The sequence below is a fragment of the Falco biarmicus genome, chromosome 8, assembly GCF_023638135.1.
Source record: "Falco biarmicus isolate bFalBia1 chromosome 8, bFalBia1.pri, whole genome shotgun sequence".
In the NCBI taxonomy this organism is placed as follows: Eukaryota; Metazoa; Chordata; class Aves; order Falconiformes; family Falconidae; genus Falco; species Falco biarmicus.
In genome coordinates this window covers 927,017-1,070,878 of record NC_079295.1, presented here as the reverse complement: position 1 = coordinate 1,070,878, position 143,862 = coordinate 927,017, and the positions used below count along the sequence as shown (strand labels likewise).

The 143,862-nt window shown below is 49.5% G+C and overlaps 2 protein-coding genes and 1 pseudogene across 2 annotated transcripts; all 3 read right to left on the bottom strand.

The window, feature by feature from the left end:
- Positions 1-35,914: 35,914 nt before the first annotated feature.
- LOC130153747 (E3 ubiquitin-protein ligase RBBP6-like) lies at positions 35,915-38,544 on the bottom strand. The gene is made up of 3 exons (XM_056349016.1): positions 38,365-38,544; positions 36,033-36,132; positions 35,915-35,924 (listed from the first exon to the last, which is right to left on the bottom strand). Exons 1-3 carry the CDS (start codon positions 38,528-38,530, stop codon positions 35,915-35,917), a joined length of 276 nt encoding a protein of 91 aa, XP_056204991.1. The 5' UTR covers positions 38,531-38,544.
- A 16,212-nt stretch (positions 38,545-54,756) lies between these two features.
- Positions 54,757-121,415, bottom strand: LOC130153738 (hydrocephalus-inducing protein homolog; annotated as a pseudogene).
- Positions 121,416-126,712: 5,297 nt separating this feature from the next.
- LOC130153737 (T-cell activation Rho GTPase-activating protein-like) lies at positions 126,713-134,443 on the bottom strand. Its single transcript, XM_056349004.1, has 9 exons — positions 134,325-134,443; positions 133,383-133,502; positions 132,662-132,682; positions 132,391-132,475; positions 131,267-131,326; positions 130,874-131,035; positions 130,680-130,789; positions 130,275-130,470; positions 126,713-126,796 (listed from the first exon to the last, which is right to left on the bottom strand). Exons 1-9 carry the CDS (start codon positions 134,441-134,443, stop codon positions 126,713-126,715), a joined length of 957 nt encoding a protein of 318 aa, XP_056204979.1.
- Positions 134,444-143,862: the final 9,419 nt, after the last annotated feature.

The following is a 143,862-nucleotide window of genomic DNA, read 5'->3' as shown; positions in this document are numbered from 1 at the left end:
CGTAACCCTGTGACCTATGTAGGAATTCAAACTTCTTGTAATACAACTTTAAATATTGGTATCTCGATTTCTGTTAACTCCACAGCTTGGCCAGTGCCAGAAGGAAGAGGATGGTACTGGCTGTGTAATGATACGGCCCAAAAAGTTTTACCGAAAAACTGGATGGGAACATGTACCTTAGGAGCAGTAGTTCCCAATACGACGTTACATGATTCTTTGTCAAAAGGATACTTAGAAATCATATTCAGAGAATTGGACGAGAAATTAAAAATCCTTTGATAGAAAGACCAAGTGCTTTTCATAGCTTTGCTCGATGGTTTATCCCGTGGCTAGGAGTAGGTGAACTGGAAAAGACTATAGTCAATATATCAGTAATGATAGAAAACTTGGAAAACAAAACAATCAGTCCTATAAAGGCACAACAAATAGAAATATCTAGCTTGTCTCAAGTGGTATTACAAAACAGTATGGCTTTGGATTTATTATTGGCTGCTCAAGGAGGAGTATGTGCAATTATTAATACCAGTTGTTGTATATACGTAGATCAGAGTGGAAGATTTTCCACTGATTTAGAAGAAATTTGGAAACAGACCAGAGAATTATACGAGATTACAAAAGATGATCTTTCTTGGGGATTTGAGGAAATGTGGAACAAGTTGACTTCTTGGTTACCTAACCTTCAATGGCTGAAGCAGATTTTTGTTGTAATAATAATTTTTATAATATTCGGAATATTTGTATGTATATTATTTAGATGCATGCTTTGGTGTTTGAATGCAAGTAGATACATATGATGCAAAGGAATTTGCATGTACCTAGAAAAGGGGGGAATGATATTGTATGAATTCACTTTAGGATAGAATAAGCCTTGTAGTTAAAATATAATGAATATAAGAAATACATCCTAATGAAACTAGTAGTTGCACAACAAAAGCTGCTATGAAATTCTCTGTACAGCCCTGTACCAAGCTAAGAACTTATATTTACTCAAAGAATGTAGGTATGGTAATTAGGTCATGTAACCATAGTCTGAAGGAAATAATTAATGAAATAATTAATGAAAGAAGGAGTCTGTTTCTCTTTCTTTAACTTCCTTTAACAAGGGGCCTGTTTATAAGTTATCTAGAGGGAGTGACTAAAAGAAACAAGCAGAAGAGACAGATGGTCAACAAGGACATCAATTAGCTCAGACCGATAAGAACACTGCAAACTTGCAAGACCATCACATACCAGGCAAAGGTGAAAAGCACACCATGAAGAAGACCTACGGCCTTCCTCCCAGAGACCACCGCCCACGTCCCGAAGACCCCTGCCCACAATTCTTGGAAGAATTTGTGCAGGCACGAAGGACTGATAAGCTAATTAACATATGAAGTGAGATTAGGCGGGTTTAGGTAGTGAATATGTATAGGCGTTAATTGAATATTCATTGTTTTATTGTATGAATATGAGATAGTTCGTCACTTCAGGCATGCACGCCTGTGGAGGAGCGATCCCCTGTGCATCTGCGCGCAATAAACATACCTACTTCATAACTTTTGAGTTATAGAGTTTAATTCCGTACATCACAGGCAGTGAGGCAACAGACACCCCCTGTAAGGGGTGGCTGCTGTTGGAGGGTCTGGTGCTGTCCTGCCCTGGGTGGCCATGGAGGGGCCCGTGTGAGGAGCGGAGCATCCGCTGAGCACTGCTGGGCTGCAGCTGCACCGAGGAAGGTGAGCGGGGAACCAAGTGATCAACTGGCAGGTCCTGGGGAAAGCCCCGAGGAGGGTGGCAGTGCTGGTGGGGTCTGAGAGGCACAGAGTGGTGGGGATGCCATGCCGTGCTGTGTCGGAGCCAGCAGTGAGGGCTGCCAGGAGCTGGGCAGTGGGGACAAAGGGGAGCTGTGCTGTGTTGGAACCGGTGGTGAGGGCTGCCAGGAGACAGGTGATGGGGAAGCGGGAGGGGAGCTGACCAGAGCTGCAGTGGTGGATGCCGTTGACTGCACCTGCCTCGGGCTTGTGTGGATTGTCCGTGCCTGGCCTTGCTCTCCTTGCAGTGTGGGGGCAAGAAGGGGCAGGTGGAGCACTTACTGGTTGTGGACAGGAGCTGCTTTGGCTGAAGCTGGACAGGCCAGAGAAATCTGGAGAAGAAGGATCACATCTTCAAGAAAGGAAGGAAGGAGGATCCGGGAACTACAGGCCTGTCAGCCTCACCTCAGTCCAGGGAAGGTTATAGAACAGATCATCCTGAGTGCCATCACGCGGCATGTGCAGGACAACTGGGGTGTTTAGACACAGACAGTGTGGGAAAGGCAGGTCCTGCTTGACAAATCTGATCTTGTATGACAAGATGACCTGTCTAGTGGATGAAGGAAAGGCTGTGGGTGTTTCCTGCCTGGACCTTAGTAAAGCCTTTGACACCATCTCCCACAGTATTCTCCTGGAGAAACTGGGTGCTCATGGCTTGGATGAGTGTGCTCTGCACTGGGTTAAAAGCTGACTGGGCAGCTGAGCCCGAAGAGTGGTAGGAGGTGGAGTTACATCCTGCTGGTGGCTGGTCTTCCCCAGGGTTCAGTATTGGGTCCAGTTCTGTTTAAGATCTTTATTGATGCTCTGGATGAGGGGATGTAGCACACCCTGAGTAAGTTTGCAGATGTCACCAAGTTGGGAGGGAGTGTTGATCTGCTCAAGGGTAGGAAGACTCTGAAGAGAGATCTGGGCAGGCTGGACTGATGGGCCGAGGCTGATTGTATGAGGCTCAACAAGGAGAAGCTCTGGGTCCTGTACTTAGGTCACAACAACCCCATGCAACGCTGCAGGTTTGGGAAGAGTAGCTGGAAAGCTGCCTGGTGGCAAAGAACCTGAAGGTGTTGGCTGGCGGCTGGCTGAACATGAGCCAGCAGTGTACCCAGGTGGCCAAGAAGGTCTATGGCATCCTGGCTTGTGTCTGTGGATGCCAGCAGCACCAGGGCAGTGATTGTCCCCTATTCTCAGCACTGGTGAGGCTGCACCTCAAATACTGTGTTCAGTTTTGGGCCCCTCACTTGAAGAGGGATGTAGAGGTGCTGAAGCATGTCCTGAGAAGGGCAGTGAAGCTGGTGAAGGGTCTAGAGAACAAGCCTTTTGAGGAGCAGCTGAGGGAACTGGGGTTGTTTAGTCTGGAAAGGAGGAGATTCAGGGGGGATCTTCTCACTCTCCACAACTCCCTGACAGGAAGCTGTAGGCAGGTGGGGGTCGGTCTCTAACTAGTGACAGGAAAAGAGCAAATGGCCTCATGTAGCGTCAGGGGAAGTTTAGATTGGGAATATTGGAAACATTTCTTCACTGAAAGGGTGCTCAAGCATTGGAACAGGCTGCCTGGGGAGGGTAGGGCATCACCATCCCTGGAGGTGTTTAAAAAATGCGTAGATGTGGTGCTTAGTGATGTGGTTTAGCGATGGACTGGGCAGTCCTAGATTAACGTTTGGACTTGATGATCTCAAAAGGCTTTCCAACCTAAATGATTCTATGATAAGAAATTGAAGACCATCTGGCCAGCAGCTGCCTCCAGCTGCAAGCAAGAGACAGCCTGCCTCTCCTGGTGGGGAAGGATCAGTCTTCATAGTCCACAGCAGGCCAGACTGCCAGCGTGCACTGCAGGGTCTGTGTGTGTCACCAACAGCGTGGTACGGCCACCATAGTGCATGAGCAAGTTTCATTCCATAAAGAGCTGTAAGACACCCATGTATTCCCTTAGGTTGAGGACAGCCAAGTGATCGGAGTTACAGAAGAGGAAGGGAGGAGAGGAGGAGACAAGAAGCATCCGATCAAATTCTCCCAGCAGTGCCAAGAGTGAGAGCTGTGGTGAGTCCTGGGCCTTTACAGTGCTGTCACCCCTCTTGTGCATCGCAGGCCCTCCTGGCCCTTCTCTTTCCCATGATGCTGTGATTTTCTTTTTTGCTACCCTGTACGTCTCCTCTCTATTCTTCACTCTCAGGTGGAGCTTGAGTGACTCTAGCCATACATTCTTTCATTATTGGTTGGTGTAAACTCTGGCTTTCATTTAAAGAACATAGTTGATAAGAAATAGAACGTGCATGCTCAGTGAGGGGTGGTCGTGCCTTGGAGGTGGGTAACTTTGTGATGGAGGTGTTAATATTATAATGAGATTATAATGAGCAAGATTCATCTAAGGAGAATAGTTTTGCCACAGTTGTTGGCCCAGCAGTGGACATCTCATATATTTTCCATTTGACAGCCGCTAAGCAGCTTATCTGTTGTATGGTACCATCAAGTTCCCAGTCCTGCAGGGAGCACAGAAGAGCCTGGCTGCGGGGTCTCCACTCCACTCCACTCTCCACTGCTCTTCTAGGATAGCAGGTTGAGTTGCCCAGGGAACCAGGTGGAGTAGATTTCATGCATGCCAACCGTCCAAAAGTGGCAACTGTGTATTTCCCTAAAAAGGTTGTTATAATACAAAACTTCTATTAGGCCTATAATTTCCCCCCTCCAAGCAATTTTCCCACAGGATCCACCCTGTGACCATAGTCACTCAACTTTCACATGAGGGCATTTAGGTGTTTACATTATGTGGAGTATCAAGGGCATATATACTGGGAACCTGAATGTGTGCCTGTTCAGTAGAGATAGTACATAGGATATTTGTCTCATCATACTCCAAATTTTTACATATATTATGATCACCAAGACAAAAAGTAAAAGAGTATTGATAACACAACAACAGGGTGAAGTATTCTGTTTAGAGTTCCTATGGCCATTGTAAACATCCAAAAAGGGTGTCCCACCATTGATGTTGTCCACCTTTCTTCACTCTTTCTAGGACATGATGGATCTCTTCTGCATCATGATGGACTGTAATCAGAGTATTTTGTCCATTGTCCTTGATCTGCTTCAGCACTCGGATCAAGTCCTCTTGTTCTAGTATTTTCTCACCAATGTAAGATTCATTCCAGTGGGGGTAGGAAGTAAGTCTTGAATCAGTGTATAATTAGATCGTAACAGTTGGTTAGTTGTGATGGGAGCTGTATAAGCAAAGTCACATCCTATAGCCTTAACAAAATTACAAACACAAACATTAGAGTGTTTACTTGTATTTGCTCTGATGTTGTCTACAACTACAAAAGCACAAAGGGTTCTCATAGAAGCGCATCGCTTACCAATATATACAAGTACCATTTTGGGATTTTTGTCAGGATGTATTTCAAAATGGCAGATGTTTTGTTCCGTATCAAGACAAATATCTTGAGCTTTGATGTTATTACTTTCACAAATGAATCCTTGTTGTTCTCGCACAATGCATGTGTTAATATCAACGGTTTGCCATTTATTCCCATTTTGTTGGGGCCACACTCTATGCTCGAGTGGAAAGAGTACAGTTCCTTTGTGGTTCAATCCTAATGCAATGATTTGGTATATGGTATATACCGAAGTGTTGCATATGATCAGAACAAAGGCTGTGGCTGTATTGCTGATGGGGTCATAGGTGAAACTGACCAAATACCACCAGGACTGGAATTCCTTTTCAAATTCAATTGCATTATCCCTAATTACTTTTTGAATATCAGTGTACAAGGTACCTTCTTCACCTTCCCTTATGATTGTGGCTGTCATTGACTGTGTCCAGAATTGAAATTGGATACAACTAAGAGCCAAAGAAATATTATTTTGGATTTCTCCAAGTGCATCTACCATCAGTTGGAGGTCCTTTTGATCAGTTCCCTCCCATTGAGGCAATATATCCGATAAAAGCCATTGATTAGTTGCTAAAGTCAAAAGGGAAGTTTGTAAGGGATGTTTCAATTTGTTCAAATCACTGGTTACTGTAACCAGTTTGTTTATTAAGACTTCTGAGTCTATGCTACTTAGAACTCCCAATCCTGTTCCCAAAATACCAATCACATCCCTTTTTGTTCACTTTTGAGAAAAAAAGAGTTTGCTTGTGCAGCCATGCTGTCCATCCTGCATAAGAGGTCTTCAGGAATGGTGCACATGCTGGTTGGATCACAGAAATGTGACTTTGCATTGACAAGTTGACTTGTTTGAGGGACCATGTCAGGTTAAATAACATTTGTGGTTGACCTGTTTTTGATTAAGTAGGGGCCAATGTTATAGATCCAAGGAGACAATTCAATAGGTGGCTGTATTGTTGGAGGTTGAGTTGTAGGATGTATATCCTCAACAACAATTTTGAATTAAAGGCCCAGGTTCGACTGAGAGCTGGGATCTGTGAGTGTTGGATTAAATATTTCAAAGGTATACCAGCACTCATGTTTAAAAGAACAGGTATGTACAATGTGCACAGTCTACACCACCTTCTTCAACATAGTTTGCTACAATGTGTAGGACTTGTTACTCATTTGGTGTTGTTTCAAATTTGGCATCCTATTGAAATGATGTCTCCTTTAATTCCCTTTAGAGATGGGATGTGTTGATTCTTACTATAATTTGGGATGGTCCATTCCTGCCTGTAAAAAGTGATGTTGTGCAGTGCTACTGTAGAAAAATTTAGGTCAGGCATAGGTACATTTAGAAGTATATATTTTTCTGCCCATGGCCACCCTATTGTACACAAATTCCACAATTTGCATTCTACGATCAGGAAATCAATAGTTCTACTGATATGGAGAAATAGTGTGAAATGGGGGCAATGGACATCGATTGTGATTGTATGTGTCTGCTCAAGGAATGTGGGTATGGTGACTAGTCATGGGTGCGGTGTCTGGTCACACAGGCACACAGCTCTGAGGAGACAACTACAGTTTTGAGGAGACGCCTGCCCCTCTTCCTCTAACAATCCTCTAACAAAGGGCAGACGGGGAGACGCCTGCCCCTCTTTCTCTAACAAAGGGGCTATTTAAAAGAGAATGAGAAAAGGATGAGAGACATTCCAATGCTATCTAGAGGGAGGGAGTGCTAAGTCTCCTTGCTGGAGAAGATTGGATGGTCACAAGGACATGAATCACCTACAAACCTGCAAGACCACCACATTCCAGGCAAAGGACTGATAAGCTAATTAACATACGAAGCGGGGTTTAGGTAATGAATATGTATAGGCGTTAATTGAATATTCATTTGATTCATTGTATAAATGTGAGATGGTTCGTCACTTCGGGCATGCACGCTTGTGGAGGAGCGATCCCCCGTGCATCTGCGCGCAATAAACATACCTACTTTACAACTTTCGAGTTATAGAGTCTAATTCCGCACGTCAGTTTGGCGAGCCAGGCAGGAGGATTTCTGCTCGGCTGAGGGACCAGCTGCGGAGCGGACGCTCCTAGGCGCGCCCCGGGAGATTTCCTCGGAGGAGCCTCCTCTTCTCAGCTGTTCACCCGGGAGCAGAAGAGAAACCCCTGGATCCACGGATAAAACGGTATGTTTAGTGACGGGGCGGCTGGTGAGACGCACGGAGACATCCGGCGCGCAGCGTAGTCCCCAGGAGGAAAGGTACCTTGGGAGGGGGTTTGCTGACCAAGGGGTGGCCGCTAGCGATCTTGAGGGCAGATCGAGCAAACCCGAGGTTACTGCCATTCCTAAAAGCCTGGAGGCCTCGTGACGGAAAGCGGGGGGCGGGACGGAATAAGGCGGAATCTCACAGGAACAAGAGGGACCTCACAGCAAAAGTAAAGGGAAACTTTTGCGTAGGAAAAAGAGGAAGCTAAAAAACTTCCTTTAGGTTGTCTTAAGAATTGGGGAATTCCTGGAATGTAACAACTGAAATAGCGCTCTGTGTCTTGTTTGTTCTATGTGTTGCCTTGTTACATGTTCAAAACTTGGAGTTATGAAATGTATGTTGAAAAATATTAATATTCTGGTAATTCGTGGCAAATAGCGGAAAACTTAACACTCTGCTTAAGACCAGGAAAAATTGGGTTTTGTTTGTTGTTTGTTTTTCGGCAATTGTTCATTGAAATGCATACTTTGTGAACTGTTAGTGTTCCTAAAAGTTGTACGTAAGTGCACGGTACCGTATAACATACTGCTTGTGTGACTGCGGGCTGCCCGGAGAGTGTGAATGGTGTGATTGAGATGCGCATTTTGATTTTCCGTGTATAGCTTAATTATTTTGACTGAGTGTGAGTGCAAGAGCGCTTGAGACACGCGTTTGAGTGCAAAACGAGTAAGAAGCTCTATCCGCGTTTCCGACCTTGGGTGGCTAAGGCGGCCGGAGAAAAACAAAGTAATTAAAATTGCAAAATGGGAAATGGAAGGAGTAAGCCCTGTGAAAAATCGCCCTTGGGTTGTATATTAAAACATTGGAGTGATATCGTAGGACATGGTGGTACCAAAAATAGAAGGAAATTGGTTAAATATTGTAATCAGCGGTGGCCTTTGTATAAATTGGAGAGTGATGCAAAATGGCCTCAGGAGGGAGGAACGTTAGATTAAAACACTCTCCTGCAATTAATGTTGTGTCTGAGAAGAGAAGGAAAATGGGACGAAGTATCGTATGCAGACATGTTCTTTGCCCTCCGGGACAAACCCGAGTGGCAAAAGGACTGTGGATTAGTACCCCCTCGGGATCCTATGGTACTAGCACTAGAAAGAGTGCGGGATTAACATCACCTGATCTTTGATTGTGGCTCTAGACAAGGATAGGAAAAAACTGAGACCTAAACTAGAAAGATGTTCTTGTTGAAATTTTTGTGTTTAAAAGCTCAGGTTGCGGTTCCTTCTGCGGAGTAACCAGAATGAAACACGTTGTAAGATAAAAACTTATACTAATGTGACGTGCGGAATTAGACTCTATAACTCGAAAGTTATAAAGTAGGTATGTTTATTGCGCGCAGATGCACGGGGGATCGCTCCTCCACAAACGTGCATACCCGAAGTGACGAACCATCTCACATTTATACAATGAATCAAATGAATATTCAATTAACGCCTATACATATTCATTACCTAAACCCCGCTTCGTATGTTAATTAGCTTATCAGTCCGTTTCCTGGAATGTGGTGGTCTTGCAGGTTTGTAGGTGATTCATGTCCTTGTGACCATCCGATCTTCTTCAGGTGATTCATGTCCTTGTGACCATCCAATCTTCTCCAGCAAGGAGACTTAGCACTCCCTCCCTCTAGATAGCATTGGAATGTCTCTCATCTTTTTCTCATTCTCTTTTAAATAGCCCCTTTGTTAGAGAAAGAGGGGCAGGCGTCTCCCCGTCTGCCCTTTGTTAGAGGATTGTTAGAGGAAGAGGGGCAGGCGTCTCCTCAAAACTGTAGTTGTCTCCTCAGAGCTGTGTGCCTATGTGGCCAGACACCGCACCCATGACTAGTCACCATACCCACATTCCTTGAGCAGACACATACAATCACAATCGATGTCCATTGCCCCCATTTCACACTATTCCTCCATATCAATCCCCCCTTTTCTATCAAACTAAGTAAATTCTTTTACTTAAGCAGTCTTCCCGAATGATATAAAGCATCATACATAAGTGTTACCCTTTTAAACATTCTCCAAACCCACAAATATAACATAATGATTAGTATTAAGGAAATTCCTGAACTGATCAATAAGATCACAATGGGGTGTACCATAGTGTTAAGAATTCCTGTTGCAGAAGGTGACCAGCCAAAGAGAGTATCCCACCAATTAGGGTTTCCATCCTGTTCTACCTTTTTAAAACTTTCTTGATCCCCTCTACATCATGATGGATCATAAGAAGAGTTTCATGTCCCTTTTCTTTGGTTTCTTCCAGTATACGTTGTAAATCTGCATGTTTTAATAGTTCTTTTATACTGCTTATATTTAGTCCTATGGGGGTAGGAATTATCATCTGTGATAGGGTAAAGTTGGATTTTAAGAATTGATGAGACACACTGGGGCTGAGTAACTAAAATCTCATCCTGTGATAGTAGTAAAATTACAAATACAATAATTTGAATACTGTGCAGTCTCCTTTACCTCCCCATCTATGGTTACTGTGTTACACTTAGTTCTCAAACACGCACATCCCTTCCCTGCATATGTAATTACTGTTTTCAAGTTTGCATTTGGTCAGGCCTCGAAATGACATATTTTCTGATCTGTATCTAAACAAGTATCCTGAGCCATTATAGTATTGCTTTCACAGAGGAAGCCCTGCTGTTCTCGCATAATACAAGATTCTAAATCTACTGTTTGCCACTTGTCGCCTGTCTTTCTGGCCCATGTTCTATGTTCAAAAGGGTATAGGAGCACCCCATTATGGTTAATTCCAAGGGCTACAATGGGGTGTATGGTAATTATTACTGCATTATGTATGGTCAACACAAAAGCTGTGATGGTGTGTGTGTTGGGGTCATAGGTAAAGTTCACCATATTCCACCATGACTGGAGTTTTCTTTCTACCTCCGTAGCATTGTCCCAAACCGTCTTTCGAATTTCCGTAGGAAATATGCCTTCCTCTCCTTCTCTTATTATGGATGCAGCTATTGATTGCATCCACATTTGGGCTTGGATGCAACTTAGAGCCAGGGCAACGTCATCCTGTAAACCACCTAATGCCTTAGTGATGAGTTGATGATCTTCCATGTTTATTTGTTCCCACCTGGGGAGTACCTTCGATATCAACCATTGGTGCGCCCCTAATGCCAATAATGAAGATTTTAGTGGTTGTTGTAGTTTTGATAGATCGGCCGTGGTGGCGGCTAGTTTATTCATTATCACCTCTGAGTCTATGGAATTTAATACTCCGAGTCCTGTTCCCAACATTCCAGTTACATCTCTCACTATTCTGTTTCAATAAATATTTCCCCCTTTTCTTAACCAAGTTGTCCATCCCTCATAAGAGGTTCGTAAGAAGGGGGAACAGGATGGCTTAGCATCAGAAACACTGACTTGTATTTGTAACTCTATTCTTTTAAGAGACCATTCTGGGTTAAACAACATTTGTTGCTGACCTGTATTTCTGATTACATATGGTCCAATTGTATAAATTTTTGGATCTGGTTTAGTTAATTTAAGATCAAGCTTTAATGGGGTTTTTGTAACTGTGGTTGTGGTAGGAACAATGGTTAGCATGATTGTTATTTTGATCTTGTAAGTCAGAGCTGTTCTTGGGGATTCCTTTCCTAGGCATATTATAAAGATGGGCTCGGTTAAGGTAAAATTGTGCCAATATGTGGATAACTGGCTAGCTGAAAAGGGTCACATAGACATAGTCCAGCTGGCTGGACAAAAATGCGCATCGCTCTCAGCTTATCTGAAGTAAAGCAAAATACACTGTCTTTGGCTGTCCTTGTTACACAGTAACAGGAAGATTTTGGTGGGAAAAGAATGTTGCAGGTGGGAACAGAAAACTACAGAAGAGAAACTAGGGGCGGGCTTGGTATTTAGGCAACTAACCAATAATGAGCTTAACTTTTGTAATATGTATGAGCTAATTATAACAAGGCATAAAAGGTGACTGTAAGAGACAATAAACGAAGTCTGCTGATCACTCATATTGAGTGACTGTGTCTTCCCTCCGTCGCGACACCAATATTCCCGTGAATTAAAGCACATGGTTGTATTTAGAAGGGTAAATTCCTTATCTACCTTTCTGACATTAATCAGGGTGTCTCCCAAAATCTTGGTGTTATCCTTTTCATTATATGTTTGACACCCTACTTTTATCCTATGTCCTAATCTTCCTCATAATCGGTCGACTATGTGTACATCCTCCCGATCCCATTGATTCCTTTGGTACACCTCATTTTCAGAAAAAACCACCATAGCTAGTTTCATCTTTGAGTCCACCTTTCCCATTATTCCAGTGTGTTTTTTCTGGGCATGATTCCAAGGCCAGTTATCAGGCTCTTGGTTGCAGGCAAGAGAGAGGGTACAAAAAAACCCCAAATGGTTTAAACCCACTATTGATCATTTTAAGAATCTAAACGTTCCTCATATATACATATAAAATCTGTTTTGATCAAAATATCTTTGTTTGAGTTGGGGCTTACTGATAACAAGTTGGGCAAGACTGGCCACTGGCTCAGTCCCAGACTCTTTTGTTCTATATTGTTTGTTGTGGTGCCCTTCCCGTATGGTGGATCCGCAACCGCTCAGGTTCACTTACTTGCCACCCACATTGTTCCCATTTGTCCGAGTAAATTTGAGTTTCAGTTCTTTTTTATCTGGGGTTACTTTCCACGAAGTTGCAGGGGCTTTCTTAATCCGGGTATGGTGAATCCAAGAATTCTGTCCCTCAACCTTGATTGCAGTGTAGGTGGTGAGTAGGACTTGAAAAGGTCCGGTCCACTGTGGTTCCAGGGTTTTATCTGCAAAACACTTAACGTATACATAGTCTCCTGGTCGTATATCGTGAACAGGTCCATCCAGACCCCTACTGCGTGTTCCCATCACATGCTTCTCAATTCTTATTAACTGTTTGTTTAGTGCCACCATATAGGAAGTCATTGTTTCTTCACCAATCTGTGAAGACATCCCCTTTTGTACCCCATAGGGTCGTCCATATAAAATTTCAAATGGGCTAAGCCCCTCTTTTGCTCTCGGTCTAGTTCGAATTCGTGTAAGAGCTAATGGCAAAGACTGGGGCCAAGTTAGATTTGTTTCTTGACCTAACTTGACAATCTGTTGTTTGATTAGATGATTCATCTTTTCCACCTGGCCACTTGATTGTGGTCGGTATGGGGTATGTAATTGCCAATCTATTGCTAGATGGTGGCTGATCTGTTGCACTATTCTGGACACAAAATGTGGTCCTCTATCCGAGGACATTACCGCTGGGACTCCAAACCTAGGTATTATCTCTTGGAGTAGTATTTTGGTCACTTCCCGGGCTTTAGCAGTTCTGCACGGGAAGGCTTCTGGCCAACCTGAAAAGGTATCTGTTAGTACCAATATCGATACCCCCCTTTTCTAGGAAGTTCCGAGAAATCAATCTGCCAATGTTGCCCTGGAACATTTCCTCTACTAATGTTCCCTAGTTTTATTTTATTTGCTGTATTGGGATTATTGTGTAAACATATTTCACATTGCTGAGTCACTTGTTTTATTACAGTATACAAGTTTCGCCCTTTCAATTTCTGATTTAGACTTTTATATAAAGTATCAGCTCCCCAATGCATCTTATTAATAATAGCGCTGTGGTCCATATTAAATTGGATGGTACCACTATACGACCAGCCCTTAAATAAATCCACTTATTTATTTTTATTTTATCATTCATGTCCTGAATTACCTTTAAGTTTTCTTTAGAATAGTTTGGCTCTTGATCTGTACTTTCAGTTTGGATTTTATCATCTGGTATTAAGGATAATTCCTCCTTTCCTACCTCCTGTGTTACTTGTCTGGCCTCATGGTCGGCCAGGCAGTTTCCAATTTCCAAATCAGTGCCTCAGAGTGGGCCATGCCTCACATCAAGGCCTGGCATGGCACATGTTCCCACCGCTCAACGCCTACTGGGTTGCAGCCAGCAGCGGAGCTCAAGATTCTTCTTGGTGGCAAACACAGAGGCCGACCCAGTCTTGCCCTTGACTATGGTAGGAGGCACCTGACCAACCTTATTCCTTGTACTTCGTTGTCAATGCAGTTTCATCTGCACATCCCATAACAAGTCACTGTCATGGTAAAACACACAGATTTACATTAGTAGAACTACTACAGAGTGTATTTTATTTCACTTTTTCTGCCAATATCCCCACAGCCTTGCTGACCAAGGGATATTGTTTTTATCTGAACTGAGCAAGCCTCCCCCTTATCATTTTACTGTAACAGGTAAAGCATTTTTCACCTTTCCTGGAATTTATTTTCAGATACACCTGGTTAAAAATTTCTCTTACTTCAGGGAGGTCCTCTTTTCCTCTTTTCTGCTGAATTAAAGATGAGCTCAATATTTCAATTACTTGATCATATTTAACTTTTAATTTCATTTCCCCTTCTTTAAACGTCTAGATGTTCTAATAAATCTCATCCCAACAAAGATTTTAGTGAATTTGGCCTTCTTATTTGTTTTTTTAGTTTGTACTTTAAAGGTTTCAGGATGTTTTCCTGGTGGCCAGCAGCTCCCACAACTGTTAACAATTTTTTAATTTATTTATTTATTACTGAAGTTTAACAAATAAGTTGGTTTTGTATTCACTAAAATTCCACCTCATACCCATTCCCTGCCCTAGAGGGGCCGTTACCGGTCCTGTTGTACTGCAAATGCTGCAGCAATCGGGGTGACATTGTCAGGTCCTTCTGCTCAATCGTCAGCAACAGCGACCCCCTCCTCCCCACCAGCAGAAGGGTTCGGGGCAGGAGATGCTCTTCCTGCTCTGCAGGTTACACAGGCCTGCCTCTGCAACAGCACTTCTGTTTTAACTCTTTCTTACCCTGAATGCAAATCTGCTACTTGTTGCTTTAAGTCTGTTATTACATAGAACGCCTTCGCAGGCAAACAGCAAACACCCTGCCATGCGTCCCAGCATGATTCAGTTGCACCTTCGAGGGGGTACGGGGGTTTGTACAAACTCACCCCAATACTTCAACACTTTCACAAGGTCTCTGATTCTCCACACGCACACACATGCCTCAGGTTTTACATACATCAGTACAAGTTTTTATATCTTACAACGTGTTTCATTCTGGTTGCTCCACAGAAGGAACCGCAACCTGAGCTTTTTAACACAGAAATTTCAACAAGAACATCTTTCTAGTTTAGGTCTCAGTTTTTTCCTATCCTTGTCTAGAGCCACAATCAAAGATCAGGTGATGTTAATCCCGCACTCTTTCTAGTGCTAGTACCATAGGATCCCGAGGGGGTACTAATCCACAGTCCTTTTGCCACTCGGGTTTGTCCCGGAGGGCAAAGAACATGTCTGCATACGATACTTCGTCCCATTTTCCTTCTCTTCTCAGACACAACATTAATTGCAGGAGAGTGTTTTAATCTAACGTTCCTCCCTCCTGAGGCCATTTTGCATCACTCTCCAATTTATACAAAGGCCACCGCTGATTACAATATTTAACCAATTTCCTTCTATTTTTGGTACCACCATGTCCTACGATATCACTCCAATGTTTTAATATACAACCCAAGGGCGATTTTTCACAGGGCTTACTCCTTCCATTTCCCATTTTGCAATTTTAATTACTTTGTTTTTCTCCGGCCGCCTTAGCCACCCAAGGTCGGAAACGCGGATAGAGCTTCTTACTCGTTTTGCACTCAAACGCGTGTCTCAAGCGCTCTTGCACTCACACTCAGTCAAAATAATTAAGCTATACACGGAAAATCAAAATGCGCATCTCAATCACACCATTCACACTCTCCGGGCAGCCCGCAGTCACACAAGCAGTATGTTATACGGTACCGTGCACTTACGTACAACTTTTAGGAACACTAACAGTTCACAAAGTATGCATTTCAATGAACAATTGCCGAAAAACAAACAACAAACAAAACCCAATTTTTCCTGGTCTTAAGCAGAGTGTTAAGTTTTCCGCTATTTGCCACGAATTACCAGAATATTAATATTTTTCAACATACATTTCATAACTCCAAGTTTTGAACATGTAACAAGGCAACACATAGAACAAACAAGACACAGAGCGCTATTTCAGTTGTTACATTCCAGGAATTCCCCAATTCTTAAGACAACCTAAAGGAAGTTTTTTAGCTTCCTCTTTTTCCTACGCAAAAGTTTCCCTTTACTTTTGCTGTGAGGTCCCTCTTGTTCCTGTGAGATTCCGCCTTATTCCGTCCCGCCCCCCGCTTTCCGTCACGAGGCCTCCAGGCTTTTAGGAATGGCAGTAACCTCGGGTTTGCTCGATCTGCCCTCAAGATCGCTAGCGGCCACCCCTTGGTCAGCAAACCCCCTCCCAAGGTACCTTTCCTCCTGGGGACTACGCTGCGCGCCGGATGTCTCCGTGCGTCTCACCAGCCGCCCCGTCACTAAACATACCGTTTTATCCGTGGATCCAGGGGTTTCTCTTCTGCTCCCGGGTGAACAGCTGAGAAGAGGAGGCTCCTCCGAGGAAATCTCCCGGGGCGCGCCTAGGAGCGTCCGCTCCGCAGCTGGTCCCTCAGCCGAGCAGAAATCCTCCTGCCTGGCTCGCCAAACTGACGTGCGGAATTAGACTCTATAACTCGAAAGTTGTAAAGTAGGTATGTTTATTGCGCGCAGATGCACGGGGGATCGCTCCTCCACAAGCGTGCATGCCCGAAGTGACGAACCATCTCACATTTATACAATGAATCAAATGAATATTCAATTAACGCCTATACATATTCATTACCTAAACCCCGCTTCGTATGTTAATTAGCTTATCAGTCCTTTGCCTGGAATGTGGTGGTCTTGCAGGTTTGTAGGTGATTCATGTCCTTGTGACCATCCAATCTTCTCCAGCAAGGAGACTTAGCACTCCCTCCCTCTAGATAGCATTGGAATGTCTCTCATCCTTTTCTCATTCTCTTTTAAATAGCCCCTTTGTTAGAGAAAGAGGGGCAGGCGTCTCCCCGTCTGCCCTTTGTTAGAGGATTGTTAGAGGAAGAGGGGCAGGCGTCTCCTCAAAACTGTAGTTGTCTCCTCAGAGCTGTGTGCCTGTGTGACCAGACACCGCACCCATGACTAGTCACCATACCCACATTCCTTGAGCAGACACATACAATCACAATCGATGTCCATTGCCCCCATTTCACACTATTTCTCCATATCAGTAGAACTATTGATTTCCTGATCGTAGAATGCAAATTGTGGAATTTGTGTACAATAGGGTGGCCATGGGCAGAAAAATATATACTTCTAAATGTACCTATGCCTGACCTAAATTTTTCTACAGTAGCACTGCACAACATCACTTTTTACAGGCAGGAATGGACCATCCCAAATTATAGTAAGAATCAACACATCCCATCTCTAAAGGGAATTAAAGGAGACATCATTTCAATAGGATGCCAAATTTGAAACAACACCAAATGAGTAACAAGTCCTACACATTGTAGCAAACTATGTTGAAGAAGGTGGTGTAGACTGTGCACATTGTACATACCTGTTCTTTTAAACATGAGTGCTGGTATACCTTTGAAATATTTAATCCAACACTCACAGATCCCAGCTCTCAGTCGAACCTGGGCCTTTAATTCAAAATTGTTGTTGAGGATATACATCCTACAACTCAACCTCCAACAATACAGCCACCTATTGAATTGTCTCCTTGGATCTATAACATTGGCCCCTACTTAATCAAAAACAGGTCAACCACAAATGTTATTTAACCTGACATGGTCCCTCAAACAAGTCAACTTGTCAATGCAAAGTCACATTTCTGTGATCCAACCAGCATGTGCACCATTCCTGAAGACCTCTTATGCAGGATGGACAGCATGGCTGCACAAGCAAACTCTTTTTTTCTCAAAAGTGAACAAAAAGGGATGTGATTGGTATTTTGGGAACAGGATTGGGAGTTCTAAGTAGCATAGACTCAGAAGTCTTAATAAACAAACTGGTTACAGTAACCAGTGATTTGAACAAATTGAAACATCCCTTACAAACTTCCCTTTTGACTTTAGCAACTAATCAATGGCTTTTATCGGATATATTGCCTCAATGGGAGGGAACTGATCAAAAGGACCTCCAACTGATGGTAGATGCACTTGGAGAAATCCAAAATAATATTTCTTTGGCTCTTAGTTGTATCCAATTTCAATTCTGGACACAGTCAATGACAGCCACAATCATAAGGGAAGGTGAAGAAGGTACCTTGTACACTGATATTCAAAAAGTAATTAGGGATAATGCAATTGAATTTGAAAAGGAATTCCAGTCCTGGTGGTATTTGGTCAGTTTCACCTATGACCCCATCAGCAATACAGCCACAGCCTTTGTTCTGATCATATGCAACACTTCGGTATATACCATATACCAAATCATTGCATTAGGATTGAACCACAAAGGAACTGTACTCTTTCCACTCGAGCATAGAGTGTGGCCCCAACAAAATGGGAATAAATGGCAAACCGTTGATATTAACACATGCATTGTGCGAGAACAACAAGGATTCATTTGTGAAAGTAATAACATCAAAGCTCAAGATATTTGTCTTGATACGGAACAAAACATCTGCCATTTTGAAATACATCCTGACAAAAATCCCAAAATGGTACTTGTATATATTGGTAAGCGATGCGCTTCTATGAGAACCCTTTGTGCTTTTGTAGTTGTAGACAACATCAGAGCAAATACAAGTAAACACTCTAATGTTTGTGTTTGTAATTTTGTTAAGGCTATAGGATGTGACTTTGCTTATACAGCTCCCATCACAACTAACCAACTGTTACGATCTAATTATACACTGATTCAAGACTTACTTCCTACCCCCACTGGAATGAATCTTACATTGGTGAGAAAATACTAGAACAAGAGGACTTGATCCGAGTGCTGAAGCAGATCAAGGACAATGGACAAAATACTCTGATTACAGTCCATCATGATGCAGAAGAGATCCATCATGTCCTAGAAAGAGTGAAGAAAGGTGGACAACATCAATGGTGGGACACCCTTTTTGGATGTTTACAATGGCCATAGGAACTCTAAACAGAATACTTCACCCTGTTGTTGTGTTATCAATACTCTTTTACTTTTTGTCTTGGTGATCATAATATATGTAAAAATTTGGAGTATGATGAGACAAATATCCTATGTACTATCTCTACTGAACAGGCACACATTCAGGTTCCCAGTATATATGCCCTTGATACTCCACATAATGTAAACACCTAAATGCCCTCATGTGAAAGTTGAGTGACTATGGTCACAGGGTGGATCCTGTGGGAAAATTGCTTGGAGGGGGGAAATTATAGGCCTAATAGAAGTTTTGTATTATAACAACCTTTTTAGGGAAATACACAGTTGCCACTTTTGGACGGTTGGCATGCATGAAATCTACTCCACCTGGTTCCCTGGGCAACTCAACCTGCTATCCTAGAAGAGCAGTGGAGAGTGGAGTGGAGTGGAGACCCCGCAGCCAGGCTCTTCTGTGCTCCCTGCAGGACTGGGAACTTGATGGTACCATACAACAGATAAGCTGCTTAGCGGCTGTCAAATGGAAAATATATGAGATGTCCACTGCTGGGCCAACAACTGTGGCAAAACTATTCTCCTTAGATGAATCTTGCTCATTATAATCTCATTATAATATTAACACCTCCATCACAAAGTTACCCACCTCCAAGGCACGACCACCCCTCACTGAGCATGCACGTTCTATTTCTTATCAACTATGTTCTTTAAATGAAAGCCAGAGTTTACACCAACCAATAATGAAAGAATGTATGGCTAGAGTCACTCAAGCTCCACCTGAGAGTGAAGAATAGAGAGGAGACGTACAGGGTAGCAAAAAAGAAAATCACAGCATCATGGGAAAGAGAAGGGCCAGGAGGGCCTGCGATGCACAAGAGGGGTGACAGCACTGTAAAGGCCCAGGACTCACCACAGCTCTCACTCTTGGCACTGCTGGGAGAATTTGATCGGATGCTTCTTGTCTCCTCCTCTCCTCCCTTCCTCTTCTGTAACTCCGATCACTTGGCTGTCCTCAACCTAAGGGAATACATGGGTGTCTTACAGCTCTTTATGGAATGAAACTTGCTCATGCACTATGGTGGCCGTACCACGCTGTTGGTGACACACACAGACCCTGCAGTGCACGCTGGCAGTCTGGCCTGCTGTGGACTATGAAGACTGATCCTTCCCCACCAGGAGAGGCAGGCTGTCTCTTGCTTGCAGCTGGAGGCAGCTGCTGGCCAGATGGTCTTCAATTTCTTATCATAGAATCATTTAGGTTGGAAAGCCTTTTGAGATCATCAAGTCCAAACGTTAATCTAGGACTGCCCAGTCCATCGCTAAACCACATCACTAAGCACCACATCTACGCATTTTTTAAACACCTCCAGGGATGGTGATGCCCTACCCTCCCCAGGCAGCCTGTTCCAATGCTTGAGCACCCTTTCAGTGAAGAAATGTTTCCAATATTCCCAATCTAAACTTCCCCTGACGCTACATGAGGCCATTTGCTCTTTTCCTGTCACTAGTTAGAGACCGACCCCCACCTGCCTACAGCTTCCTGTCAGGGAGTTGTGGAGAGTGAGAAGATCCCCCCTGAATCTCCTCCTTTCCAGACTAAACAACCCCAGTTCCCTCAGCTGCTCCTCAAAAGGCTTGTTCTCTAGACCCTTCACCAGCTTCACTGCCCTTCTCAGGACATGCTTCAGCACCTCTACATCCCTCTTCAAGTGAGGGGCCCAAAACTGAACACAGTATTTGAGGTGCAGCCTCACCAGTGCTGAGAATAGGGGACAATCACTGCCCTGGTGCTGCTGGCATCCACAGACACAAGCCAGGATGCCATAGACCTTCTTGGCCACCTGGGTACACTGCTGGCTCATGTTCAGCCAGCCGCCAGCCAACACCTTCAGGTTCTTTGCCACCAGGCAGCTTTCCAGCTACTCTTCCCAAACCTGCAGCGTTGCATGGGGTTGTTGTGACCTAAGTACAGGACCCAGAGCTTCTCCTTGTTGAGCCTCATACAATCAGCCTCGGCCCATCAGTCCAGCCTGCCCAGATCTCTCTTCAGAGTCTTCCTACCCTTGAGCAGATCAACACTCCCTCCCAACTTGGTGACATCTGCAAACTTACTCAGGGTGTGCTACATCCCCTCATCCAGAGCATCAATAAAGATCTTAAACAGAACTGGACCCAATACTGAACCCTGGGGAAGACCAGCCACCAGCAGGATGTAACTCCACCTCCTACCACTCTTCGGGCTCAGCTGCCCAGTCAGCTTTTAACCCAGTGCAGAGCACACTCATCCAAGCCATGAGCACCCAGTTTCTCCAGGAGAATACTGTGGGAGATGGTGTCAAAGGCTTTACTAAGGTCCAGGCAGGAAACACCCACAGCCTTTCCTTCATCCACTAGACAGGTCATCTTGTCATACAAGATCAGATTTGTCAAGCAGGACCTGCCTTTCCCACACTGTCTGTGTCTAAACACCCCAGTTGTCCTGCACATGCCGCGTGATGGCACTCAGGATGATCTGTTCTATAACCTTCCCTGGACTGAGGTGAGGCTGACAGGCCTGTAGTTCCCGGATCCTCCTTCCTTCCTTTCTTGAAGATGTGATCCTTCTTCTCCAGATTTCTCTGGCCTGTCCAGCTTCAGCCAAAGCAGCTCCTGTCCACAACCAGTAAGTGCTCCACCTGCCCCTTCTTGCCCCCACACTGCAAGGAGAGCAAGGCCAGGCACGGACAATCCACACAAGCCCGAGGCAGGTGCAGTCAACGGCATCCACCACTGCAGCTCTGGTCAGCTCCCCTCCCGCTTCCCCATCACCTGTCTCCTGGCAGCCCTCACCACCGGTTCCAACACAGCACAGCTCCCCTTTGTCCCCACTGCCCAGCTCCTGGCAGCCCTCACTGCTGGCTCCGACACAGCACGGCATGGCATCCCCACCACTCTGTGCCTCTCAGACCCCACCAGCACTGCCACCCTCCTCGGGGCTTTCCCCAGGACCTGCCAGTTGATCACTTGGTTCCCCGCTCACCTTCCTCGGTGCAGCTGCAGCCCAGCAGTGCTCAGCGGATGCTCCGCTCCTCACACGGGCCCCTCCATGGCCACCCAGGGCAGGACAGCACCAGACCCTCCAACAGCAGCCACCCCTTACAGGGGGTGTCTGTTGCCTCACTGCCTGTGATGTACGGAATTAAACTCTATAACTCAAAAGTTATGAAGTAGGTATGTTTATTGCGCGCAGATGCACAGGGGATCGCTCCTCCACAGGCGTGCATGCCTGAAGTGACGAACTATCTCATATTCATACAATAAAACAATGAATATTCAATTAACGCCTATACATATTCACTACCTAAACCCGCCTAATCTCACTTCATATGTTAATTAGCTTATCAGTCCTTCGTGCCTGCACAAATTCTTCCAAGAATTGTGGGCAGGGGTCTTCGGGACGTGGGCGGTGGTCTCTGGGAGGAAGGCCGTAGGTCTTCTTCATGGTGTGCTTTTCACCTTTGCCTGGTATGTGATGGTCTTGCAAGTTTGCAGTGTTCTTATCGGTCTGAGCTAATTGATGTCCTTGTTGACCATCTGTCTCTTCTGCTTGTTTCTTTTAGTCACTCCCTCTAGATAACTTATAAACAGGCCCCTTGTTAAAGGAAGTTAAAGAAAGAGAAACAGACTCCTTCTTTCATTAATTATTTCATTAATTATTTCCTTCAGACTATGGTTACATGACCTAATTACCATACCTACATTCTTTGAGTAAATATAAGTTCTTAGCTTGGTACAGGGCTGTACAGAGAATTTCATAGCAGCTTTTGTTGTGCAACTACTAGTTTCATTAGGATGTATTTCTTATATTCATTATATTTTAACTACAAGGCTTATTCTATCCTAAAGTGAATTCATACAATATCATTCCCCCCTTTTCTAGGTACATGCAAATTCCTTTGCATCATATGTATCTACTTGCATTCAAACACCAAAGCATGCATCTAAATAATATACATACAAATATTCCGAATATTATAAAAATTATTATTACAACAAAAATCTGCTTCAGCCATTGAAGGTTAGGTAACCAAGAAGTCAACTTGTTCCACATTTCCTCAAATCCCCAAGAAAGATCATCTTTTGTAATCTCGTATAATTCTCTGGTCTGTTTCCAAATTTCTTCTAAATCAGTGGAAAATCTTCCACTCTGATCTACGTATATACAACAACTGGTATTAATAATTGCACATACTCCTCCTTGAGCAGCCAATAATAAATCCAAAGCCATACTGTTTTGTAATACCACTTGAGACAAGCTAGATATTTCTATTTGTTGTGCCTTTATAGGACTGATTGTTTTGTTTTCCAAGTTTTCTATCATTACTGATATATTGACTATAGTCTTTTCCAGTTCACCTACTCCTAGCCACGGGATAAACCATCGAGCAAAGCTATGAAAAGCACTTGGTCTTTCTATCAAAGGATTTTTAATTTCTCGTCCAATTCTCTGAATATGATTTCTAAGTATCCTTTTGACAAAGAATCATGTAACGTCGTATTGGGAACTACTGCTCCTAAGGTACATGTTCCCATCCAGTTTTTCGGTAAAACTTTTTGGGCCGTATCATTACACAGCCAGTACCATCCTCTTCCTTCTGGCACTGGCCAAGCTGTGGAGTTAACAGAAATCAAGATACCAATATTTAAAGTTGTATTACAAGAAGTTTGAATTCCTACATAGGTCACAGGGTTACGGTCCATGTTTCCCAATCCTTTGGGTGGATTACATCTCTGAACACACGTATAGTATGACTCCTGCACCTTAGGACTATTTATCTCTAATTTCAAAATTTCATCATTTTCAATACTCCAAGAGGTATTTTCCCACAGTCTTTCCCAAGATTTATTCCTAGGTAATGGAATTCCAATCAATGATATACCCTTTTCTCCATATTCAGGCATATGTGTACATATCCAACAATCAGTTTTATTCAGAGCCTGAGGTATGCCTTGTACCAGGGATAAATGTACATTCTTATTCCATAGAGTTAAGTACAAATTTGGCAAACATCTGACTATAATTATGACCTGAAGAATCGTAGTCCTGTGGGTCCTGCCAGGGTGACGGCCCATGATTTCTCAGGAGTTTTCTTTACTCTTGAATAGTGGATCCAAGTGGCTTGTTCTTTTCTGTTCATCACTTCGTGAAGAGAAATACTGGATTCACGAGTGAAGAAGTCTGTTTTCACATTACATGAGACTTTGCTGGACTGTTATTCTGTTATTCAATTTCTAGTTCATGTTTGCTACTAAGTTGTTATTTGTTTTTTACTGATTGTCAAATGGTTCATTGAAGTTACTTTGCGTCAAACACACGGTTTCAAAATAAATCCAAAGGGTTGGGTAATACATATAATAATAACCTACAAAAACAAAACCTAAAACCAACACTTACAGCTATATGTTTCACTTAATAATAAAAACCAATATTATTTAAATGAACTATAAACACTATAGTTTCTTAACACATTCCTTTTTTATTACATGCGTCACTATCATGGCTAGACTATAGGGATTTCGCATGCGCGGTCTTTACAGATTTTTCCAACACATTCCGTGGGGCTTTAAAATTGCGCATGTGCATGTTCAAAGGCATACACGGATCATTTGTGTGATAAAAAAAATGGCTACTGCATGTCTAGATGAAGTCCCAGACCCAGAAAACCGTAAAAAGCCAGATTACCAAGAATATAGCCAAAATCACACTAACAATAGAGTCAAATGTCCACACTCAGTAAGTCAGAAAACCGTAATAAGCAAAATTACCAAGAATATAGCCGAAATCACACTAACGATAATCAGAGTCAAATTTCCACACCCAATAAGTCAGAAAACCGTAATAAGCGAGACCGTACCAAACGAGCCCTATAGGTGAACTTGCCAGGCTCCAAACGGCAATTGAATGCCAACCAAACAGCAATTAAATGCCAACCAAACAGCAATTGAATGCCAACAAAACCAAACGTATACTTAAGGTGCTAGCCACAAAAGTATACACCACCCTGCAGAAGTTTAACTTTTGACTTACGGGCAGTTCCAAATGACCAGTCTACCAAACAAACAAACAAACCAAAATAAAGAATACCGTCACTTACAGCAATGGGGTCCTTGTCTGCCACCACAGTGATCCGTTGAGTCAAGGAGTCCCTCTGGGAAATCCCGGGGGTACCCTAGGGAGTCCTATCCCCAGCGGGTCCTACAGCCTGGCAGAGAGGTGTCCCATCTGGGTCGCCAGATTGATTTAATTTATGTCCTTGTCGACCATTTGTTTCTTCTGCTTGTTTCTTTTAGTCACTCCCTCTAGATAACTTATAAACAGGCCCCTTGTTAGAGGAAGTTAAAGAAAGAGAAACAGACTCCTTTCATTAATTATTTCATTAATTATTTCTTTCAGACTATGGTTACATGACCTAATTACCATACCTACATTCTTTGAGTAAATATAAGTTCTTAGCTTGGTACAGGGCTGTACAGAGAATTTCACAGCAGCTTTTGTTGTGCAACTACTAGCTTCATGACGATATATTTCTTATATTCGTTATATTTTAACTACAAGGCTTAGTGAATTCATACATCACACTGCTGCACTTTCCCAAGGAGTGTTTTTTTGTCTTTCTACGAGTGCAATCATGATGGGTCAATTTTCTCACCACAGAAAGCAGGGAGCAGCACTTTAGTGCTGTGCCTCACATGGCTGCCAGGGCAGGGTGAGAAGCAGCAAGAGAATTCCTGCCTGGCACCTTCTCCAGGGGAACAGTGCTGCACTTTCACAAAGAGAGCTCTGGTTCTGCATGAGTGCAGAAGGTTTTGGTCAATTTTCTCACCACAGAAAGCAGGGAGCAGAACTTTTGTGCTGTGACTCACATGGCTGCCCAGGCAGGGTGAGAAGCAGCAAGAGAATTCCTTCCTGGCACCTTCTCCAGGGGAGCTGTGCAGCACTTTTACTTTTTCAAGGTGACTTTGGGGGTCTGTGTATGATTGCAAATGCGCTGTGTCAATTTTCTCACCACAGAAAGCAGGGAGCAGCACATTTGTGCTGTGCCTCACATGGCTGCCAGGGCAGGGTGAGAAGCAGCAAGAGAATTCCTGCCTGGAACCCTCTCCAGGGGAGCAGCCCTGCACTTTCCCAAGCCATGTTTTTTGCTTCTGTATGAGTTCTAAAGTGCTGTGTCAATTTTCTCACCACAGAAAGCAGGGAGCAGAACCCTTGCGCTGTGCCTCACATGGCTACCATGCACGGTGGGAAGCAGCAAGAGAATTCCTTCCTGGCACCTTCTCCAGGGGAATTTCCCAGTTCCCAAGAGACTCCTGGCACCAGCTGCAAGGGGGCTCCCAGCCGAAGGGAATTGGGGTGGGAATTGGTGATGTCTCCTTTCCTTAGGCATGTTAACACTTTGGAATAACAATTGGATGCTTCGCTTCTGTTGCTCTTTTCTCATATTGCTCACAGTAACTGCTACTGGTTCCTTTTATCATATTGCATGCTGTTTTCTTTTATTGTAATACAAGAAACTGCAATTGATATATTCCATTATTTGATATATTTGATAGATTTGATTACATTTGATCTGGAGTTCAGCTTTGCTGTGTATCCAGTCAGTCAGCAAAACATAATTCGGCGTAGTCGGCAGTGTACGAAGTAAAACTCTTTCTATTTAGGAAAAAAAAAAGTTCCTCGACTTGCTGTTGGCAGGTGGGAACCATTGCCTTACGGTGTTTGGGCCAGAGTGGTCTGGTGGTGCTGGGCAGTTGGGCTGTGCCAGGGACAGAGGGACGGGGGCAGGGGAGGGGGCGGGGGGAAGGGGTTTAGGGACGGACGGGTGGGAATGGATGAAGGTGTTTAGGGATGGAGCGGGGTGTGTGGGGGTGGGGCAAGGATGTGTGTTTGTGGGAGTGGGTGTGGGGGGGGTGGGGGGTGGGGGGAGGTGTGTGTGTGTGTATTGATAAACCGGGGGTGGGGGGCGTGGGGGGGGTTGAGGGTGTGTGTGTTATTTAGAGAACAGATTGGGGGGCCTGGGGGAAGGGTTTTAGGGACGGACGGGGGGTTGATGGAGGCCTTTAGGGAAGAACCGGGGGGTTGGGGGAAGGATTTTAGGGACGGGCCGAGGGTGGGGGAGGGCTGGACCAGGGTCTGGGGGAAAAGGTTTTAGGGACAGGGCGGGGAGGTGGAGGTGGGGGATGACTTCAGGAACAGCCAGGGTGGAGGAGGGGGTCAAGGGAAGTCTTTCAGGGTTGTTTGGGGGGAAGGATTTTAGGGACGGATGTGGTGTCTGGGCGGACGTTTGATGCCACCGTATAGATTCCACTGTATATACGTTTATGTCCAGGGATTCTGTTAAGGGAAGGCTGCTGGCTCGGCAAAGGGACAAGATGTCTGAGCTCCCCAGTTACCACACTGATTTGGTGTTTAGCTCTACGTTAAACACACCTGCGCACAAAGGTTAGGCCAAGCTGACTCTCTAAAGCTGTTAGAAGTGACAAATTAAGGGACCTCTCATCCAGGGAGTCAGCCTTGGGAAGGATGGGGAATAAAGAATGGATGGGGAAAAGAACTCCATTCTCTTCAGTGATGCAGAAAGAGCCTCTGGGTGAGGACGTTGTGGCCACAGGAGGAGACAAGCCGATAGAGTGCTGCCATCCGCAGAATGTTGGTTGGAAGTTGGGCAGAGGTAATTGTTGTGGGGGGAGATCGCGACCTCTGACTCAGATACCCCCCGAGAGAGGGCAAGGCCCCGCTTGGGGAGCATGGGGAGCTAGTAAAAAACCTCAGCAGTGCTGTCTGAGGGTGTGTGCTCATTTGTATTAAAGCAAGAAACTTGTAACCCATCCTGTGCCTGACTGAAAATGCATGTGTAATGCGCTATGAGTGTGCAAGTGCTCTGCTGTCCATAGCGCGTGCCCTCGAGTAACTGGGTGAGCACGCTCAGAGGAAACATTCCCCCGTGCTCCCAGCACTGCCATAAAGAATGCCGGCCTTCTGAAACCTGCAAGCAAGGCTTAGAGGGTTTCTCTCCATGACCGACTTTATGGCATCATTCCCACCATACTGGAGAAAGCAAATCTTTTATTGTTTGGTGGTGAAAGCAGCTTGGGCAGTGTCACTGATGTGCAGCACTTTTTTAACCTCAGGTCTAAAGTGCCACCGGTCCTACCGTGGGGTACATCCTTCCTCAGGCTTTCACCAAACGGAAAGGATGCATCAAACCCACCGCACAAACACGTCCTGCACTGTTGCTAGGTAGGGCCTGGCGACCGGAAGATCTCGCGCTGTACGGAAACACAGGGCCCCCCTCCATGTAGCCAACAGCTTTAGTTAATGATGTAAGCAAACGGAAGTGACAGTGTAAACCTAGGCTATATAGTGTCACGCCGTTCAGCAATAAACGCCATTTGCCATCCACCACATTGGTGTCTGTGAGCTAATGGACCGCGCGGCCAGGGGTCGGCCACCGTGCCGTTCCTGACCCAGGTCACCGTGTGCCTGTGAAGGCAACACTGCACTTTTTTTATCTTTCCTGGAACGTGGGGACATGACCCTGCTGGGCCATCAGTGCCACCTGCCTGGGAGCCAAGATGGTGCCTTTGCATTCCAGGCTAGGAACTTACCTTCTTTTTTTCCTTTTCAGTGACTTTAGAGCCATCCTTAGGGAGGCTGGTTAAGCTGGTTTACTGCACAGCTGGTCGCCAGTGGAGGGAAATGGTAAGCTCCGCTGTTGCCTTTGGTGTTCACTTGTTACTGTGTCGCTCATTTGAGTGATCTTCTCATGCCCCAGCAAGCAGAAGCTATCACTCCACTTTAGGCCTTGGTCTAATAGTCATGCAAAGCAATATTGAAAGTCATTCTGAGGTCTGGAACAGGCCCCAATATGCATTTTATAAAAGTGCTTCTTGGCTGCTGTTTCTCTTTGTATGGGGTTTTTTCCCATTTCTCCAGACTGTTGAAGCTCTGAAAGGCGCCGATGAGCTGCTCTCCCTCAGTTTGCTCCTTTGCCTTTGGGGACTGCGGTTCATGTTTTCTTCATGGCTTTGCAGAGGAGAAAATCCATGAGTATACCACCTTGCTTGACATGATCTTGCTGGAAAGTGGTTGAAAGCTTATTGCTGCCCCATCTTGCAAATGGCATACATTCTGGTTCTCATTTGATGGGCAGCGTGTCGGCTTGTCAGTTGACTGTAGAACAATTCAATTGCTCAAAGCAGCAATGCTGATAGGGAGAGTTTACGTACTTCCTTGCACAAAGCGGTTCTGGGCTTTTTTCCCTCTGTGTGTGTTTCTGTGCAGACATGTGCATGAAACACAGGTGTCTCTCTGTGCCACAGGTGGGACTGATGACAGCTCTTTATTTCATTTCAACTAGAATTTAAACAAAGATTGTGCCTGCAAAAGAATTAGAGCAGCTGTCCTTGTTTCCCAGAGCAAGCATCCAGGCGCTGGGGAGCAGTTGGCAGGATCAGAACCTGAGCCTGCTCTGGGTGGTAAATCCTCAGGAGAGGAAAGAGAAACCCCACTTTTTTCAATACAGGTCTAGTTCCCTTAATATTTCGAGCAGCAGAGGGGGGTGAGATGGGGCGGTGTGGTGGCAGGAGAGGGACAGGAGAGGGACAGAGGAATGAAGAGAACAGGGGTGGAGCTGGGCAGGGAGTGGAGGAAGGAAACCCCTGCTGAAGAGCCAGCAAACCATGAAGTATTCCTATGTGCTAAATTTCATCACACCAGCCTGTTTCCACAGCAAAGGCTCCAAAGTTGCCCAAAGAAGCAAGGAACAGAGCAACTGGTAGCAGTGATGGCAAACACGATGGAGTTCTTGGCCGCATGAGGAAGTAGATAACCACCATGTAGGAAGTTCTGCGCCCTACCCTGATGGAAACAAATCTGAACCATTTACGGCAGCTATTGCGTAATTTTTCTGTCCGTCTGACTATCTATCTATCGATCAATCTTGCAGAAGACTAAGTTGCAAGAACTTGAGAAATACACCTCTGTTCCCGGTAATAGTAGTAACCCTAAGACTTAACCCTAAGACTCAACCTTAAGACTTAACCTTAAGTCTTAACCCTAAGACTTAAATTTAGGACTTAACCCTAAGACTCAACACCGAGACTTCACCCTAAGACTTAACCTTAAAACATAACCCTAAGACTTACCACTAAGTATTAACCTAAGACTTAACCCTGAGACTTAACCTTAAGACTTAAATTTAAAACTTAATGTTAAGACTTTACCCTAAGACTTAACACTAAGACTTAACCCTAGGACGTAACCTTAAGACTTTAATTTAAGACTTAACCTTAAGACTGAGACCTAAGACTATATGCCTAAGACTTAACCCTAAGACTCAACCTTTAAGACTTAAACCTAAGATTTAACCCTAAGACCTAACCTTAAGGCTCAAACTTAAAGATATAACGTTTAGACTTAACCCTGAGAATTAACCCTAAGACTTATCTTTAAGATTTAACCTTAAGACTCAACCTTAAGGCTCTATCCTAAGATTTAACCCTAAGATCTAACCTTAAAACTTAACCCTAAGACTTAACCCTGAGATATAACCTTTAAGACTACTTAACCCTAAGACTTAACCATAAAACTTAACTCTAATACTGAACCCAAGACTTAACATTAAGTTTTAACCCTAAGACTCAACCTTAAGACTTAACTTTAAGACTTAACCCTAAGACTTATCCCCAAGACTTAACTCTAAGAGTTAACCCTAACACTTAAACTTAAGAATTAAACTTTTGACTTAACCCTAAGACTCATCCATAAGACTTAACCTTAAGACTTAACCTAAAGACTTAACCCTGAGTCTCAATCCATAAGATATACACTAAAGACTTAACCCTATAGACTTAACCCTATGATTTATACTTATGGCTCAACCTTAAGACTTAACTTTAAGACTTAAGCCTGAGAATTAACCCTAAAACTTAACCTTAAGATTTAACCTTAAGAATTAAGGTGAAGGGTTAACCTTAAAGGATGAAACTTAAGACTCAACCCTACGTCTGAACCCTATGACTTAACCCAAGACTTAACCTTAAGACATAAACTTAAGACTTAAGCCTAGGACTTAATCTTAAGACTTAACCCTGAGACTTAACCCTAAGACATAACCCTGGAACTTATCCTTGAGACTTAACTCTGAGACTTAACCCTAAGACTTATCCCTAAGACTTAATCCTAAAACTTAACCTTAAGAGTTAACCATGAGACTTAACCGTGAGACTTTACCATAAGATGTAATCCTATGACTTAACCGCAAAACTTAACCCTGAGATTTAACCTTTAAGATTTTGCCTTCAGACTTAACCCTAAGACTGAACCATAAGAGTGAACCCTAAGACTTAACCTTCAGACTTAATCTTAATACTGAACCCTAAGACATAACCCTATGGCTCACCGTTCAGACTTAGCCCTAAGACTTATTCATAAGGCTCAAACTTAAGACTTAATGTTAAGTCTTAACTCTGAGAGTTAACCCTAAGATTTAACCCTAAAACTTATCCTTAAGATTTTACCTTAAGATTTAACCGTAAGTATTAACCTGAATAGTTAACCTTAAAGATTTAACCTTAAGACTTAACCCTGAGACTTAACCCTAAGACTTAACCTTAAGATTTAACCTTAAGACTTAACCTTAAGAGTTAAATTTAAAACTTAACCTTAAGACTTAACCCTTAGACTTAACACTAACACTTACATTTAAGACTTCACCTTAATATTTAACCCTAAAACTTAAACCTAAGACTTAACACTGAGACTTAAACCTGACTTAACCTTGAGACTTAACCCTTAGACTTATCCCCAGACTTAACTACAAGAATTAACCCTAAGACTTAACCTTATAAGTTAACCTTGAGAATTAACCGTGAGATTTAAAGTATAAGACTTAACCCTATGACTTAACCGTAAAACTTAAACCAAAGACTTAACCTTAAGATTTAACCTTATGACTTAACCTTAAGACTCAACCCTGAGACTTTACACTAAGACTTAAATTAAGATTTAACCTTAAGACTTAACCCTGAGACTTAAAGGTAAGATTTAACCCTAAGACTTAACACTAAGATATAACCATGGGACTTAACCCTGTGTCTTAACCCTAATAGTTAACCCTAAGACTTAGCCCTAAGACTTAACCCTAACAGTTATCCCTAAGACTTAACCCTAAGATTTAACCTTAAGTTTTAACCTTAATACTTAACCCTAAGACTTAACCATAAGATTTAACCTTAAGAATTAACCTTGAGACTTAACCGTGAGATTTAACCTTTAAGACTTAACCCTAAATCTTAACCCTGAGACTTAACCCTAAGAATTAACCTTAAGGCTTAACAATAAGATCTAACCCTAAGGCTTAACACTAAAACTTAACCCTACAAATTAACCCTAAGTCTTATCCATAAGACTTAACACTGAGACTTAACTCTAAGACATAACCCTGAGACTTATCCCCAAGACTCGACCCTAAGGCTTAACCCTTAGACCTAAACTTAAGACTTAAACTTAAGACTTAACCCTAGGACTCAATCCATAAGGCTTAAACTTAAGAATTAACCCTGAGACTTAAACTTAGGACTTAACCCTAAGACTCTAACATTAAGACTTAGCTCCAAGACTTATGCCTAGGTCTCAACAATGAGACTTCAACCTAAGACTTAACCTTATGGTGGCCAGGTTTTCCAAAACGAAAGCAAATGTACTATGGTGGAGGTGGATCCCAGGGGTCTTTCATGTAACTAGAAGTTTTTTGAAAAAGAAAAAAAAAAAAAGGAAAAGGTATGCATGCATCTCTCTTCTTAAAACAAACATCTCTACAATGTTCCCATAACCTTCAAGGAACATACCTGACACTTCCTTGACTGGGTTGTATTCACAGCAAGACTGTACCATCATAGCCTGTACCTTATCCTCTTTGGTAGCATTGTCTTCAGCCAGGTTGTCAGTCTGTTTAACAGGTACTGATTATTTGACACTCATGTTAGGCTACAAATAGGCTCTCTTTGTACCTTACATAAAGACTTGTTGAACCAATCCAGTTTTCTTCCAAGCGGACTGAAGCTATGTGTAGAAAAAAGCACACCACCAGCATTTTGAAGCTGGCCTTTAAGCTCCAGACTGGTTGAAGAAGCTAGCCACGGTACATTTAACTGGGATGCATGCAAGTAGCATTAGTTATGTTTGCGGCATTAAAAGGACACACAACTTAAGAGTTGTGGCAGATGCTTTTGCTTGCTGAAATTCAGCTTCAGACCCAGAAGCACTAAAAGGAATCAAGCTTTTGATAATCCCTTAGCAAGGGATTTAAGAATTTTCTGTTGGTACTGGATTTTCTGTTGGTTTTTGTCTGCCCACAAGCTCTGCTCCTGGCCAGGAAAAGGAGTCCTTAACAGCAGCTATTGCCAAGTGCAGTGGAACTGCAGGTCCAACACGTACTCAGAAGCTGCTCTTTGTTGATCTTAAATGATTCCAAAACCATCCTCAGCACTCCTTTTCAAAACAATCGCCCTTTGACACCCAAAAGGAAACCTTTGGGATCAGCGTGTCCCCAGGGAGGGCTCGACACAAAACCTCTGCGCAGACCTGCTGTCCTGTGATGCCTGCCAGCAGAGCTGGTGACGCGAGTGCTCCTTCCCCGTCTCCGTTGAGGATACTAAGGTTAGCAAAGCCCTCCTGTTTGTCTTGTTGACAGGCGTGCTCAGCCTGAAAGGCGGTGAGGGAGCGCTAACCGGCAGCCCTGCCAGCCAGCCTGAAGGGCAGGGGGGATGTGAAAAGCAGCTTGGGGCCGCCTGAGAACTAGCACAGGCATTTACGGAGGGAACGCGCGGGAGCAGGGTGTTCTCTCGCTTTCACTCGCTGGGAATGTGCAATCCATTCCTTCCCCCGGAATCTCTCACCTCTAAGTGAGAGACAGTCAACGTTTTAACTAATGTTTTACAAAATGCCTCTTTGTAAATACCTACACATACATACACATACACGTTCTGTTAAAGTCGCAAAGAGTATGTTTCCCAGAAAAGAAGTACCTGAATTTTGAGAAATTTTGAAGACTCTTTGATGGCCATCTGAATTGTGGACCGCATCATCTGATTTGTGGACCCCATTTTAAACTCTATTTAAGGAAAAGGAGGTATGGGAATGATACCACTATGGAAACAGACAGTTAGGCATTTCACAGGAGTCAGAAAATGGTGCGTCAGCCACAGCTGGTGACTACCAGCTCCAATATTTTGAAGATTAGGAAACTATTTCAAAAAACTTGTTGACAAGTCTTTCCTAGAATTGTAATGCTCTTTCTAAGAAATCGTTCACGCAGTGCATTGCAAGAGTTGAAAAGCCCCTCATTCTTCTTCCTTGCAAAAAAAGAGAAAAAAACTGTTTACAGTTCTCTTCCTCTTCATTGTACTCCTCATTGTCATCTTCACCACTGTAGATGACAGTGGTGAAGACGTATATCAGTGCAGAGCGTGTTGGTCTTAAAATATTCTCTGGAATTCTGCGTGATTATTTATGATGGGCTGGATGCAGAATCCCTTCCTGAAGACCCCGTTGCAATGGGGCATCTACAGCAAAGAACATTCTATTTATTTGGTTAGGAGGGAACTAGAACATGAAATCCAGGTTCAGACCAGCAGGCACAGTTTTTAAATCATTATCAGGCTGAAGGAACACTTAAATGGACAGATTATGCCTTTTAGGAAAACTTGTCTGTGGTGGCTGGCAAAAACACTTCTTCCAGCTACAGAAAATCTGAAAAAAGATGGACATGACCTCCTCTGCATGGACAGGGGAGGCACTGCTGATTAAAGCCTTTAGATAGCATAAAAAGCATGACTAACCCCTGATTTCTCATTTTTATAAAAAAAGGAGTAGTCTAAGGAGTTCTATAAAAAAGAAAGAAATGTTGTGGTTTATCTGTTTTTAAGCTTTTTGTGAGCTTTCCCAATCTTAATGGCTGTCCATTGCACGTCTAGTTAGAGCTCACAGAACAGAAGCCACTCTGTGTAGCTGTACCCTCAGCCCTCTGCACTACTGGCTTCTGCAGAAGCAGCAAAGGTACAAAGAAAAAAACCAAAACTCCATTGGTGAGGGGTGTATGTATTTACCTGACACAATGTTATTATTGTCCAAGGAATTGCATTTTAAAGACTGATCTTCAGTTTTTGAAAATCACAGGCCGTCTTTACACTGCAGCACAGTGAAAATGTCACAGAGGTACCTTGGTGCCAAGAACCCAGCTCATCAGAGTGGTGGGCTTCTCCTCTGCCTCATTTAACCTGCTACCTCACAGACCTTGTGCTGGCCAAGTTCCGTGGTTCCCAGTGATGATCCCAGATTGACCGGAGCCAGATGAGGAGCTTCTACCCATTAGGTCTTAGGGTTGAGTCTTAGGGTTAAGTCTTAAGGTTAGGTCTTTAGGTTAAGACTTATGGTTATGTCTCAAGGTTAAGTCTTAGAGATAAGTCTTAGAGACACGCTGAAACTCGCCGGTATACTTTATTTATTGAGAACTAACATTAGAAAGACACGGCAAAACCACAAGTCAATAATATCTACTAATGGTGGAGGAGAGGTCTGTCTTGAAGAAGGCTGGAAAACATGACCATTCAAACCATGCTGACGCAGCTGATACAGAACTGGACTGGACGAATACATCGATGACAGCAACAATGCTGTAGTCAGGCTTACATTTGAATATCTGCAATTGTAATCAGATTCTCTGTCCTCCATAAATCTGAGGAATACAGCAGCAATACCTGGAGCACAGAGAGCAGCTTAGGGTGAAATCAAACTTAGAAAGGTAACTACCAACATTTGGGAATGTGTTCAACTGCTTTCTGAGCTTCAGGTTTGGAAAAGATCAACTGCTCCTTCACCGTCCTGGCACAAAAGGCAATACGCTTTAGGACGTTGCTCTTTTTCTCTTGCCCGACACAGGCATTGTCTTTAGGAAACTAATAGGAATCACTTAAGAATGAAACTTCTTGTTCGCACGGTTTGCCAGCTGGCCACTCTCAGTCTTTCCTCTGGAGACAGCATGCAGCCCCGCCACCCCCACCCCTCTGGGGTGTAAGAATACCCTGCCCCCCCGCCCCCAAACAAAGGAAGCAGTCAAACACTGGGACTCGGACTGCTGGCAGATGGGAACCAATTACCAGTTCACACTGCAATGTGTCTCTCCGTTTACTCTAAAAGCAATACAAGCAAAAGCATAAAATAAGGAATCTCTCTGCATAGAGGAAACAGGATGGAGAACTTGACTCTCAGAAAAACCAACCCCAAGAACAAACCCAATTCAAACGTCTGAACAGCTACCACTGTTGGACTTTGAATGCCACGTCCCAGCGGGCTGAAAAATCTAAGTCTGCTTTGGGACAGATACATTCAGATCTGCCCTGTCACAACACAATTTAACAGCAGCTTTAACAAGAAAGAGACAACCGGAATGCCTCCGTAAACCAACAGCCACAAAGAAGGTGAACGCACTGAAACCCCTCCCAAAGAACACAACGCGTTATGGCTACTTACCCAAGGTCTGTCTTGCCGGTAGCTTTAACTCCTCTAACAGGGACTCTCCTAACAGTTACCGATGAGTGCCTTGGAATCAGGGCATTGTCATCTGTGTATTCTGAAAACAACATCAATACAGAGAAAGCATCAGTCAGTTCGTAAGAGTGATATTAATATGTCATGACATAGCACTTCAGGGAACCCTTTACGGATAGAAAAGCAACATTTTACACACAGCGTCATGCTTTTATCATGTCCACACACTCACGGTACCTTTCCAGAAATCTTCAGGTCTGATAGTCAAACACAAGCAGCAAAATCTTTTCCATTTGTTTTGAATCGTTTCAATGCCAACAGCAAAATGGTCTCTAAAGTCACTAAAGCAGAGTCTGCTAAAACATGAGGCTCTTTCCTGATCTAACTTTCATTGCTTTTGCTCCTGTTAGCTTACAAAACCCTAGAACATGTCTCTATAATAGCGAGCACGGAAGAGGACACCCCCACCCCGCCTCCCACCTTTTAAAACACATCCCAACCATCCATTTTGCCTTCCCACCATCTTCAAAAAGAGTCCACCATCTCTTTTTTTTTCCCCCCAGTGATGTGTAAAATCCTGTTTACTTTTAGCTTCTATTAGCATTGCTTCTATTACGAGATTTCCGTGATCACGCGGCTCGGAAAACTCTGAACAAGTTGGCCATCTTCACTCAAGGTTCACTGAAGGGTCTTTCCAAGATCATGCCAACATTTAGTCAGGACTCCTGCACAAAGTTATAAAACCCACTACCGTATCTCCACAGGGAGGATCTCCAAGAACCCCCTTTAGGCAGAGCATCCAGGCCTAGTTCTTTCCTTCACCTTCTGAAGGTGACTTTAAGCACGTAGATGCTGTCCAATAAAAACGGAAAGTCACGGTTATGTATAAAACCCCAAAATCTGGCATACACATAAATGACACCGAAATGTATTCCTTAGCTTTGCTCTGACAACCGCTGGGGGATTTTTTGCATTTTCACGGGGAAAACACCCTTACAAAAGTTCCAGTAAGCATCTGTGTCACAACCTGTACGTCTGCCTCTACCTGCGTGTCTGTCTCTACTGCTGTATATGACACGCGATCCCGTAACACCCCCAAGACCCCTAACACCGTGCTGTTAAGTCTGCTCACAGATACTCTCCTGAACCTACTTTACCTATCTGTAGGTAAACAGTGTCTTTAGGTCCAACCACTTGAAAGGCTGGAGCCAAAGTTACAGTTACCGCAGCAGGCATGTTATTCTGTTTAAGTTTTAATACATCAAAGAGGAAGAGGAAAAAATCCTATGAGTACACATTGTAAAGACAAGACTGTTGTGGGAATGTCACAGAACCACAGGAAAAAAGAAAAAAAACCCCAACCGATAAAATTTGAATGTTTAAGGAATGGAGATGGTTTCCAAGTCTTTGTATTTCTGACAAGTCATATTCCAAAGTCTTTAATCACATGCAAGCTTTGCCAGACGGTAGATTACCAAACTGAAACAGCACACTAAGTAATACAAAACCATTACCGTCTCTGAGAATCAAGCACCATTTCTCAGATTCAAAAGAACTTAGGGTTTCTCTAAGAACATTTCTAGGTATATTCACCATAACTGATCTGCCATAAAACTTCAGTACTGCCCTGACACCGTTTAACACGCAGTACCACGACAAAAATGCACCGTTTGAAAGAAATGAAGAAATGATGCTCAATAGCATCTGAATGAATGTGTAGCATGGTGCAGCAAAGAAGCTGTATTAGCAAGAAATGCCAAGTATACTTTAGACAGAACACTCGTCTACAAGATGGCTTTCCAGGGTCTGCATAGATTCTCACTCACAGATACACCCTTGATCCAAAACGTTGCTACTGAGCAGTTTCTGCAGCAGCCAAGCACCGCTTTTCCAATGCGGTGGAGTAAAAGTAGCTGAAGACAAATTTCAGTCACCAAACCCACTTTTTTTGCCCCTTTAAATTAGCCACCCACTCCTTTTCTATCATGTTCAGCCTTCTCTGCCGGCTTTCAAAGAAATCTGGCAGGTCTGTGATGACAAGGCATTGTCCCACATTCCCTTATCGTTTTACCTAGAAGGGTTCCCAGAAACCAAACCTCTTCCACGCGCGGTGTCGCACACGGACCCCGTACGCTGCTGTGCCTGGCTGCGCACACAGCCCTGACGGCAGCTGCCAGCGCACAACCACGGAAGAGCAGCTCTGAGGCCCCAGCACAAGTCACCGCTGCCGGCCATGGCCCAACCGCCTCACTGGCCGCCTGCGCCATCGCCAGCCGGCCGGTCCCCGGTCCCCGCGCCCGCCGCCCCCACGCACCTTCCATGGTCTGGGCGTTGGTGACCTGCAGGTCGCAGTGGGTCGCCTTCAGCCTCTCGCGGCCCATGATCTGGCGCCTGAGGTCGCGCAGGGAGATGTGGGGGCCGTGAAAGGTGACCACATCGGAGTTCAGCCTGGAGGAGAACTTGTAGTGGACACACGACATGGCCGGGGCCAGGCGGTGCCCGCTCCGCGATGGCACCTCACGCAGCAGCTGGCCTCGCGGCCCCCACAGCAGGTCAGGGCCCACCGAGGGGCTGGGGCCAGCAGCGCGGGCTGAGCCCGCCGGCTCCTCCTCGCAGCCCCGGTGGGAGGACGATGGGGACAGGCCCTGGCTCGGCCTCCGCTCCCTCCTCGCACCAGCGCTGCCAGGCCAAGCTGCTCGCTATGGCAACCCAGGCGGCTCCGCATTGTGACAGAGGGGCTCAGGGGGCCACTCAGCGCCCCTGGGGGAGGGGCCTTCATCAGCCCCGCCTGGGCCGCCGGTGTCCCTGCTGTCCCCCAGCCTGTCACCGCCCCGTGCCCTGTCACCCCCCAGGGCTGCGGTGTCCCTGCTGTCACCCCCTGGGGCCTTCACCACCCAGTGTCACCTGTCAGCCCTTGCGCCTGTGGGGGCTCTCCCAACAGCCCTGGGCACATCACCGCCCCGTGCCCTGTCACCCCCCAGGCTGTCACGGCTTGCTGTCCCCTCCTGTAACCCCCAGGCTGTCACGGCTTGCTGTCCCCTCCTGTAACCCCCAGGCTGTCACGGCCTGTTGTCCCCTCCTGTCACCCCCCAGGCTGTCACGGCCTGCTGTCCCCTCCTGTCACCCCCCAGGCTGTCAAAGCCTGCTGTCCCCTCCTGTCACCCCCCAGGCTGTCACGGCCTGCTGTCCCCTCCTGTCACCCTCGATGCTGCCACTGCCTGCTGTCCCCTCCTGTCACCACGCAGGCTGTCATGGCCTGCTGTCCCCTCCTGTCACCTCCCAGGCTGTCATGGCCTGCTGTCCCCTCCTGTCACCACCCAGGCTGTCACTGCCTGCTGTCCCCTCCGGTAACCCCCAGGCCTGTCCCTGCCTACTGTCCCCTCTGGTCACACTCCACACTGCCACTGCCTGCTGTCCCCTCCTGTCATCCCCAGGCTGTCACTACCTGGTGACATAAGCTACATAAGATAAAAAAGAAAAAAGAAAAAAACCAAAACGAAAACCTGCTTAGGTGAACACCAAAACACCCATGACTTTCTCAGACTCTTCACTACCCCACATGTGAGTCAAGGGACAGGATCTCCCAAAGGCTCTTTTGCAGGCACTTCCTGAAGACACCCCCACCCCCCACCCCACCCTGCTTTTCTACAAGTGCACAAAGAGGTGAAGAAGAGTTTCATGTTTAAGTTAAAGGAGGCAGTTTCTGAAATTATCTTAGGTGAAAAAACCAAGGTGGTGTACTCATGGATTTTCTCCTCTGCAAAGCCATGAAGAAAACATGAACCGCACTCCCCAAAGGCAAAGGAGCAAACTGAGGGAGAGCAGCTCATCAGCGCCTTTCAGAGCTTCAGCAGTCTGGAGAAATGGGAAAAAACCCCATACAAAGAGAAACAGCAGCCAAGAAGCACTTTTATAAAATGCATGCTGGGGCCTGTTCCAGACCTCAGAATGACTTTCAATATTGCTTTGCATGACTATTAGACCAAGGCCTAAAGTGGAGTGATAGCTTCTGCTTGCCGGGGCATGAGAAGACCACTCAAATGAGCGACACAGTAACAAGTAAACACCAAAGGCAACAGCGGAGCTTACCATTTCCCTCCACTGGCGACCAGCTGTGCAGTAAACCAGCTTAACCAGCCTCCCTAAGGATGGCTCTAAAGTCACTGAAAAGGAAAAAAAGAAGGTAAGTTCCTAGCCTGGAATGCAAAGGCACCATCTTGGCTCCCAGGCAGGTGGCACTGATGGCCCAGCAGGGTCATGTCCCCACGTTCCAGGAAAGATAAAAAAAGTGCAGGACGTGTTTGTGGGGTGGGTTTGATGCATCCTTTCCGTTTGGTGAAAGCCTGAGGAAGGATGTACCCCACGGTGGGACCGGTGGCACTTTAGACCTGAGGTTAAAAAAGTGCTGCACCTCAGTGACACTCCCCAAGCTGCTTTCACCACCAAACAATAAAAGATTTGCTTTCTCCAGTATGGTGGGAATGATGCCATAAAGTCGGTCATGGAGAGAAACCCTCTAAGCCTTGCTTGCAGGTTTCAGAAGGCAGGCATTCTTTATGGCAGTGCTGGGAGCACGGGGGAATGTTTCCTCTGAGCGTGCTCACCCAGTTACTCGAGGGCACGCACTATGGACAGCAGAGCACTTGCACACTCATAGCGCATTACACATGCATTTTCAGTCAGGCACAGGATGGGTTACAAGTTTCTTGCTTTAATACAAATGAGCACACACCCTCAGACAGCACTGCTGAGGTTTTTTACTAGCTCCCCATGCTCCCCAAGCGGGGCCTTGCCCTCTCTCGGGGGGCTATCTGCGTCAGAGGTCGCGATCTCCCCCCACAACAATTACCTTTGTCCGACTTCCAACCAACATTCTGCGGATGGCAGCACTCTATCGGCTTGTCTCCTCCTGTGGCCACAACGTCCTCACCCAGAGGCTCTTTCTGCATCACTGAAGAGAATGGAGTTCTTTTCCCCATCCATTCTTTATTCCCCATCCTTCCCAAGGCTGACTCCCTGGATGAGAGGTCCCTTAATTTGTCACTTCTAACAGCTTTAGAGAGTCAGCTTGGCCTAACCTTTGTGCGCAGGTGTGTTTAACGTAGAGCTAAACACACCAAATCAGTGTGGTAACTGGGGAGCTCAGACATCTTGTCCCTTTGCCGAGCCAGCAGCCTTCCCTTAACAGAATCCCTGGACATAAACGTATATACAGTGGAATCTATACGGTGGCATCAAACGTCTGCCCAGACACCACATCCGTCCCTAAAATCCTTCCCCCCAAACAACCCTGAAAGACTTCCCTTGACCCCCTCCTCCACCCTGGCTGTTCCTGAAATCATCCCCCACCTCCACCTCCCCGCCCTGTCCCTAAAACCTTTTCCCCCAGACCCTGGTCCAGCCCTCCCCCACCCTCGGCCCGTCCCTAAAATCCTTCCCCCAACCCCCCGGTTCTTCCCTAAAGGCCTCCATCAACCCCCCGTCCGTCCCTAAAACCCTTCCCCCAGGCCCCCCAATCTGTTCTCTAAATAACACACACACCCTCAACCCCCCCCACGCCCCCACCCCCGGTTTATCAATACACACACACCCACCTCCCCCCATCCCCCACCCCCCCCACACCCACTCCCACAAACACACATCCTTGCCCCACCCCCACACACCCCGCTCCATCCCTAAACACCTTCCTCCATTCCCACCCGTCCGTCCCTAAACCCCTTCCCCCCGCCCCCTCCCCTGCCCCCGTCCCTCTGTCCCTGGCACGGCCCAACTGCCCAGCACCACCAGACCACTCTGGCCCAAACACCGTAAGGCAATGGTTCCCACCTGCCAATAGCAAGTCGAGGAACATTTTTTCTTCTTAAATAGAGAGAGTTTTACTTCACACGATGCCGACTACGCCAGATTATGTTTTGCTGACTGACTGGATACACAGCAAAGCTGAACTCTGCATCAAATATAATCAAATCTATCAAATATATCAAATGATGGAATATATCAAACACAGTTTCTTATATTACAATAAAAGAAAATAGCATGCAATATGATAAAAGGAACCAGTAGCAGTTACTGTGAGCAATATGATAAAAGAGCAACAGAAGCGAAGCATCCAATTGTTATTCCAAAGTGTTAACATGCCTAAGGAAAGGAGACATCACCAATTCCCACCCCAATTCCCTTCGGCTGGGAGCCCCCTTGCAGCTGGTGCCAGGAGTCTCTCGGGAGCTGGGAAATTCCCCTGGAGAAGGTGCCAGGAAGGAATTCTCTTGCTGCTTCCCACCGTGCATGGTAGCCATGTGAGGCACAGCGCAAGGGTTCTGCTCCCTGCTTTCTGTGGTGAGAAAATTGACACAGCACTTTAGAACTCATACAGAAGCAAAAAACATGGCTTGGGAAAGTGCAGGGCTGCTCCCCTGGAGAGGGTTCCAGGCAGGAATTCTCTTGCTGCTTCTCACCCTGCCCTGGCAGCCATGTGAGGCACAGCACAAATGTGCTGCTCCCTGCTTTCTGTGCTGAGAAAACTGACCTCTTTTCAGTGGCAATAATGCACAGCCCAAAAAACTTGCCTTGACAAAGTGCAGCAGTGCTCCCTGGAGAAGGTGCCAGGCAGGAATTCTCTTGCTGCTTCTCACCCTGCCCTGGCAGCCATGTGAGGCACAGCACAAGAGCTCTGCTCCCTGCTTTCTGTGGTGAGAACATTGACCAAAACCTTGTGCACTCATGCAGCACCAGAGCTCACCTTGGCAAAGTGCAGCACTGCTCCCCTGGAGAAGGGGCCATGAAGGAATTCTCTTGCTGTTTCTCACCGTGCCCTGGCAGCCATGTGAGGCGCGGCACAAAAGTTCTGCTCCCTGCTTCCTGTGGTGAGAAAACTGACCTCTCACATTTGCAATCATGCAGAGCCGAAAAAACCCTCACTATGGGTAAAGTGCAGCACTGCTCCCCTGGAGAAGGTGTGAGGAAGGAATTCTCTTGCTGCTTCTCACTCTGTCCTTGCAGCCATGTGAGGCACAGCACAAATGTTCTGCTCCCTAATTTCTGTGGTGAGAAAATTAACCCCTCACATTTTCAATCGTATAGAGCCAAAAATACCTCACCTTGACAAGTGCAGCGCTGCTCCCCTGGAGAAGTGACAGGAAGGAATTCTCTTGCTGTTTCTCACCCTGCCCTGGCAGCCATGTGAGGCACAGCACAAATGTGCTGCTCCCTGCTTTCTAAAGTTAGCAAAATTGACCGTTCACAGTTGTACTCATGTTGAGACAAGACCTTCTTACTCAAAAGCAAAACCCAAGAAACCACGTAGCCTTGGGAACCCCCTTGTCCTTCCGTGTGGCTGGTGACTTCCCATGGCTCTTCCACAAGGCAGGACAGATAACCACGAATTTGGAAGCCCACGTTAGTTCAAGTACACTTAGTCCTCTGACAGTCACTACTTATGGGCCAGCGGTCCTCTCACCCCTCCACAGATCTGCCTGTTAGTCCTCTAGCAGTCATTCCCCATGGAGGGACCACAAGTCCTCCACACCTACCCACCAGCTCACCAGAAATGAGTCAGACCACGCCAGAAGTGACACTGCCTGACCTGCAGGAGATCTATTAGACCAGTATCGATGGTTTCAAGACAGAAAAGCCCACCACCATCCACCAGCACAGCAGAAAAACAACCAGAAGAAACATCATACACAAACCAAAGGCACCCATCCGAACCCCACAAAGGCAAAATAGCTGAAAAAAGGCACTCTCCACAAAAAAAACCCACCACACAGATCACAAGATAAGATAAAAATGCCATAACCCCAGGAACGCAGGGCCAACAAACACAGATTCTGTCCATTACAGTAACACACTTTGACACTAACTCGCTTGACCTCTGACATACTTGACCTTGTTGCCCCCAAACCACAGCACATCGTAGCCCTAAGGCAACACAAAACGGAGCACAAAGTCCCTGAAGATCTCCGCCAGGGCAAAAGCAAAGCCCAGAGCCACACAGGAGGGTGGGGTTGGAAGGGACCCGTGGAGGTCCTCTGGGCCAAGCCCTCTGCTCCAGCACGCTCGCCTCGAGCAGGTTGCTGAGAACTGTGTGCCCTTGGCCTTTGAAGATCCCCAAGGACAGAGACTGCACAACCTCCTTGGGCAACCTCTGCCAGCATTTGATCGCCCCGAGGGGGAAAATTTGCCATTTCTATCTCTCCTTTCACTGTACCACATTCCAGAACAGCCATGAGATGACAAGCTCAGGCTTGAAAGCCAGTGCTGTGGCTGGCCTGAAATTCTGTCCCCCTTTTTTTCATCCACTAGTAGCTAAAGGAGGACAAAGAAGGATTTCTTTCAAAGGAGAACGTCTCCTTTCCTCTGTCCTTCTTCTCTACCAGTGATCTGGATTCTGAGTGCTGTGCCACTGTCCTAATGGCTGGGATAGGGATACTTCTTGTAGGACAGGGAGGAGGTGACAGTGGAGATGATCAGGCTGGGGAAGCTGAAGGAAAACGCAAGCAACTGGAGTTGCCTGGAGCAAGAGTGGCCAGCTTCCGAGCTAGGTCACCTCGTGTCCTCAGCTCCCATGCAGGAGCTGAACCACACACATGGACTGCAAAGCAGTGTGACCCATAGAAAAAAGTTTGCTTGGCTCGGGATCGCCCAGGGGCATTTAACTGCAATTCCGCCCTTGTCAGCAGGAAGGAAACATGCCCTGCAAGCACACACTGAGGCACGACACCTTGCCCGGGGCTAAAGGGTACCTCAGGAGACCTACATGGGACCCCCCAGCACCTGGATTGCTGGCTGGAGGATGGGTAGGTCAAAGGACCCTGATGGGAGCCCTGCAGGCTCTCATACATTGGACCAACGGGCACCTTCCCTTGTCATACAGAGCATCCTCTCGGATGCTCTGGACAGTTTCTGGTAGATCTCTGGAGAAGAGCTTCTCCCCAGGCCTCTCCCATGGGCTTGCTCACCCCCGGAGCCCTTCCCAAGCACAGCCCCAGCAGGTGGATGCAACCGGCGTTGCAGGGAAGAACAAGCAGCAGGCACCACAGTCAGCACTGCGGGAAAGCTGGGACCCCAGACACCCACCCAGGCTCTCCAATCCCAGCCTGGCCCACAAGAGTGCCTTTATCTCCCTTTCCCAGAAGTGCTGAATTCCCCTTCCAGCATTAGCCACTGGACCCACGCTGCTTCTTGCTGCAGTGTACAACAGCCACAAGAGAATTTGCTAGATGTCTCTGATTTCCTGCATTTTTCCTGAACAGGGCGGGTGTGTAACTCTCTGAATCACTTCTATTTGAAGCAAGGCATTGCTTAGGGTCAACAGTGAAACGAGACACGGGCCATCAAAAGCTGACTACTTTTCCCCTTCTTTGCCATGGTCACGGCCTACCCCACAGACTCGCCCCTGGCCGTGTCGGCCACCGGCTGGGTGAAGGTCATGGCTAACCGGGCAGGGGCTCCTGTGTGGCGCTCATCCAGCCCTGATTGCCAAGGGTGAAGCCTTAGCACCCAGGTGGGATAAAGCCTTCCCAAGCAAGGGTGGTGCTCCAGGGGCACCACAATTCCTGCCGAAGCTCACCACACATTTCATTTCCCTGTGGCGCCTGGCAGGACACGAGCGGCTCTTGACTGCTGCTAGTCCCCCCGTCTTTTGGTAAAAATGGAAGTTTTTCCTCCTGCTGGGCCTGCTCCAGTTCCAGCGCCTTGGGGCCTGAGGCCTGGCACGGCCTGTGTGCCAGAGGCCTTCCGACCGCTAGGCCGGCCTCCACCAAGAGGAGTCTGCCTCAGGCCACAACGGTCATCTCTAGGAAAAACGGCTTCTTTTATCGAGCAGGACCCTGTCCAAACCCCAGGGCAAAGCGCTGGCCGCAGGCGCAGGGAGGTGGCCCTTGCCCCCTGCCCTGTCCTGCTCGGGGCTCCCCGGGGCGAGGCAGGCCCGGCCATACTGGAGAGGGCCCCAGCCCCGCCCCGCAGGCCCCGCCCACTTTCCGTTGGGCTCAGACCGTTGGTCACGGGGAGCCCACGGCCACCACAGGCAGCAGGGCAGAGCCGTGCTGGCACGCAGCGGCGCTGGCAGGAGGCAGCCTCTGGCCCAGCAGCGCTGCCACAGCACCAGCACCCCGCTTCCCAGCCTCGCCGTCGCCGGCTGGGCCCCCTCCTCGCTGCACGGCCAGGGCCCTCCTCTCCCGGGCAGGATGGGCCAGGCCAGCTGCTGCTGCGGCTCCAGGTGGGCTCCCCCCGGGCTCGGGGACACGCGGGCACAGCTGGGCCACGCAGCACTGGCGTTGCTCATGCCCGCCGCTCTCTGCTCTGCAAGGAGGCTCTCAGCGACGCCGAGCCGGTGCTGAGCGCGGACGTGCGGCTGACCCGGGGCCGCAAGAGGAGCGAGAGGCGCCTTCTGCTCCTCCACGAGGAACTGGTGGTCGCCAAGTTGCGGTAAGACCCTCAGAGCCCAGATCCTTGCCCCCAGCCCCGGCCCAGGGACACCCTGGCACCAGCCCCAGGCCCCGGCCCCTCGGTGCTGGAGGCACCAACGTCCGTCCCAAGGGCAGGTGGGGGACAGGGCTCTGCGCGTGGGGACCCAGCCCAAGGAGCCCCCCTCCGGCTCAGTGCCCGCCTCTGCTCTCTGCAGACACGGCACCAGCCTGCGCCCACAGCTCCGCCTGGCGCTGGACCAGCTGTGGGTGCTCAGCAGCGGGAAGGAGGCTGCGGGGCAGGATGGACAGGAGGAGAAGGAAGGCACCGATGAGGACAGCACCTCTGTCATCCTCGCCTGGCCCACCGGCTCCTGCATCGCCACTTTTGGGTGAGTCGTGGTCGGGCAGCAGAGGTTCCCAGCCGTACCCACGCCATCCCATGAACACAGGCCTCTGCCTTGCGTGCAGAGCTGGGCAGGGAGCAGGCAGCTCGCTGGCAGGGAGGGAGGGATGTGGGATGTTTCCCCATCCTGCATCCCCTGGTCACCTTTTCGTCCCCAAAAGGGAAGGGCAGATGCAGCCGCTCAGGCAGGACAGAGCGACCCAGGGCTTGGACAGCGCCTCTGTCCTGCCCCACAGCACAGGGCTGTGCAGGCACCCACCTTTGCCCAGGGCTGGGGGCAGCAGGGCCTGACGCTCTCTCTCCTCTCTATCTGTAGATCCCAGGCACTGAAGGAGCTGTGGGTGGCCACGCTGCTGGGGTAAGCCGGGGGGATGCTCCAGGAGAAGCTGGATGGATGGGGGAACACAGCCCCCAGCTGGGGAAGGTGCCCCCGTGGCTGCGAGCAGCTCTCGGGCACAGCTGCCTGACAAGAGACAAGAGACGGCTTGGGGCTCACCCAGCTCTCTCCCTTCCCGGTGCACAGGACACCAGAAGGACGCACGGGAGCCCGCGTCACCCATCTGACATCCATCAAGCTCCTGGAGAGGGAGCTGAGCCGCCGCCACGCCGTGAGTGTCTCTCTGCTCTGGGCCCTGTCCCCAAGCACTGCTCCTGCAGCCGAGCAGCAGAGCCATGGCTGCTCACCTTCTTCCCCTCCTTCTCTCCTGCCCAGTGGAGGACACTGCGCGCCAGGAGCCTGGAGAGGCTGATGGAGGCACAGGCAGAGGTGAGAATGGCTGCCTTGCACCTGCCTGTGGCTGCGCCGGGATGCGCAGGGACTGGGGTGAGCTTGTGCGGGAGGGACAGAGGGTCTGATGGTGCCACTCAGGGAGCAGAGAGTTTTGGGAAGCCAGCAGCACGCCAGCACGTTCTGACTGGTGACACTGGGAGGAACCCTGCCACATGGGGAAGAGAGCCCGGGAGGGCAGAGGGTCCCAGCTCTGCCGCGCTCAGGCTGCTGGTGGCCCTTTCTGCTGCGGGGCTGCTCTCCAAACACAGCCCGATTCTTGGTTCTTGCAGGCTCATCCCAAGCAAGGGCCTGCGACGGCCCCATCTGCAAACGCAGGGGGACTTTGCCCCGCACCAGGTGAGTTTGGGAAAGCAAGGCAACCTCCTGCAATGCTGTGCTCACTTGTCCCGAGTGTCGCCATGCAGGTTGGGCAGCCCACGGAAGGATGTCACCTGGACGGACAAGGACAACTGCTGGGCAGTGCCTGCTGGATATGCTTCTGCGGGGACACGGAGCCTCTGCTGCTGCCCGCAGCTTGCAGGAGGGCAGGGCGAAGGCTGGCACAGGCTGACCCCGTGGCACGATGGCTCTCAAGAGCCTCTAAGTCAACACCTCCGAGCCACAGCCGCGGTTCCAGCTGCTGCCTCCCTGCCCATCCTGCCGTACCACACAGCACCGTGCTGCCGGCAGGGCAGCGCAGGGCAGGGCAGGCGCTGGGACCGCTGGCCTGGGGTCTCCATTGGTGGTGTCTTACTCTGTTTTCCTCTGCAGCAGGAGGGAGCAGCAGCGGGAGCAGCACCAGCAGGAGGAGGATGGGGCTGCCCTGGCCCTTCGCCCTGCGGCGCACCCCGGCCGCTGCCCAGGCGCCAGGGCAGGCGGGCTCCAGCTGCAGCAGGGCGCTCTTTGGGCAGCCCCTGGCAGCCCTCTGTGGGGAGGACAACACGCTGCCCCGGCCCATCCAGGTAAGCCAGCCTGGACAGATGGGGTCCCCAGCCCTCCCTCCGGCTGCTCTGGAGAGGGCCTGCGTGTCCCCAGCAGCTGCGGGGTCAGGGCACTGGACTCTGCACCCCCAGAACCTGCTTCTGGTCCCAGACCCTTTGTGGCGCTTAGGCAACCACGTCTGGGGCAGAGCTCTGGTCCTTGCCACCGCTTGGTTCTTCAGCCAAGCAAGTGGCCTCCTGCCTCTCCTGCAGGAGCTGCTGGCTGTCCTGCGCCAGCAAGGACCAGCAACGGAGGGGATATTCCGCAGAGCTGCCGGTGGGACAGAACTTCGGCAGCTGCGCGAGGCCCTGGACCGCGGCAAGGACATCGACGTAGGAAGCCAGCCTGCGCTGCTGCTGGCCGTCATCTTGAAGGTGAGCACTTCTGACGTGCAGCTGGAGGAGCTCCTGGCTGGCCTGCAGCGTTCAAAGGCTCACCTGCAGCCCTTGGCATTGCAGGACTTCCTGCGAAGCATCCCCACCAAGCTCCTCGTCGTCGACCTCTACGAGGACTGGATGGCAGCCATGGAGAGGGCCAGCAAGCAGGCCAAGGTGGAGGAGCTGAAAGCGTAAGTGTGGGCAGCAGCCTGCCTGGTGAGCAGGGACCGGGAGAGTTCTGGGACCTGCCTGGAAAGGCACGGGCTCCTCAGAAAGCTGTCTTTTCGGGCAGCTGCAAAGCTGTGCAACACGGCCGCTGGCTCCCACCCACCTGGGGCCAGCTGCAGGGACGGCTGTGGGCACCCTCTGCTTCATCAGCCTTGTCTTCCTCTTCCCTCAGGGTGGCTGACAAGTTGCCTGCGGCCAACCTCCTGCTCCTGAAGCGGCTGATGGCCCTGCTGCAGCACATCGGCCACAACGCAGCCACCAGCAGAATGAGCTGCAGCAACCTGGCCATCTGCGTCGGGCCCAACCTGCTGAGCCCACCCAACAAGGACCTGCTCCCGCTGCAGGCCATGCTGGCGGTGACCGAGAAGGTACGCCCTACCCAGCAGCCAGTGCTGCCTTCCAGGCCCATCGGAGCTTGGCTGTTGCGAGGTCCCTGGCTGCCTCCTCCCTTGGGCCAGTGCTGGTGGGCTGGGTGCCTGGAAGAGCAACCCCCAGCCGCAGCCGCCTGCGCAGACGAAGGGTCAGCAGTGGGAAAGGCTGCTTGACACGTCTGCAGGCACCTGGCTTGAGACCAAGGCTTTGATGTCTGCAGGTGAACGTGCTGGTGGAGTTCCTCATTGAAAACTGCGGGGACATCTTTGGGGAGGAGGTGGCCGGCCTCTCCCCTCCATCAGCCGAGGAGGTGCCAGCACCCATGGACCGGGGCACAGGTAGGAGGCGGGACTGAGGCTTGTCACAGACACTGGGGCTTGGGATGCCAGAAACCTCAACGCTGACGAGACAAGTGGTGTAGGGCTCGGCTGGGCTTTGCTTAGGTGTTCTTGACTTCCAAGAAGTCGCGCTGCTGCACGTGCTTTTGCTTTCCAGAGCTGCGGTGCGAAGAGCAAAGTGGCCCTGCAGGCACAGCAGAGACCCAGCGTCCGGCAAAAGCCTTTCTGGATGCAGCCGCCTCTCTGCTGGGCATCGACAGCGGAGCTGGGGGAGACACAGGGGCAGGGCCCAAAGCGGCAGAGGTACGGCAGCTCCACAGACGCTGGGGCAACATGTCTCAGGTGGGACAGTAATTTCCCAGGAGGCCAAGCAGCCGCTGGGCCTCCTCCTGGCAGCCGCTCTCTTGTGCCTTTGGGGTTCCTCCTCTCCCCCCAGAGTGGTGCGTGCTAAGGAAAACTGGAAAGGCTGTTTCTGGAATGCACTTCATTAAGTATGATCTGCTTCATCAAACAAAACATAGCTACAAAATACCCACAAAAGGACAGAAAGGAGTAGCTGCCACCTTGAGAGGGCTTTTGCTCAAATCCTACTCCGTCGCAGCTTCATCAAGTCTAGGCTGCGTTGGCTGGACTGTGCAAAATGTGCACGATGCAAACCAGCATCTCCTCTGTAGAGCTCATACAGCAATTTGGCAGTCAGGCCCTCACTACCCCAGGCTGTCACTTGCCACCCGTTACCTCCCAAGTTTCTGGTTTAGGCACCTCCAGATTTGCCTCCAGGCACCCCCGAGGGCACGGCAGAGTCCCTGGCACGCCTGCCACAACTGACCAGCCTGCCCCAGGAAACCAGGTAGGAAGAGCTCCCCTTGCCTGACCTGAGAGCTCGCTGCAGGGGCTTGGGGCTTTCCCCATCTCATCACGCTGTGGGATGGAAAGGTTTGCAGGCTCCCACCAGGAGAAGGAAAAGTCAAGGAAAAGGAAGAGAAAAGAAGCCTGGGCAGAGGAGAGGGACAGCACAGCAAAAATAAAACGGAGAAGAGAGGAAGCGATTTTGTGGACCCAAACCTGAGAAAATGCAGGAAGCTGCAGCACGTCAGGAAGGCCAGGTGCGTACCACGCGCTGCTGCCCATCTTTCCCAGCCCTGAACACGGCCCTAAGTCAGCCCAGCTGGCTGGCAAGGGCCGGCGAGGGCTGGTGCTGAGCAGGGTTTGGGATGAGCCCCACGGCAGCTCCCCGGGGGCTCCCCGTCGAGCCCTGCTGCGCGGCACAGGGGCACTGTCAGCATCCCTGCGCACGCACAGCTCCCTAGGGACATCACCCCTGGGGAGAAGGCACCGGAGCCGGCCTCGAGTGGAGGCCAGCAAGAGCTGTCCCTTCTGGGCCATGAGGAATTCCTCGGAAACAGCGTCCCCCAAAGAGGGGGGAACCAAATCCTGCCTCTTCCTGCCTCTGGGGGCTTATCAGAGCTTTCTGACTCTGTCGTTGCAGGTGCCGACTGATTTTCACCGGCTGAACAGCTGTGACTCCTGGGCCCCTGCAGCTGCTGTTGACAATAAAAGAATCTTTTCCCTCTCCTGACTGTGTCTGCCATAGGGTCTTGTGGAGTGGGGAGCGCTTGTGCTGGGGTGGACCCTCGGGGAGGAGATTGGGATGGTCCCTTGCCCCAGCACCCTTTCCAGCGGGCATCGGGGCTGAGCTGAGGGGCTTTAGGAGGAAAAGCAAAGCACAGAGCCACACAGGAGGGGGGGGTTGGAAGGGACCCGTGGAGGTCCTCTGGGCCAAGCCCTCTGCTCCAGCACGCTCGCCTCGAGCAGGTTGCTGAGAACTGTGTGCCCTTGGCCTTTGAAGATCCCCAAGGACAGAGACTGCACAACCTCCTTGGGCAACCTCTGCCAGCATTTGACCGCCCTGGGGGGAAAAATTTGCCATTTCAGTCTCTCCTTTCACTGTACCACATTCCAGAACAGCCACGACATGACAAGCTCCCTACAGCTCTGGCAAAACCAAACTGGGTGGAAATCAGAAACTGGTACTGCTGTATAAGCAGCACAGCCTTTAAACCCAAACCAAGGGTTTAATTCTAAAGGTCAGCTGTTGGAGCACCATGAGGCTCTGGTGGGACAGCTCTGGAAAGAGTTAAGCCTACGCATCTTCAAAAGTTCTGCTCACCTTGGAAGAGGCCACATATGCAGGGCTAGCGCTGCCCGTACCCTGGAAGGTTAATTTAACCCTAATTTCTAAATAGCACTGCAGATACCATTTGAAGGGCACAGCACTGTCTGCCTCTGTCTCACTAGGAGCAAACACTGACCCGCTGGCTAATTATTCAGCTGCTTTGGGGGGCGGGGGTGGGGGTGGGGGTGGTAATTTGCAGTAGATTTAAAAACCACCCTCTTGCCAATTCAAGTCTGCTCCGACTTCAGTGAGAGCAGCTGGGGAGAACTGCAGTCAATGCTGACATGCTCTTCAAAGCCTTCACTGCCCCCAGCCTGCACGGTTTGCTCAGAGAGCAACAGAATTGCCCGTCAGCCAGAACAAGGAACAGAATCACTAAAGCAGCATCCCCTCATCGGCACTGTTTTTAAGTTTATCTCCTCCGTGTTTTGCTGTCTCTCCATATGGCCGTTTTGTTAATAAAGGCAGTGTCGCCAAAGGCTTGAGGTAATAAACAATTAAATTAGTAAATGAAAAAAATTGTGTGCTAGAGGGGAGAAGCCAGTATGGGAATGGGAACTGCGTGTTCTGCCCTTGCTTACACCACACCTGACCAAGAGCCTTTATACATTGCCTGAAAAATCAGTTATCTGCAGTGAATCCCAGTGACAAGACAAATAGTTACAGCTTTTTTTCTTTTTTTAAAAAACAAACAAAACTTGGTCTCTTCTGCAAGGTCAGCTCCAGTTGAATGTGACAGCAGCGCATCCCTGGGAACGCCGAAGGGGATCTGCACTGAGCCACCAGGCACCCTCCTGAAGACGAAGCAGCTGGCTGTACGACCGCTGCTGGAAACCAGGCAGCAGCGAGCTTCACCTGGAGCACAGGGCTCTGGATCAGGGAGGTCAGGGACCAGGCTGAAGGAGACAGGACCCCGCATTACGACTGTCATGAGAAGAGGAAATCCCAAGGAAGGTCTTCTGCCTCCTCCCTCGTTACAAGGCGCTGGGAAACCATTTGCGCCCTGTGGCAGCACATAACAGACCCAGCACGGGGGTTATGCAGGCAGAAAAAAGCTGCCACTGATTAAGAAAACTTACACCCTAGGCCTGTCTCTTCTTTCCTGATCACAGAGACGTGACATGCAGCTGCCTTCTGTGGTGCCAAGAGATGTCAGCCTTAGCAGTCACATAAAACATCTCCGAGAAGACAGCATGACAAAGAACAAGTAGGAAATGACCTAAGAATGATGCTTTTTCCTTTCTGCAGGGAGAGCAAACACTTCCATCAGTCCATAACAAGCCTTTGGCACTTGTCAATACGGCAAAAATCAGGCACTTAGGGAGGCAGGAAAAGAAGATGACAATGGAGCAAGGAGGAGAAACAGCCACTTTTGTCAGCAGGTTACATCAGCCCCCAGCTAAGCTGCAACAGCTCCTTCATGTTGACTCATTCCTCCAGTCTTTTTTTACCCAAGACAGACACAAATCCTCCCCTTGCTGGATCCAGAGGATTCCCTAACACGCTGGGCTGCCTGGCAGCTGGGAAAGCAATCTGACAGGGAAAAGCACACCCGACAGACACAGGATTTGACAGTGTGAGCACAGGACGACACACTGGTCCCAAGGGTCGCAGATCTGCAGACACCCTGGCAAGCAGGGATAAGCCAACCGAGGACGCAGGTACGCAGTCCCTACACCCCTCTTCCAACCCAAAAAGCCCCGTCTCAACACACAGATTTGGCGGGTTTTTACTTATTTTCTTCTGGTGGCAGAGATACTCCCTCCCTGCTGCTCCCTGCAACTGAGAATAGAACAGACACAACTCACCCAGCAGAGAGGAGAGGGGTACAGGGAAGCTGGTGCCTGAGGGGGACTGCAAGGAATTCCTGAAGTCACTATCCCAAAGTGAAGTTCACCACAAATCATGCTGGCTTGCTCAGGTAATGATCTTGTCTCCCACAACGCCAGCAGCAAGCTTGCCTTAACAGGAAGAGCAATTATCACTCGAGGGTTAAGAGTACCACCGGGGTGGCAGCACGGCCACCTGCATTACAGCATTTTCCTTTTCTGTTTCAAACAAGACACCAGCCTTTCGTTTGCCCTGTTGCCGCCCCTTAAATTAACCTCATTCAGTTTGTCAAGCTGTCCGTCAGTCTGCATAACATTCCCGATGCAACGCTCCTGTGAAAATTTCAGTCGATAACTCGCCCTTTCAATTGGAGACCATGATCTCTGAGCCTCACAGCCACCGTTTGCAGATTGGCCAACAAATGGGAGACAGGGAAATGACGGCTCACCCCCCTGCAGCAACCTCCAAGCAGGAACCAGAGCAGCGGCTTTGGCGCTTTAGAGGACACAAGGCTTGGGTTCAGGGACACGGGGGAATGAAGGATGCCCGTGTCACCCATCAGCTGGGCTAAGGCACAGCGCAGCCTGCTCCGCTCTCAGGTGGACACGTGCACGTCACCCTGACACCCGACTGCATCCCAGGCTTTATCTCCACAATTATTCAGTCCCCTCTGCTTCCCGTCAAGGAGCTGCCAGGCAGCGTAAGGCAGCCAAGGGCAAAACTTCAACTGGGGCAGCAAAAGAGCGGCAGAGCAGGCAGCTGCTGAGGGCCAGGGCGCAGCTCGGGCACATCTCGCCCACGCCCGCGCTGCTCCCATCAGGCAGCCTCAGCAGCACCGTGCCCGGAGTCTGTCTGAAGAGCCTTTGGTGAAGCGGCTGATGGAGCAGGTTCCCAGGACCTGCCTCCTGGCACGTCTCCATGAGAGCAGCAGCTGCCCTGAAAAGCAGAGATGCGCACCATGGGGGAACTCAGCCCCGTGGAGTCAGCAGGGGGGATCATCACACACACAGAGTCACAGAGCGGCTGGGGCTGGCGAGACCTCTGGAGATCATCTGGTCCAAGCCACTGCTCAAGCAGAGCCCGTCTTTATTGCAGGGAAAGAAACCGTCCCTGAGCCGCCTCGTATTACTGCTCTAGTGACTGATCAGCCCCAGGACTGGCAGAGATGGCGGTGAAGCACGACAGGCTTTATTGCCCAGTCCCATGGGTTAGGGCCCTGAGGCAACGGAGGGGCAGATGTACCCTGCAAGCCCCCCGGCTACACCGCGAGCTGCCCGGGGAGGAGGGAGGCATTGCACCGGGGCAGCAGGACCCGAACAGCTCTGCGGGTCACTGCCTGCGACAGGCATGCAAACCCATCATTTCAACACCAGTACCAGCCATCCCTGGTGGCTTGCTCTCGCCACAGATGGAAAGCGGGTTTTCATGGTGGATTCAAAGAAAGCTGCCCTGGGAAACCCTCCCCCACTTGGAGGTTACCGTTGGACAGTTACTTCTCTGACATTCCCAAAAATGCACCTCTGAAAACCAGCACAAGCCAGAAGCGAAGCAGGCTTTTCAGAGCAGAGATCGTGCAAGTTATGGCCTCTGATGTGTGCTTATGTGTATTCCTGGTATGGCATGAATAACAGGCATTAATTATTCATTACATCATTCAAGTGGTGTTTTTTCTCTTGACAGTCAGAACCAAAAGCTTTCTCCTTGCAGAACTGGCACAGACTACTGGAGGAGGAACACAGATCCCTTTGCTAAACCACCTTCCCACATCATTAAAAACAACGAGAATTTGTGCACTCTTGCGGTGGATTTCACTGGTTCCAAACACCTCAACACTTCAACAGGATCTGAATGCATAGAACTCCCAACACTGACCAGACGCCGTAGGATTCACTGGAGGGCACAGAGTACGATTTAACCGAAAAAGAAACCAGCTTCCATGATGTAAAACCTTTAATGATGTCTGGCTCAAGGAAGTGGTATTGACCGCTGTCAGAATCACCAGCCCAACTCAGCCAGAAGCAGCAGCACCCAGAAATGCTCATCCCTTGGCAGGGCACTGCTGCGTGCAACTAAGAGCCAAAAACGTCACCTACCAAGGCTGGGGCCTCCAAAATAAGGAACTGAAGCCATGCACGATGATGCATGTCTGGGCGATGCTGCCCAAAGCTCCCGGGAAGGAGGAGCTGCAGGGAAGAGCTGCGCCTCGCCAGCCAGCTCAGCTCCCCGGTGACAGCGGGACAGCAGCAGCAAAGGCAGGGCAGAGCCCTTTGGGGATGAGCGGAACAACATCTGGAGGATGCCCAGGAGAGCTGCCTTCTGTCAGCCTGTGTACTAACACCACGCATCCTCACCACCAAGGAGAGGGCTTCAAAAACTCCAACCCCTTCATCTACAGGGTTCTAAAAGGGACAAGGAAAATGCCATGCAACAGCGTTACAGGCAACATGGCACAGGGAAAGGCAGCAACAAGCGATGGCAGCTCTGCCACCAGTAACGCCAGCGCTGGGATTTACCAGCTCCTTCATGCAGATGACACACGCCAGACTGGAGCTGGCACGCGTTCACCTGCAAACAAAATACCCGACAACGGAGCTGTGGAGGGACTCTGCACAGCCTGGATGAAAGATCTGTACCACGTTCTGCCTGAAACGGTGGTAAAGACCAGGCATCGACACTGGGCACCCCAGCCTAAGGCAAGAACGAGCTTTGAAGTTCTACTGGAACACACTGCAGCGATTCCCAAGGTCAGACTTGCAGCCGTACGGGTAGGATCTGCCACCAGCGCAGGACACGTAACAAGACAGCCAGCTCTTCTGCCAGCCCAGAAAGCTTTGGGTGCGTCAGCTACCAGGGAACTACTGGAACTGCACTGCAACCAGAAGACAGACCTATAGAAAATGCAACGCATCTAGTCCTTTCTTTAGGCACAGCTACGCTTCTCCAGCTGAAATGCTCGCCCTTTGGGCAAAACATTGACACGTTCACGTCCAAACAGAAAAGATTAAGGTAAGGTCAACTTTCAATTTATAAATTGTTAGCCCAAGCGTAAAAGCTTTTCAAGGTACCTGTAGTTCAAAATCCAGCTGACATTTAAACAACTGGTTATTCCAGTGGGGAGAAACCCTCCTCTTTCGGGGAAGCATGCCTTCTGTTTGCAAGCAACTGTTTTGTCAAACGTGAGACTTCCCTGCAAAGCCTGCATTGCCTGGCCTTGCTGTTGACTGGTTTACATGCACATCCCCAGCAGCCAGGGTTGAGATGACCAGTGGCATCCAAGGGATTTGGCATCATCGTTTCAATTCGGTTTATAAAAAGTTTATATCCCTGCAATTGTTTTCAAAATGTCAGCCTTCCTTTCTGTTACAGAAAGCTTCACGTTCTCGGGAATCCTCTGATATCCCCTTCCGTGCTCAGAGAGAGGACAAGACATTTTAAAACAGCTGCTTCAAAAGTTAGTATCCTTTTAAATTAAAGTTTAATTAACTGAATTTGTTCTCGATTTCAGCCAGTGGAAGCCAGGACACCAGATACAACGTTCTCTTGCCTACACTTTGTTGTTGCTGCTGTATATGCCTGAATGCAAATGTCCTGTAGGAGCCTTTAGTCCAGGAATGCTTTGCCTCACCCCTTTTCAAGCTTGGTAGGGAAAAAAAAAGAAAAGAAAAAAAAGCTTGTGCTCCAGATGCAAGCAGTGTGGAGTCTCATGCGTCTTTGGCTGGGGCTTTTGGCAAAGAGATATGATGGATATTTCTCAGGCGGGATGGACCTGACTTTCAGGAAAGCTTAAATCCAGCTTTACAGAAATCATCATTTCAGCACGGTCTCTTACACCGCTCTTGCTTTAGTGGTATTCAGCGATGTCCCCGTGCGCTCCCGAACAAGAGTTCTAATGAAGCAGCGGTTGCTGCTCATCTCGTAACGCAGGAGAGCGAGAGACCCAGGAATTGCTCTGGGTTTCAGACTGGGCTTGTTATCCCGCCTCACACGTCCGTAATTAAACACCATCTCAGACACTTAGATTTCCACCTAAGAGGACACCACCCTTCTCTAGGCATTAGCTGCTACTTATGCCATGAATCCCTTCTTTCCGTGTCCGCACCAGCCACATATTGTCACGTTCTCCTTTTCCCTGGCAGAACCCCTGTACACTTTATGCCCACCAAGATGAGTCACACAAAGGCACGCATCTCGCCTAGCACTCACCAGCGGGGATCTTTCATTCCCAAACACTGAGACACTAGCCACAGTGTCCTGCCTTCCTATCGCCTGGGCTTCCAGCGTCAACGGCATCTCTACCGAGCTGTGAGGCTGGATAATCCCACACGGCACAGGGCTGGAGTACCACACAGCAGCATCCTCCTTGTGCTCCTATAAGGGACAGAATCAAAGACAACTTCAGAGTGACCTCTGAGGAAACTCCAAGCTTCTTAACATCCACCACAACGGCAATTCACCCACATTTTTAAAAATCCCTAGGAGAAAGCAGAAAGGCACAACACAAGGAGCAAGATTTGTATGGGCCTAATTAGCATCCTCACAGGGTCCAAAAGCTGCTGCACTCGCAAACGCCCACTCCGGTGCTGGCGGCCTCCTTGCAGCAGCTTTTCACAACCCTCCAAGTTCTCCTGCATGAAAGCACCCCAAAGACTAGAACCGAAACTGCTTTCTGAAGAGTTCAAACCGCTCCTGAAGTTCATATTCAGGTAGCTTCCCGTTCTCTCCAAAACTTTAGGTTTGAATATAAAACAGCAAGGTCTTATCCAAACCCCGTTTTTTTCCTAACAAACCCCTCGATAACGACGTTTGAGGGCAGGAGGCGAACACGACGCCAAGCCTGAGGAAGGACTCCATAGCAGCCTGGAAGATCGCTGTCGTTCACAAGGGTCAGCATCCACTCGCAAGGGAACTTCAGAAAGCACCGTCCAAATGTCAGAACAGGGCTGAGCACGGGCAGTGGAGGAACGACACATCCGGGTGAAGAGATGACCAAAGGGAATTAGAGACACTGAGAGAATGTAGAAGTTGTTTACTCCCCAAACAGCATGAAACAGACACAAGGCATTTGTCTCTGCCAGATAGACATTTCCTACCTCTACGGCAATCGATCACCTCTAACTTCTTCTTACTCAACAGCCTCTTGTAAAGGAGGGGCAGCCCCAGACTCCCGTGGCAGAGGCTGCCCAGTGCCCTGCCCCAGTGCTCTCTCATCAAGCTTTGCCCCTCCCTTGCCCCAGGAGGCCGGCAAGGACCCTCCCACAGTCCCAGCAAGGCACGAGCTCTGCGGGAGCCTTCCCGCTGAGGACCAGCGCTCCCCAAAGCTCAAGGAAAACAAGACTCCCGCATCTCAGTAAAAGCAACTCCCTCCTCTCCCGTACCGCTCTCGCCCTGCCTGAAACCTCAGCCGCTTGCCCCCGCGATGGAGGGCACCAGCACCGCCTGCCTCTCGCAGTGGGTGACCAGCCTCTCCCAGCTCCTGCAGCTGCCTGGGTCCTCCACACACCAGCCCACACACTGACTCTTCCCATTCCCACTCGTTTTACAAAATTGCAGCCCAGGCACCCAGTGGGTGACTCTGCCGGGGAGAGGGAACAGCACCAGCGAACTGCGTCCCTCTCATCATTAAACTGGCACCCGCTGCGGCGCAACGGCATTGAACGACGCTGCAGCTTTTGGCTTAAGTCTGGGAACGTTCATGCTCAAGAGAACCAGAGAAACCTGAGCTCACCTGCCACACCAAGGACTAGTTTCCCCTCACCACTCCTGCCGTAAGCCCCTTTCCCATTTGCACACGCCTTCATTAACTGAGCCAGACCCCAGCTTTCAGCAGGCTGCTCGCCGCCTTCCAAACAAATGCTGCATTTTGGGCCAACCCAGCACGAGCCCACCGCTTGCAGGGAGAAGCAGGGGCAGTCCTTTGGAGATTCATTACTCCTCAAGTCCCAGACAACAGGCCAATAGTGAATATAATCACTGCTCCCTTAAAAAAATATAAAATAAAAAAAAGACAGAGGCATGGCCCTGAGCACTGAGCACAGGTGCCTCTCAACATGGGCTGCTTTCAAAGCACGGCTGTGCTCACAGCGAGCTGGGCAGAACTAGCTCGTTAAGCAACATTTCTCATTTGGAGCTGAAGCCAGGACACCCCACGCCAGGCAGCGTGCTGGGCATGGGTACGCGGGGAAAGGTGGCCAGCTGCAAGGAAAGCGCCGGTACCTGGCTGTGAGAGGCACGCCAACACCTCCTGGCCAACACCATCCACGCCCACCACCAGCGCCAGCTCGTATCGCCCCACCGTGTTGGAACACAGGGTGACCTGCTAGAGGAGAAGAGCGTCAGATACTTAATCACTGCCAGAAGCCATCAGCCACGCGTGGTGTCCTCTGGCTCTCACCCACGGTCAGGAAAGGGAGCGATATTTTGCCTTAGTTCTCCTGCTGGTCCACGTGTAGACCACTGTCTTTCCGAGTAACAAAACTCTTCTGGCGATATCCGATTTATTAAGTACGCCTTGCATACCAGGGCATATGTAAGCTAAATTAAAGCACAATTCATGTTCTACTTGCCACTGGGACCAATTTTTACTCTCGACTACAACAGCATAAATCCAGAGGAAATCTGTTGACTTTCACAGAATGAGTCCAGCTTTACAGTGGGAAGCCGAGGGCAAAACGTGGCCCAGCAGCAGCTGTGCAGCTCACGGCTGCTGGAGCTTTTCCAGTCCTCGCTGCAGTGGATGCAACCATTCTGCTCCACACGAGAGGAAAGATAAGACCGGGAAGAATAGCAAACTGCTTTATGCAATGACATCTTTCTTTTAACAGTCACCTTCTGTCCCCATCCTTCCTCGGCCCACTTTAAATCAAATTGCTCTAAGCAGCTCGGACACGCACGCATGGCTTCTGTGCTTGACCGTAGGGTACATGATCCTTGGCTTACAACTTTGGAAACAAAACGGTGCTCCGCCCCAGAGTACCCCAGCTCACAAAAACCTAACACGAACACCGATCTCTTACTTGCGTTATGCCCAAAGCCAGCAGCACTACAGCCCTCCTGCGCACCAGTGAAGCTTCAGCTCCACCTGCTGAAGCACGTATGGCCGGGCTCGTGCCATACCTGGATACCCAGGGCTCCTTGGGAGCGGATGGTCCCCTTGCAGGGCATTATGGTGAATTCAGTTGGCTTGATGTGATGTTGGGCTCCCTTTCTCCAGGACGGGCAAGTGTTGTCTGATATCTGAGCAAAACTGGTGACGCTGCGCTGTCCTGAGCCTTCGCCAGGGATGCGAAGGTTGAAAGTCATGGGAACCAAGGAGGTGTTAGTGAGGCGACACGGCAGGGTGCGAGGAAAGCCTGGGAAGGTGAGACAAATATCAGTTAAGTCCCCGGCTATCCCGTGATTCCTGGTGTGACTCTCCTGTTAGGATAGACCGGTGCTTGTTGTTTATCTCTTTTCAGTGTGAATGAGAGGTAATGGAGAAGCTCAGGGAGGAGTGAGTTGTGACTGAAGTTGCTTTTTCCATGGATGGCACAGCTTGCTTCCTTGGCAATGGGCAGTGCCGTTGGTGCTGAAGAGCTGTCTCTACCTGTGAGGAGCTCTCTCACCTGCCCCCAAACCAGCCCCAACTCTTTCTCACTGATCAGTGTGCACCCAGACAGAGCATTTATTCTGAAAATTCAGTCTGTAAAATCCCCCATTAACTCCATGAACATTCCCCCAGTTTTCAATATATGAAAGTAGGGCATTGTCATGTAAGGAAAAGAAAGGATGAGACCGGGCACTACAACATGATGCATTGCACTCTAATGCAGTTTCTCTAGGCAGGACCCTTAAGGCATCTCCTGTTTCTGGGCAACCAGACTGAGCACATGACAACTCGGCCCACCTCACTGCAGGCAAACCTGATGCTTCCTTAGAAATGAGCAGGAACTGTGTCTCACCTTACCTAACAAACGGGGACATCACATCCACACTGCCTTTGATTACTGCCCACAAAGCCTGACATCACTTCAGCTCTGACACTTGCTTTCCACAACGGAAAACCAGTGGTACAACCACACTGGGTGAGGGGGTGGCTCCTGCAGAGGCAGGACACCAGCCCGCAGCTTGGTCTGGAGCGGACACCAGCTCTGCCAGAAGACACCTCCCATGCCCTGCTTACCAAGTGCTATTTGAATAATGACAGGGAGGAAAACCACCCGCAGACACAGCAGATAGTCCCTCTGTGCCCAGCAGCAGTGACCATTGCCCACCGCCAGCAATTACTCTGGCAGGGAGGCGGGGGTGGGGCACAGAAAGGACATGCACCGACTGACCCACTGCACAGCCCCAAATGGGACCGAAGTCACCAGATGCAGACAACAGCCAGCAGCACAGTGACAAGAAGCAAAAATACAATAGCTGCCTTCAGCTGAAAAGGCCTTGTTAATGAAATCAGATTAAAGTAGGATGAACCTCCTATTACACAACCGCATTTCTGCCGGTGCGTTTCTTGTGGGTCTATTTATTCAAAAGGAAGCAGAGAAGTGGCCGAGTGGTGATGCAGGGAGAGGGGGAAGTGGCTCAGGGAAAGTATTGAGATTTCCTAGAAAGGCCACGAACCGCATGAAACCACAGAGGCATCCTGGGCACAGAATGATCATGGCCCTTCAATCAATCCCCAATTGATTTCACATGTAAACTTTAGATCATCTCAGTACAAAGCCTTTTCTCTGAGACTCGAGATGGAGAATCAGAATCTGCATTTCAGTGGAGATGCTCTGGGTGCTCAGCCACCGGCTCCGTCAGTGGAGCAGTGCTTCGGCTGGAGAAGGAGAAGGAGCCCACATCTCTGGAGACATCACTGCCCAAACCAATGCCGAGCTACTGCCTGGGCTTATTACCGGGCAGGTGATAACGAGGAGCCCTCACAGCACAAATTAACAGCTCACACTAAAGGTCAAGTGGGTAAGTGGTGTCCTCGCCTTGCAACAGGAACGTTCACCCTGAGCAGCCACAGGCTAGCGTGTGGCTCCAACTCCCTTCTCCTGCAGCCCCATCCCCTGGGCCCTTCTGGGACAAGGGCTCTCACCATCATTCTGCCGCCAAGGATTGGGAGGTTGGGGCTGAGCAGGCTCTGAGGGCACCAGGAAAATCCTGACTTTCTATTCCTTTGGTCCTGTTTGATCTCACGGCAGCAAAATACCACCTGAGCAAGCGGCAGCCCTGTTTCTAACACCCTGAAGGCTGCTGTGGAGGAACACAAGCGACAGACGCTCCCAAAGCGCTTCATTTCAGTAAGGCACAGACCTCCCCACCAGCGGTCCAAGCCCAGGGCACACTCACCAAAGGAGACGTCGCCGAATGGAGGGAAGGTACATGGAAAGGGAAAGTCGGTCCGATGACACAGCCCCTGTAAGGACAAAGGCAGAGGAGGAACTGGCTTGGTTAAAAAGAACTGCAAAGTGTTCGGCTTTCGTTACCACCGGGACGGATAGAAGCTGGTCTCAGCAGCACGGTGGGTTTCAAATCAACCCGTCACCCCTGCGCTCGGCACAGCATCCCTGTGCACAGGAGGCAGCCAAAGCAACGTGGTCAGCAGGTGGCAGCTGCTGAGGTGGCTCAGGGCACCAGGGCAGGCAGGGTACACCCCCAGGTTGCTGCTGGCCCAGTGAAGGACCCTGAACAAGTGATGGCTCTGTGCCTCAGTTTCCCCATCTGTCATGTGACGGGCAGAGCTGTCCATGCAGAAGCAGGTTCATTGTAACTAGCCCTCTCAGCCACAGGTTCCCTGCTTTGGTATCTCTTTGCTGGAACTGGCCTTTCCATGGCCTATATGGACATCTTCCTCAGACCTTATTCCACACTACCATTATGCGTGCAGGATTTTGAGGCACGAATCCACAGGAGCCCCAGACATCTACTGAGAAACGCAGCACAAGCACTACACAGTGGATGGCGGAATCTTGGTGGAAAGTATCAGCTTGTCACCAGTGCACCGGCTGACACATCCAAGAGCAAGACTATTTGCACCACCAAACATGAGTGTCCTGAAGCCACCACACCAGCCTGCCCATCCCTAAATTCAGAGAGGTTCCAAACTCCCAAACTCACCAACATCCACTGAAATCAGCACTTGAAGCTGCACAACATTCATTAATTTCATGGTTGATGCCAATCAATGCCAGCTCTGCCTCTTGGTGAAAAAAACAAATACAGATCAAGGAGCACAGTGACCCGTGCCTCCTAGTTTTATTCACAGGACTGCCACCGGGTCTCTCGTACACATGAACAGACCCCAGCCTCCCGCAGGAGGGACCTGCACTCACCCGTGGTGTCCCAGTTCCAGCATCCCTTTCTAAAGAGCAAAAGAACAAGCGTTCAGGACCTCGTCAGGTCTGTTTCCAAGCAAAGAGTGATCACCTATGGTTTGGGCATCTTCTGACTGCACAATCAAAAAGCACTCAAAATCTGACTTTCAGGAGTTTCAATCCCATGCTAATTCTCGATTCCTGGAGCTGAATCCGTTCCTGAGAACAAGTTAGGTAGCAAATCCCTTCTGGCAATGAGGTTCCCTCTCCAAGGACCTCACGTAATCAGACTTAACCTGCCAAGCCCCAGCATCCTACTCTGGATGGAGCAAAGGGAGCAGACATGCTTTCCGTAATAGCACTTGCCAAAAGACAACAGAAAACTGCCTCCAAACCAGCCACAACTGGGTCTCACACTGGGAAACTGCCAAGGGTGAGCCTTGCAGCGAGGGGGGAAATAACTGCCGTTTCTGCTGAGCACACAGGAGCTGTGCTCAAGGAAGTCAGACCTGAAGGACTGCCCAGAGGGCTCGGCCAAGCAGCCAGCCCAGAGCCCTGTGCGCTACAGCCGGTAACAGCGCAGCTTGCAAGAGAACGGGGGAAGAGGGCAGTCTTTATGGCAACAGCCACATCTTCCAATAGTGCTTCTGAAGGGAGATCGGGGTCCTCGCAGAACAGGAAGGAGCACAAGGTAGGAGAGGAACCACCTGCACTCCCACCGCTGTTCCTTCCTCTGCAGCCCCATGTCCCACCAGCCAGCTCATCTCCACTCAAAAGAACTGGGAGTTTTTCCCTCCCTGGAGAACTAAATCCAGTGCACAACCCCCCCTGAAGAGGGAGGCTCGGCTTGCCCCGGTGGGTGGGCATCTCAAAAGCATTTGAAACAAACAGCTTGAGTTGTGGGGCTGGAGAATGAGAGATAAGGGCTGGACAGGGGTCCTTGGAACAAAGGCAAGACAGAAAGCAAGGAGGCAGATGCCATCTCGAGGAGAGGAGTCTGCAGTGGGAATTACTGTGGAGGCACCCCCCAGGCTCCTGTAACCCTCCTCACCTGACGGTCAAGGTCACGGGCTCAGGGGACCCATCCACACTGAACCGGAATCCTTCTGTGAACTGCCCCAGGGCGGTGGAACTGAAGGAGATCTGGATGACTTGGAGGACATCTGGTAAAACGATGCCCTCCTGGGGGAGAAAGGAGAAGCAGGAGCCCAGAGCGGTCGCTGGAAGGACCAACTTGGAGGGGGCATCAATGACTCCTTTGTTAAACAGGATCACCTGCAGCAGCAAGAAAGCAAAATGGAAATACATGAGGAATCTTCTTTCCTTACAGAAGGCTGACTTGTTTTCTAATTAAACTTCTACAAAAGGCAGAAGATGCTGTGTGCTGCTGCTTGGCTGAAGCCAAAGAAAACACAACAGGACAGTTTCTGCCTTTGGGTTTTTGCATGCAAAAAACCCCAGTGATAACTTCACATAAACAGAGTCACTCTGGGTTTATTCCACTGACACAGAGCAGTCCGCTTGGACTTGCAGGGCTGAGGATGTGCTCAGCATCACCAAGGCGATGCAGACCTGCCCCAAAGAGCAGCAAAGGGCGGTCGCAGCATTACAGCGAATCGTCACCTAACTGCTCCCGCTCCAGATGAGCCCAGTCCTGCCAAGGGCAAAACACATTCAGCTCCCGTTACAGCCAGCAAGTTTACTGGATGTAGAAAATACCTTGGGACAGCCCCATAACCAGCTTCAGCAGCACTCCCCGACTCTGCTAGGGTACGTCAGTGAGGCGCATTTTATTCTTTTCTTTGATCTGAGAGTCTCTTTGTCTTTGCTCAACCAGACATGTCAAGAAAGGATGAGAGTGAGGGGCATAGCAGCTCCACCTGCTCTAAAGAATCTCTTTCATAAATATTCACAGCCATCATCTACTAATTTACCATTATTTACTGTTCCAACAAGCTACACAATCCTGCAGCATTTGCTGAGATTCAGCAAGAAATGCCCACACCTGCCTGTGAGTATCAGCACACTGGTGGTCACCAAACCTACCCAAAGCAAAGCTCTACAGTTTCCGAAGGCTGCAGGTGAAATCCGGCCATTTCTGTGGACTTATCTACCTGCTTGGCAGTTATTTTCCCTAAGTTTTGTCCTCGCAAAACCTGTCAGAAAAACTGAGACAGAAGCAGAGGTACAGCCCTTATTTTTTTAATTTTGCAGCTGCTGTTGAAAACATTCCTGTATTCAAATTCTGCACTGGTAACTTGGAAACTACTCATATGTTTTACACCTTAATTACAAATTGCACTTAGGGATCCTACACTGAAGTTTACCTCCAGTCTGGCTACTTAATACAGCACTTGGAGTATCATCTACTTATTCACATTTTCTCCAGTAATGAAACCAACACATTGATATATATAGAATCAATAAAGAATCAGCATTAAAAAATGCATACATACAGTGCACAATATTTTGGCAAGAAAACACCTTAACGTGTCCTTCCCTGCAACATTCAAGCTTTTGAAAGTGTCTGGCACCATGTACTGCCTCATTTTCTACCGCCTCCAGTTGCTGTATCTTGGGGGTTTTTTTGGTTGGTTTTTTTTTGAGAAAACTTGCCACCATCGGCGGGGGGAGGCAAATACCCAGAAAGCTCCTTTGCTTCATTTCCAGAACTGCCCTGCTCTGTTCATAGAGCCAGAGGGGCACCAGGTCTGAAGGGTGGCAGGAGGCTGGTCAGCAGGGACAGCGCTCCCGGTGCCTGCGCGGGCAGCTCTGCGCGGGGAGGCTGCCCGGCTTCCCTCCGGCGCCAGGATCCAGCAAGTTGCGCTTCACTGAAAGGTGTTTGCAACGGACTCGAGTCGGAACACAACACCTTTGTTCCAGCTGCTTTTTAACCGCCAGGGTACCAGGGCGCAGTGCATCTAGGGCTGAAACAAAAGCCTCTGGATCCTGACCTTTTTGACCCGGTGTTGCTATCATGTGTCAAGGGCTGGATTTTCTGCATGAAGCCTCCCAGCTGGTCTCAAAGGGAGGTTGCCAAAACGCAGGGATCGGGGCTTTGTGGACAACATACACACCTTTCAGACCCCATCAAAACTATCCAGATTCTGCAAAAACTCCCACATTTAACTTACATCAAATAATGCGTGCACATAACTGCCTGTGTTGCCAGAAATCCAGCAGGTGCACAAAGCTCACTGCTGCCCCAGGGGCCATCAGGATCCACCCCAACCCCAGCAAGCCCCACTGCTCACCTCGTAGCTGGGGGCTGATGCAACAAAAACCTTCCCGATGTCCAGCTGGTCAAAGCTGAAGCGCAGCTGGGGCCCTATGCCGCTCCCTTTGATGCGCAGGGGCAGCCTGGTCTCACGGCCTGGGGAGAGGTTGCCATGTCAGTACAGAATTCCTTCGGTTCGCCTGGATTTTCCAGGCAGCCTCAGAGCCAGTCCCCGACTCCGGGCTGGGTGGCACCAGCACTAGATGCTCCGCGAGAAGATACGGGACCCTTCTCTTCCCTCAGCACATCAACTTTGCGGCTGGTTTCTAACTTCTGACGGAGCCCTTGGGCTGGTTTGTAACTTAGCAATCAGTTTGCACCCTCAGAAAGTGATGCTGCATATAAAACATGATTTCTGAATTCCTTCCCATGCACTTAAACGAGCTTTGAAATCCATTCAGAGAAGGCACAAAGCTCACAAAACAGAGCCGGAGAGAAAAATCTGCTGTCTGTATCGCTGCAATCGGAGACGACCGCACGGGAGCTGAGAAGTATGAGCCCAAGCAAGGCAGAGCAGCCTGCTGACAGCGATACCCCAGCAGCCTGCTGACAGCGACACGCGCACCCGAGCGCTGCCTCAAGCAGGCAGAGCATCTCAGCCACCACCTGCGCCTAACGTAGGGCTCCGTACCGGGGTGCTCCAGGGCTCACCGCCTGCAGCAGCGCCTTGTTAAGACGGGGCTTTACGGTCTCCAGAGAGCAGCACTCACCTGTTCCCACCATCAAACCAAGAGCTCAGCTTTGTAAAGACGCCCCACCTGAAGCATACTGAGCAGTTACGGAAAACCAGCCTCCTCGCTACTGAAACCAGATAAGCTCTAAGTGTACTGCTAACACACATATCCCTTGCTGCAAAGGCAACTGAGACCACAAGGCTTACAGCTGAACTCCAGGATGCTGAGTTTCTTCCTTAAGTCTGCTAAGATGGCATAGTGCAGGATCTTTCAGTCTGAAGCCTTTCTTGAACCACTGGAGCAGCCTAAAGTGCCTGAATTCTAGCTCAGATTTTGGCTTAGGTCCCCCTGCTGTTATAGATTTGCTAATAAGTTAAGATTGATTGACTTTATTTGATTGATTATTTGATTTTATAAAATCAATCATGTAATAGAAATATAAGAGGATAAGAAAATATATTTTAATGAAACTTACAGTTATAGTAAAAAGCGGCTATAAAAAACCCTCTGTACAGCCCCGTACCAAGGCCGGAGGAATTGGTCAGAATCACCTAGTAGGAATGTTTAGAACTTAGATAATAGACTTAAGATTTGAGATGATTGTTTATATGTAACCTAGGAGGATGTACTAAAATGTCAAAATGAGAATTTATGTGAACTGGGAAGAGTCGAGTGAAGCAACCCACAGTTGCCGGCCAAGAAACAGTTACCTCAAGTGGCAGGTAATTCCGGCAGGGGGAGATCGAGACCACCGACTCACATACCACCTACCCAAATCGTACCCCAGACCCATTTCCAGACCTTTCTAACCTTTACTGCGCAGAATCGGATACGGGAGGAGAGTATGTTAATGATTTATGGGAAATCTTACGATTATGCATGGATATTTAAAGAATATGTATGAATGAGTTCTATACAAGGTGTATGATTTTGAACCATGGTGTGCGTCAATCGTGAGGGGACTCACTCACGCACCCGGCCGTCCATAAAGAAATGTCTGCTTATCTACATCACATTGGTGTCGGTAAGTTCTTCATTCCGAGATTTCGGTAACAGTTTTGGCGACCCAGATGGGACCTCGCTGAAGGAGACCGGAGGAGTCGGGGACCTGATCGGTTCCAGCCGGCACCGAGGATTTCTCGGGGATACCCATCGATCCCCGATCCGTAAGGCTCTTCGCGACGTTCCCTGGATTTTGGTAAGACACTTCTCCTTGTAATTGTAGTAAGTGGGTAGGAGTCCCACTATAATAAGCGTATGGTAAGGAGTGGGTTGGAGACCCACCAGTGGGTTTGAGTCTCACTGAGTAAGTCTGCCTGTCAGACGCGGTGAGAGCTGCGCAGGGTTGGACTATAAGGATCCTTGTGGAAGAGGAAGCCTAGGCGCCTGCCCGTAAGACATAAGCGAAAGCTATTGCAGGGTTGGACAAAAGTGGAAACAAGAGAACCTACATGCTATAGTGTTCTCTAAGGTAGTGCCTCTAACAAGAAGTTAGGAGGGGTTTTTCTTCTGATACAGAATTGTTTATTGTGTCTGTGTATCGAGAAGAAAATTAAGAAGTGTATAATATTGTGTTTTATGTCTTTGTTTAAAGTAACAATTGTGGGAAAGTGTGAGTGTGGCTGTAAGGGTGAGACGTGCAATTAAGCACGAAAGCGAGTGTGGAGCGTGGATCCGCGGATCGGGGAGACAGAGTTGAATAATTGTGTATTGTACTGTGAGTGATTATACCATGGCATCTAAGTTAACTCGGTTGTTTAAAAGTAAAAGCATGCGTAATCTTGCTGTAAATGATAAAATCCCGAAAAATTCTCCATTGGGATGTTTATTGGCACATTGGGGAGATTTATATGAGGATTTGCCAAAAAGCCAGATGATTGAGTATTGTAATAATTGGTGGCCTCTGTATACATTGGAAAATCAGGAAAAGTGGCCCATAAATGGAACACTGAATTATAATACTATTCTGCAGTTAATGTTATACTGTAAAAGGGAAGGGAAATGGAGTGAAATGCCATATGTGGATTTGTTCTTTTACCTGAGACAGAGAAAAGACTGGCAGGATGAATGCAAGTTAACTGATGGAGATAATTTTGTGATGGCTGTAACTGCTGATAACAAGAAAGTAAAAAGGTGTTGCTCAACTTGTGAGATCGGGAAAGGTTGTTTAAAGAAAAAGATTGTCACTGAGAGTGATGATGGACCAGAATTAGATATATCCCCTCTTAGGAGAGAAAGGAATCAGGGCTGAGAATCTAGGGCACGAGAACAGGCGATTGAACCGGATAGCAGTGGAACAGGAGATGTGGAAGAGAGATTATCGGAGATTGTAATTCATACTCCTGTTTCACGGAGAACTCGGCAACAGACACAGACTATAGCTCCCCTGCGACAGGGAGTTGGTAGTGATGGACCGGTCTATGTGAAAGTACCTTTTACAGCTATGGATTTGATGACTTGGAAGCAGGCAGCAGGAAATTATAGAGAAGATCCTGAAAAAGTGGGCAAGGTGGCAGATACTATAACTAGAACACAGAATCCAGACTGGAATGATTTACAGGTGATCCTGGATAATGTGTTAGATGATACAGAGAAGCAAACGGTATTAAAAGCTGGTAAAGCTCAGGCAGAGTTGGATGTGATGAGTGGAATTACAGGTGGAACAATAGAACAGAATTTTCCATCTGGGGATCCGCAGTGGGATCCAAATAATGTAACACATAGAGAAAGACTGAGACGGTATCAGAAATGGGTTTTATATGGGATTAGACATGCCATGCCTAAATCTCTGAATTGGTCTAAATTATATGAAGTAAGACAAGATAAAAATGAATCTCCCTCAGCATTTTGGGAACGATTAAAGGAAGCTGCCAGAAAACATACTGATTTGAGAGTGGAAACAGAGGCAGCACAAATGCAACTGGCTTTGATTTTTATGGGGCAATCGGCACCAGATATAAGGAAAAAACTCCAGAAACTGGAGGGAGAGAATTCAAGGAGTTTGAATACAATGCTGGAAGTCGCATGGAGGGTATATAACAACAGAGAAAGAGAAGAAAGAAAATCAAGGAGAACAGATTTATTGGCAGTAATGGCAGGAACGGTAGACAGAGGAAGGGGCAGAGGAAGAGGACGAGGATTTAATGGGAGGGGAGGTTGTATGCACTGTGGCCATCGGAAATTTAATACCCCCTTAGGAGTAAATCAGTGTGCTTTGTGTAGAGAGGAAGGACATTGGAAAAAGGATTGCCCTAGAAACAAGAGTGTTTCTCACGACCTTGCCAAGATAATGATTTTAGACGACTGAAGGGGACCGGAGGGAACCCAGCTGAACCTCTGGTTAGAATTTAGCTGGGAGATAAAGAAGTTAAATTTTTAGTAGATACAGGAGCGACATTTTCGGTATTAAATACATGTAAAGGAAAAATAGGAACAAAACCAGCCAATATAATAGGAGCAACAGGGAAAGAAGAAAACCAGGCCATTCCTACAACACCTAGATTTGAAATTTGGAAATAAGATAATTACACATGAATTTTTGTATGTACCAGAATGTCCGATACCCTTGTTAGGAAGAGATTTGTTGTCTAAATTAAATGCACAAATTGTTTTTGATGAAGGAGAACTTTTCTTGAAAATACCCGAGTCAAAAACGGGAGAAATCTTGATGATACACGAAAGAGTAAAGGAACAAGAAATTCCACCGGAGGTGGATTTGGCAGTGATCCCTACTGTATGGGAAACAGATATTCCTGTAAATCGAAACTAGCAGAGCCTGTTAAAATAGATTTGAAGGAAGGCACAGGAACAGTGAGAATTAAACAATATCCAATCAAATCAGAAGTGAGACAGGAATTGAAGAAATTGAGTGATAAATTTTAGGAGTATAACATTTTGGAAGAATGTGAATCTGAGTATAATACTCCTGTTTTACCAGTCAGAAAACCCTCGGGTGAATATAGACTGGTAAAAGATTTGAGAGCAGTAAATCAACTAGTTAAGGACATTTATCCTGTAGTAGCAAATCCTTATACACTGTTAACAGCATTAAGGGACACTTATCAACGGTTTACAGTGCTTGATTTAAAAGCTGCTTTCTTTTGTATACCTTTGGAAAAAGAAAGCAGAAAACTGTTTGCTTTTGAATGGGAAAATCCTCAAACTGGGCGAAAGATGCAGTTGACATGGACTAGATTACCGCAAGGATTTAAAAACAGTCCAACTATCTTTGGAAATCAATTAGCAAAGGAACTTGAAATGTGGAAACAGGATAAATCAAGACCTGGGCATTTACTTTTACAATATGTGGATGACATATTGATTGCTACAGAAGAAAGACTTACCTGTATACAGGTGACTATCGACCTCTTGAATTTCCTGGGACTAAATGGATACGAAGTGTCCAGGAAGAAAGCCCAGACAGCCTGCCAGACTGTGATATATCTGGGCTTTGAGATTTCAAAAGGACAACGACAATTAGGAAAAGATCGCAAAGAAGCTATTTGTGGTATACCTGAGCCAAGAAATATTCATGAACTCAGAGCATTTTTGGGAATGACTGGGTGGTGTCGCCTTTGGATCATGAACTATGGGCTAATAGCTAAACCGCTGTACGAGGCCCAAAAGAATTCCCCCTTTGTATGGGGCCCACAACAGCAAAAGGCTTTTGTAGAGTTGAAACGTGCCTTAATGTCTGCACCTGCCTTGGGACTGCCGGATCTAACCAAAGATTTCCAGCTGTTTGTTCATGAAAGGCAACACCTTGCACTGGGCGTGTTAACCCAGAGGATAGGAAGCTGGAAACGACCAGTCGGATATTTCTCTAAACAACTGGACACAGTGAGTAGAGGGTGGCCAAACTGCCTTTGAGCAGTGGCAGCAACAGTGATGCTCATACAAGAAGCTCGGAAATTGACTTTGGGAAGAACAATAACAGTCTATGTCCCACACATGGTGATAACTGTCCTAGAACAGAAGGGGGGACACTGGCTGTCTCCCAGCCAAATGATGAAGTACCAGGTAGTACTGACTGAACAAGATGATGTGATTCTAAAGACAACTAACCTGGTAAATCCTGCAGTGTTTTTAAGTTCCATACAGGAAGAAGGACGACTGGAGCATGATTGCTTGGCTGCCATCGAGTATGTTTATTCCAGTCCTGAAGATCTGAAGGATGTACCACTGAAGCGACCAGACTGGGAACTGTATAGTGATGGAAGCAGCTTCATGGAACAAGGAGTCCGATACGCCGGATATGCGGTAACAACAGAGACTACAGTTATAGAAGCAGGAGCATTGGCGAGTACCACATCAGCCCAAAAGGCAGAACTCATCGCTTTAATTCGAGCCTTAGAGATAAGCAAAGACAAGAAAGTAAATATCTGGACTGATTCAAAATATGCCTTTGGGGTAGTGCATGTCCATGGAGCTTTGTGGAAAGAGAGGGGGTTATTGTCCTCTCAAGGATCAAACATTAAGCATCAAAGAGAAATTTTATGATTATTGCAAGCAGTTCAAAAGCCAGATCAAGTAGCAATCATGCACTGTAAGGCACACCAGATTGGGAATACAAAAATAATAGCTGGGAATAATTTAGCTGATAGAACAGCAAAAAAGGTAGCAAAGAAACAAGCATCGCAAATGGCAATAATTCCTTCTAAAACAGTAACCCTTCCTAGGGAAAACCCGAGATATTCAGAGGAAGATGACAAATTGAGTCCGTTATTAAATGCTAAGAAAAACTTAGCGGGATGGTGGGTAACTCCTAATGGACAGGTAGCAATTCCACCTCTTGTGATGAGAGAGATAATTCAAACGAGACATCAGGAATGTCACTGGGGAGCAGAAGCCTTAGTAACATCTTTACGAAAACAAGTAATATCAGTTAAGATGTTGGGAATAGCTAAAATGGTAACTGCAAAGTGTGAAGTATGTTTGAAAAATAATCCAATGATTAAGAAAAAGGTTCAAAAGGGTAGACTGAAATCTGGTGTAGAACCTGGAGATGATTGGCAAGTAGATTTTTCAGAGCTACCCAGACAAAATGGGTACCGGTACATCCTGGTAGGGGTTGATACTTTTACAGGATGGCCAGAAGCCCTTCCCTGTCGCACTACACAAGCAAAAGAAGTGGTGAAGTGGTTATTACAAGAAATAATTCCGAGATTTGGAGTTCCTATTGGAATTTCTTCTGACAGAGGTCCACACTTTGTTGCTGAAGTAGTCCAAAGTGTTAGCAAAGTATTGGGTATTAATTGTGACCTACATTTATCTTGGAGACCCCAATCTAGTGGGAAAGTGGAAAGGATGAATCAAACTTTGAAACGACAAATAAGTAAAATTTGTCAAGAAACCAGTCTAAAGTGGCCTCAGGCGCTTCCATTGGCATTATTACGTATCAGGGTACAGCCAAAGAGTGGAACCTCACTCAGTCCTTATGAATTATTATATGGAAAACCATATGAGTCTCCAGAACCAAATCCAAACGTACATGTAAAAGGAAAGCAGGATGTATATAACTATTTGCTTTCTCTAGGAAAAACTTTGGCTGCAATTCGGAGTGCAGTAATTTGGAATAGACCTTTATCCCTGGAAAATTCAGTGCATGATTTCCAACCAGGAGATTATGTCTATGTGAAGACCTGGACCTCTGAACCTTTACAGGAACGTTGGAAAGCACCTTTCCAAGTACTGTTAACCACTTTTACGGCTATCAAGATAGCAGAATCGGATGCTTGGATCCATTATACTCGAGTGAAGAAAGCACCTATTCCATGGAAGATTATCAACCGTGACCCAAAGACTTTAAATTTGACTTTGAAAAATGTCTAATTTTTCATATCAGGTTATGATCGTTCTTTGGATTCCATTTGGGTTGGTAGTGTTGGCAGGATCATGGGCTGACTTGGTGGACAGGAATGAAAGACAAATAGAGACAGAACAAGTGATTGAAATTCCCAAACAAACGGCTGAGGAAAATCTGATGGTAGGATTGATTAAAGGATTTGCCAATTTACAAAATGTTATGCAGATCACTGCTTGTTTACCAATACCGAGGGCAGTAGGTGAATCTATTCCATGGGGAATCTTAACCATGAATCTGACCAAATTAGAATATGAAAATGAGACAATGGATTGTAAACAAGAACCTAGGGAAACTTGGGAATTGCAAAAGGTTAAAGTTGGGGAAGAATCACCAGTATATTCAACCATTTGGGAATGTAAAGGATGATCTGTAGCTAAACCGGGATTATATGGAGATTTAGGGAACAAGGGATGGTGTTACTAGCCTAAAATGGCTACAACAAACACCAGTGTATGGATAACCGAGACAAAATGTGAGAAAAAGAATCGAACCCTACAGGAAAAGGAAATAGTTTGGGATCCGGTTTGGTCTATGACCTTATATTCCCATTTTCAGTATATGGCAAAAACTCCTTGGTGTTTTACCTGGGATGGAAAAGTGTTTTCAGTATTACCCTGGGTCAATGATAGATCAACTTCATTGGGAGAAAAGGAGAATAAAATAGTGCCATGGTGGAAATGTGAAAAAGTGTATGATTGTAGCAATGCAGACTTAATAATTCAAAGAATCCCTCCTTTGGCTGCCGCTTTAAAATATGGTTGTTTTTGTCGAGGTCTTAAGAATACTCTCAATCTATCTAGCGCCTATATACCCAGAAGAGGAATTATGTTTAGTTGTAGAAAATCTACTATTCAAAGTCCAGGACATTTAATTTGGGCATTGAGTGATGGAACCTGGACAACTCATCTACCATTAGATGGTAAAGTGAAACAAATAACTTTAGGCGTGCCAACATTGTGTCCGATTTGGAAGAAATCACCGTTTAGAGGATCTCTAGAAAATTTAGAACTGAAACGAACAAAGAGATCTGAGACAAATGATGGTACTTGGAATGAACCATCTACAGGAGTGAAAATTGGCTGGGCAATTGAATCACTTTTAAATCCTATAGCATCATATAGAAACAGAGCATGGCTTTATAAGTTAACTGGTCAAGTGGAAAAATTAGCAAACGTTACCAAAAAGGGGTTTAAGGAATTGAATATACAATTACAGGCGACCTCTAGAATGACTTTACAAAATAGAATGGCACTAGATATGCTCCTACTTAAAGAACATGGAGTATGTGGATATCTCAAAGATAAACTGGACCACTGTTGCATCCCCATTTCAAATGTCACACAAGATGTGGAACATGATTTGGATTTATTAGATAAAATTGAAAAAGAAACAGAATCAATTCAAGAAGATATGTCAGAAGACTGGTTAGGGAAAATTTTTAACAAATTAGGAAGGAACTTGAGCTCTTGGATACAATCCCTAATCAAAACTTTGTTTCTGTTACTGATTGTCTTTTTGATGATCATGTTGGTATATGCATGTTTGAAGAAGCAGTTTACCAATAGAATTGCAATCAATCGTATGATCATGAGAGAAGTACCAACCAGTCCACCAAGGTATAGCCACCACCAAAATATGTTGAAACAAATGATATGTAAATAATGTGAAAGTATTGAAATAATGATTTTCAACACTTTCAAAGGGGGGAAATGTTATAGATTTGCTAATAAGTTAAGATTGATTGACTTTATTTGATTGATTATTTGATTTTATAAAATCAATCATGTAATAGAAATATAAGAGGATGGGGAAATGTTATAGATTTGCTAATAAGTTAAGATTGACTTTATTTGATTGATTATTTGATTTTATAAAATCAATCATGTAATAGAAATATAAGAGGATAAGAAAATATATTTTAATGAAACTTACAGTTATAGTAAAAAGCGGCTATAGAAAACCCTCTGTACAGCCCCGTACCAAGGCCGGAGGAATTGGTCAGAATCACCTAGTAGGAATGTTTAGAACTTAGATAACAGACTTAAGATTTGAGATGATTGTTTATATGTAACCTAGGAGGATGTACTAAAATGTCAAAATGAGAATTTATGTGAACTGGGGAGAGTCGAGCGAAGCAACCCATAGTTGCTGGCCAAGAAACAGTTACCTCAAGTGGCAGGTAATTCCGGCAGGGGGAGATCGAGACCACCGACTCACATACCACCTACCCAAATCGTACCCCAGACCCATTTCCGGACCTTTCTAACCTTTACTGCGCAGAATCGGATATGGGAGGAGAGTATGTTAATGATTCATGGGAAATCTTACGATTATGCATGGATATTTAATGAATATGTATGAATGAGTTCTATACAAGGTGTATGATTTTGAACCATGGTGTGCGTCGATCGTGAGGGGACTCGCTCACGCACCCGGCCGTCCATAAAGAAAAGTCTGCTTATCTACATCACATTGGTGTCGGTAAGTTCTTCATTCCGAGATTTCGGTAACACTGCCATCCCATTCTACTCTTGTACGGAAAGCGAGTAGCACAAGGAGCAGAAGGTAGCCCCAGAAGTTGTACACAACCGTCACTGTGGCTTTTGTGCAAAACTATTCCTCTATCCTTTGAGGTCCTTTTGTGTGACACCCACCATTAACTAAAGCTTAGGGACTGAAAGTTGATTTCTTTTTTTATAAAAGTCTGCTGCTTAGTCATTCCAGAATGTCCAAACCAACTTCTTACTGCAAAGAGCAGCCCACGTGTGACTAGATCACAACTCGGAAAAAACCCTCCTGGAACAGCCTTTTCAGTGATCCCTGACTTTGGGCTTGCAACCGTGGCACGGGGATGTTTGATCACATCCAAAGCCAGAAAGGAAGAGCTAGGGAGCTTTTGCTGAATTCAGTGGTTTTTCAGCGGATCCAGCCGCAGCCCAGCTGACAGCAGAGATGAGTTACACTTCACAGCTCAGGCACGCATCAGAGGGCTGTGTACTTCTATTGCACAGACACCCGAAAAGAGGCAGTACTGGGTGCTCGCTGTTCAGAAGATTTTTCCATCTTGCATCACATGTGGCCTAATTTTCATTAAAAACTTGATGTTCTAAACCATCAAAGCTCTTAGGAAATGACAAAGATTTCCAAGGGACAAGTTTTGCCCATAATCATGGGTGAGGCATGCCCCACGGCCACTATCATCAAAAAAAATCAGTGGCCATTCTTTCCCTTCTGCAGCAGGCCCTCAGCCTCTCCTGGAAGGTCTGCGGAAGCTATCCTTTCTTCTGCCCCTACATTGATGCTGGAACTTTAGGAAACCCTGGGAGTTTTACGCTCTCTCCTTCCAGGTGAACCTCAGAGAGTGCTCTCCTGAAAGGAGGAGGAGCAGAGTAAAATACAGACCATTCAGGACAGCCGAGAGAAAAAGAAAGAAAAAAGAGAGTATGTCCCGCTCCTCGCTAGCAGCTGGGGCTTCCAGGAGCACCCAGCCGCTGGCCAAGGCCTGGGTACCCCGGGCTGGGACCGTGTGATGCCCCCACCACAGCGTGTCCCAGAGCACATGGACCAGGGCATGGAGGGGCCGCAGCCTCCTTGTCCTCAGTCCCAAAGCCACACCTGGTTCTGTGGAGTGAGAATTCGGATCTCAGTCGGGTTAACACCTTGGCACATCATGGAGGGATTACAACTCGGCATTCAAAGAAACAGGGGTGTGGGTGGCCCAACAGCACAGAACTGTTTCCCAAGTCCCTAACTTCTGCTGCTTTCTGGCACTCATTTTTTTGCCCACGGAACGTCCCCAGGTTTTGAGGTTGGTTTTGAACGTGATTCTCAACCAACCACATGAACACAGAGATCCAGCTTTACACGATGTAGGACACGGCAAGTGAAGGAGGGATCAGCACTTAGGATTTTGCTTCTCCCTGCAAAAGCGGCTTAGAAATGGGTTTTGGAAGAAATCAGATGTAACCCAGTACATTTCCATATCCAGAAAAAAACAACAAAAAAAGAATTTTAGGTGATTGAGCCCCCCCACCACGGGCTTCCTTCCAGCACTCAAGAGCCATGGCTTTATTTGCATGAATAACTAAGAAAGTTCATTTTGAGCTTAAACAAAACAAATTTCAAACCACTTCTTAACCGCTGGCTTTGCAAGTTGCACAGTGCTGATGAGTTCTGTAAATCACCTGATCCAGAAGCGTTCGGCTAAGCAATTTATGGAGGCAACTGCAAAAACACACATGGAGGCCAGCCACTTCCCCGTGGGGCTCGAGATCCAACTGCAATTTCACAGTGCTGCACTAGGGCAAAGCTTCTAAATATTCCCTGCAAGGGGCACACGCTGTCTGCAAATCGTCCTCCAAAGGGATCTGTGACTGGCATGCAAATGCACGAGGAAGGCTGTCACACTGCTCAGAGTCGTCAAGAAGCAAAATTAATGACTCCCTAGTTAAAGATCACGGGTTTCTTCTTTAAACTCTTTTTGCACCCTGGGACAGTCTCCACCCTGACGATACAGCGGCTCAGCTCTGTTTTGTGAGGGATGGGGGGTAGGTGACCTCCTTGAGGTCCTCTCCCAAGGGGCCCATGGAAGAGTTCAGATCTCCTGAGGGACCACGAGGGTTTTTCCAGAGCAGGCTCCTCTTTCTAAACACTGATCGCTTGCCCAGCTCTGTTTCCTGTAACTCCCAGGTTGCATGTAAGTAATTTTCCTATTTCTCTGCCACAACAACAACAAAAGCTCTCCAGGCACAACCCCTGGAGATCCCTGCAGCAAAGTGATGGACAGCCCCACCACCACAGCAAAAATCCCAGGGCCAGGAGCACAGCGCTGAGCCAGGATTCCCTTGGGAGCAGCTTTTTAAATCAAGCCTTTCCTTCCACAGCTCTAACAACTGCAGCTGGCGGCCAGGAAGGCGGTTTGTTAACACGAGCCCTGGTTAATTACTGTAGGTGGCATTTGCCAAGTAAACCCTGCGCAATTACCGTATCAATAAAAAGCTGTTTCATGGCCTTTGTATCTGTCAGCTTGGAGCAGTAAGGAATGGCTCGAAGCAGCTGGGTTAGTGATCTCAGCACCCTCCAGAACGGGAGCCTGGCTGCTGGGGACCACGGGCCTCGCACCTCCTTCCTCTTAGATGGGGAAAACCAGAGCGTTCCCTGGATGGAAATCTGACAGGGACCTCCCACTCCTGAAAAACACCTCAAGCAGCACCACACGGACGGAGAGGAAGGACAAGGTAACCTGAACCACGGAGCTTGCTGCAAGCACTCCCTGCCCCGTGCCAGCACAGCAAGGCCATCACCTCTGTAAGGGCAAAGGCGGCATAACTCGGTGGGTCAGTGATAACCGCTCCCAGAAAAAGACCCGACAGCACTTCTGTCAGCCGGGAGGAGCATAAAGCTTGTCTAGCAGGCTGCTCGCACTCTGACTTCTGGGGAGGGTGCTCACCCTGCTGAGGACAGCGAGCCCTGTAACACGCGACCCAGATGAAGCATAGACTTGAGCCACGAGGTGACGATTCCCACGCAGGGACAGCAGCACACGTGTGGCACGTTCACAGACACCCTGCGCTCAGCAGGGCTCAGCCACTACGGTCTGGCAGCGCCTGGAGAGCGGGAGGTGACCCAGGGGCAGGGAGCACGTTTCACTCAGCTCCTACCGCCTCAGGAGCCCGATGGTGCATCCACGTAATAAAGGCTCATCCTGGAGGTCTATAGGGGCTTAGTGCTCGTCCACCAAAGCTCTTCTGCTGTGTACCTCTCTGCCTTTACAAACACCTTGCAGCACAACGAATGCATGGTATGAAAGCTCGCTGCTTTGGCTGCTCTGGGATCAGCGGTCGGAGCCAGGCGCGCTAAGCCCTGGCTCTGCACAGACCAGCTGGGAGCCACGGGGACAGCAGGAAGGTGCTGGCACTGCCCTGCTGACCACCGGCTCTTCCTAGGAATTCCGTGGGAACCAACTGGGCTGGAAGAGTATTTGTGCCTCGCCTTTGCTGTGGGTAGCAGGAGGAGGAGAAAGGAGCTGTACCTGAGATGTCGCAGCAGACTGTTGATACACTCTGGCTTCTCGGGGTTTGAAGATCACGTAAATTTCAACTGAAGAATTTGGCCAGACATCTCCCTCCTAAGACAGGAGACAACAAATCATTTACTTACAAACGTTACATTTCTTGTTTTCAACCACAGCCCTGTAAGCCTTTATTTAGAGCATCAATGACGAGCAAGGAGCAAACAACACTTACAAAATGTGTAAGACTTTGGAAGCAGCTGTGAAAAAAATTAAGTCCCTTACCTTTACTAGCACCCGGTAAAGGCTTGCCTTTTTTTTTTTTTTTTTTAATTAGGGCTATAATAAAGGAACTAAACTGGCTGGCTTTGGCATATCAAGGATCTCTTCAGAAGTGCCAGCTGACCTAAAGAAAAGATACGGTTTCCCTCCAAACCTTCCCTTATATCCCTGTGTCACTACAGCCATGTGAACACGTCTTCTCAGATCAGAAGAGATTTAGCAAGTCAAATGGATTTTTCCATTCTTAGTTACAAAGACAGAAAGAAAGAAAACCACGCCTGCCTTCATCATTGCAGAAGAGATCTGTAAACCAGCTCACAAACAAAGGCAAGGTCCCGTCAGGGCTGGCTACCCCGGCCAGGGCTCACTGTCCAAGCCTCCCTCTGCTTGCAGGCAACAACTGGCAGAAGAGGAATATCAGGGCTTTGCAATCTGCTCCAGCTGCCTGCAGGTCTCCACAGGGGGTATGAGACATTGCCCATGACACAAAGCCCTAGTTGTCCTGGCCTCCTCCCGTTCCTGCATCACCGCTGCTGTCGGAAGCGGAACCGGAGCTGGGTCAGTGCCCACGTGGCATTTCTCTGACACTAGAATGTGATCCTGGCTCAAAATAACCCAAACCGAACACCAAAATGGTGAACTTCCGCTGCACAAAAAAAATCCAGCTTCAGCAAGAACCTGGGAGAACCCTGCAAGCGTAAATCTTCAAACAGCGAGGGAGTGGCGATGGGTCCCTGCAGGTGTTATTCCCAGCGGCCGAGGCCCCAGCGGGATGATTTGCCCAACACCACCGAGACCACGGTGATCGCTGCAGTGTTGCTGGCATCTCTCTGTACGCTGTATAACTCACCAGATGTCCTGCCATGCTCCAGGAAGCCAGTCAGCGGTGCAGTAAGATCCTGGTAAGGGACATATCTCCCTACATCCAGGGTGCTGCTGGATCCCAAGGCACAGTCAGATGAGACTGCTCTAAGGCATCAGAGGAGACAAGCCTACGGACGAGCAACACAACCCATCCATTCATATGCACCCGCACAGCTCTCTGCAACAATCCTAACGCAGCATTATTGATGGAGCCTTGCACTCATATCCTCACTCCCAAGAAAACCTGCACCAGCAGTTAACAGACTCAAACCTCTTGAGCTTCTGACATGAAATCACCATTCTCCAGGATTCAACGTATTTGGACAGAAACTTCAGGCAGTACGGCCACAATCAGCTTCCCTGTATTGTCAGTGAAGCTGCACGCCAGACTGTTTGACTCAAAGGGAGAGGGCAAGAAGAAATCATCAGTTACACATTATTCTACTATTCTGTGGCTAAAAAAAAATTGTGAAGGACATGACTGTTTTGGGAAACCTTTGTCATTTCTCCCTTCATTACTGCTGTATGTCAGACCATAAAACTGGAAAATATTGTGACCTATTTCTCCTGGGAAATGAAAATAGGCTGTTGGAAAGGTTCCTCACATTCCTGCTACCCCACGGGGAAGAAAGAATTGCTGGTTAAAAGGATACACTTCACTACTCACCCTTGCGGGCTACTGCTACATAGGCGTACCAGCCCTAGGACACGGCAGGAGCCAGCGGTCTGCCGCGGCTAGCATATTCTCCGTAAGATGGCAGTTGAGTCAGATCATGGAAAACTACCGTGGATGCTTGCCAGGGCAGAAATGCAACTATGCAGTGCTGTGAACACGATATTGCAACACTTCTGGCTTAATGTCAGCCTCAGGCAGGCTGCAGCTGGCAGGTGGCATAAAATACAGACGGTGGATGTATGATGATCCAGCACAAAAACTCCTGCTGTTGTGCCCTGGCTTTGCTACAGCATATGCCAACGTGATACCCGAGGGGACGGCACACCATGACTCACCGCTACAGAAGTGACCTCAATAAGGAGACCAACCATAAATAGATGCAGATCCTATTTCCCCTCCCTCAGCCCCTAAATAATGCGAATCTCCTCAACCTCCACCAGCCTGAAAAGGAAAAAGCTGGTCTTGGAAAGTGGGGCACCACCAACTGTCGGCCTGCTTTGTTTGGTGGAGGGAGAAGGTGATCCATGGAAAGGAAATCACTGCTCAAAGCACACCAAAACCCCCAAAGGCAGAGCTGGCAACACAAGTACTGAAGTGACTCCCCAAAGTGCATCCTGTTAGTTCAGGGCACTCAGGGAAAAGGCAGCGCCAAAGCCAGTATCTGCCCCTTCCCATCAATAACCGAACCCACAGCGAGCGGAGGGATGGACCATAGCTCCCACTGGAGATGGCACCTTCTGCCAAAAACCAAAGTGCTCTGCAGTCCCCTCTCATTTGGATGGGGACCAGCTGGGCACCTCAGCTGAGGTGGACGTTTGCAGGAACAAATATCGCTGTTATCTCCTGGCCCAACCTCTGCACCAACAGCAGTAGCACTTGCGTAACCTGCACATCTTGAAGACCACCTCCATCGGCTCAGAGCTGACACGTGGCACTGAGGAGTCGCTACCAGGCAATGACAAGACAGTGATGACTTGTCAAGGTAAGAGCAATGATTACAAATCCTTTTCCTCCCTTTCCTCTGGTTTCCATTTCCAAGGAGTCAGCTCCCACGTGTCTGTACTGTGACTTATAGCTAAGCTGTGGTGGGGAAGGTGCAGCAAAAAGCAAGGACTTTGTCCTTTGAGAGCCACCTGGGCTTCTACCACAGATGCTTCTGCTGACATACCATGCGTCTTTGCAAAAATAAATCAACTTCGAGATGCACTCAGGAAGTCAGAGTTACAGAACAGCTTGTTTCCCACAGGCTTGGACAGCTGCTCAAAACGTTCATGGTCACAGGCTGACTGCAAAACCACTCCTCCTCTTTTCTCTTATTATTTTCATCAGCAAGTTAACCTTATACAGGCTGAAACAGCCTGCTGCAGCTTCCACTGAGAGCAACCCCTGGCAGCTAACGGCCCGCTTACACAGCAAAGCTGCTGCACAAACCCTGCAAAGCCACCCTGCCCAGAGAGCCTTTCCAAGGCTATCGTCCCTCCAGCGGCCTCCTAACCTCTGGGAACCTCCAGCCACTTGTTCCAAGGGTTTGATTCTTTCTATAGGGTGCTCCCAGGCACCACAGGTGATAGGTGAGAAGAGCAGCCGCCGCTTTTGGCCAGAAGGTCCGAGGCAGCAAGGTCCCAGCTCTGGTGGGGCCCCTCCAGCAGATTTACACGGCGCTGCAAGAAGGGTCTCTGTCCATGCTAGAAGTTACGGGACTCTCACCGGGGAGAAGGTTGTGGAAGTCAGCAGCAGTGGATTTTTAGATTTTACAATTGATAGGAAAAAAGACTAACATTTGATGTGAAAACACCCATACGCCAGGGGGGAAGACAGACATCAGCAAAACTATGAATGTGAAACCCATTGTTCCACAAATCATGGAATTAATGGAAATCTAAAGATTGATAACGCTGAACAGGACAGGAGGGGAACGACTCCTGTAGTATCCCACTTACACCCAGTCCTAAGCAAACTGTAACATCAACACAGCCATTCAGAAAAGGTTTCCACTCAAGACTTGAGGCCAGGCTACACTCTGGGTCCGTACAGCGCTACACGGAGCACCAGGACTCAGCGGGCAGCCAGGCTGCTGGACCTCACCCTAATGCACTTCAGGAGCCCAAGAGCAGGTTAAGCTCGTTATGGAGACCTAGCCCAGTTGTAATGAAGCAGGAGCCCTGGGACATGCTCCAAAACCAGCTGGCACAGCTCAGGCGATCGGCTCCCGCTCTCTGCAATACCCCTGCTGCTCTGACACAGGCTCTTGGTCCCATCATGCTGCTCTCAGCTGCAGTGGTGTGAAACTGCAGCTGTGCTCACATGGGGGGCTCTCAGCCTCATTCGGGCTATAGGAGTAACCAAGAAGAGAACAAGATCCCCTTCCTTAAAAAAAAAAAAATAATAGTTTCACCTACTATAAAAGAAAGAAGAGGCTCGGATTATTCTAGCGTTTGCAACAGGATGAGAAGGGATTTTGCATTGCTCAGGCAGCAGGCATTCTTCATCTCAGACCATGCAAATACTCAGAGTCAGGGCTCTGTTTCGTTGAAGGACATGAGGTTTTGATTGCGTAAACACAAAAGCAAAAAGTTTTCTCCAAGTCTGCAATGAAACTCAAAAAGTTCGTTTAAAGCTGCCAGCCTTGCGTGCAGGCTCACAGACGATGCTGGGAGGGAGAGTCACACATGGTATAAATCCAGATTATATGAAGGGATTGGTCTTTCCGTGATTAAACGCGCTGAACTTGGCCTCCTTTCCATAGAGGACCTTTTCATTCTTCAATAGGTGAACTAATGCCCATGGTTAATCCCCATACGCTACGTGTAAGGCCTGCCCTTATATATAATAATCAGTACCCCTGAACACTGTAAGGACACTTATGAAGTGCCCTTAATTTATAGCCCTTGCAGCAGAGCTCAGCTTTAGGCAGGCTCTCGCCGCCTGCCAGGAGCTCACTGTTTAGAAACGCTTTTTGCAACAACCTCTCCCAGCCTCACTAGAAACCTCATGTCTTCCCTCTCGGCACATCAAGACGCTGACGCGGGTATCTGCCAAGTGACCTCATTCAGGGAGGAGGAGGAGGAGGAAGAGAGGTTCTCAGCTATTGCTTACCACCGGCTCAATGGCAAAAATATCACTGGAGAAAAGCATAGAGTCTTCTCGCACCTTTGCCCTCTGGTTCTGGAAGGCACGGGAGAGAAGGGAAAGGCGTTCTTGGAGCGTGGGGTCCATTGCACGCTGCTTGAGAAAAGAATCCCTCTCATTCTCCTCCTGCTTCTGCAGCCTGAGACAGCCCCTGCAGCCATGGGGAGACACAAACCAAGCAGATCATTTAATAAACAACATATTTGCAGAGACTGTCGCGTAAGCGCAGGAGCAGCCACGCACTGGGGGAGGAACAGCAGGAGCAGCTCAGCAAGGGGCTGACCCCAAGCCACGGGGTCCCAAGCAGATCAGGTTATCACTTGTTCGCTGGCATGGCAGGTAGTTTTACGCCACACTCACGAGCTAAGAGGAGGTTTTTGAAAGCTAGCAGCCCTCAGGAGAGCCTCCTGGCTCAAAGCTACTGCCACGACTAATGGACAACCCACCAACACCCTCAGATGGCTTTTCCTCCCATAGAGGTGCTCTGGGGAGATGGATGAAGATGAAGGAGCACACACTGCAGTGCTTCGCTGGCAAGGGGAGAGCAGCTGGGATTCAGCTGCAGGTTACCAGCATCAGTCTTTTTTACCTTCCCTTTTGGACTGGCAGGGATAAGCAAACTAGATCTGCTCCACTGCCTACACTGCCATCCAGCAGAGGATCCCAGAGCATTTGAAAAGCCAACTCACGGACTTTCAGGCATTGCATCACTTCAGTGAAATTAATGGGTTTATATGCATGAAGACAGAGGCCCCGAGAGGTGAAGGGACTTTGCCTAGCATCACCCAATAACGAAGGCAGGACCAGCATCTCTGAATGCAAACCCTTACATCCAGCCTTGAACCACTGCAACATTTTTCTCTTTTTGGCCTTCTCCACAGAGCTTTGACACAGGTCACCTCTCCCTCACTCGGTAGTTGTAGCAGCAATCATTCTAGTGTTTAAAGCTCGCAACCGAGAGGTGAGAAGGGAGCACTGCTGCAGAGCACTTGCTTCCCAGCTGGCACGTGGATGTGCCCCCTTCACGCTCCAGTCCCCTGGCCACCAAGGACCAGAAGGTGACTACTCGAGGGGGATGAGGGGAAGGCTCCATACACAGCACATCAGGGCAACGTGGTATAAACAGGACCGCAATCACCACCCAGCTAAATTCCAATGCATTTAGAAAGGAAACACAGCCATGGACATTACTAGCAGCACGCAGACAGAGCCTCGGGCAAATGCTGTCACCAGTGCCAAAAATACTTTCTTTGGCTTGCTCCCTGTGGAGTGTCATGAGAAATGTTTTTCCACGGCTGACCTACAGCGCTGTGCATGAGGGGGGCTTCCAGGCACCGAGATGAGCAACCCTCAACTAAGCCTTCATCAACAGACAATAATTCCATTGTTGAATCCCAGAAAGTCCTGCAGGAGGGAGACAGAGCAAACCCCTGGGTAGACCTTGTGATGATCCAGGTCTTTTGGGGTGACAGCCAAGCGCAGGGTGCTGAACTGCCTCCTCCCATTGGAAAGGTCCTCTCTGCTCTGACATCTCAAAAGCTTCTGCTACAGCAGCACAGAGGCCTCGGAGCTATGACCACCCCTAAGACTGCAAGTAAGGAAGAACAAAGCACTCTGCTCAGAGTACAGAACACGAGCTGGCATAAGATCAAGTGCCATTGGAAAAAAATTGGGTTGAAGTTAACTGTGGGGAAACCTGGTTGCTTCTGAGGGGAGAGAGGATCACTCAGGGTCCCATCTGAGATAGGCAGGTGGGAAGAGATGCTAAAAGAATGGCGCAGGGACGTACTAAGAGAAGGTCATGAGACTTTTTCTGTTAACACACTGATCTTGCACAGAAGTCACACACTGCGCAATTAAAAACAGAGAAGAGTGGAAAACTAGTTTTGGCCTTCAAGGCATTTCTGACCTAATTACACTGAACTTTATTTGCTCAGAAGCCCTCAAAAAGTTCTCCAGCTGAAGGCATTTTCCTGACCAGCTCTGGGTTCAGACTAACTCCTATACACCTACAGCCATTCAGCTCTGAGAAGGCACACAAGGACTCCCTAAATCACCCCAGCTTTTAAGTGTCTTTTCCAGTGCATCCCCTTGGGCTAGAAGTGTTTCCCTGCTGCCCCAAACGGAATTTCAAAGCTTCAGAGACACCCTGTGGAGAGCCTGCCCCACCTCTCAGCACCACGAAGACACAGGTGCTGACGCCCAAAGGCACTTCCAAGTCCTGTGCTGCCCTGCCTTCCCCGCAGAACCCTCCACCTCCGAACTCTCCGAGCCCCGGAGAAGGGGCAGGGATACCTCGCTGTGCTGGAAGCCGGGACAGCGCAAGGCAATTCAGCATCCTACAGCCGGATGGCCTCAACGTTCGGGGCCAGCAAAGCACCCTGCCCTGCGCACTACTGGACAAGAAGGCTGAAGAAGGTTGCCATCTTATCAAAGCTGGAGGGGAAGAAACTGCAGTGAGTATCACAGCAGGTACGCTGCCTGCAGCTGTTAGGTGCTACCGCTCAACGCAGTCCCAGGTAAGGAGTGCCGACACCTTCCTCAGCCTCACAGACCCTCTGCGAGCCCAGGGACCTGGCCTCACTGACTTAGGGCTCCCACAGATGGGAATTTGCTCTCCGAGGAAATGCAACCTTTCCTCCCCAAAACATGAGCTGGAACATGGATGGAACCGGAATGGGAAGCACTGAGCTCCATTACCCTGAAGCCCAGGGGGGGACACCCTGGTGTCGTGGATGGTTTACTTGTCCTACGCCATTCAAAAAAGCACCAACATCCCTCTGAGGCCGTACGTTAGTTTTACCCTTGGGCAGCCTGTCTTACTGAAATGAATCTTCCCAACGAACCTCAGGTTCTCCTGATCCTCCCCTTCTTGACTAACAAAAGCCTTCCACTGGAGTGGGCTATGACTTTACTCCGATTGTGGATGACCACGGATCTGTGGTTTGACAGCGTGATGTAGGTCTTTCCAGCTGTCAAGGAGTTCCTGTCTAGCCTGATGTTGACATCTTCAGCGGCTCCATGAAGGCTTGTGTGAATATCTTCACCTGGAACAAAGCAAAAGCGAGACTTTGCTCATCGCCCTTGCTGATGGGAGTACAAGGAACAGAGGAAGCCACAGGGAACAGAAGTGTCACAGCCTTTAGCTGTATTAGCAGTTCCACAGATCAATACCTTTATCACAGCCTGATAGCTGCATGTGTACAGCACGAGGATGTCCTGGACACCACCTTAAGCACCTTATTTCTGGGTGGGCTTGTGAAGATTTATCCCCAAGGTGACCCTGTCTACAGGGGGACTTTTTCAGATGTGCCCAGGTGGCCTTTGGGTTGCCATCCCACTCGGGTCCCAGGGAATTCTGCATCTGAGTCGTTCAGGTGACTCTCAGGAGTCCCACCTCGGTCACGGCTCGCCCAGAGTCTCCTGCAAGCACGCCACCGGGGTTGTGTCTCTCCTGATCCCTTGTTGCCAACAAGCCAAGGTGCCTGGGGCATGTAGGCAGAAGAGGGAGGCAAGCAAAGTGACAGCCCACGGCAGGATGGGATGCAGATGAGAACTTCACTGTGTTGGAGCAGCAGCACCCTCACTTGCTGTGTGTCTGTGCAGACAGGTCGGAACGAGACTGGTGGGGCACGGCCCACGCCAACCTGCCCATCACAGCCCTGCAAGCCCATTTCTTCTGCCTGGAGCCTGTCGGTGCCTGTGCCTGAGCGTGCAAGTCTGCACCGAGTATTCCCAAGCTGTTCCACAACCCGAGCGAGCACGCCTTTGCTTTCCACCTCAGACCAAAGAGGAGAGAGCCCCTGGCTGCACACAGCAGCCGATTAACGCCTGGAGTCTTGCTGGAGCACCCGCCAGCACTTCACCCTCCAGAAGAGACCCCCACCAAAGCGTCCCTCACTGCCAGAGCTTCCAAACCTTCATTCTTCCCAACCAAGCAACTCCTGGGAGTCAACCATCTCAAACTTGAGCACCGAGCCTACTCTGCCTGTTGCAGGTGAGGGTTTCCAGGTGAGAAGCAAACCACAAACACGAGACATTCTCCGTCGAAATGGCACTTCTGTGGAGCGTGTTTAAAGCCTCAGAGCCAGCCCCAGCTGAGAAGGGCAGCGACCCGGCCATCCCTGGAGAGCATCCCCCTGCCGAGGCAGAGCCTTCTCCTCGCTGCACGGGTTACAGCAAGGCAGCCAGGGGATGGACCTGCCTTTCCAAGGCGGCCACACAACAGCATGGGGGAGAGCTGGCGGTGTCCTACACGGACTCCTTAAACCCTAAGCCGGACACAATGCGGCGAATCACAGCCGTGCCAGGAGAAAGAGAGCCCCTCTCTTGGAGGGAGGTTGGGAAGGAATCACCCTTTAAACAGATCTCTGCAGCCATTCCTTCGCCTCCACACATGGAGAGTTCGGCCTTCATGCCTGTATAACCTCAACTTCTCTGCTCTTAAGGGAGCCCAGGAGGAGTGGGAGGGATTCGTGGCCAGAGATGAGTTATGTTGCGAGAGAAACAGCGACGTCTCCAATGACTGGACAGCCTGCTTTCTGGAACGGACAACTTAGCGTAGAAAAATAACTGAGGTTCAGAAGCGTTACAGAGGCAGGTGTGCTTTATAAGCACTGCCTCCCCCCTCCGCTGAATCCTCAGCGTACGTTGGCAAGCAGAGGAAGCAGGACCCAAGAAATGGGAGACATGCACAGTGCTTTGAGCATGTACAACTCGGGTTCATGGAAACATGACATGAAAAATGCTCTACGAGACAACAAAGTACTGCAAAATGAACTCCACGAAAACTATCATGATCTCGCTGTCTAAACCCATGGCCAGGTGGGTCTTGAAATAATGGGTATAGTTCTGATCTTAAAAACCAACCTGAAGCCTTTGAAATTTAATCGTTCTTTCTGCCCTTCTCCGAAGTACAGAGCAGCTTCTATACGAAGACTGAACAGGATTCCTCAACCTAGAAACCACACAGGAGATAGGTAGGTTTGTAGAAGTATGAATGGCCTGGGAAAAAGTGAACGAGGAAAAAGTTGTCACAATTTGTTGTAAAACAGGAACCTGAGGGCCTGAAATGGTATTAGTCAAAATTAGAGAAAAGTAGTACTAGTACTTTTCCAAGGAATATTCCTTCCTTTGGAACGTACTGCCATAGGTGCCTACAGGCGCTCATCGCTATAAATCCACAAAGCAACTGGACAAAGGCTTGGAAGGTAAAACCATCAGAAGCGATTAAACAAAGACGTGAATAAAGCCTCCAGCACAGAAAAATGCTGCCTCCAAGGCCCACGAGGGAGAAAGCATATGCACTGCCTGCTTCTACACGCTTTGCTAAGCATCCCCTACCGCTGCTCTCCTGGAGAGCACTTACACTCCCGGCTGCAGGCACCGAGGACGCTTCTGAAGGCTGGAGGGCTTTGCCGGAGCACCTTCTACCACAGAGAGAAGGATCTGGCATCGTGCTGACTGTGTAAACCCACAAACCTCCCGGTACAGACGAGAGCGTGCAGACGCCAGCGAGTCAGGAGGGAGCAGCAGGTCTTTCTGCCAGGCAGATAAACCGACACAGCAGAGCTGTCAGGGTTGGCCCAGGGCAGCTGCAGGCTTCATGGCCTGGGTGCCAAATTAGATGTGACATTTATTTAAGACTCTTGATGGTTTAATATATAAGTCTGGAGGAAAAGAAAAAAACAACAACAAAACAATCTCTGTACTGTACCAGCAATGTAGCCCTAGGTATTTCACCTGATGGGGTAATGTCCGTGGGTCTGTGCTTTGGGATGCTTTGCTGCCATGAAAGCACATTTACTGAATCCAGACGTACCTGCCCTATCGTTACTTACACAACACGATGATCTTATTACAGGCTGTCAGCTCTCTCATTCTTACATGCTTTTGACGTATTTCCCAGAGACAGCAGGACACAGCTCACTCTGCAACCTGAACAAAGCAACACCTGAACTTGAAATTAAAAGAGAGGCTTCTTACACAGCAGTAGAGCAGGTGCTTTGGGCTGTGCACTCCTGAGCGATGCTCTCTGAGACAGCGGGAACACCACCGTGTTTTATTCCAGCATCCATCTGCATGGCTATGGCCACCGGTATCTCAGCACATCATGGTAACTTTTAACTATCTGAAAGTAAGAAACCCAGCACTGGGTCATCCTCTGGGGGGCCTGTTGTGCAGGAGGAGAGGGAATTTACAGAAGAGCTAAAATATCTTTCCGAATATTAAGCAAACCCTTGAACAAGATTTCAAAACAAATTTCAGGTTTTATGAAGAATGCGTTCCCAGCATTCAACAGCCAGTACGTTCCTCCATCGATTACTGCTCTAAATATTAGGAAGCTGGTAGCCAGATGGATTAGACTGAAGAGAAACAAAACAGCACTCTGCTGCCTTTCGTCCTCACCGTAATATTCTCCCTCTATCCCTGTAACTCCCTCCTCGCTGAATTTGGATTTTAAACCTTTTTAGGAGTGCATGACAGTCAGGTTCAGAATATTTGGGTAACAGGGAAAGCAAGTTTAAGTTAATTTGCCCAGTTTGTCAGAAAACTATGCCTGGCTCTCACCTCTTCTAAAAGAGACAGGTCCTGCTGCTTTTTCACTGAAAATACAAGCAAGCAACGAAAGCCGAGCTCTTCACTCAGAAGTGTCATTGTACCTCCACATCGACCCTTTGAGCAGTTCTTTTGCTCCTGCTACTATCACGATACCCAACTGCCTCACCATCACCAGCATATTCTGGTTTTTCAAACAGCATGCAAAGGTCTGCTGGTACCACTTCACCACCGGAGAAGGGAGTCACTTCACCAGGCTAACGATCTCTGGAAAGCGAGAGGAGTCCCCTGCGGCTGGATCCAGCCCTCCCCACCATATGCTTTTGGCTGCACCTCCCACAGAGCTACCTCGGTCAGAGTCAGGAGCGCTGCTCTGAGCTGTTTTGCTGTCAGGAAGCTAATGGCATCACCTACAAAGTGTGCTGGGTCTCTGACAAAGGCCACCTGTCAGTCCCCACGCTCGTATTTCCAGCACTAGAGCAAAACACAGGGCAGCGACAGTCATTTTTAAGTGCTTCTCTGAGGCAGTGCTCATGAGCTACCTTCAGACATCATTAAAACCATCGTGCTAGTTACTCCAGCCCTAGGAGCAGCTTGTTTATAAACCTCACCATTAAATAACTGCTGCCAGCACAGGGGTTTCTACAGGACCATTGCCCAGGCTACAACAAAGCTCAGGGCACCCTAATCATCACTGCTGCCACAGCTGATGCTGTCAACAGCTAAAGCCCCCAGCAAAGCCCCCTCTGAGCCCATGCAGCCCATCGCAAGGAAAGGATCTGCTACCCCAGAGCACTGCAAGCCACCGTGAGACAACAGATGGGCAGGAAAAGGGAGATGGAGAGCAATGACCAGCCACAGCGTCTACGGGACAGGTCGCAGGCTCTTCAGACGGCTCTCCTGCACTTAGGAGTCACCTTGCTTTCCACCAGGCTCCTTGTTGTGCATCCTCCTGTAATGGAGCACCCAAAGGATTCCCCATTACCTCCTCCGCACTGTGCTTAGGAAGGGCTGTTGGCTTTCTTACGGGATGAAATACTCCAGCGCAGGAATATCTGGGAGCCAGCACAGAGCCTTTGTGCTGCCTAGCGTGAAGGAGCCTCGCAGAATGGACTGAAAGGACAACGAAACTGTTGGATAACACAAGACAGCGCTGCCGCATATCCAGGATGCCGTGGGCTATATATAATCATTATTGGTACTACAGCCATGATACGCTGGGGTTGCTGATCACTGAAACACTGCTTTTGGCCCACGGGGAAAGACAGGGCAGGAACCTTCATCCTGATTGCCTGGCAAAGACATGCTTAATACGCCACTTCATATATCAATCACCCTTCAAGCTACTCTTCTGCTTCTCAGCAGACGTTGATTGATCCACCAGGAAAGGAGACTAATGAATGGTCAGTTCTGCCCCAAAACGCATCCAGGGTTCATGGCACCTAAGAACATACTAGTGATTTCCATTGATGATAGAAGAGACAAGCTGCACTCCAGGATGCCCTGCAAAGAGATGAAAACTACATTCTCCAGATATCCTTCACAGGCTAAGAATGGGATAGGCGGCGTCACATGGAAGTCTGCTTCTGGGGATGAACAAAACAGCCAAAACCGAGACTTTTGGCAAGTCCTGAGCCTCCTCTGCTCTGGCTGGAGTCAGTACAAACCGCAAGGGCTCAGCAATCTGAGTGATCTCAGGAACGTGAAATGCAACACAGCAAGGGCTGAACTTCAGCTAAACCCTGCTGCCTATCCACATCCATCCGTGGGTTTGCAGAGAGAAAAGACAAAGGCTTGATCTAGAGGCTAAGCCAATAGGATTTTCATTTTGTTTTCAAACAAGTTCCTGGAAGCTACTGATGGCAGTGCCAGCCTGGCAAGATGACAGGACCTTCGGTAGAAAGGGGGTTCTTAAAGGAAAGAGAAGAGAGGCATGCAGAGGTGGTTGTCTTCTCCAAAGTCTACACAAAACCACAGACTAATATCACAGCAAGGTAGTGTTTTACTCTTGCGAGTAGCTGAGATGCCCACAGGTGTTCAGCCTCAAACATCAATAAACACGTAGGGCTGGGATTTAATGAGCTTCCTGCGTGTGTACAGTGGCCACTAACACACCGCCAAGCCCTTGCAGAGGTGGCCTCATTTACCAACGTAAGCTGATTCAGCTAAGCCCAGCATCAATTTCAGCTGAAGAAAGGGATTCAGCACCCCAACACACCGACATTCCCGGCTGGGAACCCCATGCTGATCTGTGCAGGAGCTGAGCAGTCAGCAACGCCCCTGACAATTCCCCTCGGCCCATTTGCAACGCGATGCAGCCCCTACCACAGTTTCCCACCGCGGCCGAGATGCACAGGCTGTGCTTGCCCTGCTGCCAGCCGAGCACACCCGGTTCTGTAGTTACCGTCATCTTCACCAAACCCAAATGGCTCTAACACACCACACCAAACTCTCTGTCGTGCCACAGGTGACTGAAGAGCTCCACATCAGCTCCCTAGTTAATCGTGTTTCATATGCCTTGATTTTTCCTGTGATCTCATGCCTCATTTTCCCCCATTTGTGATGAAACCTCGGTGCTTTCTCAAGCTGGCGGTTATCACTCACAGCTCCAGAGGCTGCTGCAGCACAGAGAAGCTGCCTGTGGTTAGACCGAGAAGGGCAGAGGCACCTCAGGGCAGTGGCTCAGGCCGTCCTGCGTAGGGCAGAAGACCCAGATCCTCTTCTGACATCCCCTGCCACCCTGAGCATTGCTGCCGCACTAAATACAGTGATCCCCAGCCAGTTCTTCCAGATCTACCCAAGAAATTCTTTTGTTATTATTTTTTATGCTTACGTTGCCCTAAGGAGATCTTGTCTATCCTGCAAGTGTTGGTGCTGGCTTAGAGGAAGGGGAAGATCTGAGGCCAGCTCATCACGCTTACTGACCAACCCAAACCACACATCCCAGTAGCTCTCTGGTGCTCAGTACCAAACCCCCCTGCAGCAGCCCCCCGCGTGCGGGCAGCCTAAGCAGCAGCTGCTGGCCAGCCTTCGGGACTGGGGGGCTGGCGGGAGCCTGCCAGGGAGGAGACGGCTCCGGCAGGGCTTGCTTCTCCACGCTGCAGGCTGGAATCACCACCCCTGACGCGTTTGACAAACACACAGATGTGGTGCTTCGGGACACAGTTTAGTGGTGGGCTTGGCAATCCGGGGTTAAGTTGGACTTGGTCATCTTCAAGGTCTTTTCCAACCTCCATCATTCTATGATTCTACGAGGCTGCTGGCATTTGCCCCACGCCTAGCAAGCAGCAATGGGGAGGAAACGGTGCTGGGGACCCCCTGCTTCCAGGGCCAGGCAGCAAAGCTCAGCGGCGGGGGAACAAGGCAGCCAGACCCCTCCCTGACCCAGGGCAAGGCAAGCTCTGCTCCACATCCAGCTCCCAGCGTGCTGCACTGAAGAAGTCTGTTTAGCTGCTCTCTCCTGCCATATAGGAATAACCTGAATCTGGCACAGAGCAAGTTTTGCTGCCCAGGGCTCAGGAGGGGAGACATGACTTCACCCACTTCCTACGGGGACAGGAACTGAGCCAGCGCAGGAAAACTCACTCTGATTAACAACCACGGAGCCAGAATCAGACCCTGCTCGCACTTTCTACCTGCCCTTGAAGTAAGCAATTGAGGAGCCGAGGCTGAACTCCCCCATCTGTGCCCTGGGCGTGCAGAACCACAAAGGATGCTCTGAGCCTGGGTCTGCCATCCACAGCAAACAAGCCAAGATTTGCTTTAGCACAGCTCCTGCTCAGCAGCTGTCAGCCCTCCTGCAAGCTGTGTGGGAAGTTGAGGGAAAACAGGGTATTCATCTGCCAAACACCTAGACGGTTCCTCAGCAGGCTTTTAGCACAAGGCTGGAGGCTTCCAGCAGGACTAAAACCACCGAGAACTACTCCTGAGCCACACACGTTACCTCTCTTCTGGGGAAACCGCTTTTTGGGGCTCTGAACCAAGGGGAGACAGAAGAGTAATGGAATAGGCAGTTCTGCTTGAGGGCTGCCTCCTCTTGGGTGTGCTGTCTCCTAAAATACTCCTATGGGTATGGGTTCTGATCCTCCCCTCAAAGAGGGTGAGATCCTGCCCCAGGCTTTTGCTTCTGCATTAGACTCACAGAGCTACTGAAAGAGAGCCATCCGCATCACTACTTTTATTACTGACAGCAATAAAAGCATCTCAATACATAGCGTCCGTCGGCCACGCACAAGCTCTGTGGTGCTTTGCTAATTACTGAAGTTTTCTGTGCTGACAAAGAGATGCCAAGGGATGCAGCAACCGATGGGGAAAAACTGCACAGAGGAATTTCAATACCGCACCACAGATCCCCTGGGCTAGAAGCGTGTTGTAGCGCCTTGCCACAAGGGCCAGTGGGCACTGGAGGCACCCACATACAGGCACAGGATCTGGTCCTACACCTTGAAGACCACCCATCATACTATACTAGTACTCGCTGGAGACAGGAGCCTAATGTGAGTCAGCATTTAGGGAGCTCTGAGTAGAGAAGCAATTCTCCTTCCACAACTCCAAGCATCTCGCCGGCACCTCCTGTCTCTGGCAGCCTTCTTCACCTGCATGGAGCACCTGCCGTAGACGTTATTGTTTTGGATGGCATTGGACTGGTGGATTTGCTTTGCACCTCTGGCACACCTCTGGGAACCCGTCATGCGTCTCCTCAGCCACGTGTCCCTGAGCAAAGCTCACCTTCCCACACCAAGCTGGTGCTACGCTGCCAGGTTGCAATAAATGTTGTTACTGCAGCAAACTGGGTTTGGTGTACAATCAGCAGCACTCAGGGCAAGCAGCTTGGGCATCATCTCACTTGAGCAGGACTTGACAGCTGAAAGAATATCGAAACTTTATGAATACTGGATTGGTTGAGACTAGGACTTACCTCCATAAACTTATTTTCCCACATCCACACGGTCCACACAGGGTGGGCTGAATGTCATCTGGGAAAGGCCAAGTGACCGACAGGACTTTCAGTGGTATTGAAACCTTTTCCAAAGCTGTACGAGTGCTTCGCACGCAGGTTTCAGAAACCCTTTCAAGTACCATAATCTGATGTTAAGGTGCTGGACAGGGATATGCTGGAGCCCAGAACATCCCAAGTCACCCTCATTTCAGTACGAGCTGGGATTTTTCACACCCAGACACATGTACACAGGCGAAAAGGAGGAGTTTAGGCATGTAAAGCACTGAAGGACAAGTTTTCATTGTAAATCATTACGCTCATAGCAGCAAACATTTTCTCCACACTCATCCATAAATTTGTAGCAACAGAACCGCCACCACACACACAGTCTATCCAGGGGACAGTACCTGTGCTCCTAACCAGCCCAAAAGACACACAATTTAAATCAACCAAATCATACGCTAAGGGAAAAATTGTGACTTGTTCACATGGAAGAGCTCCATGCTTGCTTAAGCAATGCTAGGGACAGATCTGACCCAGCTTCAGCAGAAATTTAAGCAATGTTCACCTGATCCTGCGTAAGTCACCCTAAGAAGGGTGTGATCCATTGAGAACGACTGCTGCCTGCGAGCAAGTCAGTACTGATACACAGCCAAGCGAGGGAAACGCCTCCCAACACCTTAAACTGCTGTTTTGCTCTTAGCACTTCTGTTTCTTAATAAACACTCTGTTGGTGGCTCTGAAAGAGCAACCCGGCTGCTTTCTGTACGCGCGTCACAGGGAGCCTGCCGTGGTGCCGGACACATTAGCCAGGGCTCGCCACGCGAGGTCAGGGAACGCTGTCTGGTGCTCTGCACTACTCCTGCAATAAGCTCTGCACCACACCTCGAAAGACTGACTGATTACACGTTTCTGCTTCACTTTAGCAATTCATCTCAGCAGCCTTTCACTTACCTGTACGCTTCAAAGCTAGAGAGATAATCCCTTCATTATCCCCTTGCTCTCCTTCGCAATTCGTAGTTTATTTCAAAATAACTGCAACATTGTACTGGCAGGCAGGAATGAAATCCTGGGTTCATCTCCCAGGGAGCTGCACGTGTTCCTGGGAAAACACCCATCTCAGAGCCAGCAGAGAGTTTATCCCCGTGGCCTACCCACACAAATCACTTTTGCAAAGATTGACTATGGGGGAACCAGCTGTTTCAGTAAGAACAAGACTCTCAGGTTTTTCAAAGCAAGCCACGAAGATCCTGGCCCTAATTATTCGCTCACTCTGTTCCGTCACAAAGTATAAACCCTACGGCCCTAATCTCCACTGTCACTGCTCATCTGCCCCAGAGAAATTCTAGCCCTCTGAATTTTATCCTATAGATTCTGTATAGGCATACAAATAAGGCACGTTTTTGTGCTTCCCTAGCTGATATTTCAGTCACCCGTCCTAGAAACTGTTACCCAAAACAATAAGCTCCTCTGAGTGAGCATCAACCATTCTCCGTGAATATGTCAATAACTGGAAAACATTAGACAAAGCTGAAATAAGTCGTGAGGCTACATAAGTGTTTGGAAGATACAGGAGCATTTGTAACTTCCACAAACCCAAGACAACTAAAATGCTCTTTGCCGGGCTAAAGCAGCACACAGTATCCCCTCGGTTAGGACACCACACTTCCAAGGACCAACGCTGAGGAACAGGGACAAACCAAACCTCCCTCTCAGGCGAGAGGAAACACACGCCAAGTGCCTTCACGCAACTGAGGAAGCGCCTCGTTCGGCACCACAACATACCCCTGCTGAGCCAAGGCCGACAGAAGCATTCTAACATGGCGCCTTTTCCTAAAGATATTCCCCGCTTACTCTTCAGTGAAGCGTAAAGCTGATGGTGTTTCTGTGGCCTGACCTCAGCTTCTCCTAGCCTAATATAAATGTTACACCTATCTCGGGAGGCAGCGAGCTCTTCCTGCCAAATCCCAAGAGCCCTCAAGTCCTGGCTGCATTAGTCCTGATGTCGTGAGCTGTGGGAGAAGGCAAACAGAAAGAACAAGGCTCTGCGGCAAAACAACGTAGAAGCAGTGCAGGGGACAGATGTGTAAGAGACAGCGGCATTGGAGCGAGTCTGACAGAGGCACGCATTCCCACGTCGCGCTTCAAACATAGCACCGCCAAGGAATGAAGCTTCACACGTGCATATGCACACCGTAACGGAGAATCAAGGTTCCTCCCGCCTCCGACTCAGCAACTCCCAGCAAAACCCGATTCCAAAAAACCTCATTCCTGCTTGAGGGGATGCACTTTAAAAGCCCCCTAAACACCAACTATTTGTCACTTTTCTTTGAGGCAAAGCCGGGACAGGGGAGATACACCTGGAGAGGCAATTAAGGTGACCGGGACAACAGGGAATGATGGCAGATGGCAGTCATGGGGGGTGCTGGGTGGAGAGCACCCAGCCGACACCAGCATCCCCCAGGGAGAGACCGCCACACAGCCACACAGAACGAGGGCACACGCAGCCTTTGCCCCTTACCTGCTCACTTAAGCACCGAAACATACAGAGGTTTTGAAAGAAAAGGTTTTAGAAGTAGTCTGCAAAGCAAGCTTAACATTTTTCTGCTTTGAAAGGTCTCTGTTTTGAAGGACGCAGAGACTGGGCACCATGCAGTGCCCAGACCTTACCTGTGTCATAGTGAACTGTCAGGGGCCTGGAATAATCACCAGTCTTCTCTGGGTGGAAGTCCACCGTTACTTGCATGGCATCGCCAATCCCAAGAGTCCCAGCAGAGGGATCAACAGAGAAAGGGCTGCAACACGGAGAGGCACATCAGGATTATTGTGGGACCTTTGGGGACTACGTTCCTTCTGCCGTCCAGCTCACTCCAGCTCACCTGTATTAGCAAGGGGCCAAGAAACCACAGTCAGCAGCAGAAAAAGAGAACATACAGGGCCAGGAACTGAGCCACCGACCCAACTCCTGAAGAGCTCCAGCCCTCAGAAGATCCTAAGCGATAAAATGACCTCGTCTCCCCCATACCCTGCATCCAGTTTTCTGCAGCAAGGCTCAAGAGTCTGACTGCTAGCGATACGATCGGAGGAGGGTTTTTGAAGGGCACGGAGATGGCAAGAGTTATTTGCATGCACAACTTGACACTGAGTTCCTCAGGAATCCGTCTTTTCCTGCCACCTATAAACCTCAAGAGATGCAAATGTCAAGGCAATACCTGTCCCAGTGAGATTACAGCCTGGAAATCAGACAGGGAGAACAGAAGTTTATTCTTGAATGACCGGAGAATAATTAGACTTTAATGGCAGAATTAATCTATCTTTCTTTTTTTTTTTTTTTACCTTGAAAGCATCCTGGGTTTGCCTCAGAAAGGGCACATTTTATCAGCATTTCAATGAAAGCTGTTCTAAGCAAAGAAAAATCTGTACAAGTGCAAAGGCAGATTAGAGTGATACAGAAACAAGAAAACAAGACACAAAAGGAGTATCCCATTTACAGCCTGAACAATTAAATCTCTAGCTAAATGAAGCACCGCTAGCAGGAGCATATCAAGGCACCTTCAACAGGAGGTTTTCTGCGTATTCACAAGCAATGCAGTCTGGGGCTCTGGGTTGTAATCCAGGCTTGGTAACTGTTTGCTTGGCCTACTAGAGAAATTCTGTGCAATGTGTGGGAAATAGTATGAAAATGTGTCGGTGTACTTTAGATTTAACAAGAGCAATTATGATTTGTCGCCAGGTAAACAGCTCTCAGCTGACAGACACATAATTCAGTCCTTTAATGCTCAGGGAAAAGTCAGATGCAACATGTTTCTGCACAACAGCAGCTGGGCTTTGCGGCTCTTGTACAGCCTCACTTAGAAAGCAAAAGTTATTGGATTTAGTGCTTTGCTGGTGGTCAATTTGTCACCTTAAAAATATTTTCTGCAGAGTTTTACAGTGATTGGGGAGTGCAGCCCACAGAAATAATGACAAAAAATGGAGCCATGCGCAAGCTTCGCTTCGCTCATGGAAGCAGTGACAGCTGATGAAATTGCTGGAGTTCCTGCTCATTAAGGAGACACTGATGCAATTGGGGGCCTGACCTGCTCCCATCACGACTAGCAAGAACATCGCCAGTGACTAACGGGGAAGCATTGGGCCCGCAATGTTCACGTGCTGGACCTGAGGCTTTTGAGAGGGAGGAGGAAAGCCAAGGCGCCGCCAGCCTCAGAACCGGGCTGCTCTACATGGCCCTGCACCTGCGCTGGGGGTTGTGCCTGGTTATACTGGGCAGGACTCTGCTGGTGCTTGGCGGGGATCACTGCCTGCTGTGGGAAAGGCACAGAAAAATTCCCCCCCACCTCTTTTAGTTTGTTGTTTTTACCAGAAACATTGCCAGAACAGAAAAGCTGCCGGTTAAGGGCCACACTTCAGCACTACCTCCCATCCCATGCCCTTCCTACTCCATCCCCATGTCTGCATACCCCTGCCCTCAGATAGCTGGGATGGGAATGACACTCCTGAGGATGACTTCAGGGGATGCCCGAGAAAGTAGATACCTTCACATCTTCAAATTACCAGAGAAGAGGATCCCACCGAGGTCAGGACTCATTCTCAGGACTGAGAAACAGAGCACAAGTCAGACACCGCACCTCCTGCCTCCCACCCCACGCTGTACCCACAGGACAACTTGGTTCCTGATGTAGCAGGAGCTTGGTATCCCTCACGTAGACCTGCTTCTCCAAGACCCAGAGGGATGTAAGGTCCATGCTTCACCTGAACTCTGAACTTCAGTCCACATCACTAAGCTGTTCCCTGCAGCCTACAGATAAGAGATGCTAAGGAAACGTCCCTGACACACTAATAGCCACACGGAAACCACTGCCAACAGATGAAGCTGGCAGGCTAAACTTTGGCCTTTTAGCCATTAATTGTGAGCTGTTCTTTACGGTAATTCTTGTCCTGTTAGATCTACCCTTGTAATGAATAACTACTGCTCCTGACAAAACAGGAAAGATAAGGTTTGGAGGTTTATTAATAGCTCTTCTTCTGACATGCTTTTCAACTACGTCCATTTGTACGTTTGCTTTGTTGTACAACATCTAAACTTTCACAGGTCCAGATCTCCCAACGGTGCCTTGCAATCCCCAGCTTGTATAAACTCATCTAGCCGCACCAATCTGAGGGAGACCTTCCCAGCAGAACCTGCTGAGATCTTGCCCGTAATTGCCCTTCAGAAAGGGAACAACACCAGATTAGTAAGCAATTTCATTGTGATCTGCCTTGGCGTTTACATCTTGCTTGCTTTCACCAGGCATCAGCTCCCCAAGCTGGGCAAAAGTTAAATCCCATGAGGATACCACGGGCAAAATACTCCTGACAATTTAGCAACCAACTGACAAGTGAACAACGCTGACAGTTCTGTGGCTCAGCTTTCCCGACTACCGCGCTGCCTTTCCTCCTGGAACCATACGTTTAGTCAGTGCAGCGTGCAACGAGGCTGCAACATACTTCGTCCCATGGTATGTTTCTCTTCTACAACCAAAACCCCTTTACTCCTCTGGTGCCTTAATTTGCATTATAAAATCATCTGAGTTTGTGAGAATTGATTTCATTAAAAGCTGCCTCCAACCCCAAGACCGACGGTAAAATTACTGGTGATTGAATTGCCCCCTCTGTCAACTAAGACCTATTGCAGGAAAAAAACCCCAAAGATCACTTAATCTTGGCATACATAATGTTTTGGTAATGGTATAAAAGCCAAAGTCGAGCACTGTAACCACTCCAGTAAACACAGTCTGTTAGGTCAAAGCATCCAAGACTCCATCTCCATACTGAAAAAATCCTGCACAGAGCCAGCATCTCACAAGCTCTCTCTTTCCCTCTTTCCCTGCACGTAGGCTCTGTTGTCACATCCCTGTACATCCCATGGTAACTCTCCAGCCCCACACCTCCATGTAGTATAATGGGTACTGCAGGGAGGGATGCAAGGCGACTCCTGGCACTGTGCCATGTAGGATCATTTCCTGAGCTTCCAGAGCTTGGTGGGACATTCCTAAATGGACCTTCTCAGACAGATCCTCTCTAACCCATAGCACAGCACAGCACAGTGTAACGTCAGGAAAAGGCAGTGCTGCACTGAGATCTGCTTCCAGGCACCATTTTCAACTGAAATGTACTGGAATGACATTTATCTCCGTGAATGCCGTGGAGAAGAAACTCACTATCCAGCCTTAACAATGAGAACGGCAGGAAAAGACTTTCTATATTTATACTATTATTATTTTTTTTATTACTACACTATGCAGTGAACAGCTGGGTATGGACATGCAGGGGGAGGACAGGCACAGAGCCAAGCTGCATAATGGGGAGTGCTTTGGTGTCAGGGTTCCCACACACACACACACCCCCACCCTTTACGAAAGAGGAGTCAAAACGTGTCCATGTTTTCTGGTAGATACCACGGCAAGGGAGAGTTCTGAACAAGCAACAGCAGAAGGATGCTGAATTGGCTCCGTGGATTCATTTGAGAGTTCTGCCGTGGAGTAAAATACACCACACAAGTCCTTAGATAAAGTTGTAAGAGGCAAGGAATGTCCTTATGAAGTGACCCGCTGCAAGAGCAGAGCTCGCAGTACTGACCGAGAGGAAAGGTTAGCATTGGAGATGGGCTGAAAAATGCACTGAAGGTGAAAGCTGGTAGGTTACGCTTGATGCCAAGGGAATTTTGAGAAAGGAGGCAGAGAGAAGTGATACGAGCGGCGCATTGGACTAGGAAACTGTGGCGCCTGCAGCTGCCTTGCAAAGGGGCAAGAGCCTGAATTCGCCCAGGCCAGAAGACAGAAGTTGCAGCAACTAAGAAGTCTCAGTTGTGCAGAGAGAGAATGAAGGACACAGAGGCCAGCTGATGGTCCGCAAACTTTGATCTCTCATTCCCTTCTACCCCACTAAGCCTCCTCCCCCTCTCACGTGCACGCATGCTTACACATAGCGGCACACAAAACTATTATGTGATATTGATGTTGGCTTTAACACAACACTACATCCGTACTCAGCAAAAGTTAAGCACACACTAAAGCTGCTTCAGTTCTCCACTAAATAGGAAGAGACTAAAACAGTCCTGAATGTAAGTCTGTAAGGCTGGCACTCCTACCACCTATGCCATAACTCTTAAATACTGCGTCTCGTATCTACACATTAAGCTCTCCAGGACAGGAAACACCACGCATTAATGTCCAAAGCACAGGTTTAAGTGTTTGTGATGCTGAACAATCATTACGGGAGTCATTCAAAAGAATGCAATGACATTAAACTAAAAACTTCCCCTGTCGTTAATAATGATGCAGCCTTGGTCACAGCCTCTAACGCAGGGAAATTAATCCCCTGACATGAGGAGGAAAACGGTCTCTCCCGCGAAAGCCTCTGTAAGTAGAGTTGTTCAAAGACAATTAACAGCTAATGACCTACTCGCCTGTGGAGCAGTGTATTGGTGAGACTCTCCAGCCAACTTGTCATGCCAGCTGGGAGGCCAGTTCTTTTCTGCTGGGGCTGCTGGAGCCACTGAGCTCACCTGGGACCTCGGGGCAGGCACCTGAGCAACTTCTCACAGCACAAGCAGCAGGGAACCCACTGTCACCCAGCGCAGTCCCCAGCACTGGCTGGAGAAACCACTCCTGGCACACCATGGCCTCATCGCACAGGGAGAACGTGGTTGTTCTGCTCCCAGGCTGCAAGGGGACGTGGTGACCTGGTCAAGAGTGGGGAGCACTCGGATTTTGAGTGGAGGATACAAGCTTGGGGGAGTACAGTCGAGATACTGGAGGGCTGGGCTGCTATTCAGGGGACACAGCAGAACCGCATGCAGCCGAGGGATGGAAAATGCAAAAACCTGTATTTGGGATGGAAGAATCCCTGGCAGTGCAGGCTGGTGGGCACGAAAGCCTTTCTACAGAAGAGGAGCTTAGGGGCTGGAGCACAGCACATACAGGGAGATGCTGGGATAAATGGCTTCGCACAGCCTTGAGAAGGAAAGACGAAGGCTGGTATCACTTGGTCTTACTTTTCGTGTTGAGTGCACGCCTGATCAAACTTTGACACTGGTCTTGCTCTGAGCACTGTGTTTGCTCACATGATCTCCAGAGGTCTCTTCCAAAGTTATTCTAGGATTTTATCTTCTCCAGCAGCCCAATTCCATTTCACGTGTTCCCCAAATTTCTCATATTATTTCTTATACATCTGTGCATATATATAGGCAGATGGTAGACAGACAGGCATTAGAGGAACTCAACCTTTAAGAAAGTTCCCGATGAGGAATTCATTATGACATTTCGCTGAACACTTAAAGCAAAAAAAAATAAAAGAGCAGAAAGACAGGAACCTCAGAGTATTTAAAAAAGAAATCTGAATGAAAGTGGGGGCGACCTAATTAGAATAAAACGCTGCTTATATTCAAAGACCATCAGTTTGAAATTTCAGACTGGCTTTCAAAAGGTCATAACGAAATGGAAGAGATGACTGATGCCTTTGGCTGACATGGGAAATCTTACCAGCTTTTGATCTCTGCGCACACGCAATCCAGTTATTCAGAATTGTACTTTCTTGTGTAGTTTGAAATAAAGCTTTCGTAACGCTTCCCATCCCTTTGTTGCAAATCAGGACTGAAACATTCAATTGGTGAAGTTCAGCATAAAATCCATATCAAGCAGGATTCAACGTACGCCGTATCACGCGATAGAACAGTTGGCAAGGACATTGCCAAGAGATGCTACACACGACTGGGTACTTGTTTTGGTGGTGACAAGTAGATCTGGAAATCCCAGAGGGAAGCTGTACAGGGATTTACAAGTTCCTGCCTATGTATTTCCACAGTGAAAAGAAGCAGCCTGCTTGAACAGCATCCTGGAAGCCTGCTTCAACAGCCTTGCCAGGCTTTGGTAGAAGCCTCTTGGACCTTCGCATTTCCCAGGAGAAAGAGCAAAGAGCCTTCTCTTGACCCCTGTTTTCCTGGGGAAGAAACCGAAGCAACTCAGGTGCACTAAGGCAGACGGCACGTCTTTGCTGCATTCTGGACCTCAGCTCCTACACCAAAACCTCTGGGACCAAGCAACACGGAGCTAACTACCAGCCAGCTGAAGTGGTTTCCTTGCAGGTGCAGTTTCCAAAACGCATTACCCTCTCCAGTTCAGCAAACTGGAAAACCAGTGACTGTCTTCTCAGACCAAGAGGAACAGTACAGGCTGTCCACGACACAGCACACATCAGGCGCTTGACCAGGAGACTGCCGAAATGCCACGTGCTTGTGGCCTCCCAGGGAATGGGTATATTTGGTCAATAGGGCCACATAACCATTTCAGAAGGTACTGAAGATCAAGGGGGTTGCTGGTAGCTACAACAGCGTGCTAGAGCACTTTCCAGGAGATCTGAGAGAGACAAAGCTCTAGAAAAGGCTCCCAACCCACGCACCAGCCATTTGCTGCACCTTTTGCCTGTGCGCCCATCGGCATTCTGCTTTGGGGCTAAAGTGCAGGTTTGAAGCCGCTGCCAGCTCATCTCCACTTAAGAGCTCATTCTAATGAAGAATAGTGGATCCCAGGGACCAGATCAAACCTACTGGAAAACCAGGTTCTGGACCCCACAGGGTTTTTGTCAGGGTCTCAATACCAGTTGCTTTGATCTATCATCTCTGATTGCACTTGCTACTATAGACAAACTGCTGGTAAAGCTGATGATAAATTCTTAAATGTCTCTTCCACCAGCTCAGAGCTTGCCCATTTCTTAACACTGCCTTTGGTCTTCAGGAACTGAGCTCCTAGAGCTGTCGTCTGCCACGCAGGATCTTACACAGCCCGAGGGCAGTCCAGCTGCCTTCCTACATTTGCTCGTTCAATCTAACAGAATCAGTCTTGCACGACTGTGCACTGAAGACACCGTTGCACTATAAAACTCCACTCTGCAGCTTGCAGAGTTTTAGCAGAGGCTGCGCCATGCTTCAAACACTATAATCAACAGCAAACCCCACGTGCCCTGCCCATTTCCAGCCACGGCAGTACAGCAGCCCACACGCTCTGGCTCCTTTTTGTTGCTGTTTACCAACTGTATTATCACACAACAGTGTTTTGCACAAAAAGAGATGAGCTCCCTACCTCTGAGGGCTGATGCAGTAGCGGGCCGCCCCGTTACCGATGTTGCGAACCAGCAGTGTTTTCTGGGTGCTGTACTTGACTGGACAGGCTGAGAAGTTCACCTGGTCGGGGAAGTCCAGGATAGCTCGGGCACCTATAGCTCGGAGAGGCACAACAAACTTCTCCCCTTTCTGTGATGCAGATGAGCTCGTGGAAATAATCCTGCGGGGAAAGAAACAATCTCAGCACAATGCTTTTAGTACTTTCCCCACGGCAGAAGGAAAACTGCTGTTTTCTATGGCTGTAGCAGTATCACTCAGTAACGCAACAGTACTTTTTACCTTCATGAGCTTTCATTCCAGTAGCATGACTTGCACAGGGTCGTTAACTTGCAAAGGAGAAACAACCCCATTGATTCACCTGCTTTTGCAGCAAGCTGGCAGCACCACAATTATCTGATGCTTTGATTCCGAGACACCAGAACAGTCTCTTCATGCAAGGGATCACAGCACTAACGCAACCTGCTTCGATCGCCACTGCAGACTATTGGAAGCACCACTGAGAACCCAGCTGTGCCACAGCACTAACTCCAGTGCCAGCAACGCGGCGACCTCGTTGAAGCTTGGCAGGGGATGCTCAGGTACACTTTCAAAAGGACTTCACCACATGCATAGTCAATGGTCAGTCTTCGGTGAAATACTTCACAAGCTGGACACGGTAATTGCGGCAGCGTCAGGGCAGTGCAGGGTACGGCTGTATTTCCTGCCCCTTCTCACAGCGTTATAGGGCCAAGGCTGGGGACACGCACCCTTCAAAAGCCACCTGATCCATCTCCCCACACCAGAGCTGGCTCAGCTCCAGACCCAAACTGTTTTTGCGAGAGGTTTCACAAGTACCTAAAAGCGCTAACAGTTCCACCCCTGCCCTCAGCAGCCTATGCCACCTCTGCGCTAGAATTAAAGGGTGTTAGTTCTTCCTGTGTCTGAACTCCGTTTCCCTTTACATCTCACCCAGCCTCAGGGGGCACAGGAGACAGCTCTGGCTGATGCCGTAATCACACCCCTCTGTAAGGTCTGTTCTAGAGGAGTAAGTGACGGCGTGCCTGGTTAGCACACCCACCCCAGGCAGGCGGCATCGGGAGCTGCACACGGGGGACACTCAGACACCCCACCAGAGCAAAGCCGGCTGTGCAGTCCCAGCCACTGCCTTCTGCAGAACAGAGCCAGGCAATCCCCCCCGCGCCCCGGCTGTCTGGCGTTTAGCAGCAGGAAGGCAAATCAAATTACCAAAATCATGTTACTGTAGAGATGAGCAGAGCAGTCTCCAGATGTATGGCGTGGCATCGCTGCGCTGGAACTATCACCTTGCCCCCACTGAAATCAGTGGTAAATCTGCTGCCATAGGGCCAGGAGCCATTACCCCCAGCAGCGCTCTTATGGATGAGCTGATAAAAACTCTGCTTCTCGTCACTCACTGGCTGCCCTGATTTTTTCCTCAGTGCTTTTAATTAATTTGATATTTTTATCACTGTTGAAGCAGCAAGCGCTTTAGGATTTTAATGATTTAGGAATTGCATACAGCAGCAAACTCCCTTCAGCAGAACCGATCCAGACTCCCCCACAGCTGGGATTGCCTGCTCCCGTCCCCATCCCCTCCTGGAAGGGCCCTAAGGCAGCCAGCCCAGGCACAGACACGTACCTATTGCTCTAACGCAAGCGCTGACAGCCAGCGCCTCACCCACCACCCAGCACCTCGCCTACCACCTGCTCAGCTGGGGTTTAAGCTTGTCAGTACAGATGCTGCCCCATCCAAGACAAAAAGAATAATCTCCTTTTCTAGACATCTCAAATATTCACCCTAGAAACTGCAGAAGGGCTTTTGCTTTTCCTATTTGGAAGGTAAAATACTAGGAAGGGAACTGCAGCAAGCAACCTGCATGATTTAATACCGCATTTCAGGAAAGCGTTTCATCTTCAGCAAGTCGTTCTGAGTTAGCAATTTTGTACTCAATCTTGCAGCCTAAGCCCTCTAAAATAAAAGCTATGGGCAGCCCATATGAATTTAAAGCACCTATTACCTGGCTACTTCACGTCCTGCACTGTTTCGATCCTCAGAAACTCATTAGCAAATGAAGAATGTTATTTGCTTTTGTTGTTGTTGTTCTTTTGGCCACACTACTGTAACAAAGGCATTGCAAAGCCAATTGAAAGCTACCTGCCTTATTAAGTCTTGGCATGCCATATTTACTTAGCTCCCTCTTCCAGGTGCCAGGTAGGCAGAGGAGGATGCAAGTTCAGATCAGCAGGAGGATAAAGAAAAAAGGAACTTCAACAACTGGAGCTACTTGGAGCAAGTAAAAGGAAGTAATTGTCAAGGTGTTGTCATTGCTAAGGAGCAAATGGATCAACAGCAATGCAATTAAGAGCCCAAGAAATAAATCCCCCCCAAAAGCAAGCACAGGCAGCCTTCCCAGCTCCGTTGCTGGTGAGGGGCGCTGGGACCACCTGCACAGCAATGCACAAGGGATTTCTCCAGGGACCTGAGGGCAAGGCTAAAGCAACAAGGATTTGGTTTCACAGAGACAACCACGACCTTGAGAGAGAAAGATGCCTCTCGCCATTCATGCAGATGCACATTATGCTCCAAGCCCCCTCTCCAGGGACACCGTGGGACATGGCATCCCGTGCAAGGCTTGACTCAGCACTTCAGAGCGGGCTGACCCTTCAGCCACGCTCTACCACCCCACCAACGTGGGACCTTGCACCAGGCTGAATGCAGCGCCAGCCCAAACAGGGGGAAACCCAAGGCAAGAGGGGTGCTAGGCAGAAGCTGGCTGTTTGTGCCACTGTGAACCCATGGTCCCTTAAGCTTTTGAAAGCTGAATTGCCCTCCCTTGGGGGCAACAGGTTGCAAAGTCTCTACTGCAGCACTGCCTCGTGTTACCAGGGCACTAACCCTGCTACGCACTTGCTTGCAGCCTAGGGGCACAGTTGAGACCAGTTCAAAATGTTGTTCTGCTTCGCAACTGCAAACCCTTAGCAGACTGTTTAAGACCAGGTTTCTAAATAAACGTGCCTGGATGACAGAGGGGTTGCATCCCATCTATGCTTTAAAGTTTGCTGTGTTTAGACACAGCTTCAGGCTATAGGTTTTCATGAAAACACGACTTCATCCTGCATACAACTCCCCTCTCAGTTTCACGGAAGATACAGACAGTTGTACGATGGCTCCCCTTCTCGTGCTCCCCTGTGACAAGCAGTAAATTACAAGCTCTGGCCTTCCAGGTATCACCACTGGCGTCTGAACTGGCACCCACTGAGACTGAAGCGGCTGCTCGTCTTGGGTGTTGTTTCAGGCTCTTTGTAAACTCAGGCTAACAGTAATTACTGTCGCACAATATCAAGCCTAACTGCCCAGAACCCCAAACTCAGATGTCAGTTTCCCTGCATAACCTATCCCAAATGCTTCACTGAATTCCTTGCAGCAGCCAACTTGCAAAGAAAAGATCCTTGTAGCATGAGGTAACACAGCAAGCCAAGCAGGGAAAGCTCCTGCTGAAACCCTGATATAAAAAAAGGCTGGAAAATAAGGGCCGTGACAACAGAGGAGAGACCAGAGGATGAAGATCCGTTCGCAGCAGAGGGGGTGCCCCTGCGCCTGCCCCCCTCAGCCGCCGGTTCGCAGGAGTCTTTGAAATGAGTCACTTGGCTTCAGGTTCCTGTGGCGCCGCGCCATTTGCCTTGGTCTTCTGCCCCTTTCCTCCTCACAAGAGTCATCTTAAAAGTATTCTTGGAATAGCTTCTGTGCACAACAAAACATCTAGCAGGGCTGGGCTGAATTTTAAAGGACTTCATTTCAGTCATGCAATAACTCACCGTCCTGTCATATTCCAGAGTAATCAATGTGCATTAATTCAGTCTCCACTGAGCATCAGCAATGAATTTCACAAACCTCACAGACTGAACTTGCACTGCCTGAAAACAGTGCACTGCTACAGTGAAAAGAGCAAGAGGACAACACAGAATAAGCTCTGCTATGTTTTTATGTGCTTCTTGCTTCCTTCTTCCTTTACAATAAACTACTAATAAGCCTGAAGGACGCACAAATGGAAGTATTTCTGTCTGTTGTTTATCTGCCGGTCAGTGCCACAATGGTTTCCAGTTCAGCAGAGGCCGTCAGACCATAACGCAAGAACACACGGGAACAGGGGCTGGCACGAGAACACCCACGCTGTACAATGGAGCCATAAAACAGAAACGTGCAAATCAGAAGCAGCAAGAGTAACAAACTGGAAATGTTGCCCAGCAGAAAAATTAGCAGTTCATTTATAACACAAGTGCCAATAAACCAAGAGGCGCGTCAGCTATTCCTTTTCTGACAGTCTGACCACGTGGCACATTCCCAAATGACTGCGAGACAGTAGGAAACTGCTCATTTTCCAAGAAAGGGCTACGTGGCATTTCAGCCACTAACAACTCACATGGCCCTATTACTTAGGGCTGAGGCACAATTTTACTCCTTTCAATCAGGAGTGACTTCACTGAAGTCAGACTTACTCCAGGGAAGAACAGATTCAAAGCAAGAGAATGACACAAACCGGCTCCTCATCAGGAAGACCCAGACCCCACTTCACTGGGTTACCCACAGTCCCTGTGGATCATGCAGTATCAGAGATGTAGGAGTTATTCAAAGGCAGCACTCCTGAGCCTTCCACAACTAACACACAGATACTCTGCAGGCAAGCAACTGCAAGCCCAACACAGGTGGCTTTACAGAACCATCTCCCAAAGCCTGCCTCTTGGCTAAGGGCTTTTCAAGGTGCTCTGCACATCCTGACCATGCTACTGATGCATTTCTAGCTGAGCGACAGCACTCCGGCACTTTCCTGACTCACACTCCATCAAGTACGAGACAAAAAGTTCGATTTATACAACATTCTGGTTCTGCTGTAGAGTCCCCATGTGCTCCTCACCAAGCAGCCCACATCCCTCTCCCAATGCCCTGCAAGGAGCACAAAACCCAGGTCGGCAGAAACCACCAGGGTGTCGCTCAAGCTGTGCAGAGGACCTCGCTGGCACAGCTCCCTAATGCCACACACTCACCAGTTCAAGGGCAAGACAAGGGACAAAGTACTGGACATGAGTGTTCCTGGGAGTTACCTCACCCTACTTCTATTTGGGGTGATGTTCATGTGTTGCTCTGCTGCTTCTCTGTAGTTGAAGAGCAGCTCTTTGCCCTTCATGGGAACCGATTTACTTCCATCCCAAAAATGAATGCTCATGAATACTAGTCAATCACATTTTAAAGGAAGCAGTGTCCCCTGCAAAGCCTACCTCGGTGAGATTAAGCTCTTATGTCACTTGGGCAGTATGGAGAACTGCCCTAAGCCAACATCATTTTAACCTTCCATACGAATGACGTAAAACAATTTCTCAGTCCCTCCGCAAAGCAACAGATCATTTCACAAGCATGGGGAGCCAGGCACCACAGGGCATTTCCTCTCTAGTTTGCTACAGCCATGCTGTTTGAGGATAGGACAGGGTGTTCAACTACATCTAAGCAGCAAACGGAAGATGAGAGAACAGCTGTGCCCAAAGAGAGCCTGCACCTCTGGCCTGGCACAGAAACACCAGCTGGCTCAGAGCGACCCCCTCACCTTGCATCACCCACAAAGTCACGCAAAGAACTGTGCCAAGAGGCAGCAGAGTGCTGGTGCAAAGAGTCAGCCTGTCTGTCTGTGTTCCCCTGCAGGGCTTCCTCCCTTCCATGCCAGGTACTAAACCCTTTTGCGTTAACAAGCCTCCAGGTAACACCGCCGCCCCTTCACATCACGGCACAGTGCCAGACTTGCCAGGGCCACAGCACCGACGTTCCAACCTCCGAGCAAAAGCATGGCACACGGGGCAGGGAATAGGTGCCAGCTGACACAGCAACCACAGCCCCATGCACGCAGGCACAGCCACACCAGCGTGACTGCCCAAAGGCTCCAGGCTAACACGCTGCCTGCAGATGCTACCTGCCCCTTCACTCCTGTGTGCGCTCCAGATGCCTCAGTCCTCTGCAGCACACCAGCCTCCTGCTGGTTAAAGACATCTGGAGCTCAGCGTGTCTGGGCCAGGCTGGCTCCCTGCCACGAGCACAGCGCATCTTCTCCCCTAGAATCACAGCTGGAGCACAGGTGGGCAAGTATCCTCAGGGGCAGCACAGCGGCAAGGCTGGAACACAGAGGGTATGAAAAAGCATCACCTTCGCTCCAGCCCAGGGTGAGGCAGGGAACTGGTTGCCAGATGGGAAAGGGGAAAGCTCTCTGGATCTAGCCATTCCCCTAGCGTTTTCCATCATAATTAAGCCCCTAACATCGAGTAGAGAGGTGCGATGGCTAAACACCTTATCAGCACCCCTCCCTGCCATTTCCCTACTGTCCCACGTGCGCCTTCCCCTGAAAACGCCCAGGAAAGCACAGGGAGGGAACGCACAGCTCGTCAGTCCCTGCTGCGGTGGCATCGCATGGTGCTGCCAGCCAGGATGTGACCAGCTGCAGGCTGCCTGACCACAGCCTAGAGCAAACCTCGCAGCACGGCATGGGCTATGACCGGTGTGCAAGAAAAGTGCCGGCTTCAGACAGAACGTTCCGCCGTCTCACTACTGCAGCCAACACGATATGCATTCAAGAAGCAACTCCAGTTTTCAAAGGTGGTGGTCCTCACTCTGATCAGGCTCAGCTTTGGGTCCTCCAAACAACAGGTTTGTATTTATGCAAACAGGCTTTTGTATTTATAATTATCAGAGCAAACCCGTAATTATGCAGCAATAGTCAGATACTAGAAACCAACACCATGAGAGGCCACCCCACCACACAGTGCACTCTTATCCCTGAAGCCAACAGACATGGCATTAAACGTTCCAGCACCAAAGGATAATCACAGTCTGAAGCATAGAAGAGCCTCCAGCCTATGACAGCATCATCTTCACCACAGGAAAAGTTTCCCCCAGCTGCAGATCCAGTGCAATGCCACCGAAACCAGGACAGTGCCTCAAAACCCACAGCAGATGCCCTGTTCTGAACCCAGCCCCGCAGGTTCACCTCCCACTGAAGGCACACACCTCTCGGGACCTCCAGTCTCACCTTGTTCTCATCAGGGGAGAAAACGATGCGGAAAGTCGCAAGCATGCCAGGCAGTACCTTGCGGCACACAGCATGGTGGCTGATCAGCTTGAAATAAGGTGAGCTCTCCAAGATGACCTTCACCAGCCCAGGAACCTGCAGAAAAGAGAGGAAAGTATGATCTTGCAGCTTGTGGAAACAGGAGGAGAAGAGGCCTGGTGATACCACCTTCACAAAGCACTTTTAGCTCTGGAGGTACATACACGTAACACGTAAGAGTGAACATTAATCCCTTCTGCCTGGGCAAAACAGCTCGAGGCCAGAGGCAGCAGGGCGATGAAGGAAGGGCCAAGCAGGGAAGACACCAGCAGCACGGCGGTATAATATCTGAATCAAGTCACCCGTGTATTCAATAAGCCCAGAGAATCTGCTGGCTTCTGCCCGTACACATCCAGGCAGACATGCCCCTAGAAGGGGCATGTATTATCTGAACGCCAAACAGTACGTGTTAATCCTGGCGGAAGGAAGAAATTCACTTTAACGTGCTGGGTTTGAGCGGGGCAGTCAAGCTGCGGTGCTACAGTCATGTAGGCAGACCAGCAAGAGGGGACCACAGATACTGTGGCCTTACTGGGAATAAAAGCAGCAAATGAAGAGCAAAAGGAGGAGACCCAGGAAGACAAAGAGACAACCCCAGAAACAGAGAGATGTCTGGGAAAATCCAAAGGGAGCTGGAAAGAAGCAAGGGAGAAGCACAATATGCTACAAGGAAAGGCTGATGCAGAGGATGAGAGCCAGCAACCTGGCCAAGTGATGGAAAGCCAGGCGACCCCCCAGGCTGTGCCTATCAACTAGGGGCTTCAAAGGCATTTTCTGCCCCGAGATACATGACTGGCACTGCCTGGTGGTGGTTTCATTATTAAAAGCCAACCTCTGCTCTCCGGAGGCTCCTGCTGCCTGTGACTGTAGCCAGGCAGCTGCCAGCGCAGGCAAGCCAGATCCCTGGGGACCCCTGCCCACCCCCAGCAGGCCCTGCAGGCACCCTGCTGCACGGTTCTGCCCTCTGGGGCACCACCAGCACACAGACAGCACACAGGCATTTTCCTAGCACATAGAGAGCAACCCCTGAGCGCCAAATCTCAAAGTCTGAAGCAGGTGGTTTGGACTGGTGGGCAGCTTCACGGATCAACAACAACCCCACATGAGGCTTGGAAAAAATGGAGGCTCATTCTGCGCCACCCACCCGAGCCTGGTAACCCGTGGCCAAGGCAGTCCTGAACTCTCCAAACGCCCTTGGAACCCAGCAATGTCCTGGGGCGGCGAGTTCCAGGAGCCAACTTCACAGTGCAGACAAGCATTTTGGTCACCATGTCCCTTAGAAGGGGAGCACGTGTGGCTCAGACCCTCAGCAAAAGCCACCCAGAACATCTGAGGGTGCTGAGGAACAGCCTGAAAATAGAAAAGCAATTTTACAACACAGGTAAGAGCAGGAAGTATATAGTACAGCACTTCTGTAGTTGCATGATTACAGAGCCTCTATGCGGAACATATTTTGCTGTCAGCTGGATTTTTATGGGGCAGACAACTTCAGGCTACCATGCAGTGTAACTCAGTATGATTCAGAGGAATGTGGGAAACTGGCACGAAAAACTTGAGACGGAGCACAACGTTGCTTTTCTCCAGGACATCGCCAAAAGCCAACCAATTTAGAATATAACACCCTCGCAGGATTATCCTCTCTGTCTTTCTGTATTTAAAACATACCAAAGATTTTCCTGGAGCTTATCTTACTTTTACACCCATGCTCTCCAGTGGTTGAGCTCTAACTAGCTTCAAAACTACATTGTTTTGGGAAAAAAAACACAGTTCACACATTGCCTCCCCCTTCACAGGGCACGTAAATCCCAAGGTGCAGCTTTACACAGTACAAGTTTATTATCGTTTACTGGGAATGGCAGAAATGTTAATGCAGATGATCTTTTCCACTTGAGGAAGCATGAATAGAGCAAATTAACTGTTTGCCTGTTGGCTGGTACTTGGCAAAGATAAACATTTTGAAGTGCTGCATGGATAATGGAGCAGGTGAAGCCAAAGACTCAGTGGGAATGAAGCAGAGAGTAGGAAGAGAGAAAGTGAGGACTGAGGCACATTTTAATCAGGGACGAGGATACCTACAGCAAAGACTGCCCAAAATTCAGCGCAGATCACACCAGTGGCATCCCCCGGGTGCAGGCGCCCATGCTGCATCTTATCAATGTTCCCAAGTTAAATGCCAGACCAGGAATGGTGCAGTACTCTCCCAGAATAACTGAGGGAGCACACCCGCATCCTTCCTTGCCAAAGGGTCTTCCATTTTCACCCATATCCCTGTCACAACCTGTTATCTCAGGAGATACTTGGACTTGCTGTTCTTCCACCTGCAATATGCCTCGACAGCTTTTTTTTGTTGTCCACCTGTTTGCCCTCCCCAACAGGGAAATTTGGAAAGGAGGCGAATTCACCGTCTCTTGTGCACACTTCCATCTTCCCATCCCACCCTGCCCTCACGCATACCCCTTCCTCTTCATTACAGAAGAGTATCCTTAATTACACCCCTCTTTCTGACCTGTCTCTACTGCCCGTGCACTTACTGCTATGTATCAAGAGAAACCCCTGCGTGTATGAAAGTGCGCAGGGAGAGAACACCAAGCTCAGCTCCTTTCCTCCCTCCTGCCTTTTCCCACCAGCTTGCCCTTGGCACATGCCTCATTCCAGCAAACGTTTCCCCAGCTGAAGTTCAAAAGGTCCCAATTTCCCTCCTGACAGTGGAACAAAACTGCTGACATTTTTCAACTTTTCCATTCTCAACTTTCTTGGGAAGTCTCAAAATGATCGTTTTTTTCAAGTAAAGGTGGAGACCTTTGAGGGCACTTTACTCCAAACAGGCCGTGGCTCTCCAAAGGGGAAGCAGAGCATCACGTTGTCTCAGGAAAACCTGAGCAGAACCCAATTAAGCTTAGCAGGAGCCTGAAGGGGCACCTAAAGGCCTCCCGCTGCTGCTGCTAAATCAGCCTGCTTCCACTGCTGTTTCAAAACACCTTTCCTGAAGCGCTGTTACCACTAATTATAACTTACCCCAGCATAAAGTGGAGAAGACCCCACCCCGAGCTCTGACAGCCCGTTCAGCTCTCTGTGCAGCTCACCCAGAGGCAGAGGTGCCCTGTGGAAACTGAGATTAACCATGGAGCCACCAGGACGCGGTGCACACTCGAGGGAAAGCACGAGGGCAGGGAAGAACTGTACAGCCCCCAACATTCCCACCCGTGCAGGGCTGCCACGGGGAAAGGTGCTGACCAGAAAAGCTCCTTTCAGCTAGGTACCACCAACACACAGCCAAAACCAGGGGGAGAAACCTCAGCATGGCAAGATTTCCACCGTCTTGCAAAATAAAGGCGGTGAGACGTTTTATTCTGGATGCGCTGTGCTGCAGCAGGCGACTGGCTGTGCTGTGCACCGCGCGGATGACACTGCTCTCCAGTTCCAGCACAGGGTTAAACTTCCACATCCCAGCACTTACCTTGTCCACGTTCCTCAGAATCAGTGGCACTTCATAGACCTCATCGGGGACGTAGCTCTGAAATACCACCTCTGATGGGAAAGGCCGGAACAAGCTCTGTTCCAGGGCAACTGCCGAGAACTGGAGATGCAAAAGAGAGCAGAGAGTTTCAGCCGCGGGGAGAAAGACTCATCGGTGAGAGAATACAACACTGGCCTCCAGCGAAGGACAGTCCCTTGGTGAGTACGCCTGCCCAGCTCACGCTAGGGGAACAGAAGCTCACCCACCTGTGTTCTGAGCAGATCAAAAGTTTCTGGGCCACACTAGAGCAGGCTCAAGCGAGCAGCTCTTTTGGCAGGTGTTTCTCCAGGTCTCCTTCTCCAACAGGCAAGGCAGCACTTACCTCCGGCAGAGCCCTGGGCTAACACGGTCACACAGCTCCAGAGCACTCACTGCAAGAGCTGTAAGCACTCGTGGAGCAAGGGAAAGCCAAGAATTTACAGGAGACCCCATGGGAAACAATTTGGGGATCATCTTTACATTGAGACACAGAGACCGAGCCCAACGCATCCTCAAATCTCTTTTTTGACACACAGCCCAGAAACCAGGAAGAAGAGAAGACAGGCCAGAAAGGAACACCGCCGTTAAGAAAGCGACAGATGAGGTGGTAAGTTCCAGGTACTTTCCCAGCATCACTGGGCAATCTGAGTAAAGCTGGACTTGGCATCTCCTTTTCCCACGAGCTTTAAATGGATGCTTCATTATATTCTATTATTGCCATTTTCTTTAATACCACTACAGAAGCAGGTCTGAAAACATACAGAAACAGCAAATGCTTACAGCGCCGAGGCGTTACTTTGAGAAAACTCCTCCCTGCTCTGCCTCCCCCCTTCCAGCTGAACTCTTCACACTCACAAGACACAGGCACGTCTCCTGCTTCTCCACAGGAGTCAGGGTCGTGCTGAAGCCAGCGGCCACAGCACACGGCCAGTTCTGTGTGCGCTCGTCCGAGGCGTTCCCAACCTCACGCGCTGTCTAGGGCAATCCTTAACCAATTTGCTACAGGTCTCTCGCTGGCAGTTTTCCACTCAACAGCCTACCTCAGTCATCTACCCCTTTGGAACGTGTGTTATACTAAGCAGATCTGTAAGAAAAGCAGCTTTAAACACACGTGTAAATAAACATTGATCCAGATAAAGCACACCCACTCCCCTCTGCCCAGGGCCATTCCCCTGTGTACCTGGCAGCCTGAAAAATCTAACACCCTGTACGGGTCCCACTCGTTGTTCCAACCCAAAGCATTCATGCAATTGCTTTAGCTACACCTTGAGTAGTTACCGTAGGCCCTCAGCCCTCAAAGGCCAACGCTGCCACCACTGAGGGCATCCTATGACCCCAAGTGTTCGACAGAGACTACACCAAACCAAGGGCTGGCTATTTCAGCAGGAAGGTGGGAAATTGCAAGCTTGCATCCTTGTGGCCCGCCCCAGCCTTCCCCCAGTATCATGCTTTAGCCGCAGTAGCTCATCTCCAGCAAAAGCCACCAACTTCAACAGAGGTTGTTTATATGGGCTTAGCGCAGGTCAGGACTTCAACATCTCACTGGGGAAAAATGTTTTACCTTTCCCCCAGCAGAAGGAACTCCACACCAGCAGCAGTCTGAAACAACAACAGGACTTAGTCACCAAGGCATTTAGATAAGCTGGAGGCAAGCCTGTCACAAGCACGCGCTCTCTTCAAACGTCACATCAAACAGCAAGGAAAAGGGCAAGAAAAGGCTACCTTACGATGGGAGGCTTCGCTCATGTCTAGAATCTGGATAATCTGGGGTCGCCGCAACTCCCGAGTGCTGGCCAGCCTCTGCTTGGTGGTAAGAGACATCTCCTTCAGGAGGGCAGAGGGAGTCAGCTGAAATGCAAAACACCAGCAAGAGCTACAGAACTGCCTTTATTCAGAAAGGCTTTTCTTCTTCAAGAGCCACCGATGAATAATTTGTGATCATAGCCGCTAGGATAGTCCTGGAAGTCCCATAATTACCTGTTGAAATATTTACCATTAGTAAATTAATGATAGAGAGTGCAATACACATGCTCCAAACAAGTAGCTTTGTCCCGTTAGCTTCTCCTTCGTGATTTGATGTGACATGTTGGGGGTTTTGCTCTTCGGGCATTTGTTTCCTTTCCAGTTTGGCCGGAGTGAGCCAGTGACCTTTGAAAAAGGTTGGGAGGAGTTACCAGAAATCCCTTAACTCCACCCTTGCACAACGCTCACAACCACCACACATGTGGAGATGTCACTGCTGGGTGAGTCAGGAAAGCAGAAAATCAGTGTTGTGCCAAGACTGAGGTGGAGAGGAATGGCTCCAAGTTTTAGTTATCTCTTTTGAATTAGCACTTGTTTTCTCTGTTTGGGCCTCCGAGACCCCTCCACAGAAGTATGCAAAGGTATCTCCTCGACAGAGCTTCAGCACCAGGTCATCTTCAGCCAAGTGAGCTCTGGTCAGCGAAGGGCTGTCTGAGGATGGGGAGGAGGAATTGCCCTGACTCCGCTGCTGTCTGCAGCGCTGGATCTGTGCTCCACACGGGATACGGGACAGAACAACTGTTTTGGAACCCGTTCCATCTGGGACCAGCCATACCTCTCGAAACCTTCAAGCAGAGTTTGAGCAGCCCACCACGTGCCCAGCTGCCTGGAGGGCAGGTATGGTCAGAGCAGCGCTGGCAAGCATCCCGAGGTGACAAAACGTTACTGCCCACACAAAGGGGGCGGAGAGAAGCACACGCTCACGCTTCAGCTATTCCGGTGCAATGCCCGGTACGTTCATTTAAATGGCTCCAGTGGCACATCCAGACACAACTCTGGACTTCCCCTGAAGCAGCACACAGTCCATCCCCTACCGCACCATGGTCACCACCTCCGACAGAAGCATGGCAGCAGAGAGACGGGGAGGTGGTGTCCAGCTTCACAGTGCTGCCAGACAACAGGAGGGGCAGGTAGAGGAAGGACGCGGGGGCAGTTTCCAGCCTTACACAGCTCCTACCTGGCCGCAGCAGGTACTTACAGTTGCAGGCTTCTCTGTCCCTCTGGCTAGCTTCGGCTTACGAGGCACTACCACTTGGCTCGGGAATCTACCAGCCATCCTGGAGGACCCCGTGAACCAGCGGGGCTTTCCAGTGGCCATGCCTCAGTTGACCTGCAAGGAACAGCAACGGGACTTGGAAAATCCAGCATCCCCTTCCATGGCAGACCCAAAGGAGACAGCTGTGTCTCCGGGCTGTGGCTCCTTCATAACTGGAGAGCAGCCGGCATCCCCACCCTGTTTCATAACTAGACCATATTTCAGTGGCAGAGTTAAGACTGATAGAAGTAAAAGCCCAGAACAAACACTCCAAAACAGCCTTTTGCTGTGGGCGCAGTCCCACAAGCCACAAACACACATCAAAGACTGCGGCCACTTCTCATCTTCTCCCCCTCTTCCATGTATTTTGGAACTATTTGCTGGAATTATTATCCAAATCTCTATTAATACCCAAACTGTCCTTTATTACTCTTTAAAAGTTTTTTGGTGGGAACAATGTCACTTCACTGCTTCATTTTGCAAAAGCAGCTGACCCGATGTGACTTTGTGCCTGACCCTACTAAGTGCTCAGACTATTATGAACAACCTTAAACCCAGGGATCGCTGCTGCCCCAAGCATCAAAATCAGACTGCTCTCCTACTTTGCAAACCAAACGCCCATCCTTTGTGCAAGGAGGTTGGTGATGTTTTTAACTAAGGGACCATAGAGTTCAACACTCTGATTAACAACTATGGTTTCTCAAAGCTAATTTGGTTAGGTTACAAAACTTATCCAGCAAATATGACTCCTTCCAGGCATGAAATTACCATGCCCAAGAGCCTTTCTCCATGGAGAATGAGGGCCTTATTTTTTTCACTTACTAACACCCAAACTCTAGGCTCCCTACAGGCATGAAAAGCTGTAGCAGCAGAAATAAAAGCATGAAACCATTAAAGTCGCATGAGCAATTAGCTCAAATAGAAATACAACAGATGTGACAGCTTGGCCACTTCAGGCTATCCTAATGGCAGTTCCTCTCAAGCATCCTTATCCTGCAGGCAGCATGGCTTAACAGGTCCATGGGCCATCCTTCTTCTATCACCAGCCTGCTGACAACCTCCCCATCTGTCTCTCAAAAAGTGGGTGTGCAAGAAAGGGAAAGAAAACACCCCCAGAAAGTGGGTCTCAAGCACCGACAAAAGTCAAAGGTGAGTATGTACAGCATTTACTAAGCACTACTTTGGACGAGAAATCGTTTCCCCTCCCTTTCTGGCTAACTGGACCAAGGAACAGATGGATGTCCCCACCTCTTTTTTTTTCTGGGACTTGAAAGACCAGTGGCCTCAAACCCAGCTCTACCCTAAAATTATTTTACATCCTGACAATAAGTAAAAAATCACAGATCCTACCCCCTCCTGCTTCCTCCTGTTCCACATCATTTTTCTTCATGTGGACTTGCTGTACACAGCTAGACACCATTCTATGCAAAGACCACCATTCCCTTCCCCTCAAGTTTGACCCGCATCCTGCAAACGAGGCAATACTTTCAGCTCATTACTCCCGAAACAGCTACAGCATTGCGCATGTTCACGGTACCAGGCCCTTCATAGTTTCAGGGAACAACAGGGTTGCCATTTCCTTTTGTCCTTGCCGGGAACATGAGAGAACAGCACGGTCCTACGGACACAAGGGCATGCTGCAGCTGGAGCTCGGATTGAAAGCCAGAAATAACTATTCGTTAAGAGAGAAATCTAATGGGGATGATACAACACTAATCTGGGTATCAGTGCTTTATTACTGGGTCTTGAGAGTAACTGGATTATTTGTTTCAATTTTCTAACTGTAATTTCACTTCACTTGAAACTAATCCTGCTCATCATGCCCACACCAGTTATTTCCAGAGGGCTTCCAGTCTGCATGCCCCCATACCAGTCCAGCAGCTTCCCCTACCCTCTAGCCCCAGAGTTAGGCACTTCCACAGCCCCACTTCCCTGGAGCCTGCAGGGACCAGCCTCCTGCATTAGGAGGAAAGCAGCAGAACTAAGAAAGCAGCCACATTCTCCTGCGGGGGCAGGACAAAACAGCAACCGCAACACAGCCCACCTCCAGCCACCACCCCTGGCTGCTGCACGGGGAGCTCCATCTTCCCCACCTCAGAGAGCCCTTCACCCCCCCCAGAAATTAAGGACAGACTGCAACTGCCCCTCTGCTCCAGGCTCAGGGCACAGACGGCTCGGGCACCTCGACTGTGGGTTCAGAGCATGAACGCCCCAACCCTGGGCAGGGGAACCAGCTGCGCCAGGACACAACAGCTACCATCACCTCAGAAAAGCAATGAGGAAATATACCCAGGGCTGGGGTACAATTCCTGACGTGTCTCAGGAAACCCACATGTGCCAGAGCAGGGTGCCAAGCTCCAGCCCCCTCCCCCACGCTCCCTTTACTCCAGTACCTACTACTATGTACTGCTCTGCTCTTGTGCTGTGCCTCACATGGCTGCCAAGGCAGGGTGAGAAGCAGCAAGAGAATTCCTGCCTGGCACCTTCTCCAGGGGAGCAGCACTGCACTTTGCCAAGGTGAGGTTTTTTGGCTCTGCATGATTTCAAATGTGAGGGGTCTGTTTTCTCACCACAGAAAGCAGGGAGCAGAAATATTGTGCTGTACCTCACATGGCTGCCAGAGCACGGTGAGAAACAGCAAAACAATTCCTTCCTAGCATCTTCTCCAGGGGAGCAGCGCTGCGCTTTCCCAAGGTGATTTTTTTGTTCTGTGAATGATTCCAAGTATGAGAGGTCAAATTTCTCAGAACAGAATGCATGGAGCAGAACTTTTGTGCTGTTCCTCTCATGGCTGCCAGGGCACGGTGGGAAACAGCAAGAGAATTCCTACCTGGGATCTTCTCACCATGTCCTTGCAGCCACGTCAGGCACAGCAGAAAAGTTCGGCACCCTTCTCTCTGTGGTGAGAAACTGGACGCCTTTACATTGGCAATCATGCAGAGCCCCAAAGAGTCACCTTGGCAAAGTGCTGCACTGTCCCCCTGGAGAAGGTGCCAGGCAGGAATTCTCTTGCTGCTTCTCACCCTGCCCTGGCAGCCATGTGAGGCACAGCACTAAAGTTCTGCTCCCTGCTTTGCGTGGTGATAAAATTGACCCCAAAATTTTGCACTCATGCAGAACCAGAGCTGACCTTGACATAAGTGCAGCACTGTTCCCCCCTGGAGAAGGTGCCGGGAAGGAATTCTTTTGCTGCTTCTCACCCTGCCCTGGCAGCCATGTGAGGCACAGCACAAAAGTTCTGCTCCCTGCTTCCTGTGGTGAGCAAAACTGACCCTTCAAAGCTGCAACCGTTAAGAGCCCAAAAAAGGCACCTTGGGAAAGTGCAGCACTCCTCCCATAAAGAAGGTACCAGGACAAAATTTTCTTGCTGTTCTCACCCTGCCCTGGCAGCCATGCGAGGCACAGCACAAAAGTTCTGCTCCCTGCTTTCTGTGGTGAGAAAATGGAACCAAAGTTTGTGCACTCCTGTAGAGCCAAAAGAAAAAAATACATCTTGGGAAAGTGCAGCACTGCCCCCCTGGAGAAGGTGCCAGGCAGGAATTCTCTTGCTGCTTCTCGCCCTGCCCTGGCAGCCATGTGAGGCACAGCACAAATGTGCTGCTCCCTGCTTCCTGTGGTGAGAAAACTGACCTCTTTTCAGTGGCAATCATGCACAGAAAAAAAATAATCACCTTAAAGCGCAGCGCTGCTTACCTGGAGAAGATGCCAGGCAGGAATTCTCTTGCTGCTTCTCACCCTGCCCTGGCAGCCATGTGAGGCACAGCACAAAAGTTCTGATCTCTGCTTTCTGTGGTGATAAAATTGATCCTTCAGAGTTGCAATGGTTAAAAGCCCAAAAAATCACCTTGGGAAAGTACAGCACTCCTCCCATAAAGAAGGTACCAGGAAAAAATTCTCTTGCTGTTCTCTACCCTGCACTTGCAGCCATGTGAGGAACAGCACAAAAGTTCTTCTCCCTGCTTTCTGTGATGAGAAAATGGACCCAAAGTTTTTGCACTCATGCAGAGCCAAAAGAAAAAATATATCTTCGGAAAGTGCAGCACAGCTCCCCTGGAGAAGGTGCCAGGCAGGAATTCTCTTGCTGCTTCTCACCCTGCCCTGGCAGCCATGTGAGGCACAGCACAAAAGTTCTGCTCCCCGCTTTCAGTGGTAAGAAATTTGACCCAAGCATTTTGCACTCATGCAGAACCAGAGCTCACCTCAGCAAAGTGCAGCACGGCTCCCTGGAGAAGGTGCCAGGCAGGAATTCTCTTGCTGCTTCTCACCCTGCCCGGGCAGCCATGTGAGGCACAGCAGAAAAGTGCTGCTCCCTGCTTTCTGTGGTGAGAACATTGACCCTTCAGAGTTGCAGTCGTTAAGAGCCAATAAAAATCATCTTGGGAAAGTGCAGCCCTGCCCCCTGGAGAACATGCCAGAAAGGAATTCTCTTGCTGCTTCTCACCCTGCCCGGGCAGCCATGTGAGTCAGCACTAAAGTTCTGCTCCCTGCTTTCTGTGGTGAGAAAATTGACCAAAACCTTCTGCACTCATGCAGAACCAGGGCTCACCTCGTGAAAGTGCAGCGCTGCTCCCCTGGAGAAGGTGCCATGAAGGAATTATCTTGCTGCTTCTCACCCTGCCCTGGCAGCCATGTGAGGCACAGCACAAAAGTGCTACTCCCTGCTTTCTAAAGTCAGCAAAATTGACTGTCCACAGTTGCACTGATGTAGAGATAAGACTTTCTTACTCAAAAGCAAAACCCAAGAAACCACGTACCCCTGGGAACCCCCTTGTCCTTCCGTGTGGCTGGTGACTTCCCATGGCTCTTCCACAAGGCAGGACAGATAACCACGAATTTGGAAGCCCACGTTAGTTCAAGTACACTTAGTCCTCTGACAGTCACTACTTATGGGCCAGCGGTCCTCTCACCCCTCCACAGATCTGCCTGTTAGTCCTCTAGCAGTCATTCCCCATGGAGGGACCACAAGTCCTCCACACCTACCCACCAGCTCACCAGAAATGAGTCAGACCACGCCAGAAGTGACACTGCCTGACCTGCAGGAGATCTATTAGACCACTAACGATGGTTTCAAGACAGAAAAAACACCACCATCCACCAGCACAGCAGAAAAACCACCAGAAGAAACTTCGTACACAAACCAAAGGCACCCATCCGTACCGTACAAAGGAAAAAAAAGCTGAAAAAGGCACTCTCCACAAAAAAAACCACCACACAGATCACAAGATAAGATAAAAATGCCATAACCCCAGGAACACAGGGCCAACAAACACAGATTCTGTCCATAACAATAACACACTTTGACACTAACTCGCTTGACCTCTGGCATACCATAACCTTGTTGCCACCAAACCCCAGCACACTGTAGCCCTAAGGCAACACAAAATGGAACACAAAGTCCCTGGAGATCTCCGCCAGGGCCTTCAGGTGCTCCCTGACCTCAGGCATCACAACCTTAAAGTGAGATCAAGATGGAGGCACCAGGACAACACCGCCATGCGTCTTCACACCCTGGAAAAGGGCCTGAGATAAACGCTCCTGGGCAGAGAGGCTGAGGCACTCGGAGGCTTTGAGCCAGCCCTCCACCACCACAGGGCTTCAGCTCATCATTTCTGTGTCAGAGCCACCAGGCAGGTGGCCCCATCCTCCCTGAGAGACCGCTCAGGGCACCTGTACCCAGCTCCAGGGGGCTGGACACACAGCCTCGGATCCATGGGGGGAGGGGTGCTTTAATCCTGGGAGCAGGATTTCTGACAGTGCCCCTGAGGAGGAAAGCCTCCTCAGGCCTGGAAGCCTGAGAGACATCCCTGCGCTGCTCCACATGTCACCAAAAGCAGGGGCTGAGGAAGGCTGCTTTGGGGCCCGTCGAGGGAACCAGCTCCCCTGGGCTGCTCTGCGGCCACCGGCTGCCGTTGCTGTCGCGCGGGTCTCAGTGCTGCTCTGCAGTCGGCCGTCACCTCCCCGCGGGACACTCCCCAGCGCAGCACACGTCTGCACTGGCTCTCCCTGGGGACAAAGATCACAAGCGAGGGATGGGCTTGGCTTTGCCCCCAGTCCCAGGCTGCCCCCAGAGAGACCTGCCACCCCCCGCCCCAGCTGTGCGATGTGGGCACCACGTACAGCTGCAGCTGTGGGTCAGGGCAGCTGTGGGCAGGGGGCAAGCCCCGTGGCGGTGCCCCCGGCGCTGGCAGCAGGCAGAGCTGGGGAGAGCGAGGGGCAGCCCAGGGCAGCCGGCAGCCGGCGGCTGGGCCCGGCAGGGTGCAGCACCCTCAGCAATGCCCGGCTCCTTGCGCCTCGGCCCCAGGGCTGCAGCGCAGGGCTGGCCCCAGCCGGGGCTGGGCTGGGAACAGCCAGGCAGGGCCCCTGGCACCCCGGCACGCACCTGCTCCCTGCGTGGGGCGGCCTGGTCCTTTGCAATCGACCCCGTGGCACCCAGAGAAGGGCCCTGCCCTGGGCCTGAGCCATCGCTGCAGGGATGAGGCCTTCCTCGGCGTCCGTCCCTCAAATCCCTCCCTCCGGCCCCCACGGTCCGTCCCTAAAACACTTCCCCTCGCCCCCGGTCCCTGCTGGCCCTGAAGGCCGGCCACAGCACTTGGTTTCAAGCCTGAGCTGGTCATGTCGTGGCTGTTCTGGAATGTGGTACAGTGAAAGGAGAGACTGAAATGGCAAATTTTTCCCCCCAGGGCGATCAAATGCTGGCAGAGGTTGCCCAAGGAGGTTGTGCAGTCTCTGTCCTTGGGGATCTTCAAAGGCCAAGGGCACACAGTTCTCTGCGACCTGCTCGAGGCGAGCGTGCTGGAGCAGAGGGCTTGGCCCAGAGGACCTCCACGGGTCCCTTCCAACCCCCCCTCCTGTGTGGCTCTGTGCTTTGCTTTTCCTCCTAAAGCCCCTCAGCTCAGCCCCGATGCCCGCTGGAAAGGGTGCTGGGGCAAGGGACCATCCCAATCTCCTCCCCGAGGGTCCACCCCAGCACAAGCGCTCCCCACTCCACAAGACCCTATGGCAGACACAGTCAGGAGAGGGAAAAGATTCTTTTATTGTCAACAGCAGCTGCAGGGGCCCAGGAGTCACAGCTGTTCAGCCGGTGAAAATCAGTCGGCACCTGCAACGACAGAGTCAGAAAGCTCTGATAAGCCCCCAGAGGCAGGAAGAGGCAGGATTTGGTTCCCCCCTCTTTGGGGGACGCTGTTTCCGAGGAATTCCTCATGGCCCAGAAGGGACAGCTCTTGCTGGCCTCCACTCGAGGCCGGCTCCGGTGCCTTCTCCCCAGGGGTGATGTCCCTAGGGAGCTGTGCGTGCGCAGGGATGCTGACAGTGCCCCTGTGCCGCGCAGCAGGGCTCGACGGGGAGCCCCCGGGGAGCTGCCGTGGGGCTCATCCCAAACCCTGCTCAGCACCAGCCCTCGCCGGCCCTTGCCAGCCAGCTGGGCTGACTTAGGGCCGTGTTCAGGGCTGGGAAAGATGGGCAGCAGCGCGTGGTACGCACCTGGCCTTCCTGACATGCTGCAGCTTCCTGCATTTTCTCAGGTTTGGGTCCACAAAATCGCTTCCTCTCTTCTCCGTTTTATTTTTGCTGTGCTGTCCCTCTCCTCTGCCCAGGCTTCTTTTCTCTTCCTTTTCCTTGACTTTTCCTTCTCCTGGTGGGAGCCTGCAAACCTTTCCATCCCACAGCGTGATGAGATGGGGAAAGCCCCAAGCCCCTGCAGCGAGCTCTCAGGTCAGGCAAGGGGAGCTCTTCCTACCTGGTTTCCTGGGGCAGGCTGGTCAGTTGTGGCAGGCGTGCCAGGGACTCTGCCGTGCCCTCGGGGGTGCCTGGAGGCAAATCTGGAGGTGCCTAAACCAGAAACTTGGGAGGTAACGGGTGGCAAGTGACAGCCTGGGGTAGTGAGGGCCTGACTGCCAAATTGCTGTATGAGCTCTACAGAGGAGATGCTGGTTTGCATCGTGCACATTTTGCACAGTCCAGCCAACGCAGCCTAGACTTGATGAAGCTGCGACGGAGTAGGATTTGAGCAAAAGCCCTCTCAAGGTGGCAGCTACTCCTTTCTGTCCTTTTGTGGGTATTTTGTAGCTATGTTTTGTTTGATGAAGCAGATCATACTTAATGAAGTGCATTCCAGAAACAGCCTTTCCAGTTTTCCTTAGCACGCACCACTCTGGGGGGAGAGGAGGAACCCCAAAGGCACAAGAGAGCGGCTGCCAGGAGGAGGCCCAGCGGCTGCTTGGCCTCCTGGGAAATTACTGTCCCACCTGAGACATGTTGCCCCAGCGTCTGTGGAGCTGCCGTACCTCTGCCGCTTTGGGCCCTGCCCCTGTGTCTCCCCCAGCTCCGCTGTCGATGCCCAGCAGAGAGGCGGCTGCATCCAGAAAGGCTTTTGCTGGACGCTGGGTCTCTGCTGTGCCTGCAGGGCCACTTTGCTCTTCGCACCGCAGCTCTGGAAAGCAAAAGCACGTGCAGCAGCGCGACTTCTTGGAAGTCAAGAACACCTAAGCAAAGCCCAGCCGAGCCCTACACCACTTGTCTCGTCAGCGTTGAGGTTTCTGGCATCCCAAGCCCCAGTGTCTGTGACAAGCCTCAGTCCCGCCTCCTACCTGTGCCCCGGTCCATGGGTGCTGGCACCTCCTCGGCTGATGGAGGGGAGAGGCCGGCCACCTCCTCCCCAAAGATGTCCCCGCAGTTTTCAATGAGGAACTCCACCAGCACGTTCACCTGCAGACATCAAAGCCTTGGTCTCAAGCCAGGTGCCTGCAGACGTGTCAAGCAGCCTTTCCCACTGCTGACCCTTCGTCTGCGCAGGCGGCTGCGGCTGGGGGTTGCTCTTCCAGGCACCCAGCCCACCAGCACTGGCCCAAGGAGGAGGCAGCCAGGGACCTCGCAACAGCCAAGCTCCGATGGGCCGGGAAGGCAGCACTGGCTGCTGGGTAGGGCGTACCTTCTCGGTCACCGCCAGCATGGCCTGCAGCGGGAGCAGGTCCTCGTTGGGTGGGCTCAGCAGGTTGGGCCCGACGCAGATGGCCAGGTTGCTGCAGCTCATTCTGCTGGTGGCTGCGTTGTGGCCGATGTGCTGCAGCAGGGCCATCAGCCGCTTCAGGAGGAGGAGGTTGGCCGCAGGCAACTTGTCGGCCACCCTGAGGGAAGAGGAAGACAAGGCTGATGAAGCAGAGGGTGCCCACAGCCGTCCCTGCAGCTGGCCCCAGGTGGGTGGGAGCCAGCGGCCGTGTTGCACAGCTTTGCAGCTGCCCGAAAAGACAGCTTTCTGAGGAGCCCGTGCCTTTGCAGGCAGGTCCCAGAACTCTCCCGGTCCCTGCTCACCAGGCAGGCTGCTGCCCACACTTACGCTTTCAGCTCCTCCACCTTGGCCTGCTTGCTGGCCCTCTCCATGGCTGCCATCCAGTCCTCGTAGAGGTCGACGACGAGGAGCTTGGTGGGGATGCTTCGCAGGAAGTCCTGCAATGCCAAGGGCTGCAGGTGAGCCTTTGAACGCTGCAGGCCAGCCAGGAGCTCCTCCAGCTGCACGTCAGAAGTGCTCACCTTCAAGATGACGGCCAGCAGCAGCGCAGGCTGGCTTCCTACGTCGATGTCCTTGCCGCGGTCCAGGGCCTCGCGCAGCTGCCGAAGTTCTGTCCCACCGGCAGCTCTGCGGAATATCCCCTCCGTTGCTGGTCCTTGCTGGCGCAGGACAGCCACCAGCTCCTGCAGGAGAGGCAGGAGGCCACTTGCTTGGCTGAAGAACCAAGCGGTGGCAAGGACCAGAGCACTGCCCCAGACGTGGTTGCCTAAGCGCCACAAAGGGTCTGGGACCAGAAGCAGGTTCTGGGGGTGCAGAGTCCAGTGCCCTGTCCCCGCAGCTGCTGGGGACACGCAGGCCCTCTCCAGAGCAGCCGGAGGGAGGGCTGGGGACCCCGTCTGTCCAGGCTGGCTTACCTGGATGGGCCGGGGCAGCGTGTTGTCCTCCCCACAGAGGGCTGCCAGGGGCTGCCCAAAGAGCGCCCTGCTGCAGCTGGAGCCCGCCTGCCCTGGCGCCTGGGCAGCGGCCGGGGTGCGCCGCAGGGCGAAGGGCCAGGGCAGCCCCATCCTCCTCCTGCTGGTGCTGCTCCTGCTGCTGCTCCCTCCTGCTGCAGAGGAAAACAGAGTAAGACACCACCAATGGAGACCCCAGGCCAGCGGTCCCAGCGCCTGCCCTGCCCTGCGCTGCCCTGCCGGCAGCACGGTGCTGTGTGGTGCGGCAGGATGGGCAGGGAGGCAGCAGCTGGAACCGCGGCTGTGGCTCGGAGGTGTTGACTTAGAGGCTCTTGAGAGCCATCGTGCCACGGGGTCAGCCTGTGCCAGCCTTCGCCCTGCCCTCCTGCAAGCTGCGGGCAGCAGCAGAGGCTCCGTGTCCCCGCAGAAGCATATCCAGCAGGCACTGCCCAGCAGTTGTCCTTGTCCGTCCAGGTGACATCCTTCCGTGGGCTGCCCAACCTGCATGGCGACACTCGGGGACAAGTGAGCACAGCATTGCAGGAGGTTGCCTTGCTTTCCCAAACTCACCTGGTGCGGGGCAAAGTCCCCCTGCGTTTGCAGATGGGGCCGTCGCAGGCCCTTGCTTGGGATGAGCCTGCAAGAACCAAGAATCGGGCTGTGCTTGGAGAGCAGCCCCGCAGCAGAAAGGGCCACCAGCAGCCTGAGCGCGGCAGAGCTGGGACCCTCTGCCCTCCCGGGCTCTCTTCCCCATGTGGCAGGGTTCCTCCCAGTGTCACCAGTCAGAACGTGCTGGCGTGCTGCTGGCTTCCCAAAACTCTCTGCTCCCTGAGTGGCACCATCAGACCCTCTGTCCCTCCCGCACAAGCTCACCCCAGTCCCTGCGCATCCCGGCGCAGCCACAGGCAGGTGCAAGGCAGCCATTCTCACCTCTGCCTGTGCCTCCATCAGCCTCTCCAGGCTCCTGGCGCGCAGTGTCCTCCACTGGGCAGGAGAGAAGGAGGGGAAGAAGGTGAGCAGCCATGGCTCTGCTGCTCGGCTGCAGGAGCAGTGCTTGGGGACAGGGCCCAGAGCAGAGAGACACTCACGGCGTGGCGGCGGCTCAGCTCCCTCTCCAGGAGCTTGATGGATGTCAGATGGGTGACGCGGGCTCCCGTGCGTCCTTCTGGTGTCCTGTGCACCGGGAAGGGAGAGAGCTGGGTGAGCCCCAAGCCGTCTCTTGTCTCTTGTCAGGCAGCTGTGCCCGAGAGCTGCTCGCAGCCACGGGGGCACCTTCCCCAGCTGGGGGCTGTGTTCCCCCATCCATCCAGCTTCTCCTGGAGCATCCCCCCGGCTTACCCCAGCAGCGTGGCCACCCACAGCTCCTTCAGTGCCTGGGATCTACAGATAGAGAGGAGAGAGAGCGTCAGGCCCTGCTGCCCCCAGCCCTGGGCAAAGGTGGGTGCCTGCACAGCCCTGTGCTGTGGGGCAGGACAGAGGCGCTGTCCAAGCCCTGGGTCGCTCTGTCCTGCCTGAGCGGCTGCATCTGCCCTTCCCTTTTGGGGACGAAAAGGTGACCAGGGGATGCAGGATGGGGAAACATCCCACATCCCTCCCTCCCTGCCAGCGAGCTGCCTGCTGCCTGCCCAGCTCTGCACGCAAGGCAGAGGCCTGTGTTCATGGGATGGCGTGGGTACGGCTGGGAACCTCTGCTGCCCGACCACGACTCACCCAAAAGTGGCGATGCAGGAGCCGGTGGGCCAGGCGAGGATGACAGAGGTGCTGTCCTCATCGGTGCCTTCCTCCTCCTCCTGTCCATCCTGCCCCGCAGCCTCCTTCCCGCTGCTGAGCACCCACAGCTGGTCCAGCGCCAGGCGGAGCTGTGGGCGCAGGCTGGTGCCGTGTCTGCAGAGAGCAGAGGCGGGCACTGAGCTGGAGGGGGGCTCCTTGGGCTGGGTCCCCACGCGCAGAGCCCTGTCCCCCACCTGCCCTTGGGACGGACGTTGGTGCCTCCAGCACCGAGGGGCCGGGGCCTGGGGCTGGTGCCAGGGTGTCCCTGGGCCGGGGCTGGGGGCAAGGATCTGGGCTCTGAGGGTCTTACCGCAACTTGGCGACCACCAGTTCCTCGTGGAGGAGCAGAAGGCACCTCTCGCTCCTCTTGCGGCCCCGGGTCAGCCGCACGTCCGCGCTCAGCACCGGCTCGGCGTCGCTGAGAGCCTCCCTGCAGAGCAGAGAGCGGCGGGCATGAGCAACGCCAGTGCTGCGTGGCCCAGCTGTGCCCGCGTGTCCCCGAGCCCGGGGGGAGCCCACCTGGAGCCGCAGCAGCAGCTGGCCTGGCCCATCCTGCCCGGGAGAGGAGGGCCCTGGCCGTGCAGCGAGGAGGGGGCCCAGCCGGCGACGGCGAGGCTGGGAAGCGGGGTGCTGGTGCTGTGGCAGCGCTGCTGGGCCAGAGGCTGCCTCCTGCCAGCGCCGCTGCGTGCCAGCACGGCTCTGCCCTGCTGCCTGTGGTGGCCGTGGGCTCCCCGTGACCAACGGTCTGAGCCCAACGGAAAGTGGGCGGGGCCTGCGGGGCGGGGCTGGGGCCCTCTCCAGTATGGCCGGGCCTGCCTCGCCCCGGGGAGCCCCGAGCAGGACAGGGCAGGGGGCAAGGGCCACCTCCCTGCGCCTGCGGCCAGCGCTTTGCCCTGGGGTTTGGACAGGGTCCTGCTCGATAAAAGAAGCCGTTTTTCCTAGAGGTGACCGTTGTGGCCTGAGGCAGACTCCTCTTGGTGGAGGCCGGCCTAGCGGTCGGAAGGCCTCTGGCACACAGGCCGTGCCAGGCCTCAGGCCCCAAGGCGCTGGAACTGGAGCAGGCCCAGCAGGAGGAAAAACTTCCATTTTTACCAAAAGACGGGGGGACTAGCAGCAGTCAAGAGCCGCTCGTGTCCTGCCAGGCGCCACAGGGAAATGAAATGTGTGGTGAGCTTCGGCAGGAATTGTGGTGCCCCTGGAGCACCACCCTTGCTTGGGAAGGCTTTATTCCACCTGGGTGCTAAGGCTTCACCCTTGGCAATCAGGGCTGGATGAGCGCCACACAGGAGCCCCTGCCCGGTTAGCCATGACCTTCACCCAGCCGGTGGCCGACACGGCCAGGGGCGAGTCTGTGGGGTAGGCCGTGACCATGGCAAAGAAGGGGAAAAGTAGTCAGCTTTTGATGGCCCGTGTCTCGTTTCACTGTTGACCCTAAGCAATGCCTTGCTTCAAATAGAAATGATTCAGAGAGTTACACACCCGCCCTGTTCAGGAAAAATGCAGGAAATCAGAGACATCTAGCAAATTCTCTTGTGGCTGTTGTACACTGCAGCAAGAAGCAGCGTGGGTCCAGTGGCTAATGCTGGAAGGGGAATTCAGCACTTCTGGGAAAGGGAGATAAAGGCACTCTTGTGGGCCAGGCTGGGATTGGAGAGCCTGGGTGGGTGTCTGGGGTCCCAGCTTTCCCGCAGTGCTGACTGTGGTGCCTGCTGCTTGTTCTTCCCTGCAACGCCGGTTGCATCCACCTGCTGGGGCTGTGCTTGGGAAGGGCTCCGGGGGTGAGCAAGCCCATGGGAGAGGCCTGGGGAGAAGCTCTTCTCCAGAGATCTACCAGAAACTGTCCAGAGCATCCGAGAGGATGCTCTGTATGACAAGGGAAGGTGCCCGTTGGTCCAATGTATGAGAGCCTGCAGGGCTCCCATCAGGGTCCTTTGACCTACCCATCCTCCAGCCAGCAATCCAGGTGCTGGGGGGTCCCATGTAGGTCTCCTGAGGTACCCTTTAGCCCCGGGCAAGGTGTCGTGCCTCAGTGTGTGCTTGCAGGGCATGTTTCCTTCCTGCTGACAAGGGCGGAATTGCAGTTAAATGCCCCTGGGCGATCCCGAGCCAAGCAAACTTTTTTCTATGGGTCACACTGCTTTGCAGTCCATGTGTGTGGTTCAGCTCCTGCATGGGAGCTGAGGACACGAGGTGACCTAGCTCGGAAGCTGGCCACTCTTGCTCCAGGCAACTCCAGTTGCTTGCGTTTTCCTTCAGCTTCCCCAGCCTGATCATCTCCACTGTCACCTCCTCCCTGTCCTACAAGAAGTATCCCTATCCCAGCCATTAGGACAGTGGCACAGCACTCAGAATCCAGATCACTGGTAGAGAAGAAGGACAGAGGAAAGGAGACGTTCTCCTTTGAAAGAAATCCTTCTTTGTCCTCCTTTAGCTACTAGTGGATGAAAAAAAGGGGGACAGAATTTCAGGCCAGCCACAGCACTGGCTTTCAAGCCTGAGCTTGTCATCTCATGGCTGTTCTGGAATGTGGTACAGTGAAAGGAGAGATAGAAATGGCAAATTTTCCCCCTCGGGGCGATCAAATGCTGGCAGAGGTTGCCCAAGGAGGTTGTGCAGTCTCTGTCCTTGGGGATCTTCAAAGGCCAAGGGCACACAGTTCTCAGCAACCTGCTCGAGGCGAGCGTGCTGGAGCAGAGGGCTTGGCCCAGAGGACCTCCACGGGTCCCTTCCAACCCCACCCTCCTGTGTGGCTCTGGGCTTTGCTTTTGCCCTGGCGGAGATCTTCAGGGACTTTGTGCTCCGTTTTGTGTTGCCTTAGGGCTACGATGTGCTGTGGTTTGGGGGCAACAAGGTCAAGTATGTCAGAGGTCAAGCGAGTTAGTGTCAAAGTGTGTTACTGTAATGGACAGAATCTGTGTTTGTTGGCCCTGCGTTCCTGGGGTTATGGCATTTTTATCTTATCTTGTGATCTGTGTGGTGGGTTTTTTTTGTGGAGAGTGCCTTTTTTCAGCTATTTTGCCTTTGTGGGGTTCGGATGGGTGCCTTTGGTTTGTGTATGATGTTTCTTCTGGTTGTTTTTCTGCTGTGCTGGTGGATGGTGGTGGGCTTTTCTGTCTTGAAACCATCGATACTGGTCTAATAGATCTCCTGCAGGTCAGGCAGTGTCACTTCTGGCGTGGTCTGACTCATTTCTGGTGAGCTGGTGGGTAGGTGTGGAGGACTTGTGGTCCCTCCATGGGGAATGACTGCTAGAGGACTAACAGGCAGATCTGTGGAGGGGTGAGAGGACCGCTGGCCCATAAGTAGTGACTGTCAGAGGACTAAGTGTACTTGAACTAACGTGGGCTTCCAAATTCGTGGTTATCTGTCCTGCCTTGTGGAAGAGCCATGGGAAGTCACCAGCCACACGGAAGGACAAGGGGGTTCCCAAGGCTACGTGGTTTCTTGGGTTTTGCTTTTGAGTAAGAAGGTCTTGTCTCAACATGAGTACAACTGTGAACGGTCAATTTTGCTAACTTTAGAAAGCAGGGAGCAGCACATTTGTGCTGTGCCTCACATGGCTGCCAGGGCAGGGTGAGAAACAGCAAGAGAATTCCTTCCTGTCACTTCTCCAGGGGAGCAGCGCTGCACTTGTCAAGGTGAGGTATTTTTGGCTCTATACGATTGAAAATGTGAGGGGTTAATTTTCTCACCACAGAAATTAGGGAGCAGAACATTTGTGCTGTGCCTCACATGGCTGCAAGGACAGAGTGAGAAGCAGCAAGAGAATTCCTTCCTCACACCTTCTCCAGGGGAGCAGTGCTGCACTTTACCCATAGTGAGGGTTTTTTCGGCTCTGCATGATTGCAAATGTGAGAGGTCAGTTTTCTCACCACAGGAAGCAGGGAGCAGAACTTCTGTGCCGCGCCTCACATGGCTGCCCGGGCACGGTGAGAAACAGCAAGAGAATTCCTTCATGGCCCCTTCTCCAGGGGAGCAGTGCTGCACTTTGCCAAGGTGAGCTCTGGTGCTGCATGAGTGCACAAGGTTTTGGTCAATTTTCTCACCACAGAAAGCAGGGAGCAGAACTTTAGTGCTGTGCCTCACATGGCTGCCCGGGCAGGGTGAGAAGCAGCAAGAGAATTCCTGCCTGGCACCTTCTCCAGGGAGCACTGCTGCACTTTGTCAAGGCGAGTTTTTTGGGCTGTGCATTATTGCCACTGAAAAGAGGTCAGTTTTCTCAGCACAGAAAGCAGGGAGCAGCACATTTGTGCTGTGCCTCACATGGCTGCCAGGGCAGGGTGAGAAGCAGCAAGAGAATTCCTGCCTGGAACCCTCTCCAGGGGAGCAGCCCTGCACTTTCCCAAGCCATGTTTTTTGCTTCTGTATGAGTTCTAAAGTGCTGTGTCAATTTTCTCACCACAGAAAGCAGGGAGCAGAACCCTTGCGCTGTGCCTCACATGGCTACCATGCACGGTGGGAAGCAGCAAGAGAATTCCTTCCTGGCACCTTCTCCAGGGGAATTTCCCAGTTCCCAAGAGACTCCTGGCACCAGCTGCAAGGGGGCTCCCAGCCGAAGGGAATTGGGGTGGGAATTGGTGATGTCTCCTTTCCTTAGGCATGTTAACACTTTGGAATAACAATTGGATGCTTCGCTTCTGTTGCTCTTTTATCATATTGCTCACAGTAACTGCTACTGGTTCCTTTTATCATATTGCATGCTATTTTCTTTTATTGTAATATAAGAAACTGCGTTTGATATATTCCATCATTTGATATATTTGATAGATTTGATTATATTTGATGCAGAGTTCAGCTTTGCTGTGTATCCAGTCAGTCAGCAAAACATAATCTGGCGTAGTCGGCATCGTGTGAAGTAAAACTCTCTCTATTTAAGAAGAAAAAATGTTCCTCGACTTGCTATTGGCAGGTGGGAACCATTGCCTTACGGTGTTTGGGCCAGAGTGGTCTGGTGGTGCTGGGCAGTTGGGCCGTGCCAGGGACAGAGGGACGGGGGCAGGGGAGGGGGCGGGGGGAAGGGGTTTAGGGACGGATGGGTGGGAATGGATGAAGGTGTTTAGGGATGGAGCGGGGTGTGTGGGGGTGGGGCAAGGATGTGTGTTTGTGGGAGTGGGTGTGGGGGGGGGTGGGGGATGGGGGGAGGTGGGTGTGTGTGTATTGATAAACCGGGGGTGGGGGCGTGGGGGGGGTTGAGGGTGTGTGTGTTATTTAGAGAACAGATTGGGGGGCCTGGGGGAAGGGTTTTAGGGACGGACGGGGGGTTGATGGAGGCCTTTAGGGAAGAACCGGGGGGTTGGGGGAAGGATTTTAGGGACGGGCCGAGGGTGGGGGAGGGCTGGACCAGGGTCTGGGGGAAAAGGTTTTAGGGACAGGGCGGGGAGGTGGAGGTGGGGGATGACTTCAGGAACAGCCAGGGTGGAGGAGGGGGTCAAGGGAAGTCTTTCAGGGTTGTTTGGGGGGAAGGATTTTAGGGACGGATGTGGTGTCTGGGCGGACGTTTGATGCCACCGTATAGATTCCACTGTATATACGTTTATGTCCAGGGATTCTGTTAAGGGAAGGCTGCTGGCTCGGCAAAGGGACAAGATGTCTGAGCTCCCCAGTTACCACACTGATTTGGTGTTTAGCTCTACGTTAAACACACCTGCGCACAAAGGTTAGGCCAAGCTGACTCTCTAAAGCTGTTAGAAGTGACAAATTAAGGGACCTCTCATCCAGGGAGTCAGCCTTGGGAAGGATGGGGAATAAAGAATGGATGGGGAAAAGAACTCCATTCTCTTCAGTGATGCAGAAAGAGCCTCTGGGTGAGGACGTTGTGGCCACAGGAGGAGACAAGCCGATAGAGTGCTGCCATCCGCAGAATGTTGGTTGGAAGTTGGGCAGAGGTAATTGTTGTGGGGGGAGATCGCGACCTCTGACTCAGATACCCCCCGAGAGAGGGCAAGGCCCCGCTTGGGGAGCATGGGGAGCTAGTAAAAAACCTCAGCAGTGCTGTCTGAGGGTGTGTGCTCATTTGTATTAAAGCAAGAAACTTGTAACCCATCCTGTGCCTGACTGAAAATGCATGTGTAATGCGCTATGAGTGTGCAAGTGCTCTGCTGTCCATAGCGCGTGCCCTCGAGTAACTGGGTGAGCACGCTCAGAGGAAACATTCCCCCGTGCTCCCAGCACTGCCATAAAGAATGCCGGCCTTCTGAAACCTGCAAGCAAGGCTTAGAGGGTTTCTCTCCATGACCGACTTTATGGCATCATTCCCACCATACTGGAGAAAGCAAATCTTTTATTGTTTGGTGGTGAAAGCAGCTTGGGCAGTGTCACTGATGTGCAGCACTTTTTTAACCTCAGGTCTAAAGTGCCACCGGTCCTACCGTGGGGTACATCCTTCCTCAGGCTTTCACCAAACGGAAAGGATGCATCAAACCCACCGCACAAACACGTCCTGCACTGTTGCTAGGTAGGGCCTGGCGACCGGAAGATCTCGCGCTGTACGGAAACACAGGGCCCCCCTCCATGTAGCCAACAGCTTTAGTTAATGATGTAAGCAAACGGAAGTGACAGTGTAAACCTAGGCTATATAGTGTCACGCCGTTCAGCAATAAACGCCATTTGCCATCCACCACATTGGTGTCTGTGAGCTAATGGACCGCGCGGCCAGGGGTCGGCCACCGTGCCGTTCCTGACCCAGGTCACCGTGTGCCTGTGAAGGCAACACTGCACTTTTTTTATCTTTCCTGGAACGTGGGGACATGACCCTGCTGGGCCATCAGTGCCACCTGCCTGGGAGCCAAGATGGTGCCTTTGCATTCCAGGCTAGGAACTTACCTTCTTTTTTTCCTTTTCAGTGACTTTAGAGCCATCCTTAGGGAGGCTGGTTAAGCTGGTTTACTGCACAGCTGGTCGCCAGTGGAGGGAAATGGTAAGCTCCGCTGTTGCCTTTGGTGTTCACTTGTTACTGTGTCGCTCATTTGAGTGATCTTCTCATGCCCCAGCAAGCAGAAGCTATCACTCCACTTTAGGCCTTGGTCTAATAGTCATGCAAAGCAATATTGAAAGTCATTCTGAGGTCTGGAACAGGCCCCAATATGCATTTTATAAAAGTGCTTCTTGGCTGCTGTTTCTCTTTGTATGGGGTTTTTTCCCATTTCTCCAGACTGTTGAAGCTCTGAAAGGCGCCGATGAGCTGCTCTCCCTCAGTTTGCTCCTTTGCCTTTGGGGACTGCGGTTCATGTTTTCTTCATGGCTTTGCAGAGGAGAAAATCCATGAGTATACCACCTTGCTTGACATGATCTTGCTGGAAAGTGGTTGAAAGCTTATTGCTGCCCCATCTTGCAAATGGCATACATTCTGGTTCTCATTTGATGGGCAGCGTGTCGGCTTGTCAGTTGACTGTAGAACAATTCAATTGCTCAAAGCAGCAATGCTGATAGGGAGAGTTTACGTACTTCCTTGCACAAAGCGGTTCTGGGCTTTTTTCCCTCTGTGTGTGTTTCTGTGCAGACATGTGCATGAAACACAGGTGTCTCTCTGTGCCACAGGTGGGACTGATGACAGCTCTTTATTTCATTTCAACTAGAATTTAAACAAAGATTGTGCCTGCAAAAGAATTACAGCAGCTGTCCTTGTTTCCCAGAGCAAGCATCCAGGCGCTGGGGAGCAGTTGGCAGGATCAGAACCTGAGCCTGCTCTGGGTGGTAAATCCTCAGGAGAGGAAAGAGAAACCCCACTTTTTTCAATACAGGTCTAGTTCCCTTAATATTTCGAGCAGCAGAGGGGGGTGAGATGGGGCGGTGTGGTGGCAGGAGAGGGACAGGAGAGGGACAGAGGAATGAAGAGAACAGGGGTGGAGCTGGGCAGGGAGTGGAGGAAGGAAACCCCTGCTGAAGAGCCAGCAAACCATGAAGTATTCCTATGTGCTAAATTTCATCACACCAGCCTGTTTCCACAGCAAAGGCTCCAAAGTTGCCCAAAGAAGCAAGGAACAGAGCAACTGGTAGCAGTGATGGCAAACACGATGGAGTTCTTGGCCGCATGAGGAAGTAGATAACCACCATGTAGGAAGTTCTGCGCCCTACCCTGATGGAAACAAATCTGAACCATTTACGGCAGCTATTGCGTAATTTTTCTGTCCGTCTGACTATCTATCTATCGATCAATCTTGCAGAAGACTAAGTTGCAAGAACTTGAGAAATACACCTCTGTTCCCGGTAATAGTAGTAACCCTAAGACTTAACCCTAAGACTCAACCTTAAGACTTAACCTTAAGTCTTAACCCTAAGACTTAAATTTAGGACTTAACCCTAAGACTCAACACCGAGACTTCACCCTAAGACTTAACCTTAAAACATAACCCTAAGACTTACCACTAAGTATTAACCTAAGACTTAACCCTGAGACTTAACCTTAAGACTTAAATTTAAAACTTAATGTTAAGACTTTACCCTAAGACTTAACACTAAGACTTAACCCTAGGACGTAACCTTAAGACTTTAATTTAAGACTTAACCTTAAGACTGAGACCTAAGACTATATGCCTAAGACTTAACCCTAAGACTCAACCTTTAAGACTTAAACCTAAGATTTAACCCTAAGACCTAACCTTAAGGCTCAAACTTAAAGATATAACGTTTAGACTTAACCCTGAGAATTAACCCTAAGACTTATCTTTAAGATTTAACCTTAAGACTCAACCTTAAGGCTCTATCCTAAGATTTAACCCTAAGATCTAACCTTAAAACTTAACCCTAAGACTTAACCCTGAGATATAACCTTTAAGACTACTTAACCCTAAGACTTAACCATAAAACTTAACCCTAATACTGAACCCAAGACTTAACATTAAGTTTTAACCCTAAGACTCAACCTTAAGACTTAACTTTAAGACTTAACCCTAAGACTTATCCCCAAGACTTAACTCTAAGAGTTAACCCTAACACTTAAACTTAAGAATTAAACTTTTGACTTAACCCTAAGACTCATCCATAAGACTTAACCTTAAGACTTAACCTAAAGACTTAACCCTGAGTCTCAATCCATAAGATATACACTAAAGACTTAACCCTATAGACTTAACCCTATGATTTATACTTATGGCTCAACCTTAAGACTTAACTTTAAGACTTAAGCCTGAGAATTAACCCTAAAACTTAACCTTAAGATTTAACCTTAAGAATTAAGGTGAAGGGTTAACCTTAAAGGATGAAACTTAAGACTCAACCCTACGTCTGAACCCTATGACTTAACCCAAGACTTAACCTTAAGACATAAACTTAAGACTTAAGCCTAGGACTTAATCTTAAGACTTAACCCTGAGACTTAACCCTAAGACATAACCCTGGAACTTATCCTTGAGACTTAACTCTGAGACTTAACCCTAAGACTTATCCCTAAGACTTAATCCTAAAACTTAACCTTAAGAGTTAACCATGAGACTTAACCGTGAGACTTTACCATAAGATGTAATCCTATGACTTAACCGCAAAACTTAACCCTGAGATTTAACCTTTAAGATTTTGCCTTCAGACTTAACCCTAAGACTGAACCATAAGAGTGAACCCTAAGACTTAACCTTCAGACTTAATCTTAATACTGAACCCTAAGACATAACCCTATGGCTCACCGTTCAGACTTAGCCCTAAGACTTATTCATAAGGCTCAAACTTAAGACTTAATGTTAAGTCTTAACTCTGAGAGTTAACCCTAAGATTTAACCCTAAAACTTATCCTTAAGATTTTACCTTAAGATTTAACCGTAAGTATTAACCTGAATAGTTAACCTTAAAGATTTAACCTTAAGACTTAACCCTGAGACTTAACCCTAAGACTTAACCTTAAGATTTAACCTTAAGACTTAACCTTAAGAGTTAAATTTAAAACTTAACCTTAAGACTTAACCCTTAGACTTAACACTAACACTTACATTTAAGACTTCACCTTAATATTTAACCCTAAAACTTAAACCTAAGACTTAACACTGAGACTTAAACCTGACTTAACCTTGAGACTTAACCCTTAGACTTATCCCCAGACTTAACTACAAGAATTAACCCTAAGACTTAACCTTATAAGTTAACCTTGAGAATTAACCGTGAGATTTAAAGTATAAGACTTAACCCTATGACTTAACCGTAAAACTTAAACCAAAGACTTAACCTTAAGATTTAACCTTATGACTTAACCTTAAGACTCAACCCTGAGACTTTACACTAAGACTTAAATTAAGATTTAACCTTAAGACTTAACCCTGAGACTTAAAGGTAAGATTTAACCCTAAGACTTAACACTAAGATATAACCATGGGACTTAACCCTGTGTCTTAACCCTAATAGTTAACCCTAAGACTTAGCCCTAAGACTTAACCCTAACAGTTATCCCTAAGACTTAACCCTAAGATTTAACCTTAAGTTTTAACCTTAATACTTAACCCTAAGACTTAACCATAAGATTTAACCTTAAGAATTAACCTTGAGACTTAACCGTGAGATTTAACCTTTAAGACTTAACCCTAAATCTTAACCCTGAGACTTAACCCTAAGAATTAACCTTAAGGCTTAACAATAAGATCTAACCCTAAGGCTTAACACTAAAACTTAACCCTACAAATTAACCCTAAGTCTTATCCATAAGACTTAACACTGAGACTTAACTCTAAGACATAACCCTGAGACTTATCCCCAAGACTCGACCCTAAGGCTTAACCCTTAGACCTAAACTTAAGACTTAAACTTAAGACTTAACCCTAGGACTCAATCCATAAGGCTTAAACTTAAGAATTAACCCTGAGACTTAAACT

Excerpts from the sequence above, each read along its gene's own strand:
- LOC130153747 (XM_056349016.1), bottom strand. The coding sequence starts at position 38,530 with ATGTCGTGTGTCCACTACAAGTTCTCCTCCAGGCTGAACTCCGATGTG. Across the intron at positions 36,133-38,364 it reads CAACGCCCAGACCATGGAAG|AATACACAGATGACAATGCC; the intron begins GTGCGTGGGGGC and ends TGTTGTTTTCAG.
- LOC130153737 (XM_056349004.1), bottom strand. The coding sequence starts at position 134,443 with ATGGTCACGGCCTACCCCACAGACTCGCCCCTGGCCGTGTCGGCCACC. Across the intron at positions 133,503-134,324 it reads TCCAGCCCTGATTGCCAAGG|GGAGGCTCTCAGCGACGCCG; the intron begins GTGAAGCCTTAG and ends TCTGCTCTGCAG. Across the intron at positions 131,036-131,266 it reads CGCTGCCCCGGCCCATCCAG|GAGCTGGTGGCTGTCCTGCG; the intron begins GTAAGCCAGCCT and ends CCTCTCCTGCAG.